Genomic DNA, 139,898 nt, shown 5'->3' on the forward strand with positions numbered 1-139,898 from the left:
GGAGCACCTTCCATTCCCAGGATGCTCCAGCTGACCCTTCCCATGTGCTCTGCCCTGCAGCCCCTGTTTCCAGTTTTGTTTTCTGGGAAGGGAGCAAAGGGCTGCTCTTCCACTGGTTCTGCCGGTGGTGTTTATTGCCACAGCTGAAACAGATGGATGAAAATATTTATTTCTGCCTCCTGCCCAAATTAGGACAGTGATTTTACCTGTAACCCATCAGGCGAAAGCATCTGGAGGGTCACGAAAATGCAAAGGCATCTGAGTTTCAACGTGCCTCTGCTAATGTCAAATCTTCATCGGAATTCACTTCCCAGGACAAAGAAGCTGTCAGATGAATGCTGATGCTCCATTAATGACAGGGTAGGGTGACCCACCCCGGCGTGTCATCATTGTTGCTGAGGGAAACACAGAGGCAAACCCATAATCACTTTTCCTGCATCTATCCCACTAACACCTGATTTAAGTATATATTTGTCTGCTGATTGATCACAGGATTTCTTTCACAGCACCTATTATCCTACTGAGTGCTTCACATTCTCCCTATTCACTGAAGTTTTCACATGATCCTCCTCAGTGTCAGAACACTCAGTAAATAGGGGCTGCGAGGCCAATGTCTCTGCAGGCTCCCCATTCTTCCCTTCCCAAGAGGACAGAGGGTGTCTTGGAATAAGTCAGCAGGACCTGATCTCCCAAATCACCCCAGCAGTTCTTAAAAAGCCCAACCACATCTTTGCTCCCTAATTTGTGATGAAGAAAGGAGGGGGAAATGGCATTTCATACAGACTTCATCTGAAATGACAGGATAAGGGGGAATGGCTTCCCACTGCCAGAGGGCAGGGTTAGACTGGATACGAGGAGGAAATGGATGGCTGTGAGGGTGAGGAGGTTCTGGCACAGGGTGCCCAGAGAAGCTGTGGCTGCCCCTGGATCCCTGGAATTGTCCAAGACCAGGTTGGGCGGGGCTTGGAGCACCCTGGGCTAGCAGGTGTCCCTGCCCATGGCAGGGGTGGAACGAGATGGTCCTTAGGGTCTCTTCTAGCCCAAACTATCCTGTGACTCTGTAGGAACTGCTCCTGGGTGGGGATTTCTGGGGTGGAGACCACCATAAATCAGCAGTATTTTGCAGGAAAGCAAAATGATCACAGCACACCATCACTATTGTCTCTATATGCCATGAAAAGGAGAACTTCATGCATAGTTTGCAGTGGAGAATGCATGAAAACAGGAGGGTGAACCAGAGTTAATTTTTTTGCCAAGGTTTGTAGATTGACTGGTGAGGTGAGGGTGGGGTCATCTTGGAAACAGCTCCAGCACATCAACCCTGCTTGAACGTGTGAGTGTTAATGGCTTAATTCACCCTTCAGTTGCACAGAGCAACCCCAGCCAGGTGGGAGATGCACAACAATTTATCTCTCTCACACTGTACATCACTGGGGAGAAACACCCCCCCCCCAAACTTGCACTGAATCCAAATGGTTTTATGTTTAGCAGAGACCCTGAACCTCCTGGGTAACCTGCCCTCAATAAGAAAGCAGAACCCCAAAAAATGTTTGAAGTTTTGGGTCCACTGCAGCAGGAGCTCATCACTGAGGCCAATACCTGCTCATGCAGAGCTGGCTGCTGACGTCTTCCCAATAAACATTTAAACACAGGCCGAGCACATACAGATTCAGGGACTGCTGTAATTCATTAAACAAATGTTGGGTTTAACAGCCCCACGTCCAAAGCTGGTGCCATGGATGTGCTCAGCTGTGAAATATGCCGTGGAAGTCATTCGTTTGCAAAGGGGTCTAGAAATCTGCTTCCTATTAACGTAAAATGGGTTTACTGCAGAAAAATCTCTGGGATCACATTTTTCTCTCAATTATCCCTTCTCAGTGGGATTCCTCGAGGTTTGCGCCGGGTAACTGAGATGTGTCTAAGCTGGGGGGTTTGGAGCTGAGGTTTGTTTTGATCCATTAAGCTTGTATCTCGCCGCAGTGATGTAATTCCCCCGGTCTGAGACACTTTATAAACATTAATGGGTTTGTTTTCGTGGTCCCGAGGGATGTGCAGCACAGGAAGGTCGCCAGGACCATTTTACCCGCACAGATCGAGAGATGGGGAAATGTGGCATTGCAGCATCACAGGGAGAAACAGAATATTCACTCAAATTTTTAATCTGGCCATCCTTAGCTCTGTTTAATTCAGTTTTAATAACTTATAACTTAATAACTTTTACGTTAACAAGTTATTACAGCAGTGCCACATCAGCAAGGTTTGCATTAAGATGCTGCTGTATATCCCAGCTGAGGAAGGAAAGAGTTGGTGCTCTGTATTTTATGAGTTAGAAGGGGATGAAACACAGTTATAAATACACAAATTATATTGTGACCTTTGCAGAGGGGAAAAAATTGTAGATATTAACAACTATTGTAACTTTGATGGGAATTACTTAGTGGAGATGTGCTGGAAGAGACTGTGGAACATGGGCCACGCTGTGCTTTTCCTGGGGATTGCTGCTGGAGTTGCTGGTCTCTTGGACTGGATTTTCTTGGTGATAAATGGCCATACAGATGCCTCTGGTGATATTTGGAAGGGGCCAGTTGGAAGCTGGCCCTACAGTGTGCCAGGGCAGAGCAAACCTGAGGCACAGATCAAAAATCCCACTTTGGATATCTTTTTCCCATCACAGAAGGTCCATTTTCGAGTATGTGCTGAACAAAGCTGGTGATACTCACAGCCCTTTCAGCTGGGAATTGTTCCTGCAAACAGAGATACATGCAGCAGATGAGAAATTAATGTAAATATACAGACAGAAGGCAATTTTTTTGGAGGAAGTGAGGCAGAAGCAGATAAAAAGCGATCAGCAGAATTTACATAAGCTTCCCCATCACAGAGGTCATCATTCTGCAGGATGACACATGGAAATTCATTTTTATTAAATTCTGGATGATTATTTAATTGGAAAAAGAAGGATTTAATTGAATCAAGTCAAAGGGCCCTATTAGATTACGTTCAACCTTAACACAGAAGGCTTTTCCCATTTAGTTAAACTGGTTCCTTTGCATATTGTACATATTAAACTATAAAAAGTGGTAATCTGAATAGCAAATTAAAGGGTTTGGAAGGCCTGAATGGTACTCATGTGCTTCTCAGCCCTTTTTCATCTTCTAAATCTTCTCATATTCCCTTTACTGAACTCCTTAGGTAACAACAAGAGCAAAAATGAAGGGTAGAACTCTCAAATCTTCCTCCATCCATGTTTATTCCATTGACGTACTCTTGAGGAACAGCCTGCCTGGATGTGATGACACTATTAGAACATGCTGCCCAAAACTGAGGGTGTTTTCCAGGTTTTCAAGGCTCCCCTTGCAGCACCTGAACAGATGCTGAGTGTAGTAAGTTTGAATGAAGATTTGTGACTTACTGGCATTGACTCAGGTTTCCTTTGTGTCCTTAGGAAATATTCCCAATCTCTTTATGCCTCATCTACACGGCCAGGGACTCCCATCCCTTGGGGACACAAACTCCCTGCAGAGCTGCCAACCTCCTGGTAAAAGCTGGAAGAAAAAAAATTTTAAAATAATCATCAAACCAATTTTGGGAAAAAATATGTTTCTAATTTTGGGACTTTAATTTCCATTTTTTCTTAATTTAAAACTAATGGAGAAAGAGAATGAGGCACAATTCATTTCCTAAAGTTTCATTTCATCCCAACTTTGAGGTTTCCAGCAAAGGTATGGCCTTCTGACAGGGAGCTGGTACAACCCAGCTGGGCTGGGAATGCCCCATCCTTGTGCCTTTTCCTCTGGCTGATATTGCTGGATTGCTGTGACACTCTGCGCTCCTTCCAGGTGGAAGCTCAGAGAAATCAAATTCTGCTCTGAGAGATCGAAATCAATTTTAATGGATCCAGCTGTTCCCCAGTAAGGATAGGAGGAGGCATGGGAAAGGGGAGAAAATCTTCCAATAGATCTTCAGGGGATTTCAAAAGGACTTGGAAGTAGTAAGGAAAGTTTTTAAAGTGAGGGTTTTAATTTACCTATGAGGCCACAACCAACTCTAGGACACATTTTCTAAATAATCATGTGCTAATGTAGAAATTCTCTTAGTCAGTAAATTTTAAAAAATCCAGCTCTGACAGTGCAGCAACTCAACCAGTCTATTATTAAGGTTAGATTGAGTAAGAAACATCATCTGGAATTTGCCTCAGCAGCTAAATATGTTCTTGGAAGGTTCAAATCAGCTTTAACCTGATTTTTTAATGATAAAAATAATGTGCCAGTACTTTAAATCCAAGTTCCTTTTTGCTGAAGCTTTACTTTTATTCAAGTGCAATGAGTAAGTTTTGCATATACAGTACTGGGATTGCACGCTCAGGTTATCTGGTTACATACATAATTCTCTCATTTGCAAACACAGTTTGCAGCACATACTCATGCAAATTAGGTATGAAACTGGGCATTTATCTTGATTAGAATTCAGTTTCTTTAAATACTTAAAGAACTTTATCTCATTTGGGGACAGCTGCAGAGATGATGGAGAAAGAATTTCAAAAATTGCACGTATTCTCCTTGCGGGTTTTTTGTTGGCCCTCTGGGAATTCATTCAGGAAAACAGACCTTTCCACTGATATTCTGAGTGCCCTGGCCCAGCACCCAGGTTGGGTTGCAGACACTGCTGGAAGCCCTCAGTCAGAAATAACTGTCCCTTGCAAAAGCCACTGTACCATTTCACTGAATAAATGCTAAATTTTCTCTGTTTTACAATATCCAGATGGATTGATCCAGGGGGATGTAAGGTCTGGATGCCACTTGACAAGGACTCGATCCTTTTGACTCTTGGAGAGCTGGTCATCCCCAGGATCCAGATCAGACCTGAGGTTTCAGGAGATCTAGGCTGCTCTTGTTGATGTTTTTCAGGAGACTGACACAGCAGATTTACCCCATTTCTGTCCCCACAAGCTGCCTGGGGACTCTGCACACCAAACCCTCTGCTCCTGCAGAGCCCCATCCCTGCAGTTCCTGGATGTGTGGGATGGTGATGTGCTCCTGCTTTACCTCATCTCAAGCCTCTCTTGGAGCCATCCCTTCAGGTCTCAGGAACGGGAGCCCTTTTTTATCCTTTTTACTGCATTTTGAATTTGGGCTCTGCAGTACCAGTGGTGCTGCAGAAGGATACCCTGAAGTTCAATGAACTGCCCCAAATTCTCAGCTTGTTCAGCCAAAAGCCTGAATTTAGGCAAATATCAGAGGGTTTAGCAAACTGTGCAGGGCTGTTTCTCCCCTCTCCTTATGGCTCATGATTTTCTCTGACTTTCCCCTTAGCAAGAGTCCTTGTTCACCGTCCCAGCTCCTTGCTGTGCTTCCCACACCCACTCCTGTTTCTGTGAGGCTCCCACCCCACTGCCATGGGGGCTCCTGCCCAGTTCCTAAACCCATTTGTGAACTTTTCCAGGTACGGGTGGCTCAGGTGACAACTCACAGCACGGCTGCCTGCAGGTTTGGGATGTAGGGATGGATTGGGGAGGTACAGCCACACGGGCCATGGTCTCCAAAGCATCCCTATCTACGGGGCTTGGAACAACCTGGTGTAGTGGAAGGTGTCCCTGCCCATGTCAGGGGATTGGAATGAGACAGTCTTTAAGGTCTTTTCCAGCGCAAATCACTCTGTGATTCTGTAATTTCACTTCAGTGAGGATGAAGCCATCTGCACAGCTGCCACGGGCAGGGTGGCAGCTCTGCAGGCTTGCTGCAGCCCTGGCAAACACACAAGTGGATCCCTCTGAGGGATGGATAAGGCACAGGGAAACATCGGCGCTCCCTCTAGCAGTCGCCAGCGAATGGATGATACCAATAATTCTCGATTTTTCACCCTGGGTTCATTCCACGCGAACCGCCAGTGTAAGAGCTCTCGCACTAGCACTGCTGCAGTGGTGACAGCGCTCAGGTGGCTCTTTCCCTCCGCCCCAAAATCTTTCCAGGGGGATTTTTGGAGCCCATTTTCCTCCACCTGCTGCAGGCAGCTGCTGGGCACGGCCACTCTCAGGGTGAACCTGAATGCAGTTAGCAGAACGGCTCTTCATTTAGTGGCATTTCGAGCTCACCGCGGGCACTGCAGCATCCTCGCAGCACCCCTGAACTTCCCGGGGGGCTGTGGGGGGGGTCTCGCTCTCAGCGCGGCGCGGGCGCCGCAGGGTCCCCCGTGCGCCCGCCCCGCACGGGAGGGACCCGCCGCAGCCGCGCACCCACCGCGCACCTACCGCGGATGCCCTCGGCCGAGCCGCGATCGCCTCCGTCGCGGCCCTGCCCGGGCTGCCGGGGGGGGCAACAGGTACCCCCACCCCCCCGCACAACCTGTTCCCCCTGGTACTCCGTCTGCACAGACCCCCGCTTTCCTTTGCACACTCCCTTGCAGAACCCCTCTCCCCTTTTCGCTCCCCTTGCACAGCCCCCTCCCCTCCGCACACTCCCTTGCATAGCCCCCTCCCCCTTTGTCCCCCCTTGCAAAGCCCCACTCCCTTTGCACCCCCTTGCACAGATCCCCTTCCCCTGTACACCTCCCGCTCTCACAGTCCCCCTCCCCTTTGCACCCCCTTGCACAGATCCCCCTCCCCTTTGTCCCCCCTCGCAGAGCCCCCCTCGCAACCCCCCAGCCCCCTCCCCTCGCACCGCCCCCTCGCGCCGCCCACTCCCCTCTCGCTGCTCCCCTTCAAGCAGCCCCTTGCCCCCCCTTGCCCAGCACAGCCCCCTGCCCGCCCCCCCCCGCCGCTCCCTCTCTCACCTCTCTCTCTCCTCCTCTTCCTCCCTCCCCCCAGGCCAAAATCCTGCACATGATGGACGACAACAAGCAGCTGGCGCTGCGCATCGACGGGGCGCTGCAGGCGGCGGGCCAGGAGGTGACGGCGCTGCGCGCCGAGCTGGCGGCCACCGGCCGGCGCCTGGCCGAGCTGGGCAGCGACCCGGCCATGGAGCACGGCCCGCACGGCGCGCAAGGTGGGTCCCGCCGCGGGCAGGGGGCGAGGGGGGTCAGGGCAGCGAGGGGGGGTCCCTCCCGGCCGCCGCCTCCGCTCGGTGTTATTGTTCATTGTTTATTTTTGGGGGTGCCCGGCTCGTCCCGTCGGGCCGTGGTTGCGGGTTCCCCGCTGGGTTCGGAGCAGGGTCGTTCCCTGCTGCGGCTGCTGCCGGCGCCTCGCTCGGCTCCAGCAGCCCCGGCACGAGGAGGGACCCCTCCGCCCCAAATACTCACTGCCCCCCACATCCTCCCGCCACCGTCACCACCCCCTCTGTTCCCATCCCCTCGCCGCTCCTCGCCCTGGGGTCCTCCCCGGCCGGCTCTCCCCGGTAATCCCGCGCCCACAGCCGGTTTCGTAATTCGGTAGGAAAGCAGCCATGTTACCGCCGCGATCCGCGCTCCGGCCCCGCCGCTCCCCCGCTGCCGCCGGCCCCGCGCTCGGCCCGGCCCGGGGGTCGGGGGCTGCCGGGCTCGGTCCGTGCACGGCGGCCGGAGCCCACCCCGAACAGCCGGCACCCCCGGCACGGTCGGGGGTAGACTCGCACAGCCCCTATGCGATGCGCACACCCCCTCTGCCCCCCACATCTCTGAAAAGTTGTCTCCATGCCTCGGGGCCGAGCGTGGAAAACCGGGTGCAGGGGGAGCGGGAAGAGACTTTGTGTGAAGATGAAGGAACTGAGTCCGAATCGCCCCTGTAGTACTGGCGTGCTCTCGCCAAGATGCAGTTCTGTTTCCTGCTAATCAAAGTGTGTTGCCATCACTGATACGTTTGTATTTGAATACTTTTGTATTTGAATGCTTATATTTCCCAAATGATTACAGGCTTGCATGAGAATTTACCCTGAGCAGCCTTGGTGTCAGAACAAAAATAATGCAAGCCCTCCCCTTTCCCCATAACTGAATTTACACCTGTGTGATAAAAACGTCAGTAGCAGTTATTTACTCGTTACTTATTTACTGTATCTCTTGGTAGGGTGGTTCGGCGCTATTTTAAATAACAGTAGCGTTTTGGTGAAGCTTTTCAAAGGTAGCGTAGCGCTTGGCGGGGCATAGTTGCTGCCGGCAGGATGTAATCATGGAATTACAGAATCATAGAACACTTTGGGTTGTAAAGGATGTTAAAGATCATCTTGTTTCAACCCCCCTGCCACGGTTGGAACTGATGCGATTGCATCGCCGGTGTCTTGTTGTTCGTGGCATTAATGCAAACTGATTTAGAGGGATTAATTAGTGGATTTATTCCATCCAGCTTGTATTTCACTGTTTTGGTAGTGGGGCTGTGGTGTGTGAGTTCCACTTACCCAGCTGAGCTTCCTGGTGGCTGTGGGGATGTAGGAAGTGAAGTTACCTGTGTGGCCAGGGATTTTCTGAACTGCTGTGCAGAGGTGCCTGTTGGGATAGTCTCAGCCACACTCTGCTGTACACCACAGCCAGGCTACTGAGGCTCTTGCTTTTATAAAAACCTGCTGAAAGGGCAGTAGGAGGATGCCAGCCTCTGTCCTCCCCTGTGAAGCAGGGGCATCAGGAATGCAGATGGTGACACGCTGTACAGGGCATGCATGTGGAAATGCAGGCTTCCAGCCAGAAAAGCAGGTAAAATCCTTTGGCTGCTCATGCTCACACTGATTTCTGTGTGCGTGTTCAGTGTTTGGTTTTGTTTCCTCTCCAGGACACTTCTGGGGAGATGTATGTTTCTGCAGCGTGTCCTGGCAAGGGACAGGGGTGTATGTGGTTCTCTGAGGATTAAGGCTTTTTTGTTTTGTTTTGTTTTCCTTAGAGGTTTTCTAATCTGTTGAGCGATGAAAAAACTCCTCTTTATGTTCCTTTGCTATCAGCATGCTGAAAAACAGTTGGAATCCTGTAAAGGTGCCAAAGAAATGTGTTCCATTCCCCAAAGCCTGCATGTTTCTGCTTAATAATTCTGATTACACGTGCTTTGGAGTTGTGGCATCCCTGTGCCGGGTGGAAAAGAGTGGCTCCACCTTCAGCTGGGTGGGAGAGTGGTACCTGCAGCAACTGCTGAAGTTGCTGGAGGGTTTGGTCCATCTTCCCACTCTTTAAGCTGGGAAATTTGGCTCAGCATGCTGATGACTAGGAGTTAGGACGCTTCCCCAGCGAGGTGTGACTCCATGGCCTTGTGGCTGTGGATGAGTCTTTGTCTTTCCCCATTAATTTAATAAGCTATTATTAAAATTGTGATATATCCAGCCCTGTACCACTGGTGTTGTAACAGAAGCCAATCAGTTAAGTGTAAAATTGTATTTGAGGAGTGTTTTGTCTGTCATGCTTAGCAAGGAGAAGGGGGAGAGTACTTGATCTCCACAAAACCCGCTGAGTAGATTCACTCTGCTTTGTGTTTCCTCCCTAAGTTTGGTACTATTGTTTATATGCTGCCATAAATGCTCTCCTACATCACTCTGTGTTTGTGTAGACAGGCCCAAGATATCTATAGTGAGCCGTATGCTTTTCCTCAAGGATTTTGAGACGACGTTCAGAAGGATGGGGTGAAAACAAGAATCTCTGAATAGCTCTGCTGTTGTGTGTCTCCTAAGTAGGAGGGCTGCCAAGCTGTTTGATTTATGCAAATATATTAAAGGCAGGCAGGAGAATGGGGAAAATAGGGTGGCAGCCTGCAAGTGCAGATTTGGGGTGTGCTGGTGGTGCTCGGGTGGCCGGTGGGGTCTGCTTTGATCCGGGAGGAGAAGCACGTGCTGGAATCATCAGGTTCCTCTGCTTATAGAATCCCAGAATGGTTTGGCTTGGAAGGGACTTTAAATATCATCCAGTTCCACCCCCTGCCATGGGCAGGGACACCTTCCACTACCCCAGGCTGCTCCAAGCCCCATCCAACCTGGTCTAGGACACTTCCAGGGATGGGGCAGCCTCAGCTTCTCTGGGCACCCTGTGCCAGGGCCTCACCATCCTCACAGGGAAGAATTTCTTCCATGTGGTGGGAAGGAGCTCACGATCACAGTGCTGCAGGCAGCTGCTCCAGGTCAGTCCCAAGTCGTGTGGAAGGAGGTGAATGTGTGTCTCTGTGCCATGCTCAGTTGGTAATTAACACTGAGTTTGTCAGATGTGATATTTGTGTAATTATGGTGCAGCTTAAGACAGCTGGAGGTAATAACTCTGCCCCTTTTGTGCACTCTGAGACTTTTCTCCGCTACAGTGTGCTATTTTTGCCATGGCAAGGTATGTTTCGAGGGCCTCTTTTCCGTAATTTTAATCAAAACTGGAAGAATTCAGCAAAGAGGGGAGAGCAGGATGGTGGGTGTGCGTAGGTAGGCAGGAATGGAACTTGTACATTGTTACAGTCCTTAGCGTGAGTGTTAATCATGCAAACCTCTCAGCCCTGACAGTCTCTTTTAACTGGTGAGTTTGCTGGGAGAAGTATTTTGGCTGCAGCCTCTGTCTAAACTTGGATGCAGATCAGCGTGGAAATCAATACTTCATGTCCCCAGCTCTTAGCACAGCAATTACAGGCAGCGCTCAGTAACATCTCTGCAGCCGTGTGTCAGCACCCTCGTGTTGGAATCCTTGTTTGAATTAGTATTGGTGGAATTGATTGTGAGCAAGAGACGTTGCCCAGTGGTCCAGGGTGGGATGCTGGTGATGAGGGGGGGATGTAGCAGAGCATTGCTGTGGCAGGTCCATGCTTAGCTGTGACCATTTTCCATGCTGGCTGCCCCTCTGGGCTTTTGGCTTCATGGCTTTGCCCAACCTGCACCTGTATTTTCAGTAGTTTGGTTAAAGGCAATATCTGTGTGGAAATCTGAAGTCTGGTGATGACCTGCCATGCTGCATCAGGCATTTGGTCCGTTCAGCCTCATGTTTTTGCTTTGGTCTCCTTCCCACATTAAATGGAAAACACCTTAATTAATTAATGTTGGTAAAGTGCTTGAAGATGTAACACGCAATCAATTGCTAAGTGTTATTAATAACACCTCGCTCGGTGTTTGGCTTATCTCACTTCTGATTTCAGAGAGGCGGTGGCACACTGTGATGCCGAGTTCTGGCCTGTGGTGGTGAGGATTGGTGGTGTTTGTAATGGATGCTGCCAAAATTCAGCTGGGAATGGGGCAGGAGCTGCACCCTGCTTCTGGAATAAAGGGTTGCTCCTTGCTGCGCAGTTATCTCGGGTATGTGCAGCGTAAGAAAGATTTCAGTTGTATCTTGGTATGTGGTGATGCCAAGGGGCCAGGAGGACCTTTCTGCTCATGACAGCCTAAAATAGAGTTTTCTCTTTTTCCCTTTGATCTCAGTATCCTTTCATAGCTACAATGCAAAGACTTTGACTTTTGCCCGGGAGGCAATCAGTTACCTCTGTGCTGTTGCTATTTTGTGAGTAATCATCTCAGGCTGTTGAAAATGTACCATTTTCATCTCTTCAGAAATCTTCCCTGCTATTTGTTCTTCCAGAGCTGGAGAGCTGATTCTGTAAAGAAGCCTGAGGAATTTGGATACTGCTGCCCAGTCGGGTATCAGGAGCATTTTTGTACCATGCTTATCAGAAGATCAAGGTCTTGCTGTACTATTCCTCTTTCTAATAATTTCCTACTTTGTTTCCCTTTGTCCTGCGTAGTTCAGGGAGCAACTAGTTTCGTGCTCTAAAACAATTGCCTGTGCTGGGAAATAAATCTCTGCTTAGCAATGTTCCCATGGTTGCTTTAGACACAGGGAACTGGCTGCTGATAACACTCCAGGTCCCTGCTACATCTTAGTCTTTGAAGATATTAATTTAAATATCTTTTCTGGAGCTTTCCTATTCAAAAGCCGCATCTGGCATGGTTAGCATAATATTTAGATTATCATTGCTTTAGGCTTTGTCCACGGGAGTTATAGTGAAGCTCCTAAGGATGAATAAGCTCAAGTAAACTGAAGTTGAAGGAGGACTTAACCCAGGGCTTTTGACTCCCCAGTTTGAAGTATAACCATGAAAATGGTGTTAGATTTGCAGGTGGGGAGAAGGACGTAGAAATAAGTCCTAGTCTTATACTGGGGAAGATTAAGTATGATTTTGTGGGTTGGGTTCAGGCACTCTCAGATAATCACTGGTGGGGCTGGGTGTCATCCAAAAGGACAGTCTGTCCTCTCATTACTTATTCTTTGTTCTTCCAGATACATCAGTGGACTTGGTGTTCTCTGTCTCTGGGGCTGAATATGGAATTCTCTGAGGTGCCAAAAGAGGCTTTACAGCCTTGAGCAGGGGCTCCTTGCCCAGCCTTGGGGTGCAAACACCTTTCCTTGAGTGGTCCCTACTCCTCTCTGTGCTTCAAATACATCACTGTACACCACGCACTGAACCCCAGCACTAGCACGATGTAGAGCAAAACTTCAGTCTCCAGCTTGTTAAAATTCAATCCTCACAATTTCTCATTGCCAGCAAAGCATGAGATCAGTGCTCTGGTCCTGACACAGCAGCTGCAAGAACCCCATGCTCGTAACGCGGCGTGCGGAGCGGGGCAGCAGCTACACATAAAACCCCAGGGTATCTGTCACCCAGGGCCTCATTTTTCAGGATACATCCTGACCCGTGGGATGCTGAAGGCTCAGGGGTTTGCTTCTTGTTTCTTCGCAATCTCTTCCTGTTTTTCATTTCTGTATTGTTTTACTTGAGTTTTTATGGGTGATGTTTTTGGATATTGAGGTGGATTTTGTGGAACTTCCAGCTAGATTACTTTGGTGTCTGGAAATGTGTCCTGTGGTAGCAGGAGGTTGGATGGGTTTATTTTTTTTTAAGGAAAAAGAAGCAGTCTCACCAGAATATGGAAGTGGAATAACTGCTTTTGAAAGCTTTGAAGCTCTTTCCATAGTGAGTTTGTCTGCAGGAGATGCAGAGGTGAGGAAAATCTCTTCCCAAGGTTTTCCTTCTGCACCCATGGCCAAGGGGGGGTAATTGGAGGCTTGGAGGGTGTGCTGGTGAGGGTGTGGAGGTGTCCCCCCAGGACGAGAGGCTGAGTGAAGGGGACAGGCTGTGATTGGAGGGGACCTGAGATAGCAGAGGCTCTCCAGGAGGATGATGCACGGCTGAAGAACAACTTTGCAGCGATATTGATCATGATTGAGCATGACACCGACTGGAGGCCACGGCTCCCAGGGGTATCCCAATACCCCTCAGTCTAGCTCTAGCTTCCATAATCCGATAAATTGCTGATTCCCTAATCTTGTTAGTGCTCTCCTTTTCCAGATCCCTGCAAGGAGCCTCTGGGATGGGGACAGAGGTGACCACAGGTGATGCAGGCCGGCTGTTCCAACCCAGACTCGGTGTGGGTGGCTTTTGGGTCAGGTTTCTGGTTTTCAGCTGGGCTTGATAAAGTGATGGGTCTGTGTCTGAAAATTGCTGAACTGCAAAGACCTCTGCCTTGGAGTGCAGAAGATGAGCTGCAGCAGAGAAATGTTTTTGCACAGAGCAATTAGCGAGAAATGGGTTTTTGTCGTGAGGATTTCTGACACTTGCGTGGTGGGAGAGCTGCAGTGGGCAGGGCTGTGTTTGCCCAGAGAAATGGAAAAAGCTCTTGTGCTTTGCTTTTCAGATATGTGGTCAGCCAAGATTTTTAAGTACATGAGGCTAGAATTTGCTTTCGGATCACTTGGATGATGGGAAAGGAGCAGAGATGCCCACAGAAAGGTGGAGTGTGGTGGCATCCTGGATCTCCTGTGGGCACCCAATAGAACCCCAGAGTCTGGGAAAGAGGATCACCCTTACCACTGAATAAGGAAAAGGGACTGAGCGGTGCTCTGCTGTCACATGGTCCAGGCCTGGGCTCATCCCAGTCTTGGAGAATCATCCTTGTCCCTTGTTGCTTCTGCAAATGTTTTTTGTGGAAGGAACATCTCTTCTGAGGACATCCATAAATCAATTTCTCACCGTTTTTGGTCCTTACAGAGTCATTCTGATTCATGACTTTTCATGCCACTTCTTCCTCTAAATTAAGATTTCATAGGTTTCAGAGACTGTATCTGGGAACTGAATCTTTGGGTGTATCTGACAGGGAGCTGATGTGTCACAGCCTTTCCTGCTGCTGTCCTGTGCAATCTCTTCTTTGTCTTGCTTTGCTGGGTGGCATCTGGAGGAGAATCCCAAACCTCTCCATCACCACCTCTCTCACAGAATGAATGTATGTTCTCCCTCAGCAGGGAGTTAAATCGCCTTTCTGCAGAAGGTAGCATGTATTGGAGGTGGGGGAAGTTGTGTTTGGTGTGAATATGTGGGATGTAAAGAGAGTAAAGGAGCACAATGTTGTCCTGATGCCTATCTGCAGGTTTTTCTCTGACTGTCTTGCAGCAGCAATCAAACCTGGGGAGCTGACATGGCTGGGAAGTAATTTATTGCAGGAAAGGTGAAACAGAGCTTGTACCTTTGCTCCAGCAGATTGAGGCCATTGACCATGTTTGGAACAGAGAACCTAAAACTTGAATCATTTGAGTTTCCTTTGCCTTTTAATTCTTACAAATCATGCCATTTGCAGAAGTGGACTCTCATTGCTCTTTAATTTCAGCCAGAACATGAACTTGCCCTTATGAACATGATCTATTCCCTCAGTCACTGTACAGCTGGAGAGTTTTCCAATGGTGAGTGCCTGTGAGTGTGCACGGCACAGAGATGATGAGGGCTGGCAGTGCACCCACACTGCTCCAGCCTGTTGCTTTTAACTAAACTGTCCATCATCCTCCTTGGAAATTAGCTTGGAAAAGCAGCATGGGATTACTGTTGGCCGTCATCAGCTGAGTGGGGATCCCTGTGCTGGGATTGTGCAGCAGTCATGCCGTGGCTAATTCCCCAATAACAGCTTCCTTGCTTTCTTTTAACAGCAGAATATCCCAAAATGCTTAGTTTTGGCCTCGTCTGCTTTTTCAGGTGTGCACAGGAGTATCCCATAACCCTTAGGGCTGAGTTAAAAGGTATTTGTAAGATTCTGCTGGTTTGAGTGGTCTCTGCCCTCCCATCATAAAATGTTTTTTTTTTTTTCAGGGTATTTCCAATTGTTGTAAGATACGGTTGTGGGTCAAAATTTGCTGCAGGTGCACAAGCACAGGAAGTGTTCGCCTGTTTTCCAGGGAGAGTTGCTCTATTGTGGGTGGAAAGCAAAGCAAATTGATTTGAGGAATAGTTTTGAGCAACTTACTTTTGATGCTAAAGATCTAGATGGTCTAGATGCTCCCTTAAACTGCAGGAGGGGAAAAATAACATGTTAGAAGAAACCTGGAGGACTGCTGAAAAGGTTTTAGTGGACCATACTGAGATTTTCAGTAGGAAAATCTCCAAATGCAGCTGTGTTTTGAAGAGCAGCTGCCCTCTGAGGTGGAAGGCAGGAGGGCACAGGCAGGGCTGTCACAGCCTGGGCACAGCAGTGCTGCCGGAGGGGACCCTGGGGGATCTGTTTTCATCTTGGAGCCCTGTCCCTCTGCAGTGTTTCACTGGAGTGACTCCTCAACAAGGGTGTGAGAATGAGCAGAGCCCAGCTCGGAGTTAATTGTTGAGCTTTTGATTCTTCCTTGAAGCCGAACAACATCTCTGTGTGATTTTATGTAACAGCAGCACATTCAGAAAACAGATTCCTCATCCTGTGATGGTAAGATATTCTCTCTGTGTGTTCATCATTGTTTGTTCTAGCCTTAAATGCACCCAATTATTTGCTTTTATGTTCATCAATTATTGCATTATCTGCTCAGGCAAAACCTGTTGTTTTATCCAGTACAGATTCTTAACATTAATTCCTTGACCTTTTACATCCCCTATAGTATATCCAAGGCTGCTAAATGGCTTTGCCCAAATTTATCTTTTTTTTCCCTGCCAGAGTGATGGCTCAGGCAGGAGTGGGGGAACCATTTCAGGTGGAGGCACGGTGTGCTCCCCACCACATTTGCATCGTGTAATTGAATCTGCAAAGATCGTTTTTGTCATCCTTGGGTAGGGAGCTTGTTTTAAAGCCACACAGGGTTTGCTCAAATGAGCTTTAGTTTCCTGCATGATCTCCTTTCGCGGTCAAGAGAGGTCCAGAACTGACAGCTCAGGGTGAGAGGGCTGATTAATGGGGTTCTTAAATTTCCATGAAAAGCAGAGGGAGGTGGTGAGGCTAAAGCTGTGCAGCTCCTGTGGGAGGAAAAAGAAAAAACAAACCTTTAAAAATATAAAGCTCATAGAGAAACCACAGAAAGGCCACCTATTTAGTGAAAAAGCTGTATTTAATATCAAAAAGTTCTTGTTTGGGGCAGCACGTTGTAATATAAGCGGACTTTGCAGGATTTCTTAACTAGAAGGTGCCCAGGCGGTTGTGTTGGCTTCAGGACGGATTCCTGCAAGGCCCTGGTGTCCTGATGCTGCTGTGCACGGGTGCTTTTGGGGGGTTGTTGCTGCTGCTGGGTGAAGCAGAGCTGGGACTGAGCCTGGGAACAGAGGAGCTGAGTGGATTGTCACCAGCTGGTCCCAAGGTCCCCTTGTGGGCACGTCCCCAGCTCGCTGCCCAGCGCTGTCTGCCCCAGTTTAGGAGCTGCTGAGTGCACAGGCATCAAAGACAGAGAAGGGGGTGAACAGGGCGTGCTGGAACAGGGCTTAGGAGCTGCCACCTTGCCCTGCTTGCCCACGTTCTCATGCCCTTGTCGTTGCCTGGCTTCGCTCCAGCTCTGGTACTCACTCACGGTCCCAGAAGTTGCTCACAAGCTGCTCAGGTTTTGCTGGAGTTGTGTAAAGGTCTGCAGCGGCCGTGGCTCCCAGGACGAGCGTGTGGCCCCAGACAGCTGCCGAGGGCGCTCCGAGCATGGCACCGAGAACCATCTGCTGTTCCTTTCAGGCAGGGCAAAGCTTCAAAAAAGCACTTAGTATTTCACCACCTCTGCAGAGGTCCTTTTTATGTGCTTTTCCTCCTTGGACATGCATCATTTCCAGCATATTTTGGTAAATTATGTAATTTAACACATCTCCTATGCCCTGCTTATCACTGTCATTTCTGAGTGCACTCATTAGGGAACAGTTTGATTTTGGGTGTAATTCCTCTGATAGGCACATTTACCGAACATCTTTGATTCAGCATTTCACATGTGGCAGGATTAATGGAAAGCACTTTACTAAAGAGGTTTGAATACCTTGTCAGTTCCTTTAAGATTTTTTTTCCTGTTTAAATGGAGCTGTATTATCTTGGGCTGGGGTTTTTTTTGATGCTGTTGTGGTTTGTGGGCTGTAGTGTTTCCTCTGCTGCCGGGGTTGGACTGCCATGGACCAGGGCGACTGTAGGTCCTGGAAATAGCCTGATGCAAAATCAGGGGGTGTGATTGTGATTACTTTATATTTGTTTTATTTTGGTTGGGGAAACATGCATAAAAAAGCCATGAGAGCTCTACCTGTTAATTAGCGTGACAATACCGTGGTAATGACCACCCTGCAGGATTAAAACCCCATACTCAGATAAGCATTAACTGTGCTTGTTGGCAGATAAACGACGCAGATAATATCAGAGGAGCAGAGCTGGCTGAGCTGTCGGTGACAGCCTGTCCATACTGTGATGTCAGCATGGATGCCTTTGACCTCATCACGATGTTCAGCTAAACCTGGTTTTGCACGGCTGTGTTTTCCGGTGGATGGGAATATTGTGCAGGCAGAAATCCAGTATATCCTTCATGGTGAGACCCTTTATGAGTAGCCTTGGGAGCAGTAAAAGCAGTATTTATACCCTTGAGATGTAAATTTGCAGGGCTGTACCTGTTTTAGGACCCTTATAAACCTGCTGATCCACCTGCTTCTTGCGCACATGGGATTTGGTGCTGCTGCCAAGGTTCCTATAATTTCAAAGGGTTGTTTCCACCCTTTGGTACCATCCTTACACCAGGAGGTGGGTCAGGATTAGGACTAAGAGAATTTGGTTTGAGACACCTGTGGGAACATGGGTGACCTCATCCAGTTCTTTCCCACAGTGTGGGTCAAGCCTCAGTGTGAGGCTGGAGAGGCCCCTGTGTGGCTGCAGGGACCTGTCCATTGTCAAGACACAAGTTGAGGGGCTTTGGCTGTTGGGTTGGGATACCCGCTGCAAGAACCCTGCCCAGTGTCACCTTAGCTGGGTGCTGGAAGTCACCCAGATGCCTTCAAAAATGTTGGTGTTGGATCCTCCGAGCTGGGAGCAGCTGAGCTTTTGTATCCTCTCAAGGAAAATTATCCAAGCCTTGAAGACTTGCTGTGATTTATTCCGGTTCCTTTTAGTTGCAGCTGTACATAAAGACTCCAAATTGGGGGATATTTTGCTGAACTGCAGTTTTTGTGAGGTAGCTCTCATTTGCTAATTCATTTTCAGTTGTTTCTGACGATGTAACTACAAGCTTATTCTGCACTGATGTTTTTCATATTTCCTGGACTTGAATCAGCAAATGAGCGTTGATGTGGCAATCTGGTGAGGAGAGGAGAAGCAGAAAAATCGAGTGATACTCTGAAGATAATTTTGCTCATGCTTTTTTATATCAATGGCCAAAGCCACTTATCAAACCAAGTATCTTGACTAAGAAGAGAGATGGATATTGTTGGCTACAAGTAGATGGACATAGTGCTGGAGGTAACTGGCAGGAAGTTATTTAATATATTCTGGTTCCTTTGTAGCACTTTTTCATCATCTCTTCCTAAGTGTGTGTGCACAGTTTAGAGGGTAATACCATTAATTAGACCAAAAGGAAAGACTAATATTAAAGTATAACCCTCTTTAGTACATTGGGTTTATCCCTGATTAGCAGAGCTGCTCTGATCTTATGGTAAATCTGCGTACATGTCATTAGGAAAGCAGGATTAAGTTGGTAATTAGTAACACCAAAAAGTTTTCATAGTTGAAAATTAGTAAAAAATGGTAAGGAAAATAAACTGCTACAGAACGTTGAATATAGGTAAAAATACAAAGGTTTCTCTTTATTCCAGTCTGTCAGGGAACAAGGGTGGGAAGAGGAGGCATAGGCTACCACAGATGCAATGGTTGAGGCTCGAAGTAAGTCAAGGAGGATGCCAAAGAATTGTCCTGGGCAATATATAGCCAATTCTTTCTGAATTTTGCCCAAAATACTGCTGGGTAAAGCCGAGGCCAGCATGTGTGCTCGTGTGCTGCTGCAGCAGCGTCTCCATTCCCCGGGGAGAGGAAAGGCGTGCGGGAGAGCTGCGTTACTCACAGGAGAGCTGTTCTGGCTGTTATTAAAAGTATTATCACGATGAGGTGCTGGTCAGGCGCTGAACTCCGCAGGCACGAGCATGGTGTCTGTCTGTGTGACAAGTGCTGTTGCCAACAGAGAATCCTGATGAGGATCCTGCCGGGCTGGGATCTGCACACAGCAATTTCCTTCCTGCCTGTTTATTCAGGCAAGCCCGGACTTGTTTTGGCAATTATTTCACCTTGTAACTGATGGCTGGCAGGGAAGATCAGCTACTTTGTGATGAAATCTTGAATGTATATGCGTGTTTCATAGTTTGTTTTTTAATTTTTTTTTTAGGATAGAGAACAGCACAACCAGATTTTTGCAGAGGATGGTACCTGTGCAGGAATTTTCATCTTTGCTCTTCAGCATTTCTTTCAAGCTTATTTGCACAAGGCTGCACTGCTAAGCGGACGTTCCCTGTGTTCTGACCTGTTGCACAGCTACCCCGTGCCTTTCCCGGCTCTCCTGCTGTGGAAATGAAGGTGGATAACTGGAGCTGCCGTTGTGTGGCTGTGCTTAGTCAGACACAGAGCAGCGAGGTCCTTATCAGCGCCTCGCCGATAAACCAGGGCACAAAAGCCTTGGCGGGGACCCACATCTCCTACTTATTTGGAGATTAGAAGCTCTTGAGGCTTCGGTTTGTTGTGAAAGTTAATTGCGAAGCCCTCGAAGCTTGGCAGGGCTCCCACGGCGAGACTCGTCACGCCGGAGCCGAGCCCTCGGGCAGGTGCAGGGCTCGTCCGGGCTGGTCGGCGCGGGCACGGGGAGGGACCGGCTCCTCCGGAGGGCATTTCTCCCCAGACGCTTCAGACATCCCAGTAGGAGATGCAGTCCCCAGGGGGTGCTGGTCTCTTCCCACTGACTGTCGTGTGAGCCAGGGCAGCGGGCGAGATGATCCCACCCATCACTTTAATCTCCCCCCCCACGGCTACATCGCCACTTAAGTGTAACTGGGGCTGTGTTTGGGAAAGGCTGCCCTGTTGTGCTTGCGTCAAATCGCATCTGGAGGTGCCTGCAAGCAGGGTTGGTTCCTCAAGGGTGTTCCCAGCACTGCTCCTTGCCCAGTGTCCCTCCCTGACCCGCTCAGGGAGCGCCTCTTCTGCCAAGTCTTGGTGTCCCGGAGCATCCACTGCGACCTTCTTGGGGTTTTGGGGTTGTGACCTACATCCAGAACCCTGATCTTTGAGGCCCTCCAGGTGAAAGCGGTGAGGAGGTGAGTGCTGTCGGGTGCATGAACCCAGCCTTGCCCTGTTCATTAGCATTTCAATCGGCTCACCATGGGAACCTTCCTCACTGCTGCTGCTCTCAGAGCTGGGACCTTCTCCTCAGCCAGAGGCTGCTCAGTACAATCCTGAGAGAAAAGTAGAAATAAAAGTCAAGCCACGTGATTGCAGAGGGACAAGGTTTGTTGTTTTCATTTATTAATTTCTAAGATGCTTTCTGATAGCTGCTACTTGTGCAAAACCCTATGCACCAGGTAGCTGAGGAATCTGGGCCATAGACGGGTGCTCAGGTCACAGGTGTTGCCATGCTGGATATCTGTGGTGGACACTGAGGCTCACTCTTGTGGGGCTGGTTTGGACAGGTTGCTCCAAAGTGGACAGTAGCTATCTGTGTTGCTTTGGGGTTTTGTTTTCATCACAACCTCATGATACTTTTCTTTTGTTAATGATTTCATTAATGCCAGGGGCCGTGTGTGATGTGCATTGGGTAAGCATGTGGGGACCAGCTCAATCATAGAATCAGAGATTGGTTGGGGTTTTAATGGACCTTGAAGATCATCCAATTCCAATCCCCTACCGTGGGCAGGGACACCTTCCACTGGACCAGGTTGCTCCAAGCCCCATCTAGCCAATTCTCATGAGAAGGGGCAAAAGATACCAAACAGTTTCAAGGACAACAATCAGAGCATTCCCCATTTTAATCTCCATCCTTAATTTAAAATAAATAAAAATACTGCCCTGGTGGTATTTTTCTACCCAAGCTCTGATGAAACAAAAGTAAATATTACTGACCTGGCAGCACAAATGAAAGGAGAATGAGAAGCAATGTATGAAATGGACTGTCAGCCAGCTTTTGTTTTTCTGTATTGGTCTCGTGGCATTTCTGTGGAAGAGGCCAGATACAAAGTTCTCTTACATAATGCTCCCATCACTGGAGTATGATTGTATCCGACTGCCGCAGATGAGGACGCTGTATTTATGTCTCAGTGTATTTCATCTCTCGGTTTGTGTGGCCTCTGACCTCTGGGGAATATCACAAATCCACTGTTATGGAGTACAGTGGCACATTTGATTTATCAACTCCATTAATGATCTGGTTGAAGGGAGAAACAACATGTTAATTAAATTCACAACTGGTGATAAACTTTAGTGTTGCTAGCATCGGGCAGGACAGTGATTTAGGATGGAAAGGTAGGCGAGGGATGGCAAACTGGGAAGCAAATGCCACCGTGCTTGTGGTAGCTGGCAAAAATGTAGAGATTGGGGATTTAGTAAGAAAATAATTCTTAGAAAAAATGAGGGTGTTGGGCTGTCTGCAGTGTCCAAGGATTGTGGCCAAAATCAGTGTTACTGTAGCTGCTGCAGACTTTACACTGGTGTGCAGTGTGAAAGGGGCAGTACTGGGTGATTACATTTAGGACAAATTAATAGTTTAAAACAACCCCTAACCCACAGGTTGTCAGGCATTGAGTATTTTGGCACTGCTCTGTTGATGGTATTAACATAAATTCAAGCTGACCTAAGTGCACTGGGATAAAAACAAACATTTACCCTCAGAAAATCCTCCGACTGAATGTGAATTTCACCGTTGGCTTTGGGCTGCTTCATGTTTTGCATTTCTTTTCTGTGGGTTTTAGTAATGAAAACAAACAACTTGGCTTCACCTTGGGTTAGAGTTAACTTCTTCTCCAGTCATTTTCTCTTTCCCATGCATTGACACACTCAGTGGCAGAGCTGCAAGTAGGCAAGAGGTTGTACATTTTTAGCTTGAATTGAAAATGTTTTCTAGCATAATGCAAAATGCCTGAATTAAAGGCTGACTCGTTTCTCTTGAAGGATCTAAACATCCAAGCATTCCTATGTGAGATTCTAAGTGCCCCACCAGTTCCAGGCTTTGGTGTCAACAGCCTCATGCTCCAAGTTAAATTAATGTATAGCAGGGTCTCGGCCCCTGCCCGTGCATCATCCCCTCCTCTCTGCTCTTTGGGTTGTATTCCTGACCTTCCTAATTGTCTCCAGCTGAAACTCTCCCTTCAAAGTGAGCTCAGATGCAAAATATTTTTGTGTGAAGTGTTAACACATTCTTTTGAGGGAAAACCTCTTTTGAAAGGTGGAGTAAGCTAGAATAGTAAATCAAAAATGCTTTATTTTAATAAAGGTACCTGTTGATTATCTATGAGGAGAAAAATGCTGTAAACCCAGCTGTGAGTTACAATGTACTGACCACTACAAGGGACAGTTTAACCGAAAGCCTCTTTTTCTTCCCTTAAGTTGGTGCAGGTTATTGGAGGGAGACATTTGGGAGTGTGTTTACAAGGAATGGCAATAATTATTGAGGGCTGAGCTAAATAAAACTAATTTTGAGCAGGAAGTGAGTTACTCTGTCCTTGTCATAACCTCTAGTCCACATGAACAGCACTCAGGTTATTAAAAGGCTGTTTTAAACTGAAGAAGAATTTCATCATCTTTCTTCTTGGTTGGAAGGAGGATGTTATTTTAAAGATCAATGACGTTTGTTCAGGTGCTATTGTACCAGCTCAAAGACATGCAGAGTTTGAGATTTCTTTTATTTATTTAAAAAGTATTTTGCAATCAACAATTTGGGTTTTTTTTTCTCTAAAGCTTTTTTGGTTTCTTTTTGTGCTACATTTTTTCCTCTGTGCTATACCTTGGGGTACAATTAGAAGTGTGCTCTGCAGCTGAGTGGTGTCAGGACTGCAGCAAGCATTAAAGCCCTGGAAAGGTAAATATTGCAGAGGATGGAACAGCAGTAGTTCTGGTGAAAAAAAAGAAAGCCAACGGCATTTTTGGGATTTATTCACCCTTTGGTGTTTGAAGACTGCAGAGGGGGGTTGAAGACCTGGAGAATCTTGCAGACCATGGACATCTGTCATAGAATCTCTGCAAAGATCACAAAATCCCTGAATGGTTTGGGCTGGAAGGGACCTTAAAGCTCACCCCATTCCACCCCCTGCCATGGGCAGGGACACTTTCCACTATCCCAGGGTGCTCCAAGCCCCATCCAGCCTGGCCTTGGACACTTCCAGGGATCCAGGGGCAGCCACAGCTTCTCTGGGCACCCTGTGCCAGGGCCTCCCCACCCACACAGCCAATAATTTCTTCCCAATATCCCATCTAACCCTGCCCTCTCTCAGATCTGTGTGTTGTGCTGGTAACAATGGCAGGTTCAATAAGCAAAGGGCTAAACATGGTACTGGGGAATGTTTCACCAAAAGCATAGGCTTGAGTAGTCCTGGGATGGGGAAATGCCCAATGTCCATGAGGGCACACGTGGGATGAAAAGCTGGACCAAAGGCAGTGAGGGACAGGTTTAATGAGTGTGTCCCTCACCTCCCTCCCCACCTCGTGCTGTTATGTAGGGCAGGGGCTGAGCCTGGTTAACGTGCAGCAGCGAGGGGCCCCGTGATATTAAAGGAAAACTGATAATGCTTCCTGTGTTGAGTGCTTGGAGGCATCCCTTGTTCCCCTGGCTGTTATCTATGCAGCATCCCTGTCCCCCACCCCATTCCCCTCCTAACAAAGCAATTACATGCACAGAAGTGGGCTTGCTCCCAGTAACGAGCCTCCCCAGGCTGGGGATGTGTCATGGACAAAGCAACACTCGGAGCAGCAAAGACCATGTCTTAATATGAGTTTTCAGCAATTTTAAGGTGAATTGCATTCACTGACTTGTGATAGGCTTCAAAAGTTCCTGTCATTTGATGTGTTAGAGGAGATCAGTCGCTATTTTGGAACATTAATTTATACAATTCAGATCACACTTGTAGGGTTTTTTGTTTCTCAGCGTTTCTTGTTTTACTAATTGCAATTGTTTCACGTCCTCTAATCTATTATACTTTTTAATAAGGCATATAATTCATTATTTAGGTGGTAGTGTTCTGATAATTAGATGGGTTATTTTTGTCAGTGCTGATTAGTTGGTAAGTACAGATTAATATTTGAAGACTTGATGTGGTCTCTTGCTATTTGAGTTTCAAAGAGGTGATGTGGCACTTGTTTCATGATATTCCCAACAACTTCATCCCTTCCAGCCTGAGGAAAGTGCTGACAAATTGTAAAGAGGCTTTGAAAGCCTTTGGATCTTGTTTCCCCTGTAAAACTCATATTAGAAAGACGCCTGGGGGTGGTACACTGAAAGTTCAGCTCCTTGAGCAGACAGCAGCACCGAGTGCCATGGGGGTCTGTACCCTAAATGGTTTTTTGGGTGCACAAGCAATATCCTGCACGTTGCAGGGCAGGGACCTGCCGTCTGCTGGATATGTCCTAGAAAAGCCTTGCCCCTTCACAATTGGAAAGCCTTGGCCTTTTTTTTTCGCCTGGAGTTAATTGCAGTGTGGGACAATGTGGCCTTTGTGTGACTGTCCCTGTGCTGGGGATGGTTTCTGCTCTCCCTCTCCCGCAGAGCTGGCAGCGATTCTGGTCTCTCCCTGGTACAAAAGCTGTTTGCAGGCTTAAGGCTTTTTTAGTTCGTTTCCAGACCCGTTAGTGAAGGGGTGTGGTGGCTGAGGGCACAGAGTGGGCACCTGCTGTCAGGAGTTGGGTGTGGATGTCGGGGGGGTGAAACATCCCAGTGTTCCCCCTCCCCTGCAAAGCAGACCGAGTGAGGTGGCGTGTTTGCTGCAGCGTAATTAAGCATGTGTTTCTGGAGTTGCAGCCTTCTGCCTTGTCCAAGATAATGTGAACCATGCTGCTGGGAGAGATGGTGTTACTGGAGCTGAGCCATTGCATTATTGGAGACCAGATCTCTCGGAAGAGGGAATAAACCAAATGATTTTTAGTCACTTGGTCACCCCTACCACGGAAACCACAGTGCTCTTCGGTGGCTCCTTCTTACTGTAGACTCCTTCAACCCTCCCTGCTTTAGCAGATGCCTCCAAACACAAATAAGCCTCAGGGATGCCTGTCACTGCCTGTGACCCTGGGGAAAGTAGAAACCACATCAGAAATGAGCAGGGATAAGGAGATGCCGAACATTTTTCTTGAGCAAAGAAATGTGGCAGAGGGAATGTCAGGATAAGCTCTGTACATTTATCAGTGCCATGAGCGCACCTCGGGCAATCCCTTCGCACCACCCCGTGATGCCAGGGGGGTTCCTGCTCCTTGGTGGTTCAAGGACACTTGTGTTAGTGGATCCCTGTGTCCACAAAGATGCTGTGGGGTTTGCAATGCATTTCCTGAACCCCTCTGCCTGAGGATGGGAGCTGAAGTCATGGAGATGCTCCCCTTTGAGCTCCTAAGGGGTGAATTTGGCACTCACTGTGCCTTTCATATGGAGATCCAGCTGTGAGCAATGGTGTGATGGCTGTATGGATTTGGAGAGGAGTTTGCAGCCTAGTAGAAAAGCAGGGCAAGGAAAGGATTTACTGAAGTAGAAACAGAGGAGGGTTGCTGAGAGCTTCCATACTTCCCCTGGTTTTGAGTCTGTTGGGCTGTGGAAATAAATTAGGGACTCAGCAACTCCGAATGCGGGACAGCAGGGTCTGCCAGCAGGGCAGAGCTGGAGCAAAGAAGACTAATGATGTCTCCATTGCCCCACTGTAGTTCTGTCAGGCAGCCTGGGAATTCCAGCCCCAATTCACTTGGGCTGTGGTGCTGGAACTGGTGCATCCTACGAGAAATGGCTTGTGTTTATGCAAGACCTCGCTGCTGCTGGAGAGAGGGGGTCAGAGTGTAAGTTGGTTAAGCGGCCAGATTGCCCTGGTGTGTTTGCCACAGGATAATGGAAAATTCCTGTGAGGAGCTGTGCTTGATCTGGGGCCAGAGGGAACAGGATGAAGTCTATTCCACCAGCGAAACGATAGAAGAGTACACTGTGCATCTTCCGGCGCCTGCTGCCAATGTTTTTATAGGCTTGAGATTTTATTTTGGAGAAGAGTGTCGGCATGCAAGGCCAACCTGCAGCCATGCCAGCTTCTTGCCTCGTGTCCTCTCACACTGCCTGGGAGCCATTCCCCTGTATAATTTTGGAGAACCACGTGCAAAGAGCCCGTGACAACTTCTTTTTCTGCTTCCTAAGAGGATGGGAGGAATTCAGAGCTGTGGGGTCCCTGTGGTCCTGACACAGCACACTGAGCATGTGAGCTCTGCCGACTCCAACAAGAGCTTTCAGGGGCTGCAGTAGCCTTTACATCCTCCTGCTTTCCCTCAGTGGGTTTGGGTCCATCCTGCTGCATGAATATTACCAATTACCATCAGAATTTGTGGAGTTGAAGGGAATCTTAGAAAACTAGTGTCTAGTAAAAGTTTATGCAAGGAAGTTTTAATCTCTTAGGACTTTGTGGCATCTTTGTCTTGCAAACCCATTTGTCCTGTCAGGCTTTAGACTGAAGGATTCAACTTGCTGTTCTTAGACTGTTATCACTAATAAAATGACTTTGCACTTTGATAGCCTTTCACTCCAGGATCTAAAAGGACTTTAAAGATGCTAATGAATTAAGCTTCTTGATAGCTCTTGAGTGCAGCTCTTTGTACAGGCATTTGGTCCAAAGCCTAGTGAAGTCAGTGGAAAGTTGTCTGTGTCATTAGCTCTGGCAAATCCCTTAATCTGTCTGTCCCTGCTTGTCCCATCTTCAGCCAGAGCTGATGGCACAGACATCTTCTCATGCCAGGAGCCCTCATCCTTTCCTCAGTGGGATTTTTTTTTCTTGTTTTTCTGCCTGGTTCCACTGCTGAGGAGCATGTGGGGGTAGCAGTACTTTGAAGGTAAGGGAGAGGGACGTACATACTTAGCGTTACCCGCCTTGTCTGATGTTGTGCTCTGACTTAACATCAGAGATTTAGGAGGAGTCTGAGTTGGAAATAACATAAAATAATTCTGTAAGAGAAAGCCTGGTATCCCAGCAGTGATGCAGTGTAGAGACATAGCTCTGTGCTCTTTGTTTCCACTGTGGGCCTGCTCAAGGAGTGGTGGTTTCCTCTGGTGGGAAGATTTCCAGTCTAAGACCATCCAGTGGGTTTTATTCATTCACCCATTTTCGATTTGTTGGAGGTTTGCCATTGGTTTAAACATATGGGATCATGCTTTGGAGAAGACAGCTCCTTCTGCTTAGGACATAGCCATGGGCAGGAGCAGGGGAGGGCTGGGCTGTGAGGAGGAGTAGAGTGGTGCTGGTGGAAGCTCTTTTGATCCAGTTCATGGCTGTCAACAGAACTAGCAGGGGGATTCTTCTTCTTGCTGTATTAAAGAAGATAAAAGCAGTTCTGCCCCTGGCAAAGCCACAGACACAAGACACTGTGAACATCTTGACTCCCTTTCCTCTTCTAGACATGTGATGGGTCGTGTAATGTCCTTATGTCTGATCAGCCATGACAATTTGTATTTTATGGATTTTTCACTCCTTGTCACCCTGTTACAATCTCCCCTCTTCCCTACCTTTCATTAATTGTCTCTCAAAACTATCTTGTCGCTGCTCTGATGATTTTTTCCAGTGGATAAGCCTGTTACAGATAATCTGGTTTGCTGAATTTCCTTTCTGCTGGGCAATCTCCTTAATAGCTGCCTCAGAGGATTTCATCCTGTTTGGTTTAAGGATGTGGCTTCAGATAAATATTCTGTTTCTCCATGGTCCTTCTGCTGATTAAGGTCCATTCTTTATTCTAAATAGTCTCCTAAAATACTTCTGAGTGGGAAGAGTTTCACGGAGACTTAGCATGTGTTTGGTACTTCAGAGCAAACTGTGTTGGCCAAGGTGGTCAAAATTCACTGTTGATTTTGGATGTGTCAACTTGGACAGTTCAGGGGCCAAAACAAAGGGAAAAAGAAAGATGAGGGAGAGAAAAGAGTTTCAATCCTTAAATGTGACATTGCTTGTACAACAAGGTACATGGTTGTTGGGGTTTATGTGACATCCCAAAGGGGATAAGAAAGTGGTCAAAAGGCACATGCATTCTCTGCTTATCCATTTCCCACCTATGCAATAATTAATAGCATCATTTAATCTCTTTCAGAATTTTATCAAACTTCAGACGTTTGCCCTCACTGCTCCTTTTGAAAAAGCTCATTTTCAGCAATTTTAAAAACAAACCCTTTTCATATGTGCTTCAAGGATGCTTTTTCTTTTCCCTGTCCAAATCAGCTCTGGATGGAGGGTCAGGAGATTACAGTTCTTTTCCCAGAGTTGCCAGCGAGCTGCTGAATGATCTTCAGCAATTCGTTTGATCTTTCTGCGCCTCATTCTCACAAATAAGGATGCTGGTAATAACTTTCTATTGTTAAAGCTCTGGTAATAACTTCCCATTGTTAAAGCTCTTAAAGCTCCCGTATGGAAAATGCTATATGGGACTTAGAGTAATTATTGTCATCATTTGCAAACAAAGGTGCTGGAAATAAAAGTTTCTGCAGTAGAGGACCTTGGTTCTTGTTAAAGGGAATTATTAGAATAATTTTGGCTGGAATGACCAATAAAATGGGAATCAGGCAACTGCCTTTGTTGATTTAATAGTTGAGCTAGGTGTTAAGAGAAATGGGGGGAGTGTGGAGGTTTCCATTTGAGGCATCCTGGGAGTAAAGGAAAGCCTGTGCTGACTCTAGCTGAATTTGGTCTTGTCTGCCATCTAAACAGGGTATGAGTTCCTGGTACGTAATGGCACTATGCCGTTATTAATAAAAACCAACCAAAGCACAAACCTAGCAACAACCCAACACCAAAACCCCAGCAAACAAACCCAGACACAGGGATGTTTCTCCCACCACTGCTCCTTTGTGGTCTGTGGCTGCCCAGGTGATCTCATGTGTGAAGGCACCTTGCAGTAGCAGCAATATAACACTGACTGTGACTGTCCCTCTGGTCTCCAGATTCAGCAATTAGAGGTGCATGAGGATAGTGAAGACATAGATAAGTTTGCTCTATACATTTTTCAACTCTTAGCTCCCCACCCTGTCCCTCATTGCCTCTAATTTTTACAGCTTGCTAAAAATAGGTCTTGGAAAAGACTTGGAGCTGTTGAGACGGAGACAAAGCAAGACCGTAAATCACTTGACAGCTCATTTCCTTATAGCAAATATCCCACTCTTACGACTTTATGTTTAGATTAAAGAAGGAATAAAATGTAGGGGGAACTTCGTTTGGTTACTGCGTGTTTCAGTTGTGTTTCATTTTCCTTTAACAAATAGCAATGTAAGTAGATACGAATGGCACAAATCTTATTGGAAAGACTTGAATTTGGCATCAGTTTTTATCTTTTAAAAATGTCAGATCTGATGTGGGGGTTGGGGTCACGTTTACAAGGTTGTGCATGGCTCTGTGAGGAGCGGTGATGCCACACTGAGTGCCACAGACACGACTGTGTCACCTGGTGGAGGATATGCCACATCTTGTGTCTGCCAAGTCCTTCTACCCTTTGTTGTCACTCACTCACTGCACTGCAACCTTTTCAGTCCTATTCCTGCAGCCAGTGGGAACTTTGCCAGTAATTCCAGTCAGGATAGGACCAAGACCTTGACAGTCACTTCCTTTCCTTATGCACGCAAGGCTTTCCTGAGCTCTCTGCAAATGCCCCTTGATCTGTGGTGCTCTCATTAGGCAGGTAAGGGCATTATTCCGTGGCCAGGTTGGTTTTATTCCCTTGGGCTATTTGCTTTGCACTCTGGCTGGGGATGAGAAAATAACCACCACAGCTGGGGCTGCATTTTTGGAAAGCATGGGCAGCTTTTTCCCGAGACCTACATGTCTGCCTCTGTCCTCTGCAAAGGCCCTGTTTCAGGGGGATCTGGTGGAGGTTATCTCTATTTTGATGTGTGTTGAGATTCCTCTAGCACTGCGCTCCACTCAGCCGCTGTTCCTGTTCTCCATCGCCGCTGCCTCAACGGGCGCAGCCAGACGAGCGCAGATTGTGCCAAAGCTCCACCGTGCAAAGACAAGTCATGGGATCGAGGCTGTAATAACAGACTGCATCTTCTGCTGTGGCAATATGAGTGAAATTAGAGCTTTGTCTTGCTGGATGCAGCTCTGGATTATCAGATCCATTATCCAAAGGTTGTGCTGGTTGATCACAGCAAATATTTTTGTGGTGTTATGCACGGCTGGGTATTAGCAATGTGTAATGGCAGCTTGGGAGGGATGAGTCCTGACAAGAGCATGGACAATGCTCTCCTTTCACCTGAGCTGCTGTTTCCCAACCTTAACACCTTTGCATGAAAAAATGCTCTCTGGCAGCCAGGGGTTAGAGCGTTTCCTTAGAGTTGTTCTATCTCTGTGGCGCAACGACAAGAAAAAGGAGTTATCATTGTCCCAAGAGGCAGAGAACAAATTTAGGTCCTGGTCTTGCATATGCTTATCCAGCTAATTAGCTTTACTCAATGGAGCCCATTCAGCCTGTAGCACTTGTCCTTCATCTGGTCAGGACCATGTGTGTGAATGCTCATTGAAACACATGGTCAATCGCAGTATTGTTGCACATACATTATTGCTTATGTTCTTGTTGGAGCCAGGAACAGTCTCTCCATTGTAGAAACCTTTTTTTCTTTTTTAAACATAACACAGCTATTGCTGTGAAATGATGGGCTCAGGTAAATTCATTCTTTTCAATTCCTGGGTCTGAAATTGCTGAGCTCTGCTGTTTAAACAGGAAACAATATTTGTCATCGCTTGGGTTGATGTGGCTCCAGATTCGGGTGTCGTGCCAGCTCCAGGACTTTGAGTAATAGACACATAATGAGTGATTACCCAATTGTTGTCGGGTGGTTGTGTATCAGGACCTTTCTGTCTTAGCAATTAATCTGCTCGTTGATGAACACTCGACCAGCTCCTGACGGGATCTCTTGTCATTTCAGTCACTTGGCAGCAAAAATTGCAATGAGACTTGTATCACATTTTGAACTGGATTTTTGCTGATGCTGTTTAAGGATATAGGAGCACATTAAAACGAGCAAATCTTGTACTCAGTGGGAGAATATGAATGCTGAGTGTGCCGAGCCCGGGTCAGTGCACCAGCTGCTTTTACTTTGCTTCTAGATTAAAACTAACTTGTGATAGCAACAACTGAGCTTAAAAACCAGAATTTACATAATGATTCTGTGTTAATGATATTAAACATAATGGCACTAAGAATAGCCTGTTAAAGGCAAATCCACAGAGATTTCTTTTTCCATTTGACCTTGAGTGCTGACGTTGGACTGGCTCAGCATGGCATTTTTTTCCCCATGTTTGAACTTGAAAGGTTCTTTAATACTCAGCTCAATGTTCCTGTTTTGCTCTTTAAATTCCTTATTATTTCCCATGGCTGCAGTGCAAACTGATACCCCGTGCCAGGTCATTTCCAGGACTTGGACCTGAATTAGATTCAGTAGCTGGAAGGCGCTGGGCCTCAGAAATGTTTGTACATGATTCAGTTCCTGGAGGACAAAGACTCATCCTTGGCCATGGAGCATCCTACACTCCTTGTGCTTCCAGGCACTATGAGAAGAGAATTGTGGAGGCAGGCTGTTCCCAGGATAGTCCCGCTTAAAATTTCCCGCCTGCATGGCTAATTTTGAGTTTTGTCTCTTTTCCCAGCCAGCTTCTCTCTCCAAATCTTTATCAGATGCTAATTAGCATTCGTTCCCACCCAGCCCTGGGATGTTTATTAAGGTTTTGGGGAAAGCTTTGCTTCTGGCGCTGTTGCAACCCTGTCAATGAAATCTCCCATAACCCCTTCACACCTCAGCTCTGCCCCTTGTGTCCAGTCACCCTGAATTATTGAATTTCAGCCTTGCTTAGCTCAGGCATCTTGTGACGAGTAAGACTTCAGGATCAATAGGGGTATGGCAGGACCTGCAGCACTGGCAGAACTTCCAGCTGGAGATGCTGCTGGTCCTGCAGAGGCCAGGGAGTCACCAGTGGTGGCTGCAGACCCATTTCATGCTATGGTTTGAAACTCCACCATAAGCTGCTGCCTGCAGGGTCCATGCTGTGTGTTACCCATGTCAGCAGATGCCATCAGGCACTTACTGGCTGTTGCTCCCTAACTATTTTTATTTGCATGCCTGGAATTCCTGCTTTCAGCTCAGCAGCAATAAATGAACCATTTGCATAATGAATGGTTTTAAAATCTGCATCCCTGCAGTGGCTTGAGCCTTGCCCTTCAGAAGGGCTTGTTTGCTGGGAGAAGGTGGCATAATTTAAAAAGCTAAAGTCCTCTGGGAAATGGATGTTCAGATGGGAAATAGGTTATTTTTCAGCTAATTTCTTTTGTGGTTGCATAGTTAGAAGCAAACAGAGAAAATGCAGTGAATTGCCCTGTGATACTGGAGCAATGGGGTGGTGTGCTCAGAGACAGGTGAATGTGAAAGAGGCAGGCAGGAAGGAGATTTGGGCTAAAAAGGTGCAAGGAGTGCACCTGCAGAATAGTGAGGGACACCAGGGGCGCATGTGCTGTGTTGGGGTCTCCTTGGCAACTTTTTCATCTGGTCTGCTGGTGTTCAGAAGCACAAGAATGCACTGATCTGCAGAGCTTGGGAGGTGTTAGTCCCTCCTGATTCCAAAAGGAAGAACACAGCTTGCTCTAAAATAATCCAGATGAGGTGTGAGTGCTCCTGTGTGTCCCTGTGGATCCTTTTGGGATCACCCCACTTGTGACCATGAGGCCAGCAAGTGTCCAAGACCTCCATGTCCTCCACCTGAAACTGGGGCATCTCCCAGTCATAGTGAGGTACTTCACTCCTCCCCCTCACTGGGATTATGGAGCAGGAAATGGGATTAGGAAGCCCAGCACCCCCAAAGAAGCAGGAGCCCTTGGGCACAAGGAGTTTTCTGCTGTGTTAGTGCTGCCAAGAAGCCCTGCAGCTCAGTGGGTGATGGGTTTCCTAATAATTCCTAATATATACAAACCAGGAGGATGAATAATGCGCTGCAATAACTCTCCTGCAAACAGTAGCATCCCACTCCTGGTGATAAGACGTTGTTCTCTTTCAAGTCCCTTAAAATGCTTTGTGTGTTTCCAGGACTCTTGTTGCAAAAATTCTGCAAGGCATCAGTTTCTGTTTGTTTTCCTTTAAACTACTTTCAAATTCCTATTTGCCGAGTTTGCCGAGCACGTAGCGAGCTTCATGGGAGGAAGAGGAGATGAGTGGAGCCGAGTCCTTAATGGAAAATAAATGTGAATCAAAATCCAGCCCAAACCCTGTAATCTCTGCCCCACACAAGAAAGCTCCACTTCAAGGAATAAAAGTCGGAAAAAATAGGTTGGATTTAATTGCTTTGGATGCTGTGGTACAGCAGAAGTGCGAGAAGGCGATAAAAGCTGCAATTTAAAGCTCGGCAGTGGCGGGTTGGAAACGCTGGAGCTGCTGTGCAGGGAGATGGATACTTTATCCCTGGCACATCTCTGCTGAGTTAAGATAAATGTTGAGCTATTAAGTTCCTGAGAGCGTTAAGAGGCTGGGAGAAGGTCACGTACTGCTTCCTCTGTTTTGGCTTTGCCTCTGCGCTGCGTCGCTTCCTTTGCTGAGCTGTAAGGAGGATTCCTTTCTCCTTTGAGATTCCCCCCAATGAGCCCCCAAAAATGCAGAAGAGCTCAGGACAGCCCAGATTAGGGCACAGGGGATTGCTTCCTCCCATAAAAGCTCACAAAACCCAGGCTGGAGCCAGCTGTGCCATGTGGGCAAAAGTGGGGTAATAGCTGGGATTTGCCTGTCCTTGGTAGGGTGCTTTTGAAGGGTTTTAAAACTCCTGTTCTCTTTCTCCTGGTAGAGTCGTGATGGTCAATATGATCCTGCCAGGTGGAAACAGAGTCTGAAGTGCCAACAGCACCCACAAAACCTTTGGGTACCCCCATTTCCTTTCTGTCTTGTCCCCTGAGGTGGAAAGAGGCAAAACAGTGGGGAAACAGGACAAGAGGAAATGATAGGATGAGAGGAAATGGCCTCAAGTTGCACCAGGGGAGGTTTAAGCTGAATATTATGAAAAATTTCTTCACCAAAAGGGTTGTTCAGCCCTGGCACAGCTGCCCAGGGCAGTGGTGGAGTCCCCATCCCTGGAGGGATTTAAGAGACATATAAATGCAACATTTGGGGACGTGGGCTAGTGGTGACCTTGGCAGAGCTGAGTTAATGGCTGGACTTGAGGATTTTGGAGGGCTTTTCCAACTAAAATGATTCTGTGACTCTGAGATTCCATGGAAAATGCACACAGGCCAACAGCTCTGCTCTGTCTTCCTGCTCAAATCCTGATTTCTCTGTCCTTGGGAGGTTGGGCCAGATAAAAGACTGAAGTGAGGAGGACAGAGGAGGGGAAGAAGATGAATCTCCTGCATTCATTATTCTGTATGCAAAGAACATCAAAAGCACTAATGGAAAAGCCTTTTTATATTTTTCATCAAAGCAGTGGTTCAGATTTGGCAGGCTGAGTTCGGATCAGTGAAATATTTATGAATGGAGCAGCTGTGGGGCACTGCTTCAGGAGGACAGCGAGCGCTCCCTCCCTCCTTCCCTGCCTCCCTCTTCCCTAAATATGTTTTTTGACTTGGTCCTTTTTTCTCCTCCTCTGCTGAAGCTGTGTTACTCCTACTAGAGGAACTCGTAGATGAGTCACGACTGAGTTTGCACACCACAGGTAGTAAGATATGTTTATTTTTTGCTTCATTTAAGTCAGGAGAAAAGAGGGGAAAGGGATAAACCAAACCTCAGGGGTGGATGGGGACAGCAATGGACGTTGTTCCCTGACTTCTCTCTGCTGCCTCTTCCATGTTAAACCTGAAAACCTTTTGAGTTTTTTCTATAGCTAATAATTCATCATGGTTTGGTTTTTTTTCCTTCTAAGAAAGACAATTGCACTGACCCAAGTGAGTTTTGTCTTTTATTCTTCCCCAGTAATTACACCCTACATTACATGTAGGGAGCATGAAATTATTTGTGAAGGTGTTTTAATCCCAGTTTATTAATTCCTAATCTAGATTTATTATTATTCTTTCTAATTTTGCATCATCACTTGGTGGGTAAGGTTGTTCAGAAAGCGCAAAAGAGCTAATACACATTTTGTATTGAATTATCAGGTACACAGAGGGAAACCTGGAGCACTCCTGTTCATCTGAGGGGATGGGAGAGCAGCAGTTGGGATCAGTGTAAACCAGTGTGTCCCTCTCATAGGCAGTGATACCCCCAGTTTATTTTAATAAAAATAAACTGCTTTTCCTTGTGGCTTTTTACAGAAAATGGTAAACCCAGTGCTGTTATAAATCTGTGTTTCTCACAGTGATGCTGTCACTGCCCTTCCCTCCTGGAGATGGTGGGCAGGTGGCCAGGTGTCACCAGGGATGCTCAGTTTGGGATGCAGGGTGCTGAGGTGGAGTGGTGGCAAGGAGCTGCTGTGGCTTTGAGGAGAATATGGGAATTCTGGAGCATCTCCAATGACTCGGTGTGTGTGTGTGCAATGCGTGAGGAAGAACATGGCTATTTAAAATTTAAAGCTACATTTCCATCAGGGTATTGTGTTCTTTAAATATAGATCCTTTGAAATGTGATAACTTTGGTCATTGAAGGATAGTAACAGTAATTGTATAAATATTTATGTCATGTAAAACAGCACAAATCAGTGGTGCAGAACTGGGATAGCTCTTTGCAATTTTGAAAAGTTAGCTTGAAATCTCATGTTGTGACCAGATGTGTAGGTGGATCGGCCCATAAAAACAGGAACCATTGTCTGAGCTCACTTCTATTTTAAAAAGTGCATTAATGCACTTGAAGAGTGTGAAGTTCCAAACCTGCAGTTTATGAAGCAGAGTTGCAGACTGAGGTTCACACAGGGACAGTGCTCCCCAGTATTCAGAGTGGGCATCTGAAGCGTTCTGTGTGTGAGTGGAAAGCCCTGCTTGGTGTCCTGAGGTGCCGTGAAGCCCCATCTCTGCATGGCAAACAGAGGAAACATAATGGCACTTTGTGTTTGTTTGCTCTTTTATTGGTTCTTTTTTCTTTTCTGCTGTATTTGAATATTACAAAGCCTCCTAGCAGACTTTCTTATTCAATCCTTGTGTTGATTTATCATCTGGTCAAACACCCTCTAATCACTTGCCCCTGTCCAAATCTGCTCTGGTAGGATGAGTTCTCCCTTGAGGGGCCATCGCTGGTCTTAATGACCATCAGACCTGTTTGGTTCCCTCGGTCATGGTAAAGAATATCCTTGGTGATGCTTTCCCAGGTATGTGGTACCAAAGGGGAACACAGGTGGTCATCCCATTCCCAACCTCTCCTGGTGTCATCAGTGCCAAGTGGGAGCTGTCCCTCATGTCACTACCATGGTCATGGAGAGGAGAAATCCTTCCCCCACCAGCCCAGCGATGGCTGGTGCTTAATGAAGATGTAAAACCTCACGCTCTCAGCACAGCATCGGCTCTCCAGTCCCAACACGGCTTCAGCGGGAAGGAGCAGGGCTGTTAATCCTCCTGACATCCCCTTTGAATACCGTCATATTTCAGCCCTGTTAAGCTGTTGGGCTGTTGTTTATGGGCTTCGTGCTGAAAGGAAGAGCTGTGCTGAGCCTGCAGAATGCTGCTGTACTTCTGGAATGCTTGTCCTCACCACAGCAACCCAATCCAAATCCGGCCCTGTGCCCGGCTGAGTGTTTGCCCCGTGCAAATCTTGCGTGGTCATGCATTGCTTGCTGCTTGGAAATAATCACAACTTCATACAGATCTGCTTGCTTGAGGGAAATACCAGTTTGTCAGGGGTTAACTTTGTTTCCCTTTCCTTTTTTGGGCTGAAATAGCCAAGCCAACAGTTTCTTCTCTGCCTCCTTTCTCCCAGCCACTGTCTCGCTGCATGTCCTTCACAGACAGATTGATTGAATTTGATTTTCTGTGGAGTCGTGGGTTGGCATGTTCATTACCCTGCACGCTGCTCTTCTCCCTGGCCTTGCACCCTTTGCATCCATAGCATCTTCCACAGCCTGTGCTTTATTAGTCAGGTTTTATTTCTTCCAGTTGGCATTCCAAACCCCAGGGTTTTCTCATGTCCATCTTGCTTGCACATGTTTTCCTTAGCCTGTGGGGAGGAAAAATACCTTTCTGCTGATCTCTGCCATGCCTCAGTGCCAGCTTGGACATCTGTGCCAGGGGAACCGGGGCATGGTGGTGCTGGAACAGGGGTGGGTGGAAGGTGCTGCATGGTCAGTTGTGTTACCAGCCACAAAAGTTGCATTTAGCTCAAATTCAGACTTGTCAGCTGGGACCCAATGACCCCGCTGACAGGGTCTGGAGTCACCAAGCTGCAGCCACGTTCAAGTCTTATTTTTGTCAAAAGTTTTGCAGTGAGTTTGAGATATTGCCCATGTGAAAGGTGGGAGAGGTGAATCCCAGCCATGGCAAAGTCCTGCCCAGGGAATTTGCAGGTGCCTCCCCAGGCTGCAGCTCGAGCTGCTGACAGGAGATGCTGGCAGTGATTTGTGGGGCAGGGATTTTTCCTCCTTCCCCCTGCACAGTCTGTAATTCCCTGGTATTATAACATGTCATTTTTCTAGCATACCTGAGGAGTCAGGAAATAATGTCTGAGCCTAGAGGGACAGCAACGATGGAACCTCCAAAGAGGCGAGAGATGGAGAGATTAGAGCAAGAAACGAAGGTAGTAATTTATTTCTCTTTTCCATCCCTCTTAGCCTGAAAAAGTGGCTGCATTCCTGGCGATCCCTTTATTTTACAGCTTTGAGCTTGTGTTTTTTTCAAAAGCCAGCGGATGCTGCCAGTTCCCATCACCTAATCAAAGCTGCTCTGTGGAAGGGCCGCCTCGTTATTACATCCCATTATAGCCTCCGGCAGCGGCTGTACTTCATAACCGCCCAGGAAAGCTGACAGGTAACCAATGAGATGCATATTCCAGTGACAACCTCCTGCCCCCCAGGGAGCTGGGACCCTCTTCAGCACCGGAGCTGGGCTCATTGTTGCTGGGTGCTTCCTGGGAAGCAGCTGGGACCATTGTCTGCCCGGCCGAGCGCGAGGCCATGGAGCAGCGAGGTTTGCTCTTTTGTTCCCTTCTAATTTCATTGTCCGTGGGGTAGGGATTGCCATGAAATGCCTGTGTGTGTGTGTTGGTTTGATGGAAAAGGGAAGAAGAATCGCCCAGAGATGCAGGAATGGCTGAGCCAGAGAGGTGGAGAAGGAGGTGGGGGGAGCTGGGGAGGAATGGGGGGGGAAAACTGGCTAAATAATTTTATCTTTGCAGGTTGGCATTGCGCCTCAGCATGGCCTGATAGAGTATTAATTCCTACCTCATTTCACTGATGGGATCCTGCCCACAGCCTAATTACCCCCACCTTTAAATCAGTATAACTCAGTGCATGCCAGGCCTCAGGCACCAAAGGAAAAGGAATTGTGCTGATTTTGAATCAGTGTCTTCCCCCCATCCTTCCCCATGCTTGTTCATGGTGTTTTACTGCTAGTCATGAATTATGGAGGAACTGAAATATTTGGGTGTTTTGTATTTTCAGGGCTCATGCCAGGGGCAGGGTGGGAGTGTCAGTCTGGATGTAGAGGGATGAGGGATAAACTGGGATTGGAAGGGATTTTGGAGTTGGCTGGAGTGGAGTGTGGCAGCTGCGATAACTCAGTGGATTTTGAGTTATTTTTTGGTTTATTACTGAGTTACTTGTGGGTTGTTTTTCTACTTATTTTCTTCTATTGCGAAAATCCAAGCAATGATGAGCATGGCTGTTTCTGGTCTGGAGGCAGGTGCTGGTACATCCAAGGATGGTGATGCAGCAGAGAGCTGTGAGCAGTGTGTCCATCCAGGCACACGGGCCTGGGGGGCAATACTGGCTGTGGCATCTCATTCTGCAAGGAATGGAGATGTCATTCTAGTAGCCCAAATAACTCTTAGTGAGGACTGGGCAGCCTCAGATGAGACCTGTGTATCTGTCTTGGGTGGTTTTGAGCATCCTTTGGTCTGTGTGGAGGGCTGGGAGTGTGAGCTCAGGGCTGTAAACTGAGTGTGTGGACAAGTGGAGTCTTTCTGCCATAGAAGTGAATTTTGCCTTCTCTGTCATCCTCTGTCTCTGGTGGTTGTAGCAGTCAGAGGGATTCCAGGAGCACATTTTACTCAACAGAGTTTGCCTTCAAAGCCTCCTGCCCCTGAATGTGACAGCTGGTAAATCACCTGTTATTATGCAGAGAACAAAGCTGTCCTCCAGGAACAAAGAAAGGAGAATGGTCTGTGACTGGGGGGAAGGCAGAGCATGGCTCTGGGAAGGAGATGAAGCCAAGAGCCACCAGCAAAGCTGCCAGGACTCAATGGATAGAGAAACCTCCCAGTGTGATAAATAAAACCCCAGCTGATGGTTGAAATAATGGCTGGATCCATCAGCCCTGCTCCAAACAGTGCCTGGCCATGTGCTGCAGCATCTAAAGACCCAGGAAGAGTCGCATCCAGGCTTGGCTGCAATTGCTCAGTTTCTTCAAGACCATCCTGTGTGGCTGTAAGGAAAAACACGGCTTAGACCTGGATTTCCAGTTTTTGTGCCTGGGTTTGCTGATCTGCCCTCATGCTGCCCAGTGCCAGGCTGTCCTTCAGGGCTTTGCTCACAGCCTCAGCTCTCGGCTCACAGCAAAATGGCGCAACCAAAACCCCGACACTGATTTCCCCCAATGCTGTGTTTAGTGCCACCTGAGGCTTCCCTGCCAGCTCAGCCAGCTCAGCAAGAGATGCTTTTTGATGTTGAGAAGTTAATCCCTGATCCCAGCCTGGCAGAGCTGTTGGACACGAGCACAGAGCTGTGCGGCCGGCGGGGCAGCGCGGGAGCTGCTCGAGGCCCGGCCGTGGCGCACAGTGGGGGTCAGGGCTTTCCCTCACTTCTGCCAGTGCTATCTAAATATTATTAATAATTAAGGACTCAAGCTGGGCTGGATATGCTTCCTGAGGGCTGCCACTGTGCACTTAAGCAAGTGCACCCGAGCTGGCAGATGCCACCTCCTCTCCTTGATGGCCTTGGCCGTCCCCGGCAGTGGTGTGTGGGCCGAGAGGAGCAGCGGTGGCAGCGGGAGCCCTCCTCAATATTTAAAGACTATTGATGGGTGAGTTGGGCTCGGCTGGTACAAAACAGAAATGTCTAGACATAGCAGAAAGCAGAGAGGCTGCTTTCCCTTGGTGCATGAAGTCCTGCAGGAGAAATCAAGCTGCTTTATTAATTCTCCCTTTCTTTTTCAATGAAAAAGTTGTGGGCTTGCTGTTGATGCTGGGGGAAGAGCATCATTTTGCAGGAAAACCTGGCTGGTGGCTCTAGATACTTTCAAGTCTCCATCCTCACCCACCCCAGCAGCAGTGAAACATCTTCTTAGTGTGTCCAAAATGAGAGTAGCACTTCACATTTTGCTGTTTTGTCAGTAATAATTAACTGAGAAGTAGGAGGAAGACTTGTAAAATAACTCTGGAAACTGAGTTCTTCAAGGAATTAAATACATTGATGGAAAGAGAGAATCATTAGTCTGGAATTAAAATAAACGGCTCTTCCTGTAAATCTACATTTCAGGGGCAAAGGCAGATTGTAAATTCTTCTGCCACTACTGCAGCAGACAGTGTTCTGAAATAAAGCTCTTGCAAGGGAAATACTGTTTGTGACCACTGTAATTTAGATTATATATGTTAGAGAAGAGAGGGGGGGCAGCTGCTGAAAGCCTGGTCTAAAAGTCACCACTGAGCATTCTCTGAAGAAGAGGCTTTTTAAAATTGCTGTAAAACATAAGGATAAAAGAAATTGAGCTCATTTTTCTCCAAGGACCATAACATCCTTTAAGGCTTAATTCTGCTTAATATTTTGCCTGTCCTCTCTGGGCTGTGCTGTTACAGTTTAATCTGTTGCAGTGCAGTTTGGTGAATTCAGAGACATTTTGAGATAAATTTCCTCTATTGTTGCTGGGGGGTTTTTTGGAGCAGGAGCAAGAGGCAGGATTTTAGTGTAAATATTAAATGACGAGTGGTGTCCTGCTTGGGTGACTCCTGCCTGCCCTGAGTGGCCCCTTGGCTTTGATTACCTGCTCTGTTATCCTGCTTTTTTCCTTTCTCCTGTCCCCCTGTTCAGATGGTACTTGTCTCTCCATGCTATCAGGGCAGGGAGATGAATACATTTTATGTATCTGTCTCGGCTGTCAATATTTGTGTCAGGAAAGCACTTGTGCCATTTCTTAGAGAAGTCACCATCTCTCTGCACTGACCTTTTATTTCTTCTGTGGATGGAGAGTTTCTTCTCAAATATCCTCTCCAATCTTTGTTTCAGCCACTGCTTACTCTCTTATCACTTTTAATGCACTCACTATTAATCTCCCCACTTTGCATCCACAAGAGCCTCCCTGCTCTTTAACCCTTGAGGGGCTGCCCGTGGTTCCTCCTGGGGATGGCAATAGCCCGCTCTGGGCAGTTCTGCTGAAGGGCATCATTAACAGCTGAGCATATTCATTTATTTTAAAACTCTTTTACTGCCTAATTGCACTTGTCCTGAAGCAAAATGTGTCCTGCCTGAGAGCACCTTGCAGCCTGGAGGGGTGAGATGACACCCCTGCTTTCCATTGATGTAGCATCTTGCTCATCTTCAAGTCACTCAGAGCTACTGAAGTGACCTGAAATCAGCCTTTGCCCTCAGTCCATTCCCAGTGATGGAGTGACAGGAGCAGGACCACATTGCCTGTGCATGTGTGGTTCATGCTTTTGTCCCCACAGCACTGCAAGCCCAGTGGCACTGCTGCCCTGAAGCCTGGTGGGCCATGCAGAGCTGTGTCCTTAACTTTCAGAGCAGGAACTTCTTAGTAGATGCTTTTTGTTTCCTTTCGTGGTCTTTTTTCTCAATTATTTTATTCCATTTATCCCAGCCCTTCAGTACCAAGTTGGTAGGTTTCTTGTAAACAGTGAAGAAAGAAGGCATGAGAGATTGTACACAACATTTTTGGCAGAGAAATGTTTGAGGTCACCTTTGGTTTGGCTTTTTTTTTTCAGGAAGAAAGAGGAATTACTGGCTTTTCATTAAAATTTCAAAGCAATAAGGGTTTGTTGCTCCAGTGGCCATCCACAGGAACCAAGTTTTCCCGCATCTGGGATGGCCCTTTCTGCCCTCTGCATGCCACACATTCCTTGTGTCCAGATGAGATGGGGTCTGGGAAGTCTCATTAGTTCCTCGTGACCCCCCTGGCTTTGTGCCACTTTCCCAATACTTCTGACCTTGGAAAAATTCCCCTTTTCTCTCAGATTCCTCTGTTCAGCTTTCAGTTTAGGAGGAGATGTCCTGACACAAGGCAATGAGAATAACTTTCTTGACTTTAATGGAATTTGAGGAGCTGATAGGGAGTTTCCTGGGTTGCTGATGGGAACAGATCATTCTCTTCTCATTCAGAATCCTGATTACACCCACTGCCAGTGACCACTGCAAGTGTTATCCTTCTTTTGGAAGGTAATGTCCGCTCTGGGATTTTGTGAGTAGCACTTTAGGTTGTAAGGGTGACACAGTGGAGCCCACTGAGCAGATAACCACCGAAAGGAGCAATGATTTGTCCTTGAAAAGCTCCGTGGGCGGTTCATGAGGAAAGGGGAGATGCATTGACTTGGACAGCTACTTACAGAAAACAGATGTGCAAGTTAGGAAACACAAGTGATAAATCTGAGCCCATATGGCGGCTCTCTCACAAGCATTTAGAGTCACAGCAGCCACAAAGGGTGCTCAGTTCCTCTTCTGAAAGAAGAATTCGTCATCTCTTGTAAAACACGAGCGGGTTTGTTTGTGTGGGTGTCCCCCAAGCTCCCCTCTTGTTGGAGACCTGCACCCTTCTGATGTTCCCTGAGTGCTGGGTGGGGAATGAAGAGCAGGGGTGTAAATCACTGGGACAGGTTTATGACGTTTCCTTGCCAAATGCCAGGACTGAAGGCACGAACAAGTGCAGGACCTGGGCTGGTTTATGTAGCTGCCAGGTGCTTTTGGCTGCACTCACGGTTGGGTTGGATTTTAAGTCTAGTTTCTTGTAAAAAAAGGAGATTTCTTGCTGTTTCAGGGCCCTCCAGAGCTTCTCTGCAAGGCTGAGGGATTTCTGTCGCTCCCTGCCAAAACAGGCGGGACCCCTTGAGTGAGGGACACCTTGGAGGCACCCTCAGGAGGATCCGTGTTCTGCTGGTTGGGATTTCAGCCTTTTTCCCTTTCTTCTCCCCTTTCTTCAGCTTATAAGAAAGGCAATTTCCAAGCTAACTCTGATTTTGTTATTTTTCTCATACCCGTCTGAAAAGTGCTTTTCAAGCAAGTTGGGGCTTAGTGGGCTGTGTAACCTCCCCTGCATTGGAAAGCCTCTTCTGCAGTCCTCCACCTCCTCTCGTCTGGTGGCACCTCCTCCTCATCAGCTCTTCTGAAGTCCTTTGTATGGGAATCTGTTGGGTTTTATTGGTTATTGTCTTAGGTGCAGAGTTTATGAAATGAGCATCCTTCCCCCACAATATCACAAGGAGAGTAAAAAGAAAGCTCGGATTTATGGGAAACAGAGAATGAGTACATTTAGAACCTGAAGAAAGACTGTGGAAATGTATCGTAAGGAGGCATTTTAAACTTTGGATCCCACTTTAACCCAATGATTACTATTAAAGTGTGGGTTGGTTTGCAGTTTCTTTTCTGGGATTTGGTTTGTAGAGATGGCTGTGGTGCAGTTTCCATGGTTTTTATCATTACCACAGTCTTGCTGCTGATCCCCTGGTCAGCTGACATTCCTGTTACATCAGGGCTGGGCTCTTGTTTTATTTCCATCTCCTTTTTGATATATTACTGCACCCTAAATTAATTTCTTACCAATCACATTTGCAGCCCTGTTGAGTGAATGGGTCTCTGGAGAGGACTACATTGTTAACACTGACAAATTCCATGATATAGCAGTGCACAAACAGGCATAGCTGGGGAAAAGAAGTAATTAAGGAGCCTGGTGCTCTTTGCAGCCTGGCTGAAGTCCATGTCCTCTCCCAGTGCTTTCAGAGAGTCCTAGTTTAGAAGGAAAACCACAAAGCACTTACTGAGGCCACAGGTAGGAGGAGTGGTGGGGAATGAGGTCCCAGGCAGAGCTCTGGCTTGCCAAGGTTACCCTGCAGCAGCTCTGCTCAGAGTCAGAGCTTGCTTAGAAGCTCATGTGGGCTCATCCAGGGATTTCTTCCACTCCCAGAGCAGCAGGTCCCTGCTGTCCTTCAGTGTAGATGGGGCAATGGGGAATGGCTTTAACCTGACAGAGGTTTAGATGAGATATTAGGAAATTGCTCCCTGTGAGGGTGGGGAGGCCCTGGCACAGGGTGCCCAGAGAAGCTGTGGCTGCCCCTGGATCCCTGAAGTGTCCAAGGCCAGGTTGGGTGGGGCTTCCCAAGTCCCTTCCAGCCCAAATCATTCTATGACTCTGTGATATGTTTTGTCTTAATATATATCTATGATTGGTCTATTTCAAGTCTAATCTGCTGTCACTGCTGTGCTCGCCAGCACTGCCTTGTCTACTCCTCCTCCCCTGCCATCCCTCTGCCTTAATTTGGCATCCCACACCTTATCCTGAGTCATTTGGAGAGAAGCCACCTGTTTGTCTTGCTTGTACCCTGCTCAGGTGTATAATGCCGATACCTCCACGTGGTCCTGGCATGCTCCAGAAAATGCCACCCGTGGCCATCTGGGCTGCTCTGGGGACTGGAAGGGAAACACACGTGTGTGGCACTTGTGAGTGAAGGTGCATTAAACTCAGAGGCGATGACAGCTATGCCAAATTACCTGTTAAAATGATCTCAGTAATTATAACAGGAGAGCCAAATGAGGATAACGGGCCATTTAATGGCATAGGCAAGACTGTAATTACTGAATGGAAGGCCTTTAGAAACTTGCAGGGCTTAGGACTTGACTGTGATAAAGCCTGAGAGAACTGTTTAAATAAACTTGGTGAAACCCTGTCAATTAACATATTTTAAAAGACAATTTAGTGTTCACTTCAGATAAAAGTAGTACCATCCTGAAGAACTGCTTAACCCCGGATTTTTCAGATACATTTCTGGCATTGCTGTGTTTTCTCAGGGTCTGAAGTAGGATTTTGTAATGTGAGGGAAGACTCTTCTCTTGTGCTTTGTTCGAGTTAAGCAGGCTTAACGCCGACTCTGAAGTATCCCAGGAACTGAGATGATCGGGGAGCTCAGATTGCCCAGCGTCTTTGGAAATCCCCTCAGCTGTGCCTCCGGCTGAGGAGAAGTTCAGATGCTTTGCAGATGGCATTAAATCGAAATTCTTGTGGTCGGTCCTCTCAGGCTCGGTTTGTTGGTGGCAGCAGTTCATGTAAGGGCAGGAATAACTCGGATCCTCTGCATCCTGCCTGGCAGCATTGCTCCCAGGGCTTCCTTGTTATTATTCCAGCCAAGAAGGAGAGCTGGGCACGTGCAGAGATTGGTGTCAGCTCTCTCCAGCCCTTAGAAGAGCAGTGGCTGGTGGCTGATGTCCCGGATGGTTCCACATAAATCTTGGCTCAGCTTGGATCTAGGTCCTCAGCTACAGGGTTTGGTGGGCTCATCCTGGAAGCAATAGATCCAGTACCTTCTGCCTGCTTTCTTTTGCAGTGGAAACAGTAAGAAAATGTGGAAATTGTGCCATTGGGGAGCCAGCATTCGCTGTGGTGGTTGGCATTGCCGAGCACTGTTTGTATTGATTGGAACAGAGGCAATTAAGAGCCTCCCACTGCTTTCACTGGAGGTTTTCCTACATAAGGAGGCTTGAAGCAGAGGGGAGGGCCATTACAGCATATAAACACTGCACAGGCTGGGGTCTAGAGGCATCTCAGAGCCTCGTTGAAGTCTAAAATATTCCGTATTGACTGGCCAGGGGGCCAGCAGGAAACGCGTCTCAGGATTGTGTCTCGTTGGCTTTGCAGCGCCTGGCTGGGGAAGGTGCCACCTCCTCCTCCTCCAGGTGATGAGGTGGGGAAGTATGGCCAGATCCCTCCTCACTGGGCTTCATCTTAAGGGTCTTCCTCCTGTGCAAATTTCTCAAAAGTTCCTTATTCCTGGACTTGTGCTTAAGTTGGCCCATATCCCATGAAAGTCTTTTTGTGGGGGTGGAAAATTATTTCTGTCTGTGAGGAAGCTGAAGTTGTAAGAGGATTGTTTGCACAGAAGAGGAGAGTCCCATTGCATATAAATTGTCCTCATGAAGAATTTCATGGTGCAGCTTCTTTCTGCTCCATTCCATGCTCTGGGTTAGGTGTTGGCGTTGGCCACAAGCTCTGTCCTTGGCTGCTGGGACTGTTTCACTCCCCGCTAGGAAATAGTTTCTTGTGTTTCCTGGCAAGAGTTCACAAGTGTGAAATGTAAGATTTGGGATGGGTTGTAGGAAGTTAATTTGATCACTTGGCAAGAGAGTGGGGTGATCCAGTTCTCATGTGTTTCTTTTAATCTGTGTAATTTTGTCTGGGAAGAAGAGAGTGGCAGCGAAGGAACTTGGCTCTCAGTGCATTAACACATCTCTTATTGTCCTGAGGTTTAACATCTCTCTTTAAACATGATCTTCTCCAGCGGCCCTTAGAGACCCCAAATCCTGTTTAGACAAAGTAAGCCTTGATGAAGCTGGATGTTTCTGATTCAATAATGTGGCTGGGAGAGGGATGGTGTGAAAATGCTGGAGAAAAGAGTAAAACACAGCCTCCTCTCACTCATGCTACAATAGTCCTTCCCTCTTATGCAGGATTACTTGCTGGAATTAAAAAATTTGTGTTTATTTTAGTAGAAATGTGGATAGTTGTTTGTCTGACTGCTCCTGTGATGCTGCCAAACTCTTGAGGAGGGCAGCAGAGCTGCAGGTGTTCCCAGAAATGCCATGTGATGGGAGATGGGCTGCAGCCCTGGGGCCTCGTGGGTGATGTCAGACCTGTGAAATCAGTGAGAGCTGGTGGGGATGGGGTGGGAATCAAAGAATCATAGAATAGTTTGGGTTGGAAGGGACCTTCGAAGGTCGTCTATTCCAACTCCCAAGGTGGGGGGAAGGGCTGGAGGAGGGTGTTACTGAGGCAGAAACCTTCCCTGGCTTCGGGAGAGGAAGCAGAGCCCCCGTGTGCTGGGTCAGGCAGGTAGGATGTGGTTGTGCCCTCCTCCAGAGAAAGGAAGTTTTGAAATTAAACTAGAATTGCAAAAATGCATCTACATATTTGCAACAAAGCAAACCACCCAAGCTGTCTCTCATTTTCACATTAAAATGATGCCTTTGGTCTCGGTTCTAATTCTGCTGGCATGAAAACTCGTTTGCTGCTATAATTGAGAAAAGGTGGAGGAAAACATGTTTTCTTTTGCTTTGCCTTCTTGTGCATTCAGCAACTTTGGGTACAGTTTTCTGCTGTGAACTTAGTTTCCTCTTAGTGAGGGATGAAGAGGCAGGGGTGGTGCCTGGGAGTGCTTAAAACTCATCTTGGGAACCACGGCCAGGTTGGATGGGGCTTTGAACAACCTAGTCTAGTGAAAGGTGTCCCTGCCCATGGCAGGGGGAGGAACTGGATGATCTTTAGGGTGTCTTCCAACTCAAACCATGATTCTGTGAAACTGAGGATGGCTCTGCACACGGAGCACAGGAGCATCCAATTTATTCTTTCTGCTTTGATCTGTGCCAGAAGAAACTGCCCAAGTCTGTAGTGCACTGTGGTGGTTTGGACAAATTTGGAGGAAAACATCCTCTGATAGAAGGCAGGTTACAGCCATCCCTCCCCCACCAGGTTCAGGAAAAAAAAATTTTCCTCAGAGGAAAGTGAAAGAGATAAAAAAACTATTTATTTAACAAACACACAAGAAAAGGATAATAATGCTAAATAATAAAACCTCTCACTGTGGAGAGAAACCTGGGAAGATTTCAGACTCCTTCTGTAGGTGTGGTCTCTCTCCTCCTCCTCGGAGCTGGGTGGGTGTGGGCCCACCTCTGGGGCCTCGGTGGAAAATTCTCCCAGTGTGTTCTGATGTTGAAACAGCCCAGAAGAGAAGAAGGAAGAGAAGAAGGGAAAAGCTGAAGTCCCAGGAAAACTAAGTTCAACTCTCCATCACCTTCTGGAGAAAAGGAGCTGAAAGCTGGCTGGAAAGCAAGAAGGGTGCTTCCTCTGCTCTTCTCCCTGCAGCAGCAGAATGCAGAGGAGTGTGTGTCTGTGTCCTTGAACAGCTGCTTTGAAAAGTTCACTCTGGGTTTTTTTTCCCTCTCCCCCCTCTCAGGCTCAGTTTAAAGGCACAAAATTAATTTCTGGGCATAGAGCAGCAATAGGGGGATACACATCATAAAGTCACCCCAAAACATGCACCAAAGCAAAAGAAAGGAAAATCCAGCTGCACAAAGTGCTGAGTGACCCAAAGGGCTGAAACCAGGGCAGGTCTTTGGGCTGTGCAGAGGGAGCAGCAGTGGCTGGGCTCAGTGGCCTCAGCCATGGCCAGCCCCAGCCAGAAAATACAAAGTACTGGCACATTAAGCCTCTTGTTTGCTCTAAGCTGTTTATTTTGCTGCTGAAGGATTGTATAATCTATTTGTCTGAGTGGAAGCAGCCAGAAAACCTCAAGCTCTGAAATTCCTGCCTACCTGTGCCACACATACATATCTATTCATATATATATGTAATTTACTAAGCATGTATTTACTAAATGCATGTGTATTTACTGATGGGGAGCAGGGTGTTTGTCTTTGATAGCACAGTGGGACACAAACCCCAGGTCCAAGGCCAGGTCAGCACATAGCAGGAATACAAAAAGCACTCTTGAAGGCTGGCTCACATCCATTATAATATTACTAAATACCATAATCCTGTGAGCCTTCGCCTCATAATACGATAATGAGTTATTAAAGCTAAGGAGGGTGCTTTGGGGAGGGAGAGTTGGAGGTTTTGGGTCTTTTTTTTTTCCCCTCCTGCCAGGGCTGAGCCGTTCTCTTGGTCCTTCTCCATTCATAAGAGAATGGCTGCAGCAGTTTCAGAAGTGAACAATTTTAAAGGCTATAAAGATGCCAGTTTCTGAACATTGTGTGCCTTTTCCAGACAAGATGAGCTGTTGTACTCTGTTCCCTCAGCTACCAGCTCATTCCACAGCCCTTAGCTCCTCTCCAGGAAAATACCCAAGGCATTAGCTAAGAAGCAGCCGTGCTCTACCAGAGTTTGTAAGCACAGCGTGGGCGATGCTAAAGGTGTTCCTAGGGCCACACGTGTGCTCTGCCCACTTTCAGCACACAGCAAAAGGATGCTCTTTGAATAAAAATGTTGGAAGCTAATTGCAGCCACCTCCCTGTCTCAGGTCGAGGGCTGTGTGTGTTTCCAGTAAATCCTGGTGAGGAAATTGTGTCATGCAAAGTGCCAGGACTGTGGAGGGGGAAGGAGCCAGTTCTTGCTTGCTTGGAAAATACAGCAAGAATGGAAAAAAAAAAAAAAAATTCCAGAGGAATATGCCAGCCATAATTTGCAAGCTTGTTCACTTTGGTTTTGGAAGCACTTGGCAGCTCTGAGCTATATCCAAAGCAAAGGCAGACACATAACCCTTCCACCCCAGAGTGGAGGGAAACCTGGATGCTTTTTCATTGTGAAATGCCCTTTATTATACCTTCCTTTTCTCTGATCAGAAATAAACACCTTGCAACATTCAGGTCTGTTGCTGGTTTTTGCTTTGCTTGGGGTTTCAAAACCCTTTGGATGAGGATGTGGCTGCATCTCTTAGCCCAGCAGCTGTGTCCTCCAGCCCAATGCTGCAGCACAAGGCACAGCTCTCCAAATACCATTGTCCAGCAGCACTAGGATGTATATTATTAACCACCAGTGGCAAGCTGGAAGCTGATAAAGATCTTTATTATTTTACAAGCACAATAATTGCTACCTAGAGTTGTTTTCCTATAGTTTAAGTGCTCTCTCCTTTGGATATACAGGATATACACGCTTGTCCTGAGTTCCTTGAATATCACTGTAGGAACCAGGATTTCTCCCAGAACTCTGAACATCAAAGCTTCACCTTCAAGGAGTTGTTTTTCTTCTCCCCCTAATAGTCAATGAAAAAGTCAAAGAAAGAGCAGAAGATGAGATTTGGCTTGATTTGCTCCAGCACTTGTTAATTAAAGTACTGAAGGATGCCTCCACTTTGCTGTCAGGGAGAAGACAGTGTGTCAGGGCAGAACTCTGGGGGGGTGGGCATCACAGAAGGAACCTGTACCCTTTGTCTTACCAGGAGGGTTGTGGCAACACTTGTACCACCTTCCCAGGTAATTTGTGTGCTCCTCTTGGAGGGGGGGATATTCCAATGGAAAAGGGTGGACGAATGATAAAGTCATCAGCCCAAGTCTGGCTGCAAAGCGACAGGTGGGAGCTGGCAAAAAGCAAGTTGTTGTTTTCCGTACTAAAAATAATAATATTACCCATGTAAGTGTGAATGCACACTTAGAGTAGTAATTTCCAGGTATATCTGCATGGATGCAGATCACTGGCACAGGAGAGCAGTGGTGTGTGGGTGTAGGAATGGCAGTGCTTGGAGCGCGCGGGCAGGAACGTGGGAGGGAGAGAGAGAGAGGAATCCAGGGCTTTGTCCATGTCAGGGCTGTGGAAAGAGCATTCCTGGACATCATTTTTGAACTGTTTGTGCTTTGACCTGCCTCTCCTGATAAGGGACACAAAAAAGGAAGGGATTTATCCAGATGTGCAGTAGCCATCTCACCTGACAGCTCATCTGGGGACAGCATGGAAGCCATCTCTGGTCCCCCCATCCATGAGGTCCCCTTTGTGGTCACAAGGACTCTGCCATCATTCTCCTCCCAAGGCCATCACCTTGCCTTGTGTGTCCTGGCATTTTGGGCAGGTCCTGAGAAGCTGCCTTGGGTACAGTGGAGCTGGAGGAAAGGTGGGAGAGCCCATGTCAAGGGAGAGATTGAAGGGAATAGGAGCTTTGCAGGAGGTGGCACAAGGATGAAGATACGATGCTCATGTTGGGATGGGGCAACACTTGCCCATTATGCCACATTTTCCTTCTCTTTTTGGTTTTTATTGAAATACCAGAATGTTCTGGTTTCTACCAACCATGTCGTGTCCTTGGGGCACAGCAGGTGATGTGTAAAGGACTCCCTGCTGGGTTTGGCTGGTGTAAATATTGACAGCCAGAGGTGTCTCTATCATGGGATGCACCTCAACTGCTCCCAAGGCACGGGGATACCAAAGAGTGGGTGCAAAGAGGTGAGAGAGGCGATTATCTCCCTGGTTTGGTGCAGCTGAGCTATTCCTTCCAGCTTTCTAGGCTCTGTTTCCCATGGCAAAGCCACTTGCTGGGCATCACCTACATTGGTCCCACCACCACTGTCTTGACCAGCATCACTGCAAGGGACCATCACCACCCAGGTGACACTTTAAGTGCCCATTCCAGCTGAATACTGACATAAATACATCGTGAGTGCATTTTTCCCTCTGGATTTCAGAAATGTGGTCTGTGCCATTATAGCTGGCAAATGAGCAGATCAGAGTTCCCCTGTGGTAATGTATCTCTATCAATTTATTTCTCATTAAAAATCTTACGTGCTGCAATAAAGCCAATAGTGAGAAAACAGTGGAGCTTTATAACCTGTTAAATCAGGCCTCTGCTTCTACACAAAACCTCTAAACTGTAGGGGTTTAGAGGGAAACCAAATCAATCCAGTGTCCCCTGTCCTGTGGCTGTGCAGTGCTGGGTGCAGAAGGGGGCAAATCACTGCCTTCAGTGATTGTTACTAAAGAGTCTGGTGAGGGGAGAGGGATAGATCTCTGGATGATCTGCATTACAGACAGACAGCTTTTTTTTAATTCCCCTCCTTTCCTTCTGTGCAGATAAAAAGCCAAAGAGGTTTGGGATTGATGGAACCTATAGTGAAAATCTTTTTAATTAACAACTGGAGCCATGTTTTAGCTAGAATGGCAGATGCCTGTTTTTTCTGGGCAGCCAGGCAGGCTCCTAATTATCTCTTGTGGAGGCAGGAGGGTGCAGGGGGATTGTCCCCCATCCCATCCCTTTCCAGCTCTGGACTCACCCCTTGTTCTGCTTGTGCTAAAGAGAATTTCTCCCCCCAGTTTTCATCTGCATCAAATCTCATTCATTGCCAACTAAAGTTCACTTGTGCCCTTTACTTTTGGGAAGGGCTTTGCTGGGGCTTTGCTCTCTTTAACTCCCTGACAGGAAGTTAGAGGCAGGTGGGGGTCAATCTCTTCTCCCAGGTAACAAGTGATAGGACAAGAGTAAATGGTCTCAAGTTGCACCAGGGGAGGTTTAGTTTGGATATTAAGGAAAATTTCTTCACCAAAAGGGTTATCCAGCCCTGGCATGGCTGCCCAGGGCAGTGGTGGAGTCCCTATCCCTGGAAGATTTAAAAGACAGTAGATGTGGCAGTTGGGGTGGTCTGGTAGGGCTGGGTTAGCGGTTAGACTGGATGATCTTAGAGGGCTTTTCCAACCTAAACTATTCCATTCCCTGTGTCTCTCCATGGGGCTCAGGGTGGGAGCAGGGTGCCACTGCTGCAGGAGGGTCAGGAATGCCCTGTGCTGGTGCCAAGTGTCCCCACCACGTCCCCTCCCTGCCATCGATTGGGCTCTGTCACGTCTGGGGGCTCTCGCCACGGTCCCACCTCACTCTAAGTGCAAAGGAAGGGAGAAAAATCAATTCCCATCAGCTGAACAGTGGCCTTTGATTTATTGCCAGAGGAGGAAGAAATTCTTTATCTCCTCCTGGAAGGGATTGCTTTGGTGTTTGTTATTAGAGAGCATCGCTGGAACATCCCCCTTTCTCCAAACCCTGGTATTTTGATAACCTTTACCAGCTTGAGAACATTTGGACCACAGAAATGGTCTCCCAATGTGCAGTGAAAGGGGGCAGGTGTTAAGCTGGTTTTCTGGGGTGGTCAGCAAAGGTCCAGCTCTTCCCCATGGCTCATGGTGGCTTTGGCACTGCGTTACCCCAGCAGATGAAATTACTTGTATTTCTTAGATTTCAGAGTCTGTTCTTGCACCTGACTGGGGTTACTTAGTGCGGCACTTTGGCCTGCAAATTGAAAAGAGCATCCCTGTGCAGAGCAGAGGGCTTGCCTTGGTCCTCCTCACCTTCCAACACCAGTCACCTCTCCCATCAGTGTGAGTTGTGCTGCTGTAGAGAATAGACGGAAACACTCTGATCTGCACCTTTGAAAGTTTCCCCCATCCTTCATCTTCCAGCTGAGCTCCAGAGCAGAAGCAGGAGATGGGGACACCAGAAATCAGAATGTCTGCAGGGCGATGTTTTAATTATCTCTGTAATTGCTAAAGCAGGTTAGTGGCCAAATGAGCAAGTGCAGATGCACAGCTGGCCTGATGTGTTGGCAGTGAGTGTGAGCTGATACCCTGACAACGTGATTAGTGCTGATTTTGCATTTCTGGAAAAAAAACCTCTTGGTTTTTTTGAGGTTGCTTCTGGTCTCAGTTCAAGACCAGCAGTGGTGGGAGGTGGGTGGCCATGGCTTGGTCTCCGCAATGGAAACACAAGGAGAATTATCTGTGCTGAAGTTGCTCTGATCAACTCCTTTCCTGCAGGGTGACTGATTTGCAGGTGGTTTTGTACATGGGTGATACCAGGACTGTGATCCAGGGAAGATGGGGAAAATTCAGACCATCTCAATCCTCCTTAGTGTCAGAATCAGCGTGTCTCCCCTTTTAGTTACTCTGATAACATTTATTTGTGCAGTTTCCTAGGACATCAAGGTTTTACACCATCCACAATCCATCAGTTTAATTCCCTCTTTAAAGCAGTGATCATGAGTCTTAAAATGGAAAAAAAGCCAGCAGCCTGATAGGCAGAAGGGAGCTTGTTTCCAGCCTCAGGGAATGCAGCTGCAGGCACCAAGTTCTCCTGGAGGGGAGCCACCTGGGGTGGTTGTGCCACAAGATTTTGGGGGCAAATCCCAACTTTTTGAAGAAAAAGCTCAGTGCAAATGAACTTGAGGGCTTTGTGAACAAAGAGAATGTTGTTATAAGCCACCTGTGGGTTGGTTTTGCATAGCTGGAGGTGATATCGACCCTGTCTGGGCTTAGATGAAGCTCCTGATTTCCAGCAACTGCTTTGAAAACCTTCCGTGAGGTCTTTCCTCGTTATTTGTTAGCAGGTAATGGGGAAAGTGGGAACATTGAAGTGCATTTGGAAGACCTGGGTGGCAGAGGGTGCTGCCCAAAGCTATGGAAGTGAGCAGAGCTGGTTGAGTGCTCCCCCCTCCATGGGCTCTCCTCTGTAATCCATGGCCAGAGGTCAGCTCAAGGTAGGTTTGTGACAAAATCTCAATGTTTTATGAGTGAGGCATTTGAGACTTTTAATAGGGTTGCCAGTGAAGATAAATGGAACACAAGGCTGGTGGCCCCAGGGAGCCTGACCATCACTCTGGGTTGTGGTGATGAGTAAACCACAGAAATCCGGGGCTGGTGTTAGTTTGGGCTGGACTCTGGTTTTAGGGTGAGGGTAGCCCAGTTTGAACTATTGCAGCTGATGTAATCCAGATTTCTTTTGTGTGATTTCCTGTGATTTTTGGTCTTGAGGACCTTGTATTGTGGTCTCTGTTGTTTCACTGGTGCTTTCAGTCCCTGTGCATGAAACGTGCTGAATCCTACCACAGTAACCATAGAGAAAACCCCAAAAAAGTAAAATTTAAAGGGGAGAAAGTCCAATGGACTTGTGCAGAGCTTGGCCAAGGACCAGAACATATCAAATGTGCTGCAGGGCAAGTTTTTTTCTGCAGGATTTTACAATGTAAGGCAATTACTGAGCTGACCAGCGTTCCTTAAGACGATTATAATTCTGCCTCTGGCGCGGACCAAGGGCATCCCAATCGGGCTGCAGCAGCTCTCTGGTGTATTGGAATCCAACCAGGTCATTAGTGGTGTTGCAGCATTAATTACTCTGAAAGCAAAAGGTTAATTTGAAGTTTTGTGGGTTGCAAAAGGTACTTTAATTTTGTGCCATTGTGTAGATGAAATAAGAAAGTGTCTTTTTGCAGCAATGGTTGGTGGAAATGATTGGAGGTGCTGCATGCAAGGAGATGCAGGGTCTGTGAGCCCTGCTGCTTTCTGGAAGATAAAATAAAAGCAAAACTCTGTATTTCTTGTATTGATTTTGCTAGTGTATCCTGGATTAAAAAAAAAAGGCAGGAAGAATGGAGACTTGTCAAAATGAATTATTAACAAAGTCATACTTCACACTTCCTTCCAGTCTGAGGAAGCAAAGCATGTCCGTTTCTATGATATAGCCACTTTTTTATCTCTTTTTTTTGTTCCAAGGAAGCCTTTCCAACCAGTAGGCATCCAGTTATTGCTCCACAGTAACTCAGGGAACTTCAGCTTTCTGCCACAAATCTTCAGAGAGCAGTCAGAATCAATAGATAGTGTTTGTTTATTTTGATTCAGCAAAGCAAGAGAGGAAGAAATAATCAGACAGGTGAGGGAGAACAGGAGCTTTGGCAGATTTTGTTTATATAGAGTTGTTTGGCTTGTTTTGGAAAAAATAAAATGAAAGCACCCATCAGATTGGATTCAGATTTCCAGCACGGATTCCAAAGGCACGCGGTGCTCCTGAGCACAAAGACTGCCTTTCACTCACGGCTCAAAGGGAAGATTTGTGCTTTTCTTGCCAGCACTCCCCAAAGAATATTTGAATTATTATCATTCCCACCTGCCAGTTCTGGACCTGCAAAGGTGGTGGGCACTGGGGAGAAAATACAAAGAGGGTGGAAACCCTGGAGACCTGGACCACAGTATTTCACCCAGGGTGGGGACTACCTGTGCTAAATGCTGCCTAAAAGTCACCCCTGCCTGCTTGCTGCAGGAGGAGCTGCCTTGGGTCCCTCAGGCTCTTTGGATCATCCTGTGGCTCATCCTGCCATCAAGCCCCCCAAACCAGCACCCCCCTCATATTGCCTTTGCAGAAGCCCAGTGCTTCCCAGCTTGGGAAGAGGGAGAAGGCAGAGACCACAACGCTTTGGAGCATCCATTTGGCCATGGTGTCACTAAAGCTGGCTGAATGAACCAAGAAATAAAAGTATCCCATAAATCCAGCTCTTTTTGTGTGTGCATGTGCATTAATCACAGCCCCATTCAGGTTTCTGGCTGCTCACCCACCTGTAGCCCAGGTCGATAACCGCTCGCCCAGCGGGTAATTCCCAAACCATCCGTGTCAGTGCGGATTTGCCGCAGGGGCTCCGTCCCTCCCAGGTTTGCTGTGTTTGTTGCCTGGTTGAAGGGAAGGAGAAGCAAACAGCAGGTGCCTTCATCTGCCTCTGGATGTGAATAAAGCTATTGATCAAAATATTACAGCCTGGAGGAGGTGATGGAGCGCTGTGCATCCCCACTGAGCATCAGGTGCCCAGGGGGAAGGGTTGGCTGCTGTGCCTGTTCGTGGGATAAAATGGGAATGTGCCCCCCCGGGTGCTGCTTTAATGCCACATGTCCCTCCTGTTCAGCCAAGGAAGGGGAGAATCTCCCCAAATCCCTTACAGTTATTAAAACAGGAGTTTGCTCCCAGATTGGAGCTAAGTTTAAACATCTCAGGATGCTTTGGGGAGAGCTGCCCTTTAAAAGCTGATTTTTTATTCCCACTGCTCCAGCCCCTTGGTTTTAATACCAACTTGCCTGAGGAACATTAACCTGCAGAGCAGAGAGGAGCACACAGGGTTCATTTTCACCTGGATATACCAGGCATGCAGGAATTATCACAAATTAAAATGTATTTGACATGATAGAAGCCAAACACATGCCTTGGCATGTTCCTTCCCTGTATTATCAGAGAGGTTCATAGAATTAAAATGGCTTGAGAATGCAGGAAAGAAACTGGGAGGTTCTGCACCCCCAAGAGTACCCCTTGCAGCTGCATCCCCTCTCCTTGCAACCTCAAAAAGGTAAAAATCACCCCAAATTTGGGGTGATGGTGTGTTTGCCTGGGGGATTCACAGCACCCACAGCTGGAGCACTGGGCAGCTTCAAGAACTGCAGCCCCATCCGTGGGTCCAGGGTGCTGCCACATCCCCCTCATGGGTTGCCCCTTGGTTCAAAGGTTTGTCCTACACCAGGACAGGGGTGGGGGTCTGTGTGAAACAGGAGGAAATGCAGAGGGGTTGTTGTACAACCATTTCAAAGAGACTTTGTGGATTGTGATCTCCCCTTTACCCCAATGCTCACCCAGGTAGAGCAAGAGGGGGAAAAAGGGGGAAACATGAACTCCCAGGTCAGACAGGGAAGGGTTGGAGGTGGAACAAGTTGGAAGTGCCCAAATGGGGATTCCCTGCCCACATCTTCCACGTACTGCAGAGCTGGGTCAGCTGGTGATGGTCAGCAGCTTCCCAGCCGTGGGATTAGGACGTGTGCCTGGGGCAGTTTAAGTGTCTACTGACACCAATAAACACCAGCTGGGATTTGAGAAGGTAGCAGTGTTCAAAGGGACTGTCAGTGGGATTTAGGCACCTAAACGGCTTAGGTGCTCCTGAAAATCCTGCTTAATCTTAAATCTTAAATAGCTGCTGAAAATGCACCCTGAAGTGAGGGATCCCAGCTCTCCAGCTCCTCCGGGCATGCAGCTTGCAGAGGTGAAATGGGGATCATTCTCTGTGCCCCCCAGATTACCTCCAGGCTGCCAGTAGGGGTTAAAGCTGAGCTGCCTGCTCCATGCCTGCCAGCCTTTTCCAGAATCACCCCATCCTTAGCTCAGACAGCATCCGGGGAGTGGATGTATTCTTAATTCTTAATTTAAAAAAATGATTTTTTTTCCCCTCGTGCCACCCTTGGCACAGCTTTTTTCCATTTATTCTCACTTCCCTACAGCATCTCCTTTTCTCCCACCTTTTGGCTGAAGTGGAATTGTTGCAAAAAAAAAAAACCCAAACAAGCAGGAATTTTTGGGATAAGCTGCAAAATCGACCTTGCCTGAATGCAGGAGGAGTGAGAGGGAGACAGAAACGATGCCAGAGATAGCTGTAATTAGGTTAATGTCTTCAACTGAACTTGGAAGCCAAGTAAAGAGGGGAAAGGTTGCTCTGGAAATGAAAGGTGGAACCGGATGGCTGTGGGAATTGCCAGTGGGATTTGGGAGCTTCCCAGATGCAGGTCAGGAGTTCTAGTCTGGCTGTGGGGCTGCTGGGGTGGGGGAGTCTCACAATAAGGGGTCAAGGAGCTGATGTTGGGAGTGTGTGTTGTCCTAGGGGTGCTTTTTCCCTTGCTGGGGCTCCAAGCAAGCACTGGAGCTGCTTTTCCCACAGGAATAGCCCCTGGTGCGGGTTTGGAGGAGTTTTGCGTGGGAGCATGTTCCAGCTGGAGGAGCAGAATACAGGCAGGAAATGGGGGAAAAACTTAAATTAAAATCTAGGGGGGGGGAAACGCTTTTTAAGCTTACTGAGGCTGGATGATGGGACTTTGTGAGTTGGCTGCTCCCCTTTCCCAGGATCTCTTCCCATGTGTGTACAGAACTTTGCTTCTGCTGTGCTGGGGATGCGGGAAGGGCTCGGCTGCGAGAGCTGGGTCAGAGGAAGGAGAAAATAGCTCAAACAAGCTCTTTCCTCTGTCTGTTTTTTCATGTGTTTGATGTGCAGATCACCAAGGGGAGAAAAATAATACTTGTGGAACCACAAATGTCTGGTTTGAGTATTTTCAGGGAGTTTTGTTTAAATTATATCCTAGGCAAAGGAGCTGGGGCACAAGCTGAAAGCAGCTTGGTTTAAACCGAGGATTAAGGTGTCCAGGAGCTGGGCTGAGCTTGGGGCAGAGCTGCAGGAAGGCAAAACTCCAGGGAGCTTCAGGCACTGGCAGGGACTGGCATTCGCTGAGGCAGCAGCGCAGGTGGCAGCTCAGGCTGGAAGCTGGAGGGCTTTTCCTCTTTTCCATCCCAAATCCAACAGGAGCTTTTTAACCGTGCTCTGGTGCTGCCAATTTTCCTCCTTATTCCCACCACCTTTTATCCCAAGCCAGGAAAGGGGCTGGGATGACACCTCCTTGCCCCCCACCCTTGTGTTGAACTCTCAGAGCCATTTGGGGGGCAGTTTATTCAGGCGGGGTGTGTGGAGGTGTCCGTTTGCAGGAACAAACCTCGTACCTGCAGCGAAACGTTGGGCACGGTTGCTTACGGGTTTTATCTGGCAGCGGATAAAATATTCCTTTCCAATGCTCTTGGCAAACAAATGAGCGAGGCAGAAATACAGACTGTGTTTGCTAATGGTAACAGGCTGCCAAAGAATGTATAAACCGCTATTCACTGGGAGGGAAATTCCTCCCTTTCATGTGAGATGTCGGGGCTGCAAAGCCCGGGATTGCAGCTCTTCTGAAATGCTGCTTCTTGCTCTGTGTTTTGCTGCAGGTATTTTAGGGGGGAAATTAATGCTGCTGTGCTGAGGGGGGTCAAGGGAGCAGAGCCCTGGCTGATGCTGATTCATGGTGAGATCCTCAGGGCTCCAGCAGATCTTTAGGCAGCAGAGATAAATGCCAGGGGTCTGTTGCGTGGAGAGGAATTAGGTCTGTGCTTGCATCTGTAGTGCCCCGGCCGCTCTGGGGAGAGCTGCTGCTTAGCTGCATCTCCAAAGATTATTTTGGAGCTTAATCCAGTTAGATGGAGCATTCCCCAGCTGCCCACATCCTCCTGGGGCTTATTTCTAGGATGTTGAATGTCTTGCACTGAGGACCATGAAGTTCCCTGTCCTTGGGCAGTCCGTGCTGCAGAGTGCCAAGGGCGGGTCTGGCTCCTCGGCATTTTCCATGGGAAGATGCAGCAGCTGGGGCAGTGTGTGTGTTACATGTGCAGTAGGGTGCAGCGGGGATTTTAGGGTGACTGATCCCTGAGGAAAGGTGACTCACCAGTTCCCAGGACACACTGGCTGGGGCTGAGCATCCCGGCTGTTTCCCAGCTCCCCACATCCACTGGGGACCAGTCCATGGATTTCCAGTTGGAAACAGTGTTTGGCTTTGAAGTTAACATTTGCAGCTTTGGGGATAGATAAGAGAACTGGGGGATAGGGAGATGATGGAGAGTATTCATGTGTGGAATTATCTCTTGCAAATATTTTTTGGAGTGTGCTTCCTTCCTCCCCTCATTGTGGGTATTAATTTAAAATATGCTTTTGACTTCAAATTAAACAATTTAAATTGAAAAGGCTTCCATGTATAAGTGAGTAATGTTAAGACTGCAATAAATTATTCTTGGGAACCCCTCCAGAAGGTGGAGAGGACCTGGGAAGTGCAGAGTCCATGGTGCATTGCAGGATCCACAGGGGCTGGTGGGAATATCCATGTGTGAGCTGAGGGTAAGGACATGTATCCTGAGACAGTAAAATCCTACACAAGTGAGTCCGAGGAGCAAGCACTAATTGTTCTGCAGAAAACAAGGGGGAAACAATCCATTTTCAGCCTTTGTGGGGGGCTGAGCATCCCTTTGGTCAGCCTGGCAGCCTCCCTCATCCCTCCCTCGCTGGATGTTGCAGAGTATGAAAGGGCTGTAATTATTAAAATTGTTCAGGAGAGTTTAGCCTCTCATTTGGTTTGTCCTAATGACCCTTCAACAACTGCTGTGGAAAGTAATAGGCTTTGTGGCAATTACCTAACCAGGGAAATGCCATGTGTGGATGGTTGGGATTCAGGCTGGGAGCTGGGATGGTTCTCCATGTTTTCAGTAAGGCACAGCTCCTCCCTAAAATATTTCAGCAGTGCTTGCAGAGCCATCAGCCCATCTTCCCTTGTGGGGTTTGCTTCCTCCATCACCCCTCACCCCACACTGGGTGCTCGCTCAGGTGATCCCTGTGCCGAAGGAAATGCTGCAGGCACTGAGGGCTCAGCCCCTGGGGTTACCTCTGTGCCCCATTTTTGCTTCATCAGGACAGGCACTGTTATGACTCCCTCAAAAATACCTCCTGGGTTATCTAAGAATTAAGTTTTCAATTCACATTTGCAGCAGGTTTGTAGTTCCTCTGGGATTACCTGTATCTTTCCTCAAATGCCTGGGGTACTGAAAAACCCAGTAGCAGGTAAAAGAAACTCTGTATCACATATGGATTTCTCTGTTCCTGCCTCACTCTGTGTTGTACCTTGTGCCACCAGCACAATCCAGACTCATTATTTTCCCCACATGGCTCTTTTGATCTGCTTTTCTTCCCTTCCTTTGCTGCAATGGCAGAGCAGAGACCATAAGAAGTGGCTGGAGCAAATGCCATTTGTCTGGTCCTCAGGTCCAGACAATTTGAATTAAAATATGTCTTAAAATTAAAAACCCAGCCCCTAAAATATGGTTATCTCCTCAAGGATACCCTTTCCCTCCCTGGAGTACATTTGTAAATCTCCTTGTGCTCCTGTTACAGGATGGCAAAGGCTTATAAACCCCTTTGAAGGTGTAAACGAGATCTGGTGGTATTAACTGAGCCCAGATAATGACAGCTAAGGAGGGTGGAAAGGAACCTGCTCCCAAACATGCAATTCCCACAGAAAAGCTGGCCTTGGGACAAACCTCATTGTCCTGCACCACGTTCTCATCTCTGTTCACGTTGAGGAGAGCTTTGTGTGGTGCTGCCCTCTCACAACCAGGCTCAGGGCAATGAATAGCTCCAGGGAGCCTGACTGGTGACCCTAAATCTAAAAAAAAAAGGTATAAAAATAAAAATTATTAAAAAAAAAAAAAAAAACACAAACAAAAGAAAACAACAAAAAAAACCAAAATAAAAACAAACAAACAAACAAAAAAAAAAAAAACAAAATAAAACAAAAAAATTTTTCCTCAATGGCAAATCATTTCCCATGGGTTCCCAAATGAAACAAGTGTGTTAAGCCTCACAGATAACATCCAGTCCTGCCCTATTTATAGCTGTGAAGGCAGAGGAGAGTTTCTTTTGGACATGTTTTCTCTGGAGATGCTGCTTGGGATGCTGCAAGGATTTCTCTGGAGGGCAGCTGGTGCTTCCAGTCCTCCTGGGAGTGCAGCCTCCCCTCAGGGCTGCTTTCAGCCTGTCCAGCTCGGTCACATCCACTAAGGAAGGCAATTTATCACAGCTTGCAGGTGGCATGGGTGCTTTTCCCCATGTAATAAACCACAGTCACAGGACACCCAATTTCCAGGTGTCTGTTCCCAAAACTCCCAGCATGTAGGTCCCCCGTACATCTCTGTTGCTGTATTTTGATTTTCTCCGCAGTGCTTAGAGCTGCCAATGCCTGGAAAAACTGCCTTTGCTGAATTCCCCTGGAGCCCTGCTTTCCTTCCCTGGCCGGAGCTGGATCAAATAATATCTCTGCCACGCTTTGGAGATAAGGCAGGAGCTGAGCAAACCTGCCACTATCTCTGCTTTAATTTTTCTTTGCAAATAGTGTGGAGCCAATGCCTCTCTGCCCAGATCAGCTCCTCTTATCAGAGGGATAATAACTGGCTCACTAACCAACATAATTCCTCTATAACCCCCAGCATTCTTTCGGGAGTATTTTGCAAGTGGCTGAAGAACAGAGGAAAATCTCTGGCTGTAGGATTAATTGGTACAAAATCAAGGCAGTATTTAACCATGTGCTTAAAAAATAATTAAAAAATAAAAATACTCTGTGTGTATAAGTACAGTGACTGCATTTCCACTTGTTTCCTCTGAAGTGGTCCCTCAGTGGCTCCTGCACATGTGGAGCCTGGTTGATGCATGCAGGAAATGAAGGTGCACAGGATCATGATCAAGTTTGGGATTTCAGGTGTCCAAAGCTCCCAGGGCAGTGCTGCAGCTCTGAGGGAGGTATTTTGTGTTTATGGGCCGTGTCCTGCTGCGGATGCTCTGGGGCTGTTCTGCAGCTGCATCACCCCCTCCCTGCCCTGTGCCCTGCTCCAGGCCATGCTGTGTTGCTGCTCCACAGCTCTCCCAGGCAGACACATCCATGCCTGGGCAGGTCTGACAGCCCAGGGGATGGTTTTGTCTCCAAATCTCTATTTTTTCTATGTTTTTGAGTTCAGTTTGCCAGCGGTTTCCTTTCCACTTGCTGAGCCATGGGTGTTGAAAGCGAGCTGGGCTGGCTGGGCTGCCAAAGAGCTTTGGGTTTCCTTGTTGATTCTTCTCCCTTTTTTTCTCCCTTCCAATAAAAGGAAATCAATAGCAGTGAGCAGCACCAAATCTCTGTGTGTTGCACGATCGGATTCTTGTCCCAGGAACCAGCTGGGATTATCGGCTGTCTTTGCACTTTGAATTTTAATAGCATTAGCTCTGGCCTAGTCATGTTCTCTTAAAATCCCATTTAAAGTTGCCTTTGTAAGGCAGGAGCAGACACTGCTCGGGCTGTGTTTTTCCTCCTCCCTTGCCTGCAGAAATCACAACCAGAATTAAGAGACAGATTTTGAAGGTTAAAACTTCCCAGATTGTTTCCCTCTCAGTTGTCATTTCGGGACGGTTTTGTTTTCTTTCCGATTGCATCAAATATTTGTACTCCTGCAGGGGCTGTGGTGCGAGGGTGAATCTCCCTTAAGAAAATAAAGGGATTTTTTCCATCATTTTTGTGGCGTAGCTGGGAGGAAATTGGTGAAAAGAGGAGTTACCAAAAGTGTCTCAACTTGAGGCTGTGCTGTGCCTCTCCTAAAGCTTCTGAATTATTTGAGGCATCTCTGAGACTTTTATATTTAGAAGTACTGAAATGGAGACCCTTTCACCCAGCCTGAATTTTAGATACTTTTTCTTCTGGTCTCACGGGTGGGCCCTGAGAGAGGGGACTTGGCCAGCATCCTGTCCCAGCACCAAACAGCTGGATTCATCCCTGTTTTACCCAGTAAAAAGGAGTTTTGAAGAATTTTGAGTGTTTGAAATCTTTTGGGTGCACTCAACAGTGGGGGGGGGGGGGGGGGGGGTAGTGGGTGTCTGGTGTGTGAATGACCAGTTATTTCTTTAATTTTCCTAGTTTCAAACCTAATCCTGGAGTTCTTCGGGTGCCCCTTCTCACATCCTGGTCCCACACCCTGGTGCTTGCACCAAGTAGAAAGAATTGCATTTTCCTGTGGCTTTTTTTATCTCCTCCAAATCCCCCCGTTGCTTTGGGTATTTTTTGTTATTATTGGCCTCATTTTTCATTTTTTTTGTTGTTATTATTGGCCTCATTTTCACAACAGTGTTTTTTCTGGGAATATGCCCAGTGTTGGGCACAGCTCGGGAGAGGTCCTGTGAGGGCAGTATAGAAAAGGTGGATGACTTTGGAGCCTTTATGTGAATAAATAGCAGGAAATAACATCTTTCTTGTCTTCCTCAAGTACCACATTTGAAACCCATACTTGAATTATTACTCTTGATCATATTTAGCTTTGAGATAATACGATTGCTTCTTGGCTACCTGTCTCTTAGGATCATGTATTCCTTATTTTCATTTTCTAGCTCTGGCTATTTGAAAATCATGGTTTGGGTTCTGAAGTACATGTGGAAGGGATAAGGGTTCCTGCTGTCTGCTTTGCTTGCTGAGCCTTGAGCAGCAGATGGGGGGAAATGCAAGAGTCTTTTTGTACTGGTCATGGAAGTTTATTTATGAGATTTTCATGAGCCTGCGTTAAAAAAATAAAGTTTGGGAAGAGAAGAAAGCAAAGAAGAATCCAGATGCAATCATTACTATGAGATTTGTGATGAAGTGATGAAAACTGGCAGCTGCTGTTGCTGCACGTCTTGCTCCAGTAAACTCTCCCTTCTCTTCCTCTTTACTCCCGTCCCATCTCTCTTGCCTGCTGCCCCTTGTTTATCCCTGGATGATCTCAGGAATGTCAAGGATGTCATGTTGGAGCCAGGATTCCTCCTTGTGGCAGTGTCACTGTCCCCTGGCTGCCCTCCCATGCAAGAGTGGCAGGAGCTTTCCATGTTGCCCTGAGGAGCTGTGGCTGCCCCATCCCTGGAAGTGTCCCAGACCAGGTTGGACGGGGCTTGGAGCAACTTGGGATAGTGAGAGGTGTCCCTGCCCATGGCAGGGGGTGGAGCAAGATGAGCTTTTAGGTCTCTTCCAGTCCAAGGCATCCTGGGATTCTATGACCAAGTAAAACAGGGCATGGAACGGTTTGCACATCCCCCCTGTGACCTTAACCGAGCACTGGATATTTCCTGGGGAGCTCGGGAAGGCATTTAGTGCGGTTTAAAAAAACAAATTGATCATTCCACCACCTATTTCCAGCCACAGTGCAGTATCTGGGACCATTGGGTTTGTGTTTTCTTGGAGCTTGATGTTCTCACCTGCTCCCTGCTCACTCACCTGGCGCTTTGCTGCCGCAGGAATTGCAATGCTCGACTTCCCTGGGCTCTCCAGATAAAACATTGCAGAGAGTGGCTTCCCCCAGGAAGCACCAGTGGTTTTCTTCATCTGGATGGAAATAAAACATTGCAGAGAGTGGCTTCCCCCAGGAAGCACCAGTGGTTTTCTTCATCTGGATGGAAATAAAACATAGGATTTTTTTTTCTCTGCTTAGCTGAGTTTCAGTGCATTTTCACATCTTCTCCTGGGATGTGTTTTTCCACCCTGATCTCATTCCACAAGGGATCCAGCCCCACATTCCAACCCATATGTCCTCACCCTTATGCTGCCAGAACTTGGGCTTGTGCTGCTGGCTTTCACATACAGCTTCTGTGCCTTCTGCTGCCCCCTTTGGTTTTATTTTATTTATTTTATTTTATTTAAAATTTCGATTTTATTCTGTTCTCCCAGCCCCAGGTTTGCCTGGTGCAGTGCCCTGATAATTCCATGAGAGCAGCTCCCTGCCGCCTCCAAGCACTGCAGCAGGAGCCAAGATTAATAAAAGGCTGTCACTTTTATTAACTTTGCTACCTAGTGTGGTGTTTAATTCCAGGCAGGCACCCAGCGCAGCCCTTCCAGCTTTAAATGGCTTTTCCTGCCTTTGGGAATGTGTGTGAAATAAATGGGGCAGCATTACACCACCCATTGCCACACTCCCATCCTGTAATACTGTGGGTATTTTGGGAAAACAAGCATATTTTTGGTACTGGTTGGCATTTGCCTCCTCATTTTCAGACTGAAAAACCTAATTTCCAGTACTGATTTGGGGTCAAGTTGGTTATTTTGCCCAAAGATGTTGCGAACTCCTGATCCCTGGAAGTGTCCAAGGCCAGGTTGGACGGGGCTTGGAGCAACCTGAGATGGTGGAAGGTGTCCCTGCCCACGGCAGGGGTGAAACAAGGTGAGCTTTAAGCTCCCTTCCAACCCAAACCATTCTGTGATTTTATGGGCATGGGTATATTTGTTTCATCACTGTCAGGTCTGCTGTGATATTTAGTGTGGTAGTAAGACTTAGGTGGAAAAAAAATGGTTTAAAACCTCCAGGTGTTCAATTTTTGTCCTGAACCTCTTGGCAGAGTAGAATGAACTTTGCTGTGAAAAGTTTTAATAAGCATAGACAGAAGTTCAACAAATGGTGCATAATAGATAAGATAAATATTATCCCTCTTGCTGCTTCAGCACTTGGAAAGACCTTCAAGTTTATTTTATTTATTTTTTAAAAATATTAAAAATAAGAGGGAAAAAGAAGGTTTTTGAAACAGAACTCTGGGTCCTTCAGGGTGAAGGGCAGTGGAGTGGGAGCAGGATGCACTGGGGCTTCTAGAGAGCCTGATGTGGGCTCAGCCTGTGGATTCACACCTGCCAAAACCAGCATTATCCTGTTAAATCAACATTAGCCCCCTAAGCACCAGAATTAGGGGAGTTTTCCTGCTGTCAGCCCATCACCTGCCATGAAATCGATGGGCAGGGAGGAAGCTGCTCGTGCCATCCGTGTCTGTGCTGCAGTGCAGTTATTTTTATCTATTATATATTGTTCTCAGTGGAATTATTCTGGCCCCAGCCTGTAGATAAGAGCTGCTACTAAATGAATGTGAGCTCTACCTTGAAGGTTAAATTGCTGCCTTGCAGGTTGGCAAGGAAGGTGGGGAGATATTTACCCTCCTCCTCTGGAAAAAAACCTGTGAGCTCCAACCCTGACCTGGCAATTTTATTGAGTACTACTTGAAAAAGGCAAGTATTGCACTGAAATGCTGTCTTTAGTCCTCTGAATTGGTGGGTCTTCCTGATTAAATGCCCACCCACTGCCAGCTCCCAGGTGGGATCCCACAGCACCAGAGGAGGCTGCCAATTTCCCCATAAATTTGGGAAAGCTCCTCACAGACATCCCCAGGATGCATGTCACAGCTGGGGGATGGGGCATTTTTGGGTGCTCCTCAAAAATGAAGTGGCAGCTTCAGAATGTTATTTTGGCCAAAAGCACCCAGTTCTTTATCATAGTGGTGCTTGTCCTGCAGACTGGATTAAGCCCAGCCCTGGTGTTGGCATCTTCTGGGTGTGAAAGAAATAATTATTGGCTGCAATATGGCCAAGGAAAGTGCTGCTGGTCCTGCCCTGAGCCACTCCTCCCCAGAGTTTGGCATGGAAGGATTAGGGTGGAAAAATCAGTAGGAAAACATACAGAAAATGGCAGAAATGTTGACTGTCCTGCCAAGAGGTTAATTTTTCAGTTGGCAACCAAGCCAGCAGTATATTTAGTCCTGGCTTAGCCAACAAGGAGCAGGTTGGTGATTGTACCATGGGATACACTGGGTGGGTAATATTACGATTTACATCTCTGCAGGCTTCTTCTCACATCCTGGAGTCATTCCTCTGTTATTGTTTATAACTCATCTCAAAGGGTTGGTCACTTAAGTGAACCCAGCAGGACAGTGGCCCCGTGCAACTCAGAGTGTCCATGTGAGCCTCCCTGGATCCATCGTGCCAGGGGATGCAGGAATGTTGGGCTCCATGCAGGAATGTGGGGCTCCAGCTGCAGCCGTGGAGCAGTGGTTTATCTGCAGGTCCTTTTGGTTAACAAACACAGCTACTGCAGGTTTTTAGAAGCTGTTAGCATGAACCATTAACTCTTCCTTTTAATTATTCAGGTTGCCTCTTTTAAATTTCTTTTTTAAGTGGAGCTAATAGGCTTTGCAGAGGAGGCTTCCAACCACAGCAGTTCCTCCCTGGAGGAGCCCTGTTTGTGCATCGCCAGCTAATCTCTTTTCTTCATTATCCCTTATCTTTCTGTAGCTGATTAATTGCTTTCAATTGATTTATAAATATTCTGTTGATACACACAGTGGCGGGAGGGGAACGGGATATGTCCGGGCTCACGGGGTCATTGATCCATGCAGCCTCTTGGGCTTTCCTAACCTGCCTCACAAATTCCAGCCATCCCAGCCAGGCTTTATTCCCACTTTTTTTTTTTGTCTTTGCAATTCCTGCAAGCAATCAAAAATTGTGCTATAGCATCAGTTGGAGTCCATGCACATGAACAAGCCTCGTGCCCGGTGAGTGGCAGGTTTTGGGTGTAAAGAAATGGGGTTTGGGTAAGTTTTGGTTGTGTTGATGAATGTGGCAGGTTGTGTGGGTGTCATAAAAACCTGTTTTCTATACTGAATTCCCCAATATACATATACTTTTTATATATATGTAAGTGGAGTGGTTGATGAAGACGGAGCATTAGAGTTGCTTATTTGAAACTCTGTGGAAGCTCCAGGGCAGCTTAAAAAAAATAATTTAAAAAGGCAATAGTACCTGGGTATAAAGACAGTGGCCAATATCAGAGTGGAGCTGCCCACCTTCAGCCCCATTCAAATCATGTGTGGCACTGAGGCTGCAAAGCCTATTTTAGAAATAGCAGCACATTTATACACAGGGATAAATTATTAACCTTTCCCGACAACCTTCCCATTTTCCCTGTTACTCCTCTGCATGCAGCCTATTCCCTCCAAGTGTCCCCATGATCCCTGCTCGGGTGGGCTGAGCTGGGAGATTCTGGGGACACAATGGCCCTTGGTGGCCTTGCAGTGACATTCCTGGATGTGCTGCAGGGGAGATAAGGCTTCAACAAGAAAATGTTTCCTGAAGTTTGAGACCCACCACGCAGCTCTGGGGTTTGTTGTTGCCTGATTTATTATTATTTCACTATTATTATTGTTACTATTATTATTACTATTATTATTTTCCTTCTCTTTCCCCATAAAGTGTCTGGTGGCACAGGCACAACCCCAGCGTATGGCAGCGTAATTACACGGTGCTAATGAGCAATTGCAGCTCCTTTAGCAGCCCAGCCTGACACTTTATCGGGTATTTGCAGGAGTCATGTAATTTTTGTATCATCATATATGGTAATATATTCACTGCAGCATGACATGGGATGAGGTTCAATGAATAATGTAAAACCCAGAATAACACTGAATCTATATGAGATGTGCTTTTCCCCCCAGCATTGTTTTAAAAAGGAAAATATTGATTCTGGTGGGGTTCAGCGGTTCAAAGCTCTTGGAGAACTCACGTTTTGCTGATCAATGCCCACCCTGTCCCTCCACGGCCACAAACGTGCAGCTGTCTGTGCCATCCCTCGCCTCATTAGTGCTGACGAAGCTGGGGAGGGCAGGGAGGAGTCGGTGACATTTGCAGCTGGATCCAGATGTTGCAGAAGTGCAACAGGTTCTGTTGGGTTCAGGTACCAGGTGAAACCTCCTTCTCCATAATACATTAATTTTTTCCCCAGCTACTGTCTTTGAATGCAAATTAGGATGGATAATTTCTATTTGTTTTCCTTTTTAACCAATTTCCCCCTATTCTGATCTGTGCCATTTATATTTGCAGGCCATTATCTTAGTCTCATTACAGCCTTTTAGCATTTGAATGAAAATATTGTAAAGAGCCCAGAAGTTAGGCATAAAATGTCTGTGATGATAACTATAATCCTCATGATAAAATTAAAAAACACAATAGAAATAACTGTCATGAGCTCAGGAAGTTGTACCAAATGAGATTGGAAGCAGCATAATGATGTTTGCCCTTTCCCCGTTGCTTTTTTGCCTCTTTACATTGCAAACAGCTTTTGCAGTGCTGTTTTAAAGAAGGGGAAAGTTGCTGTGTATGGCCTGGGTAGGGAGTTAACAAAAAAATTAGGTTTTTCTCTCTATTGAGGCTTTAATTAATAATTGCAAGAACTCTCAGTGATGCACGTGTGATTTTCAGGAGCTTAAAATACTCCGGCAGCACTGGAGGAGGAGGAGGTGCTAAGCAGTGCCAAGTTCCTCAATGAAAATTACTCTCACCGCCTCTGGTTTTGGAGCCAGATCGATGTTAATTAACCCTTGCCTCACACATTACGTTCTCGAGCCTCGCCGCCGTCGGATTTTAACTCAGTAAAAGCAGATGGAGGTTCCTGAAGCGCCTCCGAAATTCCCAGCCGAGTGCTCTCCTCAATGACAATGCCAATTTGTCATGAGTGAAATGTTTGACAAAAATCTGTCATTTTTGAGAGAAGTTTTTCCTTGAAAGAAAAACCAGGGGGAAAAAAGAAATCAGCTCTGTTTTGAAACATCTCCTCACTCTGTTATCTTTATTTTGCGAGAGACGGGGATGGAGAAGAGGGTTTCCATAGGCATGGGAGAGAAGATTTAGTAAGTTTTCCTGGGAAAAGGTGGCATTTTGAAGCAGGAGACCTTGTATGAGGTCTCCAGATTTTTCTGGTCAGGTTGTTTTCATGGACAGCTCTGTCCTCCAGGTCAAATGTGGCTCTCGAGGGCCAGCTCCTGTCTGAAGGTACATGGATGCATCGCTGGCCTTCTGCAGAGATTCTTTGGGCAGGGCTGAGGTTACTCAGCAGTGGCTGCAGGAGCCGGTGCCTCCAGGGCAGTGACACAGAGCACCAGCCATATGCTCAAGCTGCATTTGATCAGCCACCAGCTCCTATTCCATGTTGGAGGGAGGGAGAACTGTTCCCTTTGGAGCAGCGATGCTGAAGCTGAGTTGCTTTTTCACAGAATCATGAGAATCATCAAGGTTGCAAAAGCCCTCTAAGATCATCCAGTCCAACCAGCACTGCCAAGGCCACCACTAACCCATGTCCCCAAGTGCCACATCCACATGTCTGTTAAATCCCTCCAGGGATGGCGACTGCACCACTGCCCTGGGCAGCTGTGCTGGGGCTGGACAACTTTTTGACCCCAACTTGACTCTCTTTTGCCAGTCTCTGGTGGGCTCTGCTCTTCGGGGTGGTGGTTGGGATTTTTGGCAGAGTTGGGACATTTTTTGGTGGTGACCACCTGTAGCCTGCTTGCTTCAGAGCCATAACCCTGGTGAGACCTCCAAGCCCAGGAAGCTGGGGATGGGATACAGATAATGCAGATTTGTCCTCTGGTGGAGGTTGTCAAGTTGGGATCAGCCTGCAGAAACCTTCTCAGACAGGCTTGCATGGGAAGGGTCTCTCCTGCCCCTGCAGAAAGGTCTTGGCTAGGGAGGGCTGAAGGAGGCCATGTTTGGAATGAAGGGCTAGACCCATCTGCACTGACACCAGCGCTTGTCCCTTTCCCAGCACCAGCAGCAGCCAGGATCCACGGGGAGTGACTCCAGGGACAGAAATCCCTGCCTGGCCTCAGCTTCCGCCTGGCTAAGGCCAGGGGGGACCACTACCAGCCACACAGCAATGGCTTGATCCAGAGCAAGGAGAGGAGACCAAGACCCCAACCCCAGTTTAACCACAGCCAAAGGGTGACTGCTGCCTGACACAGGGACACGCTCGGTGCCCGAAACCCGGCCGAGGCTTGAGCCATCTTGAGCAGCACCGTTTTTCCGCGTGCCTTCCAAAGGGATTGTTAATCACAAAGGAAGGAGCAGGGGAATCCTTGCGGGTCCATCGCTGGGTCAAAGAGCAGCCCGCACGGCTGTCTCAGCACGGATGGGTGCTGCGGGTGTGAGTAACGCTGCCGGGCCACCATTAGTCAGCAGAAGTCAGGACTCAGCCCAGCCCAGCATTCCCGCTCGCTCACCGGGCTCCTCTGCCAGGGAGGAGGCTCCAAGGGGAGCTCTTGGGGAGCTTTGGGCTTGTGCAATGCCCGTGACGTGGAGAACGTCCTCCCTCTGCCTTGGTTCGGGGCACTGCAGCTCAGCACCTTCCCGTGCCGTGGCAGGTCACACCAAGGCACACGGCTGCCTTTGCTCTGGGATTACGTAGAGAGCAGGATTAAACCCGCAGGTGCCCCGAAGCCGGCGGTGATTCCCGGCTCGCGTGGGGAGGCTCCGGCCGTGGCAGCGTTCCCGCTGCATCGGGAGCTGAGTCGGCACGGGCGCGCTGCGACTTGATCCCCAGGGAGGGGAGTTGTGCAAACAGGGAGCGATGGGAGGTGACGCAGAGTTTTCCTGGGCTTCCCGGAGCTGAGGTCGGTGATGGCAGCGGCGATGGGGCACCGCACACCTGGCAGCAGAGCCGTGCCCGGCTGTGCAGCAGTGCCAGCCTGTTGCATGCACTGAGTTTGTTGCAATGAGAACCAGGGCTTGTTCCACAACAAAACCAACTCCCTTCCCCTTCCCAAGCCGCTGGCGAGGAAGCAGCAGGATAAGGAAGGGGCAATGCCCGCCAGGGCACTGTGAGGCCGGGGGGGTCACGGGGTGAGTGACAACCTGGTTTATTGACCCGACTGTACAAGGTGGCCATGGCTGCATCCCCTCCTAGCCTGGGCAGCTCGCTCCTCCCACCTTTTTAACCTATTGTCACCCACTTCCCCAAGACGTCAAAGCCCACGGACGCGGGGTGTGCCTCAGTTTCCCCATGCCTGAGATACTGCTGCTGTAGGGCGGGGGAGCTGGGTTCACAGTGGCTGGCGGAGGTGCTGTTGGAAAGTGGAATATGGTGATTTTTTTTGTCTTTAACTGTGTTTTATGAGCTTTGTGCAAGCGCTGCCTTCCTGGGCAGAGCAAGAGGTGTGTGGTGGCAGCATGCTGGGGCTGCCTCCAGAGCATCCCCAAGCCAGCAGCTGGCCAGCAGCTGGCAGTGCTCATCTAGTGAGGCTAACAGTGAAGAGACAGGCAAAAATTAATAAACCCAAAGGGCTTCTACCCAGTTCTTCATCGCTTTGGTGGGGTGAAACAATTTATAAAGCAGGTCTGCTGTGAGGGCCGTGGAAACGGGCAGCCTAGGCAGCAGAGTGTGGGCACATAACAGTGCACTTGGACTGTAGGGAACAAAAATATTCATATTAGGAAAAATTTCTTCGCTGAAAGAGTGGTTAAGCATTGGAACAGGCTCCACAGGGGAAGTGGTGGAGTCGCCATCTCTGGAAGTGTTCAAAAAACAAGCAGATGTGACACTTTGCCATGTGGTTTAGTGGACATGGTGCTATTTGGTTAAAGGTTGACCTTGATCTTGGAAGTCTTTTCCAACTTTAATGATTCTATGGAAAAGCTACACGAGTGTGCTGGGTTTCAGAGAGTCTGGTTGTTCTGGTGTATTTTTATGTGGCTTTTATCATAGAAAGGCAGGTGGTCTCTGCGGGTTTTGCTGTGTCCCTACCCACCGCACCCCATGTAAAATAAGTAACAACTGCATTGCGAGAAAAAATACTGCAGGTGTTTGCCTTGCGAGGACGAGCTGGCCCGAACCGTGCGCTGGCACCGGGGCTGCCTCGCCACCCTCCTGCCTCAGTTTCCCCCCCGTGCTGCCGGCGCTGGCCGAGGATCGCGAACAGCGGTCGCGATGGAGCCGCCGGGACATGGCTGTGGCCGCCGCCCGCTCGGTGGGTGGCAGCGGCGGGAGCGATGGATGATTCCAGCCGGGAATCATTTCCGCCGCCGGCCGGCCGCGGGTTCCTGCGCGACCCCGGGGCTCCGGGAGAGTTGTGGGGCCCCCGTCCCGCGCACCTCGGGCTGTGCGGGGCAGAGCCACTCCTCCGAGCCGTGACATCAAGCGACCGGCAAGAGGTCAAATTCCCGGCGCAGGTAGCGCTGGCCGCACTTCCGCGCAGTGCCGGGCGGTACCGGGGAGGAGCCGCCCGCCCGGGGACCCCCCGCGCCCCCGGCCACCCCGGGCCCGCCGTGCCCCGCCATGAAGTCGGAGCAGGAGGAGAGCACGGCGGGGACGCGCCGCTGCCAGCAGGGCTCCGCTCCGCGCCCGGCCCATTGTCCGGCTGCCCGGGCACGGCGGGGGGCGGCCTCGGACGATGCTCCGGGCAGGGCGCAGTGCCCCCGCTTAGCCCACGCAGGTAAGGGGGTCTCCGCAGGGTCCCCGGGAGGGGTCGCAGCCCGGCGTGCACGGCTTCCCCTCGCTCGCTTTGTGCTTAGAGCTCGCTTCCTCCTTGGAGAAACAAAACAACGCCGGAGCGCGCCGGGGCCGCGGGGAGGGTGGCGGTGGTGGCCGTGCTGTCCCCACGCCCAGGGCCAGCGAGGGGCAGGGGCTAGGGGCTTCGTGCCCCCGCGGCGCTGGGGGGGCCAGGGCGGGCGGCTCCCGGTGCCCCGTAGTCCATCTTGTCTCCTGGAGAAGTTGGAGCGAGCCGGGAGCTGGGGAGGGCTCGGAGCCGGCTCCGGGGGCTGCCGCGGGGGTCGCAGCTCACTAGCCAGTGGCTCTTAAGCCGTGTGTGCTTCTGGCAGCCTCCACAACCGCCAGCCTGGCCCCGAAGCCCTGTGCCCCCCAAGCCCCTCTGCCCACCCTCCCGCCAGCGTGCACAGGGGTTTAGATCAGGTTTTATATACTTATATCCCATGTGAGACACCCACCAGAGTGTGGCCAGGGCAGACCAGAGAGTGAGCAACTGCATGATGGAAATAATCCTTATTTTTTAGGGTGGGGAATGCCAGGACATGGGGGTAACTTGGCAAGCAGGTGGTCTCTGCACATCCTGCCCCAGCTGCGTGATGGGGCACAGTTGGCACGTGTGTCTGGGGGTCCTGTCCCAGAGCTGTGACCATGTGGGCACACCGAGGCCAAGCTGGTGTCTAACTCAGGAAATGCTCAGAAGTGGTGTTTGCAAGGATTTGCTGCCACTGGATGAAAGCTTTACCCTGAAATTCTTACAGATTGTCTGTACCTATGTCCAGGTGTGACAGCTCGCTTGCAGTATTGTGGCAGCAACACAGGGTGGAAATAAAAACTTATTTTAAAGTAAAAGATGAATGTGCAAAGCCAAAATTCATTTTATTAATCCAAGAGGCTCTGCTGAGCACCCCGCTGCCCACCCAGGAGGGAGCACTGGTGGCCAGCAGCTCCTCTGAGGTCATGGAGTGCCCCAGTGCTGCAGGAGACTCCGTACTGAGGGATGCGCCTGGGATGCGCAGCAGGACTGGGCTGAAGTGGTGGTTTACAAATGTCAGGCCCCTGTTCTTATCCCCTTGAGGAGGTGATGCTGTGGGGTGGCGAGGGGGCTCATTTTGAGCCACTATGAGCCCATTGTGCTGTCCAGGTGTCGAAGGGAGAGGTGTCAGCTTTGCCCCAGCAAGTCCTGGGCAGTGGCAGTAGCTGGGTCTTTTTACAAATGGTTTGAGTTGGAGGGACCTCAAAGCCCATCTCCTTCCACCCCCTGCCACGGGCAGGGACACCTTCCACTGTCCCAGGTTGCTCCAAGTGCTGTCCAACCTGGCATCGAACACTTCCAGGAATGGGGCAGCCACAGCTACGTTGGGCAACCTCTGCCAGGGCCTCATCACACCCACAGGGAAGAATTTCTTCCTGATATCTCATCTACCCTGCCCTCTGTCAGTGGGAAGCCATTCCCCCTTGTCCTGTCAATGCAACAACCAAGACCCTTGTCAGAAGTCCCTCTCCAGCTTGCTGCACATTTGCAAGGGGCAAGTCCCAAGCTGGGAAGCTACTTAAAAACCAGAGGTGATGAGATGCTCTTTAAAATACAAACTCAGCTCATCCCTAGGTCTTGAATCCTTATTTTTTTCTAATAATGTTCTTTATGACCCTTGCCTTTCCCATCCTAGGACAGAGGTGTGTGTACATGTATATTTATCCTGCTGATGTTCTGCATAAAAACAAACCCTTGACTTGTGCCCAGCAAAGCAAAAGCCATCTCACCATCAAACTCATGAAAGTGGCACAAAGTGCAGCTTTCACCTGAGATACTGATGCACCCACACGAGCCTCGTCATTTGTTCTGCATCCATTTTTAATAGGTCCCCTCCAAAGGCAGAAACGTGTGTGCAGCAATCGTGTCAGCTGAGTTACATGGAAAAAAAAGGCTTTTAAATGGATGTCTTTAAAGTGATGCCTGTTCCAAGGCCAGTAAAAGGCTTTGCTGCTGCATGGAGGGTTGGTCTGCTGCCCAGAGGAGTCCAAGATGGGATTTGCAGGAGCAGGAGTGGAAACTTCATCCCCAAATGCTGTCTGGAGATGTTCACCACAATTAAAAAGAAACCCAGAAAAATCTCATTTGCGTTGTCTGTTAACACCAATCAGTGGTTGAAGCATAAAGGATGCAGAATTCAGCAGTGTCATGGAAGTTTAATGTGATCAGCTAAAATATAATTAACAGCCAGTTATTTCAGTGGGAACGGTAGTTTTCATCAATTAGTCTGGGAAGTGTTTAAATTGCATTAATTTCATCACTGCCCACTTGCAGCAGATTTGGAAGGGGTTGGAATGAGTGATGGGGCTTGTCCATGCAATGCAGTACCTCCTTCTCCTCTGGGTAGTCAGGAATTACAGAAGGCACCCAATCCCCCCTCCAAAAAAGGTTAAAAAGAGGAGGAAAAATTTTAAAGGGACAAAAATAGTGGGGGAAACAATGCTTTTTGCACTGAGGTTGTTGCATTTAGGAGGCAGTTCCTAATGGCATATTTAACTTCGCACCCTGACATAGTGACACTTGCAAGGGTGAACTGCAAAAAAAAGGCCTTTAAAAATATTCTATTCTCCTGATTGGTTTTGCATCATGTTGGGGGGTGTGTGGGGTCCCTTGTGAGGGGCTCTGAGCCCTGGTCCCTGCTCGAGAGGGCTGATGCTCACTTCAAACTCCTTTGCAGCTTCAAATAGAGGCACAGCTCCACCCAGCTCATAGCAATCACATGGAAACCCTCCCTCAGCCATCTGTACGTGGAAGAAATAGAGGCTGAAATGAGGTTCCTGAATAATTGACCCCATTTTCCCAGCTATTGGAACTTTTCTGTAACGATCAGTAAGAGCTGCCTGCAAACGGCTCGTTTCGGGTCGTTTATTTAGGTACTTAAACTTGGCAGAGCAACGGGGGGTTTTCTCCCCCCTGTTTTAAAATGAAGCTTAAATATCCCTCTCAAGCTGAGTCTCTTAATGCAAATTATGCAAATAACATGGGATTTCTCCATAGGACCCTCATGAGCAGGAGGTGCTGGAAAGGTAGGATGGAAGCTTGGAGGAGAGTGATGGAGAGCAGATGCTCTGTGCTGGGGGAGAGGTGCTTTGGGGGGGAAAATTGGTGTGATTTTGGTGGGCAAAATATCAGAGGAAGCATTGGAGTGATGGAAGTCCTGTACACAAGTGAGTGTCATTATAGGTGTGTGCCCAGAGAATTTGTGGCTGCCCCATCCCTGGAAGTGTCCAAGGCCAGGTTGGACGGGGCTTGGAGCAACCTGGGATAGTGGGAGGTGTCCCTGCCTGTCGCAGGGGGTGGAACAGGATGGGCTTTAAGCTCCCTTCCAACACAAACCAGTTTGTGATTCCATGACATTGGCAGGAGCCCTGAGAGTGAGTTGGAAAGAAGGATTTTCCTATCAAACCTTGGCTGCATGGATTGTGCTTTCCAATTTTATATAGCTATATATCTGTATATTCAAACCGGATTTGGCTTTGCCATATATATAATAATATATATGTAGCAAATATAACTATATATTGCAAAGCATAATCCTTTTTACTACAGATATATATATATGTCTATCTCTAATTATGTGTCTAAAGAAGCAAGAATTTTGGATATATGGCTGATCAATAATTGAGGTTTTCCATAGGCTTTGGCTTGCAGCCAGCAATGTGGGGAGCATGGTGCTGAATGCTTCTCTTCAGATTACATCTGTAGCTTCTCATAGATTTTGGATTTTAATCCTTCAGCAGTTTCTGCCTGGATCAGGAGCCGAGTACTAAGTGGGGATGAAATTCCCTTGTTGCCTGTTTTGGAGGAGAGATGCTTTTGAGTTTTTTCAGTGTTTCTAACCGTGACCAGAGGGGATGGGTGTATTTTTGGAGAGCTGCACTGGACAGTGCATTACAGCACCTTGGGCCATGCCCAAGGATCCCTCTGGAATTCCTTGCTGCAGAATTCCCCCCTGGCTGCCTGTCCTTGATTTTGTTTGCCCTCTCCCTTCCTCAGATCACTTCCTGCTGCATGGGGATTTTCTTGGTTCCCACCAAAATGCTGCAATTTGCGGGAATCCATCAGGATCAGTCACCACTGTGCAAGCTGCCCTGCCTCCAGCCTCATCTGCTGGTTAATTTTTTTCCCAGGAATAGCTCTTGGCAAAGTGGCATGTAAGGAAAGGTGAAAATGAGTTATCAGTGGGGAAAAAAAAATGAGCAATTTGTTGCAGTTGGGGGTATTTTGTGGGGCTACAGGGGGCTTTCTGTGGCTGGGGAAGGCACTGGGTGGGTTTTGCACACTAAATATTCCACTATGTGTGAGTCTCTCACATCCTCTCAGAGTCCCCAGAGGCTGGAGGGGACATGCTACATTTCTCCCATCCCTGGGGAAGATCCTGTTGGCCTTGGCCGCCTCCAGTTCTTGCTTTTTGCACGGATTTCAAGAAAGCACTTTAGGCTGCACCAAACCCCCCAGCCCAGAGCTCAACTGTTCCTCATTAGTGACTTTATTGCTAAATAATTTACAGAATGGGGCCTTGCCAGTTTTCATTCGGGAAGCATTTCAAGTATGTGGAGCAGATTTTATGCCTTCCTGGCGCAGCTGCCGGGGGGAGCCGCCTCTCCCTGTCCTGCCGCCGGCGTCACCTCCCGGCCTCGCTCCGCGAGCGGTGCCGGAAAGGAAACGGCCCATGCACGTGCAGAGCGACCTGAGGAGGAATAAGGGGGAAAATCCCAATGTTCCATGTCCAGCGGGTGTCCCCCAGGCTGGCTGCTACACGGGGGCACCAGGGAAAGGACACAACCGTGGTGGTTTGGAGAGGAGGTGTTTGGGTTTAATTTCTGTTTCATTTTTCTGGTAACTGTGATGTATGTGCTGAGGGGGTCATTTTTTCTCCCCATGTCCATGATGCCAACCCAAGAGGATGTGGATGTCGCATCCCTGGAAGTGTTCAAGTCCGGGTTGAACTTAGAGCAATCTGGGCTAGTGGAAGGTGTCCCTGCCCATTTGCAGGAGGTGGGACTGGATGGTCTTTAAGGTCCCTTCCAATCCAAATCATTCCATGATTCTCTGAAATCAATAAACCAGTTTGGGATGAGAAAGGGCTTTTCTCCACCTGTTTTTAAAGGGGAGGGAAAGCAAACCCAGACTCGGATGGAGGATTACAGAGGTGCATGCACAGCCCTAAAGTGTTTTCCAGGATAAGGGTCATGGGTGCAATTTGGAAATAGCAGAAAAGCACTTTATTACACTAAACAGTGGGTGCAGCTGTAGGAAATGAGGTGCTGGAGCTCTCCAGTGCCTGCTGTGGAGGGGATCCCGGCTGGGTTCTGCCAGGATGCTCCTGCAGTGCAGCTGCTTGGAGGAATGAGCAATCACTGGGTGTAAATCTGCAAAATTCAGCATTTGTGGCTGCAGATGGAAGCATCATCTTCCCTTTTCCAGTCTCACAGTGGTTTTGTTGAGTATGCCCTAAGCACGTGGGTGGCTGGAAGCAGAGCTGAGATGTGTGGGAGCTCAGGAGACTCTGTTGGACTCCAGCCCTGTCAGTGAGTGGTTTGGATAGGAAAATCCTTCTTGGTTTCTTCTTACTATTATTATTATTACATATTAACATTGATTTTTATTTTTTAAACTCAAATGCCATCACCCAGTGGCGGCTCCCCCTCTCTGTCCTAGTGCCTTCCCATCACATCCCTCCTCCTCTTTCTCTGGTCCCAGAGTGGTGCAGGTTCTGGGCTGTGCAGAGCAGTTTTGCCAGCAGGGAGGGGCCACCCCAGCAGCATTTCCCCGGGGTTTGAGTTTCCAGCGGGGGCGCGGGGCTGTGCCGGGAGCCGTCACTCACTTCCTCGCATTGTGTCTCCTCTTCCTCCAGCGCTGCTGCGGGAGGAGGTGGCCCAGCTGCAGGAGGAGGTCCACCTGCTCCGGCAAATGAAGGAAATGCTGACGAAGGACCTGGAGGAGACGCATGGCAGCAAGTCCCCGGAGGTGCTCTCAGCCACCGAGCTGAAGGTGCAGCTGGCGCAGAAGGAGCAGGAGCTGGCTCGTGCCAAGGAGGCTCTGCAGGGTAAGGGCTGCACCTCTCCCCGGCACCCTAAACTTTTAAAAAGTTGATTAATGAGGAAAAGAAAAGCCATCCTTTTCACTTGGACTCGGCAGAGTGCATTCACCAGGCGCTCATAACGGGGGTTTGGTGTTCCTGGGACCCCCCTGCTCTCCTGCCCCAGCAAGGGGTGGTGTGGAGCTGGGAGGGACTGGGGTGCAGCAATGGGCTGGGAAACAAGATGTGAGGGCTGATTGCAAAGGAATTCCTCCACAGCTGTAGAGTAGAGCCAAGGCAGCAGCTGAAATGCAGCTGGAGGTGGGGGTGGGTTGGATTTGAGCCCCTCAGACTTGTAGGAGGGAAGCAGTGAGTTTCCTGGTGACTGCAACTTTCTGTATCCCATGGGGAGTTACCTTCAGGTGACGTTCAGGGTCTCCTCCTTCCTTCATGCCTGCATTTGGGGGTTTTTGTGGCAGTCGGGGCCGTGCTCTCCCTCCCTCACCAGCACAGTAAGCCCCAAGACTGGGGTGTGTAGGGTAAAATACAACATTGCAGCTTTTCCACTCTAGAACCAAGCTGACAATAAATCCAGGCAGGATGGTTTGTTAGCTGGAGCCGGGGGATGATCCTGAGCAGGGAAGGCTCTCACGTGTCAAACCCTGGCAGCGCCGTGGCTCTAAATATCATCTCAAATCCCCAACATACCGAGTATAACTTGCACTTGTCAGCTCGTGTTTGCGGATTATGAGGAGAAGCTGTCAAAAGTTTTCAGGCTCAGAGGCTGAGCGGCACGTGGGGAGCTGTGGGGCCTCTGCATCTCCCCCTGCCTGGGATGCCGAGATGCTCGGAGGAGCAGGGAGTTGGACTGAGTCAGTATTTGGGGAAGGGATTTCAGAAAATTTTATGTTAGCACTCTCTGATGTACAAAAACATCCCTATATATCAGCAACAGTCAAAATACCTCCAAAATCCTGCCTCCCCCCAAGCCACCGGTGCAGCCTCTGGCAGCAGAAAATGCTCTGGGTTTATAGAACTGTAATTGGAGAAGAAAAATCTTAATTAGAGAATATTTGCTCTGTGTGGATGGGGCGGGGGGAGAAGTGCTGATAAATGCAAAATGCAGAAAAGCAGAACTATTATAATACTAGTTACAAAAAAAAAGAGTAAGAAGTCATCTAAGAAGCTGTATCTAAGTGCTTCTGTGGGGAATAGTCCAGAGAAAAAGTGAGTTTGGCTTGAAAATTGTGAGTATTTAAGGAATATAATGTTGGGGTTTTCTTGGGCTTTTATTTGCCACTGTTTGAGCCTCTGAGCTTGGTTTTCCAGGACTTCTCTGCAGGTGTGGTGGCTAGGAAGAGAGAATCTCAGTTGGCATTTGGATGGGCACAAAGCAAGAAGCTTTTTTCGATTGATGCTACTTCCCCATCCTGCAATATTGAGAAGCTTTTGTGGTTTTTGGGAAAGTTGTCCGGGCTGGATCTGGGCTGGAGGCTCTGGGCAGCAGAGCAGGCTTGGCAACAGTGACTGAGACAGATAACTTGAAAACAGGATCAGCAGCTGGAGGGGAAAAAAATCCTTTCTCCTTTCCATGAAAAATTGTCCATAGAGAAATGTAGCCAAAAATGGAGGAAAAACGGCGCCTGGTGCCTGGTTCTGCCAGGGGAGACAGATCTGCTGACAGACACACTGGGGAAATCATGGCTCTGTGGTAAGGAGCTGCAGGATAAGGCCGTGCCAGAAGCACAGGGAAACTTGGCCACGCTGTCGTGGAGTTTAGGGATCTGTGTCAGTTGTGTCCTGCAGCCAGAGAGCATCTCCCAAGAGCAGCTCCCTCCTCACAGCCTGCATCCCTGCATCCCCAGCCCCACGTCCTCACCAAAGGATGCCCCACATCCAGCAGCATTGGCCTCAACATTCCTGCTCCTGCAGCATCCCTGCACCTGCAGCATCCCTGCGCCTGCAGCATCCCTGTGCCTGCAGCATCCCTGTGCCTGCAGCATCCCTGCTCCTGCAGCATCCCTGCGCCTGCAGCATCCCTGTGCCTGCAGCAACCCTGTGCCTGCAGCAACCCTGCGCCTGCAGCATCCCTGCTCCTGCAGCATCCCTGCTCCTGCAGCATCCCTGCGCCTGCAGCATCCCTGTGCCTGCAGCATCCCTGTGCCTGCAGCAACCCTGTGCCTGCAGCAACCCTGCGCCTGCAGCATCCCTGCTCCTGCAGCATCCCTGCACCTGCAGCATCCCTGCTCCTGCAGCATCCCTGTGCCTGCAGCATCCCTGTGCCTGCAGCAACCCTGTGCCTGCAGCATCCCTGCTCCTGCAGCAGCCCTGTGCCTGCAGCAGCCCTGTGCCTGCAGCAGCCCTGTGCCTGCAGCAACCCTGTGCCTGCAGCAGCCCTGCGCCTGCAGCAGCCCACGATCCATGGTGGGTCCTGTGGAATGTCATTAGCAGATAAATTATATGGAAATCTGTCATCGTTGCTGGCTCTGAGCCTGGAAGTGCAGCGCAGCTGGTTCAGATGGATCTTGGCTCGCCGGGCCATGCTGCAGAGGGAAGCAGAGAGGGTTTGCTGGTCAGGTTTGCTTTTGGGGGCTCCAACAGTTTTTAAGAGCCTTTATTGTGCACAGCCACACAGGGTTTGGTTTGTGATGGTCTGGGTGGAGGGTGGGTTCATTGTCCTCCTTTGGAGGTGCATTTCCAGCCCTTCCCAACAGCATTTGGCACAGGGATAAAGCTGATAAGCCTGTGCTGCATCTTCCCTGTGCTGCACTAACAAGTCCTTGCTGTGGAGGGAAGGAGCAGGGGTCTGGCCCAGCACAGGATTCTCTGCAAGAGCAACTCAACCAGTTTCTTCATTTCTGTCAGCATGTGCTTTGTTCATCTTTATTCCACTTTTTCCTGGGCTAATTCCATCTCTTGCACTTTTTTTAATCCATTAACATCCAATTAAAATCCCATAGTGCTACACCCTATCACACTCTCCACTTCTGCCACAGCTGGGACTCTGAATTATGCCTCCAGCATCAGTGCAGTTATTATTTCCCCTGTCCTGGCTGGAAAGGTATGGATGTGGTCTGGATTTCTGGGGTGGAAATCCCTGGTGGGAGAAGTTGCAGACAGCTTTATTACTGCTGGTCCTGCTGTGGGCAGGGACTGTGCCCAAGTGCCTGGGGAACTCAAGGAGCCTCTTGGCTGGGTGACATCCATGAGCATGTGGGCTAATGGCAGAAACCCCGTTTCTGGGCAGGTTTATCCAATCTGCTGGAGCTCGCCTGCGGGATTGTCACGCGGAGAGCAAACCTGGTTTCTGTTTCCTCTTTGAGTGCCAGGGTGGAAACCTCAGGCTGGCTTTCACTGCTGCTTAGAAAGGCATGAACCAACTTCATGTCTGCTGCACAAATGGGTTGTAGCATGGTTTTCTTCCTCCCTCACCTTCAGCTCAAACCTGTGGCTCCCCGGGAATAGTATTAAGACTGGGGAAAGCCTCCTACAGAGATCCACAGCACCCTCAACTTGCTGCAAGGAGGGGGTGGGTAGCAACAAGTGTCCCGGTGGATGGGACGTCCCAGAAGATGGGGGTTGCATCAGATGGATGTCCCAGAAGAATGTGTGATCTGGCAGATGTGTGTCCCAGGAGACGAGTGTCCCACTGGAAGTATCTCCTGATTGATGGATGTCCCAGTCGTGGACCTAGCCAAGGAAGCTGTCTCCACCATAAGGACATGGACCTCTACAGATAACCTGTTGTTCTCCTTTGAAGATCCATGTTAAATTTTCAGAAGTCATTGATCACCTTGTTGACTGCTGGGTCAGGTTTGGAAAGCCCTTGGCTGTCACCAGGCAAATTCCCCCAAGGAGAATTGCCTCACCTTTTTCCTGAAATTTGACATTGGGCTCTAATTTCCTGCCTGCTCTGTACCTCCACACACCCAGGAGCAAGTGCTGGCTCTGCCTGGCACCACAGAACACTGATGTTTTCAACATTAAGATCTTCCTGATGGTGACAGCTGCACCCAAGGACCGCACATGCCTCTTTAATTGCAAAGCAAGGAGCAGCACTGTGATCCCGATTTTGTGGGTTAGTCATGGTGACAATATTGAATTTCATGGTTGGGAGGAAGAAACAGGAGAAATTAAGTAAATGTTAATGGGACAGGATGGGTTTGCACATTCCTGTTGTGCAGGGCATCGCTGGGGTTCCAGCGGTGCTCCCCGAGGATGCTCTTCCCTGCATTAGAAAATAAGTGTGTGATTCAGTAAGTGATAAAGTCAGCTCTGATTCTGTTCCTGGCATGAAAATTCACCTTGTGTGGGGTGAGAGAAGGACTTGGAAGTGAATGAGAGTCACAGGAAGCTGCTCTTTGGAGTTCAGGGGTGTGCTGCTTCTTCTGCCAGTGCCCTGGTGTGTGTCTGGGCTCTGCTGCCTCATCCCAGGAATGTGAAACTGGGCAGAGATGCTGCTTCTATGGTTCAAACAGTGGATTTTCATCTAATATCACATTATCAAGGTAGTCAAACTAGTTATTACTCATACATCCTCCAAGGGAACCTCAGCTGAATGATGTGGCCTCTACCTCATAGGGCCAGGGGTTGGACATCAATGATCCTTTTGGGTCCCTTCCACGTCATGATGTTCTATAATTGATATCCCCTTAATTTGATATTATCCATTTCAAAGGGGGAAGGCAGTATTTATCTCCCAGGGAGATGCCTGGGTTTAGGATACAGGAGCTAATTTCCAGCTGGAAGCTGTTGGATGGTGAGATCAGACTGGGGCCCATGGGGTGGTGACACTTCAGTGGTGGCATCACTGCGTGGTTCCAGCCCTGCTGCTGTCCCAGACAAGGCTGTGCCTCTCTGGTGGAGCAACTGGATTTTGGCTTCTCACATAGAGCTGGGAATAAAAGGCGCTGAGGGGTTGGGTGGATTTTTAATTGTTTTGGCTGCAGGAGGAGCCCAGCGTGGAGCTGGTCCCATTACATCTCTGTGTCCATCATTCTTCTCCCCAAGGACCGAGGGACGGATCGAGTGGCAGGAGGTGGAAGCTCAAGTAACAGGAGCACAGGGTGACCTGGTGCAGGTGGGGGTGGTGGTGAGAGCTGGGGGGTTCACCCAGCTCATCCCAACCCGTCTCCCCCATCCCTTGCTGCCGAGGCCAGTGCCAAGCTGCCAAGTCCAAGGGCGGCTGCTGGGTCCCCCCCCTCCTTCTGCCATGTGCTTTGGGGACGAGGGGAAAATTAATAATGCAAGTAGGAGAAGTACTTTCCACTGGGTTTAGGATTTCTCTCTTCTTTTCTTGGGTTTATGAAGAGGTCAGAGGTTTGGCCAGAGCTCACCGTGCCAGTGGGCTGGGGGAGTTTATTTGGATACTTGTGGGGGTTTGGGATACAGAAACCTGGCCCTGGATCATCAGATTAAAGGAAAAAGGCATTTCACCTCCTCAGAAGGCCCTGATAGACAGGGAAAATCTGTTTTATTCCTCCTTGGCTGGCCATGGATTGCAAAGGCTCATTTTCCCTGACCGAGTAATTAGCTGGGCTTGTTTGCTAAGGACGAATTAAGCTGCTGCAGTAAGCAGGGCTCAGTCCAGGAGCTGCTGGCAGCCCTCACAGCTCACTTCTGCCTCACTTTTTATTTTTCTCCTGCCTTTTTCAATTAATTTCCAATTAATTTGGTTTGGAATGAAGTTCTCAAATGACTGATAAATCTTCTTTAAGCTTAGGAGCTAATCGGTCTTGGAGGAAGTAGAGTAATAGAGGGGAGGAAAAAAAGTGTGTCAGTTTCAGCAAATCTTTCAAATATGAAATGAAACAAATGGTAAATTGTCCTGTTGGGTTAATAGGAAAAAATCTGCTCTTTCAATACCCAAACCTCATCATCTTCTTGTCATACTGATACACTGGCATAAATATTGGCAAATATTAGTATATCAATATATACTCAACCTTGGGAGATAGTTATCCTTCTTCTAACAGTACTTCAGAGCATTTTATTTTTTTTTTTGTTGGCAACCGATTAAGAGTTTTCTATAAATCTTTAAGGGCCATGAACGCTGCCACTAATTAAAGGAGTTTGTATGCTATAGGGGACTCATTATTTAATTAAATTCATTAGGAGTCTTTTGTCGCCTCCAGCATGAGAGATTGGCAAATGTGACTTAAACTTTTATAAGAGCCTCACAGTATCCTTGAGGAAATTAAATTTTACATATACAGATATATATGTGTCTGTGGGGTCTGGATCTCACCCCTGTATGGCTCAGTCAACTTACCATTAATTTTTCTTTTTTAGCAAGTTTTTAGTTCCTGTGAAAGAACTGGGCAGGGGAAGGTGGTGGTTAAGTACACACAGGCAGTGGGAAAGGGCTTTTTCAAAGACATGGACATGGTTGTGATTGTTTTTAGAGGGTTTCTGTGGTAATTTCCTAAGATGGGAAAAAAGTAAGGGAAGTCCCAGTGTCGGAAGGGGCTGAGTTGTCCCAGGAGGAGTCGTGTTCATTGAAGTGGGCGAGGAAGATTCCCAAGAGCGCCTTGTCACAGGACAATGTGAACTTTTGCAGCATTTCCTACCTCATTTTCTGATTTTCTGTGTTCTGATTTATTTCCAGTGCTTAATGGCCGAATAGTTGGTCCAAAGAGTTTCATCTCTTGCATAAAAACAGATAACAGATAAAAATCTCTATAGTCCCAAACAGCTCCCTCTTCTTCTACTATTTAGTCTGATTTTTTCCCCATCTTCTTCTCCTCTCACTGCAAACCCCTTCCTTTCCTTACAGCTCCACTCCAAGCACTTGCTTTGTTGTTTATCTTCCCAGCACACACTTAGAGTAAGAAACAGTAAAAAAAGTAGAGTAAAACCTGTGCCCAGAAGTTCACACCTGAGTAAACCAATTCTCGAGATTGTGGTTGTGATAAGCTGGGGTGGGATGTGGGAGCTGCACAGAGCTGGATGAGGGGAGGCTGCTCTGATTTTGGGGTCTATTCCAGCACGTCTGCAGGGCTGGGTGATCCCTGTTACCAGGTTATTCTGCCTGAGGGTGCCTGGGGGCTTCACTGCACATCAAATGATGATGGTCTCCCTGCTTACACGCAGGTGGAAATGCCTTTTGAGGGTTCCCAGCCAGAGGAGGCTGGGAGCAGAGCTCCCCTGTGCTGGGTGAAGGCAAAGGCTCAAAGCCAAGGGTGCCAAAGGTGCGTGAAGGAAATTAATTCCCCTTTTCAGAGTGCCACAGTCATGGTTTCCTTATATTTCTTACATTGTCTTTATCCCCCACGTGCTGAGAGGAGCCCAAAGGCACCCACCACCTTATGGTGCAGTTTAAACCCCCAGATGAAGTGACTCAGTACAGGGGGTAGAAAAAAGAGGGTGGGCTGAAACACCCGCTGGGATTTTTGTAATGTCATGGAAAAAGGTTGGATGTGTGCATGGAGACAGGTCCCAGTCGTGGTGCTGCATCATCTTCTGGCAGCTTTTGTAGTAGACACAGCCCCTGGTGGCCTTGGGGTTGTTTTTTTCTGGAGACTTTGGGGGTACTTAGGATTTTTTATAATACAAACAACAACTTGCAAGACTCAGTGATTCAATATGATGAGTGCAGGGAGAGTTGGAGGGGCACAGGGTGTTTCATAGCATCCCGCTCCCTCAGGAGCAGCACTTGCCCAGGGTGGAAAAGCAGGAATGTATAATGAAATATTTGGGATCTGATTATTAAACTGGGCATTATTTTGGTGGAATGGGACATATGTGGAGCAGGGAGCCACAGGGCACTTCTGCAGCACTGCCAAGGATCAGGTTCAGTATTGGGTAAAGCATTAATGTACAGAAATGACCGAAATTCCTTGTCCTATGTGAGGTTTCTGTGAGATTTCTCCCTGCATTGCCAGCCTTCCACAGCTGTCCCGGGCTCCGTGGTCAGCGAGCATCCCTCACTGTGCAATGAGGAGGGAAAACATGAAGGTTTTGGGTTCCTCTCAGGGCTGTTGAAACACCCATCACATCGCACAGTGCCTCTGCTCCATCCCCTCATCCCGACACAGCACCATGGGGCTGGAAGGGGACACTTGGGGAGCCGTGCCTGGGCCCATGGGAGCGCTGCCAGCATCTGCCTCGCTGCTGAAAATAAACCGGTTGTGGTTTATTTATCCTGGAGAGGGAGCAGCAGGTTTTCCTGTGCCAGGCCCCGAGGCTGAGGCAGCAGTTTTGCTCCCAAACCTTGTTTTCCAGGGTCTGAGCTGTGCCTTGAGGGATGGGCAGTGGTGAGGAGCCACAGAGGTGACGTGATGGGCATTTTGAGGGGTGCAGTGATGGGGATGAATTGGGCATCTTCTCCCAGCCCAGGCCCCGGGATCGTAATTTTGGTGCTTTTTCCTTGGAGAATAAAAGAGATGGAGTCAAGGGGCTGCCATGCCCCCCATGCTGGAGTCATCCTCTCTCCCACAGCCATGAAAGCCGACCGCAAGCGCTTGAAGGGGGAGAAGACAGACCTGGTGAGCCAGATGCAGCAGCTGTACGCCACGCTGGAGAGCCGAGAGGAGCAGCTCCGGGACTTCATCCGGAACTACGAACAGCACAGGAAAGTGAGTGCAGAGCCCAGCACCATGGTCTCGTGGCACAGAGGGCTGGCAGCAGGTTGAGTGTGAAACCTGGTTTGTAATCAGGGAAAATCCCACGAAAGCACCAGCTGGACTCTGCTGGAGTTGGGATGGACCACAGCAGGTTAAGGTTAAATAAATGCTGGGGGAAATAGAGCCAGACCTGGGGAATTTGATGTAATTTTAACCAGGTGCACAGTGAGCACTGCTTTGTGGACCGGCTGCGTTACAGATCTCCCCAAAAAGGGTTGACATTCCTGCCAGCACAGGGCTCTTGTGACACCTGAAGATACTGCTCGTGGTTGGGTGGTCCCCAAGGGGGTTGTGACAGAGGCATTTTTAGTAGCACGTGGATTTTCCCTTCCTGATGGCCACCCCCTGTCCCGTCAGGAGAGCGAGGACGCAGTGAAAGCCCTGGCGAAGGAGAAGGACCTCCTGGAGCGGGAGAAGTGGGAGCTGCGGCGGCAGGCCAAGGAGGCCACGGACCACGCCAGTGCCCTCCGCTCCCAGCTCGACCTGAAGGACAACCGCATGAAGGAGCTGGAGGCCGAGTTGGCCATGGTGAGCTGGATAATTAATATAGATCTGAGTGCTGCAGTGGTTGCACTACTGCAATACTGAGAGGAAAAAACTCCATCTCTCAGAAGGAGCTTGATATCTTTGGCACAGAGAGCATCACTCAGAAATAACTTGATATCCCTGGCACGGGGAGCGGCACAGTTTGGATCTTTGCTTGCCCAGGGGAGGGTGGGTTTGGTGTGCAGTGTGTTGCTGCTTGTTCTGCTGCTCCAGTAGATGTTCATATGGTTTTCCCGTTCCATCACCACCACCTCGCTGTCCTTCCCAGGCCAAGCAGTCCCTGGCTACGCTGACCAAGGACGTGCCCAAGCGCCATTCCTTGGCCATGCCGGGCGAGACGGTGCTGAACGGCAACCAGGAGTGGGTGATGCAGGCTGACCTCCCGCTGACCGCTGCCATCCGGCAGAGCCAGCAGACCCTCTACCACTCACACCCCCAGCACTCGGCGGACCGGCAAGGTGGGCACCCCATGGATCAGGACATGGGCAAGTTCTCAGGGCCAAACCCCTTCCGGGGAGGAAAGAAGTTGGTTAAAACCACTCCCCCCAAATATGTTTATGGAAGTGCATCAGAGGCTTTGCTGGTGTTGACTCCCTGTTTTCCCCCTGCCTTCCAGCGGTCAGAGTGAGCCCCTGTCATTCCCGGCAGCCGTCCATCATCTCCGACGCCTCTGCGGCCGAGGGCGACCGGTCGTCCACGCCGAGTGACATCAACTCACCCCGGCATCGAACGCACTCACTCTGCAACGTAAGACCCTGCCTGGTGGGGGCTTTGGTGCCCTGATTTGGGGAGATTGGCTCTGGGGATTCTGCAGGGCCTCCGCTTCCCAAAACAGCATTGGGTTTGCAGTGGGGGGCACATTGGGGCTTGGCTGACCTGGAAAGCTGCTGCCCTGGGGTTTGTCCCAGCCCCACTGCAGTTCAGCTGCACAAATGCTGCCTTTTGCCATGGGGGTGGATGGTCTCAGGCTGTGTCGGGGTTGATTCAATGGATCCGTCTCCTTGTGCCATAGGGGGACAGTCCCGGACCGGTACAGAAGAACTTGCACAATCCAATCGTACAGGTAGGGCACAAATCCTCTCAAATCCTGCTTGTGAGACCCCTTCCTGTGCTAGAAAGTACTCAAAGGTGGTGGGGGAGCCAGAGACACTGATTCGGGATGAATGGAAGTCATCCTGGATTGCAAATCTGGGATGTCGCATATTCCCATAATTTTCCCCGAAACCTGGCTAATGCCGTAGGCATTCACTGAGCTCAGGCCTATCACAGTGTTGGTTTTTGTAAGGCCCAGCCAAAGCAGGTTATTCTTCTGTATTTGGCCCTAAAAACTGGGATGTTTTTGCAATCTAGATAGATGCTCTGACCATTTGTTCTCGGAGCTGGAATCTCAATCCAGTTGAATTAAGAGGCCAAAATCCCAGAATGTGGAGAGGGGCCCAATTACACTGCAAATTCCACCACACAGGTTTCAGGAATATTATTGTATTTTTGTCCAGGATCTTAACATTACTTTGGACGTGGATGAAAAGATTTTGTGGCATCCAGATGCAAATATTTTTTGGGACCTGAACCTGAATATTTTTTGGGACTGGGACCACATGATCCATTATCCTTGGCGTGGGGGAAGGGGAAAAATAGTGAAGGAAAAGCTGGTTGCCCAAATTTGTGTCTTCTCCTCCCACAGTCTCTAGAAGACCTGGAAGACCAAAAACGGAAAAAGAAGAAAGAGAAGATGGGCTTTGGCTCCATCTCCAGGGTGTTTGCCCGGGGGAAGCAGCGCAAGTCCCTCGATCCCGGTCTCTTCGATGGGACGGCCCCCGACTACTACATCGAGGAGGATGCGGACTGGTGACGGCGCCGGAGCCTCTCCCGGCACCCCACATGTACATATCCCACATCCCACATCCCCCGTCCCGCCTGTGGACGTGTTACCTGTTGTCTTGGGAGCGATGCAGCTGTATCGTAACTACAGTTTTTTCCCTTTTTTCCATGTTTTTTTTGGTTTTTCTCCATCCTGGTAACTCCTTTGTTGTCGCTTCAGTTTGTCAGTTTGGGTTAGGGTTTTGTTCCTGTTTTCGGGGGGGGGGGGGGGTTCTGTTTTTTTTCTTGTTCTTTTGACAAAACTTGAAACTTGAAGGACTGCTGTGTCTCTGTAAATACCAGAAATATTGTGCACTTTGTGCTTGTGACGTCTCTTGTCCGAAACCCGCTGTTTTCCGGAGCCCAGCCCGCGGGATGTCCTCACCTGGGGACAAAGGACCTGCCCAGCTGAGGGATCTTAGAGAGAAAACACACAAAAACAACAAAAGAAAATCTCCTTCGCTGTGATGTCTTCCTGGCCGAGCCCCGCGGAGGCAACCCGGGCTGGTTGTTACGCCTGCCGGTCTGGAAATAAGTGTTTTAACGTTCCTTTTTAGTTGTTTTAATTTATTTGCACAAACCCAGAGGAGCTATTCTAACTAAATTATTGCAGAAGTTTTGGGATTTTTATATTTTTCCACGTCGGTTGGGATGGGGCGGGGAGGAGGAAGGGGGTGTTTGTACTGTACTGTCCTGGGAAGCTGCTGTTGGGGGGAATTGGGGGTGTCGGAGCCGTGGACCCCCCACCCCAGGCTCCCTCGGCTGCCCCAGGAGCACTTAACGCCTTGGAAAACGCAAACCTAAACACGTGCCGGGAAATCAGACGGGGGGAAGCTGGTGGGAGCTTTGCCTGCTGTTTTTCCCTGCTTTTGGGGGGCTCACCCTTTGCTTCAAGTAAAATTTAGGGGGATCTGGCACAAGCTGGGAGCAGGGGAAAGGTGATATCCCAAGATATCCCATACCCCAAGATGTTGCCCAGATAGGGCCGGCCACCCTGCTCCAGTTTGGAGTGTTACTGCCCTCAGGGGGGCTGGGGAAATCGGTACGAGTCCCCACTGGGGAGGTTTTTCTGGCTCTGGGGTGATTTGGAAGCACAGGTGGAGCTTGTTTTTCCAAATCCCTTGGAAATGCCCCCAAACCACCCCCCGGCGCAGCGGCCGCTTCCCCTCTCCACTAACACGTGCCGCGCTCTGCTTATGCCAAGATAAGTACCTTATGCTTTAATGCTTACAATATAATTTTAAGCTCTTAAAAAAAATGTATTAAGATTTATTTAATGAACTATAATAGTGTATTATTTTTCTTAATTCCGATAGGCGCGCCCTGGTTGAGAAAAAAAAAGGGTATTTTGTCTTAAATCACCAAACTAAACCGATGCCCTCGCGCTGTGTATTCCATTCCAAGGGATGATGCAGAGAGGCCATGGAGGGGTGACAGAGGGACCAGCCCCCCCAGACTCTCCTGGGGTGGCAGGGCAGGCTTTGCCCCATGGCATCTTTTCTCTGCAGAGAAGCATTTTTATACATTTTGTTGTTTTTTGGGTTTTGTTTTGGTTTTTTTTTTGTTCTCCTTGCGTTTTTATAATTTAAACTCTAAACCACCAGAACAGTTGAGCGATCTCCTGGTTATTGAGTAGTTTCCTTTGCATTTCAGCTTTTTTGTAAATTAGGGAGTAATTCTAAAAATTACTAAGAGGATGATTTATTTAAAAGAGAACTTCGCTAAATAGCATATGAATTATGGGTAACATTAGATTTAACTTTTCCCCCCATGAGCTGGGGAGAATCCTTGAAGGCATGGATGCAAATATAAAATTATAAAAGATCTAAATAAAGCTTATTTTAAAGTATGGATGAACTCCATGTGGTTTAATTGGAGAGCCTGGACTGGTGTTGGCATCTCTGTTGTGTCACTAGGGTGCAGGACACCCTGAGTGCTACGTGAATTTGGGGGACTCCAGGGTGATGGGAGCATGCAGGAGAAGGCTGGACCAGCTTTTCCTCAGACCAGCTGTCACCCAAATGCCTGCTCCCGAATGAAATGATGCTGGCAGGAGGCTGGGACCGTCTGCCTCTGTATGAAATGAAAATTTCAAGGGTTAAGGTGAGTATGGGTTTGGGGTGAACAAGCTGATGTGCCTCTTGGATATGGAAAATATAATGAGAAGGATCAGGAACAGCAGGAGGGATGGAGAAATCAGAAAGTGGTGTGCTCTGACTTTTATTGGATAAATTATTGTTACCAGTGTACAGGTCGATAAATTATTACTATTGTTTATTATTCAGATGACTTTGGTGACCTGTAGGGTTGTGCCAGCACTTCCAGTGGGGCCTGATGCCATTTTGGGGTCAATGACTGTGTTTGCAGGCTGGAGCAAAGGCAACCTGCAATGATTTTCAAGCCCATAATGAGGGTACAGATCAAGAGATCAAAAAAGGTACCCTGTCTTCTGATTTTTTTCCCAACAGAAACAGCCTCCTGGGTTTGGGAGCAGCTGCAGAGCAGGTAAGAGCCACCATAGTGTGAAGTGGGGAGAGCTGGAGGAAAGAAAAATAGGAAAAACTCAGGAGAAGCCAACTGGCTCTCCAACTCTATCACCTGCAGCTGGAAGCCAGCATTAATGCAAATTAAAGGTGGCATTAAAGGATAACTGCTGAGCGTGGCAAACACGAGCCAGGCACAGACCTGGCGGCGTTTGCTGCACTTGGAGCAGTTCCCTGCTAAGATTTGGTGTTGTCCTTTGTGCATGGGATGGGGTGCGGGTGCTCATCCATCCCACCCATGGTTTTAAAGTTTTGGGAGCCCTTTGGGAGCCAGGAACGTGGGAGAGCTGTGGGTGCCCCACCACTCCTGGTAAGGCTTCTGCCCCTGTGCTGTGGGGACCACACCAGACCCTGTGTAGGGGGACACAGGTGTCACCTCCTGCGCCAGAGCCACGGCAAGCAGAGGGGCCTCGCTCCCTGTGTCTGTGGTGTCCTGGGCTGGGGGCAGGGGTGGTGTCTTCCTTGTGGTTTTGTCCCCCTTCACCTACACTTCCCTGGCAGTGGAGGCTGTAGGAACCTTATCCCTGCTGCATCTCTCCTGCATCCCTCTCACATCAGCCTCATCCCTGCTGCATCCCTGCTGCATCCCTCTCACATTAGCCTCATCCCTGCTGCATCCCCCTCACATCAGCCTCATCCCTGCTGCATCGCTGCCGTGCTGGTTGCTGTAGCACCGTGCTGCGCTGCTGCCACCGTGTGAGCAGTGCCCGAGTTTCTAGGCCCCGGGTGTGTTTGTTTTAGGTGTGACTCGCCCACGTTGGTGCACTTTGCACTGCGCACCTTGCTGTGCAGACGCTTGCAGAGCCTTTTCTCTGGCGAGGACTTTAGACTGAGAAAGGAAAATATCCCAACACCGCATCAGGGCATGGGGTGTTGTGTGGGATGGCCAGGGTACCCCAGGGTACCCCACAGAGGGGACACCCCGTGTCCCCAGCACCTTTTCCTGGTGTGTAACCCAGCTGTGCTGGTCCTGGCATCATCTCTGGGTGACATTACAACAGAAGCTGCGTTTACCTGCTGTGCCACAGCCGTGCACTGGTAACCTGTGGGTCAGGAATTGGGCTGAGAGGTCACAGCAGGGAAACAGGGGTGAGTCGGGGACATTTCCTGCCTTGGCACTGACTCACCCCATGGCTTTAGCTGGTGATCTCCCCGGGCTGGATTTTTGGTGATAAAGAGCTAAACCGGTGTACACCAAATAGCTGAATCAATCATCAGGAGGTTGGTGGGGTTTGGCATGGGGTTGGTCACAGAGTGTGGATGGTGCTGGTGATGACTTAGATTTTAACTTTTATATTTTTCAAATCCTGCACTGCCTGGTGTGTATCTCTGAAGTTTCTTGTAGCCTGTTAACTTCTGCTCTCGTGATGGGTAGACATAACAAAGCCTCTCTGGGCCTGCTCTCCAAGGACACCCAGACCGTCCTAGGCCCGAAAAGTATAAACCAAAGAGCTGCTAAGGGGGGGTAAGCTGAATGGAATTACATCATTAAACTGAAGCTTTAACTGGAGAATTAATCGTGATATGCAAATGAACCAAACCTATAAAAGTGTTATGAACTCGTGACCTGTTGTCCATCTTGGGGTCCATCTCAGCAGTAGCCTCTGGCCCCCAGGGGGTACCTTTGAAGGCCTTTCAAATAAATACCTACTATTATTCCCTTACTCCTGTCTAGTCTCTGTGTCTAGGAGGCCTCTTAAGGCATCACCGGTATCTCCCCAAAAGCTAGTGTCAAGGGGTGCTGCTGAGGCTGCTGGTTTATTGTTCAGGACTGCTGAAAATTTGGGAATGTGCCTGTCATAAATTCACCTATTTTCAGTGTTTTCCCTGGAGGAGTTTTCTGCTGGTGCTGCTTTGTATGTATGAAGCCAACACTGGAAATGTCTTTGAGTCCTCGCCTGCACAGCCCCAGGGATGCAGCAGTGCCTGCGGGTATCCCTCACTGCAGACATCCTTTGGGACATCCTGCTCTGCCATTGTCCCTGCAGCTGTCCCCACTTCAGCCCCTGTCTTTACCTTCCTGCTGCCCTGACCTGGCACAAGCACCAGCAGAGCACAGACCGAGTGGCTCCGCTCCATCCGACCAGGACACTGGAGCTGAGATAAGGCCTCATATCCAGGTAAGAAGGTTTCCTTGGAGTTTTATTACTGCTAGTGGTTGATTTCCCAGCATTTTCCTGTTCTTGGGCACAAGCCCTTATTTACCATCTGCTCCTAATTTTGAAAAGCTGCATTCAGCTCTGCTCAGCTCGTTTAAATAACCAGCTGCACAACACCACCATAGCTCTTCTCTTCCAGCCGTGTTCTCCTCAAGCCCCGGGTCTCCTCTTCCCAAGTCCTGCCCAAGCCAGAGCTTCACCAGTGGGATGCAGCAGCCCCCGGAGCAGCTCCAGGAAGAAGCAGCAGGTTATTTACTGTTATTACTGTTAACACAGAGGCTTTATTTACGCTGTTTCCCAGCTGCAGACGTGCGTGCGCTCGGAGTGGCAGACGGTGACCTGGCACGGTGGTTGAACTGGTTGTACCGGAACCGCCAGGTCCCGGCAGCCCCGGGGACACCGGATCCTCACCCCGCCAGGAGATGCTGGCAGGTCACACCCTCTCACCGGGAGCGTGCGGAAATGCCTCCCAAGTGGCTGGTTTTCCTCTTTTTTCCCACTTGCATGGCAGGTTCCCAGCCTGCAGCCCCGACAGGGACTCTAAAGTGGGGTGTAGAAACTAAGGCATGAGGAAGAGAGAGGAAAGTATAGACCAGTGCGTGTGGGCTGGGAATGGGATCTGAGGGGGCTCATCATGGAGCAGGCTGGGATGGGCTTTCATCCTGGGGGCAAAGCTGGGGCCCTGCCTCGTTCCATTATATATTATATTTATATATATATATTATATTTCTGGTGTTAATTAGCTGTTAACTCTATTAATCATCAAACCGCAGAATAGTTTGGATGGGAAGGGACCTTAAAGCCCATCTCATCCCACCCTTGCCATGGGCCCAGACACCTTCCACTATCCCAGGTTGCTCCGAGCCCCACCCAAGCTGGACTTGAACACTCCCAGGGATGGGGCAGCCACAGCTTCTCTGGGCACCCTGTGCCAGGGCCTCACCATCCTCTCAGGGAAGAATTTCTTCTTCATATCTAATCTAGATCTACACTCTGCCAGGTTGAACCCATTTCACCTTGCCTTATCACTCCATGGCCTTGTAATATAATGGTATAATAATATAATATAACATAAACGTGCAGTCTGGTGGCTCAACTGACCTGACTCCCAGGGATGGGCTTCACTCCTTTCAGGACAAGCCATTCAGCTGTGGGCATCCAGGAGTCACCTGGAGCAGTGCTTTTGGCTCACTGTTGGAAAGTTTTGGAGGAATCCAGGAACATGTCTAGGCTTCCACTGGTGACTTTAACATACATGTTGAGCACCTTTGAGCAGGAAAAAGCAGGGAAATGTGCCAGTGAGCAATTTCTAAGGCAGGATAATGTGAGCCCCTGGTACCTCTGCATGCAGCAGGGCATCAGATGCCCCTCTGAAAGGCCCTTTTGTTGCCTGCTGGTGGCTCTGGTGGGGCTCCAGTTCCCTCCTTGGCATTTCTGTGTTCTGTACCCTGCATACCTGGCTGGATAAACACTCTGGAAAAGTCCCAGCCCGCCCTGAACTGGGCAGGGAGTGTTTGCACGGGGAGGATTTGAGCTGCCACAGATAAATCCCCAGACTGGGATGGCTGCGGAGCTGGAGCAGGAAATGAGCCGAAGGGTTGGATGTGAATACATTATCCCACAGAGAATGTGCATCAGGGAGAGGCAGGTGCTTTAGCAGGCATCCAAGGGGTGAAGGCAAGGCCCCCCCTCCTTGATCCTGCTTCACTGCCACTGAAAAGCCCATTCCTGGCCAACATTCAGCTTTGTGGAGTGGGAACCCGAGGAGCCACGTTATGAATGTCCCCTCTGTGCTCACAGTCTCCAGGGCCTCTGCAGGGGGCTGACCTGGCTCAGGCACGGAGCTCTCCCTGCGCCAGATCGGTGACAGTCACTGTGTGAAGTCCATGTTCCCCCCACTTTCTTGCAGAGAAAACAATTCCCTGTTATGTCTCCTGACTGCCAGAGCTGCTCGGGATGTCGGGTTTGTGTTTGACACAGGAAGGTGGAGAAGGAGAGGGGGAAATCCGCCTGAAGTGGGGCAAATTTGCCTGAGCCAGTGGCCAAGCCGGAAAATGCAAAACCATCCATCCAAGGAAAAAAAGATACGCAGTTATGTTTAATAATTATTTCTTTGTATAGCACAGCTCTCAGAATTGCCCTTTGATTAGAGGGGGGAGGTCTCGCTGCTGTGCGCCAGGGCAGGTGAGTCAGTGGAAAATACCATCGGCTCCATGCGGGATTGTGCTTGTAGGGAGAGATGCAGGGAAGCAAGGAGGGTTTCCCAAGCATCCTGAACACCAGTGGCCCCAAGGCAGGGCTGTGGAGCTGAGTCATGCCAGGTGATATGACAAGTTTCATTGGGTTCATGATGGCTTTTGCCTTCACAAGGTCTCACAGGGCTTAAGGGACAGGAAAAACTGCAGTGGCTGGTCCAGCAGCATAGTGATGCCGTTTTTTCTCTTGGATTGGGGAAAAACCTACCCTGAGTATCATCTCCAACAGGATTTGAATCCTTGGTGGTGTTTGTTATTACAGCTGGGTGTGAGAAGAGCCTGGAAAAACACATCCCCATTGCTGCTGGGATGGCAGCCAAGGAGAGGTGACACTGGACACAGCATTAGTTGCATTGAAGTTTGCCAGAGCCCAGCTCTGCTCCCCATGGTTCAGTCTGGAAACCATGGGAATGTCTGGCTATGAGACCAAGGCATGTGGCCAGAAGCTGTGGCGAGGGCCGTGCCCAAATGGCTCTTCCTGGCAAGTGAGTGGTTAACTGGGAGTGTTTATAGAGGGCAGCAGCCTGATAAAAAGCGCTTTCTAGGCTCTCTGTGAGTGCAAGCTTGGCTTTGTGGGGATATTGGCTTTGCTCTGTTGAATGCAGTGATGAGCCTGAGTGATTGGAGTTCCTCAAAATGAGGCTTCTGCAAACACAGCTTGGAACTGATTGAGAAAAAGCTCCACTCATCAGTAACAGGCAGTTTTACAAATCAGGTCCATTGCAAGATGGGTTTTAAACTATAGAATAAAAACCAAAACTTGCATTAGGTGTTGGGAATAAATTTTCCCATGGGAGGGTGGTGAGACCCTGGCACAGGGTGCCCAGAGCAGCTGTGGCTGCCCCATCCCTGGAAGTGTCCTAGGCCAGGTTGGGGTGGGGCTCGGAGTAACCTGGGATAGTGGAAAGTGTCCTGCCTATGGCAGGGGGTGGAACGATATGGTCTTTCAGGTCCCTTCCAACCCAAACCATTCCGGGATTCCATGAAAGCAGAGATGGGGGCTGCAACTGCTCCGAGGGGGTGACCCGATCGGCATCCCCAGTGTGACCCACACCTGGGTTTGGGGGTCTCTCTAGTGGTCTCCCTACTGCTTTCGGAAATCCCTTCGATTCCACCCCCGCGGCTCTCCCGGTTTCCCGGAACGGATCCCGGTGCCCGGGGCCGGGGAGCGGCGGGGCCTGTCCCGGGAAGCGCCGCCCCGGGAGGGCCGGGCCGGGGAGGGCGGAGCGGCCCCGCAGGACCCACCGCAGCCGCCGCCGGAGGTACGTGGGGTCGGGGGAGCCGGGAAGGGACGGGACCCCCTGTTCTGGAATCCTTCGGAGCGCTGGGAACCGGGAGCGGGGCGGACTGGGCTCGGTTCCGCCGGGAACGGAGACCGGGAACGGGAGGCAGCGGGAGCCGGGTCCGGCTCGGGCTGAGCTGGAATCACTTCCAAAGCTTGGGGAAACACCTGCAAAGCGGGGCAAACACCCCTCAAAACAGGAGCAAAGACCCCCAAAGCGCGGTCGCGCACTACAGGGTTGGAGCGGCAGCGTTTGGGGGGCGGCGGTGCCTTGGGGTCACCCCCTGGGGACAGCTGGGCTCGGGCTCCTCGTCAGCCCTGGCAGGGACCGGGGCGGCCGTGCTGGCAGCGGGGAGAAGAGCGGCTGTGGTTTCGGGAAGGATCAGCTGGCACTTTGGGGAAGGATCAGCGGCAGGGAGGGGGTCAGGCAATCCCCCACGGCAAACCCACCCCGCAGCCGGTTCCCACGGGTGGCAGCCCCACAGGGGTGTCACGGATCAGGAGCCCGCGGCTGGCGATGTCCGTCCCCGGGAAGGTGCAGGAGCGGTGTGCGAGCCAGGCTGCTGGGAAAGCAAACAAAGCCAAGGAGAAGGACACCTGCACGGGCCAGGTCGGGGCCGGGCGGTCCAGGAGCCGAGCGCCGGTCACTGGGGGTTCGGCCCTTCCTATCGTGACGTTCCCGCTGAAGAAAGAGTGGCCTGGAGCTTTGAGGGGCTCAGCAAACCCGCGGGTGTCTCCCAAGCGTGTCCCAGAGTGGTTTCCTGCTGATGTTGGTGTTTGATTTTTGGAGGTGACGTGGTGGGGACAAGTGGTGCTGAGCACAGGGTAGCAGGGTTTGTTGGGAAGTGTGGATGTGTGAGCAGAAGCCAGCGGTTCCATGAGTGTGTCCCGTGTGAGATGGGCTACCTTTGGCTCTGCGTGGTGGATGGAGCCTGATGAGGTGAAGCTGCACCAGGAGGTGTGGCCCTGGCTTTCCGGCTCCTTAAAGCCTCTCTGGAGCAGACCTAGGCCAGATGGGATGCTGCCACAACACATCCCTCTACAACAAATCCAAGCATCCTGCAGCTGTCCACAGCCCCGGATGTCCTGGCATGAGAGCCAGAAAGGGAAATCTCCCAGGTGTCAGTGAGGAACATGTGGGTGTGGGGCTGGTGAACCAGCCCTGGACTGAGGTGACTCGGAAGTATGTGAAATGCCTTTGATTTTAGCTGTGTAATTACACAGGCTGGAAAACCTTTGGGAAGGGAAATGCCTGGAAAAGGAGGAATGTTTGGCCATCGGTGCCCTGGAGAGAGCTAAGTGTTGGTGCCTGGCGCCGTGGCGGTGCCGTGGGAGATGCCAGAGGGCCAGGGCTGGGCAGGGCTGTCTGCCTGCTCTCTCACCTGGAGCCCAGGAGGAGGGATCCCTCCGGCAGCCCAGGTATGTGTCTGCCTCCCAGTGCTGCTCCATGCTTTTCTCATTCCCAGTGTATTTCACAGGCAGAAACTGATATCAGGGCTCTGTGGAAGCAGCTAAATATCCTGTGTGAGCAGTGCAGGTGACTTGGAGCAACATAATCCCCAGCAAACCTCCATCCCTATCAAAATACCTGTGCCCACCTTGCGGAACACTGCTGCTCTGTGCCTGGCTGCTCCGTGTCGCTTGGCTGCCCAGCCAGCTCCGTGTCCCCGGGCTGGCTCTGTGTCCTCCAGCGTCACCTCTCACTCCTTTCCTGCACTGGGGGCTCCTGGACCATCCACAGTGGGTTTTCTTTGTGGGTCTTACTTGTTGGAAAAGCACGGGGAGAGGTGATGCTGTGTTGGGGAAAAAGGCGTTGCTGGAAATCCAGGCAGAGGATGAGGAAGGCGGTGCTGGTGAGGCCGATGGCAGCATGAGGTGCCAGGTTAGTGGCTTGCAGGAAGGGGAGATAATCATCCAGGGGCTCCAGCAGTGGGACAGGAGGTGCGTAAAGCACTCCAGAAGGGCTGGGAGTAAGGGGGAATGCTGGGTTCTGCTTCAGAGGACATCAAAAGGGCAGATGGATAAGGTCTAGTGCTGGAAGGCTCTGGAGGAGGGTGTGTTATCTGGGTGTTATCTGGCACGGAGACGGGGAGAGGTCCCAGAACAAAAGCCAGGGGGAGGCTGCAGAGGAATGGCTTTATCTCAGCGGAAACAGCAGATTAGGAGAATTTAAAAAAATTCCAAACTCAGAGGTGCAAAGTGGTGTCCAAAGGAAAGCAGGAAGGAGAAAGAGTCAAAGTGCTGGGATTTTCCCAGGCGGGCATGCTTTCCCAGGCCGAGGTGCACAGGGAATTCAGCTCCCCGAAGAGAGGTGAACACCCCTGCTGCCTGGAAAATTGAATAGATCTTCCCAACAACATTAGAGTGAATATAAAAGCAAACCTTTACTTGAAAACTTTCAGGTACACAATATGGCAAAAATCGCACATGGTATGGTAATTCTACAGTTTTTATAAGGTTAGTCGATCAGTACACTCATCATATACTGTCCAATTAAAGGGTTAGTTGGTTAGGGGTAGGACAGCCACAGCTTCTCTGGGCAACCTGAAGATAATTCCTGGGGTCCTGCCACACTGGAAGCAGTCCAGAGGCTTCTTTTGCCCCACTTTTGTTATGTCTGGTCCACATTCTGGTTGGAAAACAGAAAGTCCTAGTAGCTGGTTCTCTTCTTGGAATGAGACTAAACAATATTTTAGGAAAGTGTCTATAAGGTTAGCTTATTGTCCCTAAATGTAGGGAAGAAAGATAGGAAAAGTACTAGAAGCTACAGGCCATGCATCAACAATCTAAAAAGCTACAAATGTATGAAAAATATAAAAAGCTAAAAATCGTAGGCATCACCCCAAGCCCCCATCCCTGCTTTAGCATTAGTCTGGCAGTTGCTCCCCGTGCCCATCCCAGAGCCTGGACCAGGAACAGCCACAGGACCGTGTTTACGCAGTGACCAGGACACAGCGAGGGCTCGCCGACCTGCCGAGAGCCGGTGCCAGCGTGGCCTCGGTGGCCACGGCAGCATTGTCCCCAGGAACAAATGGCAACGTCCTGAAACACAAATGTAAAAGGACTCTCTGTCCCTGTCCATTACCACTGTGCAGCAGGCGCCGCTTGGATGGATGTAATGGAATTATGGGGAGAAGGAGTCTGGGAGGCAGTTTCTTATATCTCAGTGCCAAAGGCCAAGGTGATGGCTGCTGCACAGTCATGATTACAGCTCTGGAGAACACCTGCCGTGGCCTGTGTGATCTGTGCTGCTTCAGAAACCCTTGGGAATTCCCAGGGACACAGCAGAGGCAGAGGCATGTGGCTTGGGAATGGTCAGGCACCATGTTGTGGAAATGGGGTGTTTTGTGAGCCCTGGCACGGTTGTTCTGCTGTGGAGGCCACAGGCAGCCGGGTGGATTGCAGCATCCTGAGCCTGGGAATGGGCTTTCCCGTGACGCCCTTGTTTTGCAGGAAGTGGCAGAGCTGGGGGCCCCGGGCTCCCTCTGGAGTGGGAGAGAGGGGAGAACCTTGGGCAGGGTTTGAAGAAAACATCGCTGTTCCCCCAGTGCTGTCTACAAGGTACAGCTGAGGAGGGGTTGTTAAAAATGAAATTTAAGAAAAAAAGAGGGTAAAATAGCTCTTAAATATCTGTAGGGAATGCCAGGGGCAATGGAGATGTGTACGTGTTCTTTTGTGCTCCAGGCAGGAAGTATAAGCAAAATGTGGAAAAGTCCTGATAGTCTGCATGGGGCTGTCCCTCCAGGTTCTTATTCCCTGGTGAGATGCTCTAAAATGGGCTGGGATTTGTCCAAAAGATCAGAAATTGGCTAAATCAGCAGCAATGCTTCTTTTCCTGACTCAGCTGGATTTCTCTGGGTATTCCCTGCATCCTCTGGGTTGCATCTGGCCAGAAATATCCCTGTTTCTGGGGCAGGGGTAACAGGAATAGCAAGAAGGGCCAAAAAGAGAGAAACCATGGCAGGCAGTTGGAAGGAGATGGTCCTTAAGATCCCTTCCAAACCCAGACATTCTGGGATTCTATGAAAATACCTCACGAGTCCTGATCTGTTGCTTTTTAGACCCCACATGGAGTTTTTTGTTCCTGGTGGGTTGAACTCCTGTGTAACGAGGGCTCAGCACAAGGTTGTGGCCAACTGCAGGAGCGAGCTCCTGAGGATGTGTTGGGCCAGCAAATTAGCAGGGAAGGGGGTTAATGAGCAGGTTCTCTGAGTGGAAGCATGAGGATGAAGGGAGAGCCTTGTAATCTAACACAGAGGAGACTCTGGAATCTTCGAGTGGTTGGAGAACGGGTTTATTTTCCCCCAGAGTTTTCCAGAAAATTAGTGGTATGACTGGTGATGGAGTCACAGCCTGGTTTTTGGAGGCAGCTCCGAGGGGCTGTCTTGCTCTGTAGTGTTGTCCTGGGAGCGTGCTCTGATGACTCCTGGGGAGCGAGGAAGCCCTGGAGCTCATCCCACGTCTGGTGACTGCATCGGGGTTTGACCTGTTCCCTGGACTGCAGACTCATCTCTCGTGATCCTGTGACAAAGGTGTTGCTGCTGGAGCGTGAGTGGGAAGGTGATGTCATGGCAGGGAAAATCCAAAGGTTGTGGAAGGCAAAGGAGCGTGGGTGCTGCTGCGGGCAGCGGGAGGTGTTGGGCTTCCTCGTGAGTCACCCAGCGGGGCCAGGGCCGCAGCTCCTCTGGGAGCACCGGGATGTGGAACGTGATTCAGGGCTGACCCTGTCGGGGGGTGGTCTGTCTCCCACGGAGGGAAGCTGTTCCTGCTGCTGCTCCACCTGGGTGCCTGTGCCAAAGCCTCCAGGGTGTGTGGTTCGGGCTTATCCTGAACCTTCCCATGCCCAGTTATCACTTGGCCATGTTGCAAGAGCATCCCGAAGGGCTCAGGCAGCCTGCAGGAGTAGGGGAGAGGTGCAGGAAGCCCAGAAGAGGTGTGGGTGGCCCCCGGGCTTTGCAGCCCTGCTGGAGGAGTTTAATGGTTCAGAGATTCTGGTGTAAATCATTGCCAGGGCAGGGCATGGGCAAGCAGGGAATGGGATGGAGAGGGGTCTGGCTTGCAGGCAGAGGAAAGGGGAAGGGGCTGTAGGGGGCTGAAGCGCTCAGGCACCACTCGCCCACCTGATGTGGGGACAAACTTTTTACAGGGCCTGTTGGGAAAGGACAAGGGGAGATGGTTTTAAAGTAAAAGAGGGATGATTTGGACTGGATATTTAGGAAGAAATTCCTCCCTGTGAGGGTGGTGAGGCCCTGGCACAGGTTGCCCAGAGAAGCTGTGGCTGTCCCACCCCTAGAAGTATTCAAGGCCAGGTTGAATGGAGCTTGGAGCAACCTGGGATAGTGGAAGGTGTCCCTGCCCCTGGCAGGGGGTGGAACGAGATGGGTTTTAAGGTCTCTTCCCATCCAAACCATTCTGTGATGGTGGGATGAGCATCCAGACAGCACCGGGGATGCTGGACCTGAGGCAGAGACAGCAGCAGCTCCCTTCCCAGGATACTGACGTCAGGGCACTGTTGGAGCAGTGATAGGAACAGTTCTGGAAAGCCAGGAGAGCAGCTAATTCAATGGAGAGATAGACTGGAATAGAAAGTCTCCTGCTTTAATCTGATTGCTGGGATGATGGGTAGCACTGCAAGGGATCTGTGAAAAACTTCCAGGCACAGAGGTGACGTAGGAGCTTAAATCCTGCCCACTTCCAGGATTGAGGTGCCTGAGGGGAGCCACAGAAGCTGTGAACAGCCACAGAGGTTTAGACACTATGGGTAGAGGTGACCAGCCCTGTGTGTGATCTGTGCCCACCATGGGTGCAGTGTGGTTTTCCTGCCCCAAGGCCATCACAGGTGTTCTCAGGGGACGTCTTGGCTGGCTGATGTGTTTGTGACAAGGATGGGAGCTCAGCTGCATTATCAGGTGAGGAAAAAACCCCACAGGGCACAAGCAGAGAGCAAAACCTTTGTGTGGGAGGGCAGAGGCCAGTGCTGGTACCACCAGTCACAGGCTTGGAAGCTCTTGGGTGGGAGGATGGCTCTTGGAATGCTGGTGAGGACATTTTGGATGCAGTGTTTTCCACATCCTCAACAGCTGCTCACTAGGACGGAATTAAAGCTGGGATCAGGGGGTGCCTTCCCCCAGGAGCACGCAGAGCAGCAGCCCCATGCTGGAGCTGGGCACGGCAGGGAATGACAGGCTTGCCCCTGCCTGCCTGTGGCAGCTCCCATGGGGCTGGGATCGGCAGCTCCTGGGTGTCCCAGAACCCCAGCAAACTGTGGGAGCCAAGACTTTACCCTGCCCAGACCCATGTGGGGCCTGGGATGTGTCCAGAGGGGCTGGGACACCCCTCCAGGAGTCTCCACAGCCATGCTGGAGCTCAGGCAGGGATCAGGGAAGTTTCTCTGCAGATTCCTCCTCGCCGGCTTTGCGTGTGTGCCTTTTCCTGCTGCAGCCATTCTGTTTTCTGGGAGTGCTGCTTTATCCTGGCCCTTGACCCTGCAAACTGGGTGTGTGCTCAAGCTAAACAAGCAAACATGAAGCTTTTGAGCTCAAGAGGGCTGAGCTGAAGGTTGTGGGGGGGTGTATGGATATAGCACCACTGACAGCACAGCCCAGGGCCACCTCGAGCCCAACCCAGCATCAAGAAGCTGGGGAGGGAAGGAGAGATCCCTGACATGGCACATCCATAAATCTGCAAGGCTCACTGGGGTGGAGATGGGGCAGTTCAGCTGTGAGGATGCAGGCTGGCCACCCGTGGGTCACGGGACCTGAGGTCGGGGAGGCGAGTGGGCAGGAGATGTGGCTCTGTGTGCTTATTTTTGGAAATCGAGCACTTCTGGTCCTGGTGACTCAGAAAACATTCAGAGGAAGCGGTAGAGGAGGAGTTCCCACCCGTGGCCTGGCTGGTCGGGAATGTTGGTGCTCAGACATCCCTGAGGGATCCAGCCAGGGCACTCAACACTAGCGTCTGTTGCTCCAGGGAGGGCGAGAGCTGGCCTGAAGTGAGCCAGGGGCCCTACCAAGGGTTCCCCATCCCGGCAGCCCTTGCCAGCAGCAGCCAGGGGAAGCCACAGGGTCGAGTTGGCTGAGAAAGAGGCAGTTTTGCTTTCTGTTCTCCGGGCAGGAGGGCGTTCCAGGGCAGGCAGCCAGCGCTGTGAGGAGCCCTGCTCCCTCCCAAACAGGGGGAGAGGAGAAACTGTTCAGCTAGAGGTGTTTCTGAGCATTTCCAGGTTGGTTTGCATTGACAACAGCTCTTGAAATAGATTTTGATGGCCTTCTTTTGGTGCTGTGAAGCTATCGCACTCCTAAGGACAGGAAATCTAAGCCCTTAGCAAACATCAGCAATTTGATTGTTTTCAAAGGTTGGTGGATATTACAGCTGAGAAAGTAGCAAGGGGTGGGAATGGGAATGGGCAGGAAGGATCCAGCTGCCCTGCTCTATCCTGACGTGCACTCCTCAGGCACAGCAGCGTGAGATTCCAGCGTTAGTTGGATGAATCGGTGTCGTGGTGGCTGCAGAGCCTTTGCTGTTTGCCGTGCACTCACCACAGCTTCCCTTCTGCCCCCAGAGCTCGCTGCCTGCCCGGGGACGGGGCCGCACGCATGCCAGCAGGGCTGCAGCCCCCCCGCCCCGAGCCATGCGGTGACGTGGGCACAGCCCGGCCCCCCAGCAGCCATGGCCCAGTCCCGGGCCAACGGGTCCCACTACGCCTTGACGGCCATCGGGCTGGGCATGCTCGTCCTCGGCATCATCATGGCTGTGTGGAACCTCGTGCCCGGCTTTGGCCCCCCTGACAAGCCCAGCAGCCACGCTGGGAACAGCAGCAAGCCCGACCGCGGCTCCGGGGGCATCCTGAAGAGCAAGACCTTCTCGGTGGCCTACGTGCTGGTGGGGGCAGGTCTGCTGCTGCTCCTGCTCTCCATCTGCCTCAACATCCGCGACAAGAAGAGGCAGAGCGAAGACTTGGCCATCGCTCACGTGCAGCGCCAGGTGTCTGCGGAGCCCTCGCAGCAGGAGGACAGGTGAGGAGGCGTTTTGGGGACAAAGGGAGCGGGATCGGGTGTGGGAATGAAACCAAGGGCTGTTGTTGCTCAGGAAGATCTGGAGCAAGGAGGGGAAGGCAGCGTGTGCTGAAATAAGGATGCTCATGCTGTGGTTTAGGGTTTTGATATGTCCTGGAGACAGGAAAGGAATGACTCCAGCTGTGTTTTTGCAGCTGTAAGTGTAAGGGAGCCTTGTTGGTGTGTGAGGTGGGGTATACACAGAGCTGTGGCGAAGGCAGCCCTGGGAGAGGTGCCACTCCTGGTTCTGTTGGCTCACGGGAGCGAGCTGAGAGAACGCTGGGCAGGGTCGTGGGTAACGCAGAGAGCAGCAGGCTCCTGCCACACGCTGAGAGAGCAGCCAAAGGGGCAGGAGAGGGGCTGTCTCTGCCTCGCCGGGTGCAGCCAAGGTGCCAAACAGCCTTGAAGACTGGCCATGGAGTTTAGACCCGGTGAAAGTCTGCAGGGCTCCACTGTTTGCTCAGTGAGCTTCGTGGAGCAGAGCAAAGGCTGCTGCCACAGCACAAACACAGGCGCAGGGGAAGTCCCTGTCCACCAGCACAGCTCACTGTGCAGAGAGAGGCAGGGGACCATTGGGACAATGTAGGGTGCAAGGGGACAGGAGGGGACAATGGCTCTGCTGGCTCTTGTCAGGGTCTTCAGATCCACCCAGAAAACTGATTTTCCATGTTTGATTGGAAAGGTAACTTCAGAATGCCAAGGAAATGGAAAGTAGTGAGTGCAGGTACCTGTGCAGGGATGGTGGCATAGAGCAGAGTTGAATCTCTCTGAAGAAGACCCCAAGGTACCCAACCCATAAGACATCAGAATGACAGAGGGGTGATGTCCTTTTCTAATGTATTTTTACTGGTTTTTGAGAGTGGAGGAGTAAAACTGATGCTCTTTTGAGGGAAGAAATCACCACTGGGCAATAGAAAAGGGTCTGTGGGCAGAGAAAGTGATGATCAAAGATTGCCATAAATCACAAGGAAATAAAATGTGTCTGAACTTAGGTGGGGTCATGATTTGTTCTGTCAAGCAAAAGGAAACTGGCATATAATGCAGAAGGGCAAAAACTATTTCTGGTGGGGTGGGGTGGTTTTATTCTTTCCTCTCCATCCCCTCCCCACTACGAAGCTGAAGTGATGTGCTACCCACAGCCTTAACTCTTTCCCCTCTAGTCAAGAAGAGGATGAAGACGTCTCTTCCCAGTACTACGTGCCCAGCTACGAGGAGGTGATGAACACGGGCTACTCTGAGCCCAGAGACTCGGACAGGAGCAACAGGCTCAGCATCTCCCTGCCCTCCTACGAGTCCTTGGCGGGGCTGGACGACAGCAGCCAGGCCCCGGGAGCCGCGGGCATGGAGCCCAGCCCGGAGAGGCAGCCCAGCCGGCACAGCTCCCGCCTCAGCAAGCGCCTGAAGCCCCTCAAGGTCCGCAGGATCAAGTCAGAGAAGCTGCACCTGAAGGACATCAGGCTAAATCTGGCACAGGGCAACAGCAGTGTCCCTGTCACAATAGAGCCCCTCACCCCTCCACCCAAGTACGAGGAGATCCAGGAGAAAATGCCAGCGAGCCAGCAAATGCCTTAAAAAAAAAAGAGGAATCTGTGATGCTGCTTGGTTGAGGGTTTTTTAAAACCCACCGTGCCAAGAGGGGCTTGGTGTGTGGGTGCAGAAGCAGCCAGGGCTCCGTGGAAGCTGCCACGTGGAGGACGTGCTGTGGCACAAGGATGGGACTTGTTTTCCCTGGGACTGGGTTTTACAAAAGGCTGTGGGGAAAAAAACCTGATCACCACAAGTTCTGCTGCTGTGAAGTTAATGAAGGCTGGATGTGCCAAAGGTGTCACTTGTGGTGTTTGATATGAGACCACCCAGTGCATCCTCTCACCTCCTCTCCCCCTCGCTTCCAGAAAGACTTTTCCAAGCCACCAGACTGATATTGCAGAAGGATTTTCCAAGTGGAAAAGTGAAATGTTTCTTTTTTTGAGCGTCTTTTCTTTCTGAGGAGGGGGAAGCGCGTTGCCAGAGCAGCACCACGGCTTTCCCTGGCTCCCAACTGGGCTGGGCTGGTGGCCCAGAGCCAGCCCTGACTCCTGCCAAGGTCTGGTGGGAAGCAGCTGAAAGGGGCCTCCCACTCCTCAGGGAGAGGATGGATTTCTTGCCTTGGTTGCTTTCCCTGTTGTGTCTTGTGCTCCATTCGAGGCAAGTGGGGGGCTCCGGGGGGTTGGGAGCTGCGTGCGCCCGTGCCGGGGGTGAAGCCACTGCTGAGCGTGCAGGCAGACTGGTCTGAATAAATGTTTTGTACGCTGTGTGTGTGCGTTGTGTGTGTGTTGTGCACTCGGGCCCTTCCCCAGGTTTGTGATCCCTCAGCTGCTGTAAGGTGGGTGCTGCTCCGTGGGCACCCCAGGCCTGTGCTGCCTCCCGGGCTTCCAGCAAAGCCATCAGCTACAAAGCCATCAGCACATCCAGCCACGGGCTCCCTCGGGCAGACTGAGATGGGATGTGGAGGTGGCTTTGCTGGTGTGAGGCTGATGTCCATGTGATCCTGGAATCCTGTAGGTTGGAACAGGTCTCCAAGATCATCGAGTCCAACACCTGGCACTGCCAGGTCCAGCGCTGAGCCATGTCCATGTTAGGGACCGTTCAGCAGAGGCTGGATTGGTGCTGTAGTTGATGTAAGGTATGAGGAGAGTCCAAGTGACCAAAACAAAGACAAAGAAGAGATGCTGGCCCAAAACCACACAACAGTTTCTCTTGTTAATTATTATTTCCTATTACATCTCCTAATTTCTCTTGTTATGTCACAGGAGTTTTACTTCGCTGTGCCCCAAGGCATCATCTCAGATGGGCAAAATAACCTCATTAACTAAAGGACTCTCTTACTGAAGAGAAGGAATCAAAGAGTATAAGAATATACCCCAGACTGAGGGACTTGGGGTGGGGAGTCCTTTTGTGGGTCTTGTTGAGGGGTTGGAAAGGTGGTGCAGCTCCTTGGAGCTTGTGTCCCAGGGACAGGTGCCCCTAAGAGCCCACTGGGGATCAAGTCCTCTCTCCTTGGTGAAGAAATGCAGCTGTAGCAGTGGTCCTAGAAAATCTGGATGACTAAAGTGAAGTTTCTTGTCTGAGCAGTTCTAAGGTAAAGTTTTATTGAGCTTTGTGAAAAAACAAATGAAATAGACTGGCAAAAGCAGCATCTTCTCCTACATCTCCTCCTGTCTCATGAAGGAAAAGAGCTGAAAAGCTGTGGTGAAGTGCAGTGACCTCAGTGACACGAGCTGTGACTAATGCAGGAATCATGCCAAAAATGTCCAAATGGCTAATGAGCATCTCTGGCTACTTGCATGTTTGTTCTTTGGTGGTATTTGGGAGGCAGAGGGAGATGTGGGGTGCTGAGAAGTGTGGATGCTCCCAGAGCCATGACCATCATTGTCCTAGGATGGCTTTTCCCTGTCGCACTGTGAGGGGGTGGGTATTCCTGAAGGCAAGGGCGATGGAGAAGAAAGTGGGGAGAGCACAGCTGTCTCTTCCATGCATGTCCTGTAGCAGGTTCATCTCACCCCAACCTCAGGCTGCTTGTTCAAGGGGAAAACATTGGCAGGCGAGAAATCAGGATGTGTTTAAGGTTTGCATGTCTCAGCATCTGCAGAAGGTAACTCTCATTCCAGGACAACCCATGAGTTCAGTCTGGAGAAGAGAAGGCTCTGGGGAGACCTTAGGGCACCTTCCAGTACCTAAAGGGGCTCCAAGAGAGCTGGAGAGGGATTTTGCACAAGGGCAGGGAGTGACAGGTCTAAAGTGAATGGCTTCAAATTGGCAGAGATTTGCACAGAAGCTCTACTTTGCCAAATCTGCTGCTCGTGCCTCGAAATGAAGCATGATGAAATCTTGCAGGACTTGTGAGGCCCAACTGGGGTTTGGTGGTGGCAAGTGTGGCTTTTTCCCTTTTTTTTCTGCTGTAAAAGGGTATGTGGCAGCCTAGGACCAAGGAATATTGATGGAGAAGCACCAGTGGCTGACAGCATCCACCTGACAGCGGTGCTTATCCCCTTGCCTGAGGTTGCCATACCCATTTGTGTGTGTGTGCGTGATATTAAATAAAAAATAAGCAAAATGAGGACTAAAGGTTCTTTGGCAGCCCTGGCAGGTGGCAGGGCCCCTGTGAGGTTTGTGATACGCATTCCCACGTGTGTCCCCAGCAGGCACGGGATCGCTGCGGCCATGCTGGCGCGGAGCTGTGTTGTGCTGCCGGGCCAGTTGCTTGGGAAAAGGGGAAGAAACAAACCCTAAACTAAAACCAGGAAAACTCACCCAGGCAGGCAGCAGCAGGCTCCAGCATGGCCAAGGTTTCCAAGGCTACTGCAGCCACACTGCCAGCTGGGACAGAGCCGCTTTTGGGGTCATTTTGTACAATTCTAGTGTGTGAGTTGGTTGAGCCGCTCGTGGCTCAGGTTGTGTTGGGTGGGAGGTTGCTGAATGATAAGTTGGGATTTTGGTGCAAGCCTTGCAGGTGAGGGGGCCGGGCAAGGCGAGCCTTTCCAAAGAGTTCGGGGTGTTTCCAGCTGAAATCCTACACCGCGACCATCGGGAGCCACAGAGGGGCCGACATCGTCCTGCAGGTAGGGCCGAGGCTGCTGAGCATCCTGAAACGAGCCGTGGTTTGGGCGGAGGGGAGGGAGGAGGATGTGCTGCAGTCCTCCGTGCAAAGTGCGGAGGTACCAGTTTATGCTGGGATTGACGACCAGAAAAGGGGTTGGCAAAGCAGGGACAGACCTGGAGCCACCTCCAGCAGCGTTCCCTGCCTGTCCCTTGCCTGCTCCCAGTCCGCAGGTGTGGCAGATCGTCATGCAGCCCTGGAATTCTCCGCCTCAGACAACAGCTTCGTCCTTCAGGACTTCAACTCCCCCCACGGCACCTTTGTCAACAGCTGCCAGGTCCAAAACGCGGCCGTCAGGGTGAGGCCGGGGGACATCCTGAGCTTCGGCACCGCGGGAGCGTCCTTCGAGCTGGTGCTGGATGGGGCAGCCCAGGTAGGGTGGGGCTGCCCGGGGAAGGGTGGGTGGGGATGTCCAGGGAAGGTGCCCGGGCAAGGGTGGGTGCGTTCTGCTGCCCAGGGAAAGGTGCCCAGGGAAGGTGGGTGGGTGGGTGGGTACTGCTGCCCAGGGAAGTCTCCAGAAGCAGGAACTCGCTCCCAGCTCCTCCGGGCAATCCTCGGGAAAGGCGAGCGGGTCAAACGAAAAGCTGGAGCTCCCTCTGCTGAAGGAACTCGGGCAGTTCGGTAAGGAGAAGGAAAAGCTTAGGGTAGGGTTGCATTAGCAAAGTAGATCTGGAAAATGTCCTTTTCCTCTATTTGCAGTTTATGTTTCCTCCCAAGCCACTTACTAAGAGGGAAGTTGGAGTTTAGATCAAACCTAGAGCAACTGAAAAGTTCCAATATTATTTTTATTATTTTGGCTCGTGAGGAATCCAAGGTGCTGCCTAGGTAAAGCTAGATCCTGCTGGAGCGGTGAGCAGCTGAATTCCCAAAGGCAGGATGCACACAGAATCGGCTCTGCACAGCGATGCAGAGCCGGTCCATGCGGTGCCTTTTCCTCGCTCTGTGATCCTCCTTTGGAGGAGCAGCTTTGAAGCCTGACCCTGCTGCCTGCGGGGAGGGAAGCACCTCGGCTGTGAAGTGTCTAACAAGGGGAGGGATGGCTCCTCTCGAGTCTCAGAGGAACGTGTTGTACAGAGGAGCAGCACCCGGCTGGGAACCGCATCCTGCCGTGCCCAGACAGGGCCAGTGTGAGGTTTTTGTGCAATCCCGCAGTGAGCCAGCGCCGTGGGCAGCAGCACGAGCAAAGGCAGCAGGGCTGGGACGTGCCCCGGGAGAGGGGACGGTGCTGGGCTCGCAGGGAGCCTGCGCTGGGGTCTGGGGCTCCGTTAACAGCCGGGTGTGGAAGGATCCACACCCAGGTCCGACCCCGCGCTGGCAGATGTTTAGTGCAGCCCTTGTAACTGAGACCTGTGTGGTGGCTTGTCCCCACTGCCCTGGAAAGCTCTGCTCATCCAGAGAACAGCAGGCAGTGCCTGAATTCCCAGGCTGAATGGGAAGGCAGAAGGGCAACGGGAGGCTTTGACTCACTGGAGTGAACGGGAGAAACGATGGGGCAGGACCTTGTGTGAGCCAGGAGAGCTGTGCAGGGAGCTCTGCTGGACCGTGCACAGGATGGGCAGAATTCGGGCAGTCAGATGGAGAGGGGGAAAGCTCAAAAAGCAGCAAACCCCAATAATTTCCTTTTGCTTGAGCAAAGAGTCTGGATGTCCTGATTAAAATCTGATCCTTGAGTAATGGAAATGGTAAAGGACTAAAACTGTGCCTGGGTTTTGCACAACATGGTGCACGTGAATCCAGGGCTAAAATCCTTCCTAAAATCTTGCAGATAACATGGTGTTCTCCCACCGTAGATGTCCTGTTCCTTCTTGAAACGTTGCACAGGGTGGACTGGGCAGCTCCAGGTGGTTGCAGAGCCCAAACCCTGGTGTCCTGGAACTCCTCTGTGCCTGCATAAGGCTGTGCCTGCCCTTGCTGCAGTGGCAGCTTCCCCCCAACTCCCTGGGCAGGCAGCTCCCCGAGCGCCTGGCCATGCACCACATCCACCACTGCCAGGGCAACCCACGAGTGCCCGGGACAGGAGCACGGCCAGTGCCGCCTCTCTGGACGCCTTCAGCAGGACCTCTGCGGTGAGGCCAGGTACTCCATGATGCCAAACCAGCCATTTGTGTCCTGGTGTCCTCAGAGAGCAACTTGATTGGAGCAGAGAAGGGATGAGTGTTGAGGAAGTGGGTGCAAGTCCTTGTCCAGTGGAGCTGATCAAAAATCCGTGTGTGGTCCTGGGTGGCGTTCGGGTCAGGGAAGAAATGAGCTGTGACATCCCAGGGGGAATGCTGTTGCCCTTGCAGAGGGACATTTCCTCTTCCTTTTTCCTGGTGTGGGACCCAGAAGGGCCATTGATTTATCTGCACCACTGACTCATGTGCCTGTTCCCGACTCCTGTTTGAAGGGGTGTGTACCGGTTTGGCCAAATTTAGAAATATATCCTCTGAGAGAAGGCACAACCACCCCTCCCCCACCAGGTTCGGGAAAAAAAATAAATTTTCCTTGAAGGAAAGTGAAGGAGATAAAACTATTTATTTAACAATCACACGGGAAAAGGAAAATAAGGCTAAATAATAAAATCTTTCGCTGTGGAGGAAAAACCTGGGAAAGCGTTAGAGTCCTCCCTTTGGTCTCCTCGGAGCTGGGGCTTGGCCCAGGGCCAGGCCCTCTGTGCCCGATGAAAAGTCCTCCCAATGTGCTCTGAGGTTGAAAGCAGTCCAGTAGCAAAGGGAGAAAATCCGGAATTCTAGAGAAGGAAAAGCATAGTCCAACTCTCAGTCTCTCTCCGGAGAACCAGAAACTGAAAACAACTGGCCAAAAGCTGACTGGAACACAGCAGGCTGGGTGCTTCCTCGCTCCCCTGCTGCGGCTGGGGAAGAAAAAACCCTCCTATCTTTATGTGACCTTGAACAAGCTGCAAACTGCTTTGAGAAAGTTTTGCTCTGTTTTTTTTCCTTCCCCCTCTCAGGCTCAGTTTAGAGGCATAGAAAGGCACAAAAATTAATTTCTGGGCATAGGCAGCGATATGGGATACACATCATAAGGTCACCCCAAGACAGGGTGTTTTTTCCTCCTTTGAAGTGGCTGCCTCGAGTGAAGGCACTTTAAACTGGATCCATATGTGACACACCTTTGAAAATGAAGTATGTGATAGAGCAGGGCAGAGGTGAGGGTTTGGGGGAGTAGCACAGCTGGAGAACATGACATTTGCCATGAATTTTGTGGTCTGGGGCTTGATGCTGTGGATTTCCTGCTGTGGGGTTGGGTTTTTTGAGCAGTCATAAGCCACACAAAGTCAACAGTGAGGTGCCAAAGTGCAGAGTGGAGGCAGCACCGTGCAGTGCCAGTGCTGAACTGGAAACCACAGCGAGGGCGAAGGGAGGGACACACAGAGCCAGGGTAGCACGAACTCCTGTGCTGGGGAACAGCCCAAAGGATCCCCATGCCCTAAGGGCAGCGAGCAGAGCTGTTCCCATGTGGGAAGACAAAAAAGCTCAGCTTTCTGAGGGGCTGGGCAGTGCTGGAAAAGGGAGAGGGCAGCCTCTCTCTGCTGTGTCTCTGCTGCTTGGAGGCTGCTTTGGTTCCCAGAGGTGAATCACTCTCTCTGCTGTGCAGACTGTTTGCACTCTAAGAGTCTTTATTTTGGTTTCTCTGCTGGTTGTGAAGTGAGCTCATGCCCTGAGTAGTGGCCACTGCCTTGGAGTAGCTGTGGGACAAGGGAAAAGGATGCTGCAGGGAGCATTTCTGCAGCCTGCAACCACCTCTCATGGTGATAATTTGCTGTCTTCCAGTCTCAACCAGCGTCTCAGGGAATGGTGCAAGCGCTGTGGGGGGACCCCCTTCCCTGGGGACTCACGAGGTGGATCTCCTCCTGCAGGAGAAGGTAATGCTGGGGAGCGAGGGAGGGAGGAATGCCATCCCTGTCCTTGGCAGAGCAGCTGAATCCTGCCAAATGGCTGTGTCCCACCGGGAGTCCCAGCAGGGTGTGGGGACAGTGGGGGGCGGGAGGATGTGGGAAGCTGGGGACAGCAGGACCCTTGCTGATGGCCATGAGTCGGTACCCCTGGGCAGGGGGTCTGGAGTCTCTGTGGCTGCAGACTGGCCAGTGGCACCTGAATCTGCCCACAGGGTGAGAAGCTGCTGCAGCTGGGGGAGGAAAAATGTCTCTGGTTTGGAAACAGAGTCAAAGGGGAGAGATGTGGTGATAAGAGACCTGCAGGAGGAGATTGCGGCCATGGCAAAGAAACTGGCCCAGGCAGCAGTGAGGAATGAGGTTGAGCTGACCCAGGAGCTGCTCACCTTCAACCAAGAGTTGGGAGCCCAAACTGAGGAGATCAAAGCCCTGAGGGAACAGGTACTGGAGGCTTTCATAGGCACTGAGCATGGAAAACACCTCTCTGGTACAGATGTAGCATAAAACACACTGGTGAGGAGCAGTTTGTGTGTCTGAAATCAAGGGAAACAAGATGGGGTTTTCCTTCCTTCCTTCCTCCCTCCCTCCCTCCCTCCCTCCCTTCCTTCCTTCCTTCCTTCCTTCCTTCCTTCCTCCCTTCCTTCCTCCCTCCCTCCCTCCCTCCCTCCCTCCCTCCCTCCCTCCCTCCCTCCCTTCCTTCCTTCCTTCCTTCCTTCCTTCCTTCCTTCCTTCCTTCCTTCCTTCCTTCCTTCCTTCCTTCCTTCCTTCCTTCCTTCCTTCCTTCCTTCCTTCCTTCCTTCCTTCCTTCCTTCCTTCCTTCCTTCCTTCCTTCCTTCCTTCCTTCCTTCCTTCCTCCCTCCCTCCCTCCCTCCCTCCCTCCCTTCCTCCCTTCCTCCCTATGCCTCTGGCATTAGGATTTCAGCAGGAACAGCCAAAGCACATTAAAGGTGGTGTTATTTGAAGCAATGATTGCTAAGAGTAGCTCAAAGATGCTAAAGAGCAATCCCAGCAAACCAGGACCTGGAGGTGCCAGATGTCCCTCTCTGATCTGGTGACTCCGTGTTTTGCAGATCAACAACCTGCAGAAAGGCTTGAGCCAGGCTTTCAGCCAGAGCAGCAGAGAATAAAAAGGAAGAGGGATCATGAGAAAGGCATGGAGGACAGACAAAAGGACAGAGCAGGTAAGAAGGACAGGCAGATTTTCCTGCATAAGTGGGATGAGTGATGCAAACAAACAAATAAAAAAAGAAAAAGAGGAAAGGGCCTTTTTCACTGTCACTTCCTCCTTCATTTTGCCGTTTCAAACCACTGTTACATCATCTCGTGCTGTGGGGGATATTTTCACTGGGTCAAAATGGAAGCATCCTTAATGTGCAATACTTTGAATAAATCTACTGATACAGACCTCCCTGAGGATGCTACAACTGCAAATGATCCAAAATAAGCCATTTCAACCCTATTAAGGAACAAGAATAACTCATAAGCATCTAAAAGCTGTGTGAAGTTTTGAAGGGCAAGACATGGTTTGGACTAAGAGAAGAACCCAGAAGGCCTTGTGTGGCAGTACCTAAACCAGCTCAACTACCTAAACCAGCTCTTTTTCTGGAAGGAAGAGGCAGATGAGAAGAGTCCACAGTGGTAAAGGAAACCTGAGAAACTGAGGAGCTCCAGCCTGACCGACATGACTTCCATTCCAGGATGTAACAACTCTTCAGTGGGAGATCCCAAGATTCTCTTGCTCCTCTTCAATATTCCATAGGATTAAGACCAACAGTGGTCCCCGACCCAATCCAGAATCCTTTAAGTGTACTTCATAACAGGAGCCTGGTAATTAGCAAGTCTCATTCTTGTCCACTTTCTGTATTGACAAAGACCTAAATTATGATTTAAACTCTTCTAAAGAGAGCTTGGCCTTTTTTCCAAGGCTGCAGTTCGTACTGGCACAGATGGCATTGGGCAGGAGGTGCACTGAGACAGAATAAACACTGCTGAACTCAGGTGGGCGCTAGCGTATGGCAGACTGTCCCAGGACTGGAAGGATTTTTTTTTTTAGTCTGGACAAAAACATCAAAACACACCAGAAAAATTGGTGTCATATGTGGTATCACTGCCTTTACAGGGAAGAAAGCAGTGTGAAACCAAGCTGTGCCCATCAGGATGTGAAGTGTGGTGCCTGGAGCAGTGGATGGATGGATGGATGGATGGATGTTTTTATCTTCCTTGAAGTGCTCAGAGTGGTACCTGATATTCCCAGCTTTGAGAAATGACCTCAGCCCTGCAGTGAAAGGACATTCTGAATTTTGGATACACTGAGTCGGGATGCGAGAGAAGGTGAAATACACAGAAATGCCACCAAGGTGATTGAGGGACTGAAGCATCTGACAGGCAAGAGGCTGAAGAGATCCCTGAGATGGTTTAGCCCTGGGAAGAGGTGGCATTGTAACCACTGTGCATAAATACCCGATGGGAGAGGGTAAAACATACAGGGTCACACTGTGCTGGGTGGTGTCCAGTGAAAAAAGAGGGAATAGGCACACATTAAAATACCACAAATTGCACATAGACATGAGAAAGAACTTTCCCTACCATGAGGATGGTCAAACACTGGAAAAGGCTGCCCACAGTGGTGCTGGACTGTTGATCCTTGGAGACACTCAAAGCATTACTGGGAGGGCCCTGAGCAATCTGCTCAGGTTTGAGCGAGGGGTTGAACTGAGGATCTCCAAAGGTCCCTTCCAACGCTGATGATTCCATGCTCCAAGTCTGTATTGGCCTCTCTGACATCAAATCCTGGCAGGGAACCTCAGCCCCCACCTTCGAAACAAGTGAAAAGCATGGAACTGTTCTCATTTATTTAGGGCAACTATTTGTATTTATTTAGGGAGTGCCCACAATGCTGGGGGTAGAAGCCACCTTTAAATCTTTTTTTTTTTAATCACCCCAAGAATTCCTGTGAAGTACCTGTAATTTGTTCTGATAGCATTCTCTGTTTCAGAAAATAAAGACTTGTTGCTCTTTGAAATGAAACCTGGCATAAGTACGTCATTGGAAGTTACTGAACTGCTAGTTCCAATTGATCAAAAATTGTTATCCAGCAGAAACTCACCTTATCTATTGTTTCTAAATCTCAGTGCAGCCAGTTTCATAAGGAACAGAGCTTTGGCAAGGATATTTTTTCCATATCTCCACAGTTTTTCATGTAAGGTAATGCCATACATGGACAAGCAGCTAATTGCACCTTCAGATTTTTAAATTTATTTCCCACTTCCTCCTTCTGAAGAGCAAGTAGTTTGTCCACATCTGTGATGTCAGAATGTTCTTTTGTGTCTTGTGCCTCTTTTTGCCATGCATCCCATGCCTGGGAGAAAGATCTCCAGAATACAAGTATTTATTTTCATTAACAACAGGAAAGCAAATTCAAAGGCATTAAAATGCAGATAATCTCTAATTTTAGACATAATGCACTTACTGTCAATTTAAAGCTGCTCCCTACTTATCCTACCTTCTAATTAACAACTCTTCTCGTTTGCCTTAATGTAATTTTTAGGAATGTCACTGTTACTTGTCTGAAGTCAGATGCCTTGTTGGAGTTCTATAAATGGAACACATTTTAAATGTTACATTCATAATTTAATGCCAAGAGACATCAAAAACTATCAAATTTTAGTACAGCTACTTGGCTGCTCTTGTCACAGAGAGATCAACGTGAGGGGAAGGAAAAGACCACAAAAAATGCACTAAACATTAACAGCAAGCAGGGCAACCTGGCACAGATTGCCCAGGGAAGCTGCGGAAGAAAAACCCCTGGAAGTGTCCAAGGCCAGGCTGGAAGGGGCGTGGAGCCAGCTGGGATAGCAAAGGTGTCCCTGCCCATGGAACTGGATGATCCTCAAGGTCCCTTCCAACCCAGGGATTCAGGGATTCTCTGAACCTCTGACTGCTGGGATGGCTGGACACTGCCCAGGGGCACTGGAAAACTGCAGCTGGGGGAAGCCTCTTCTTCTGTGTGTGTGCTTGTCACCTGAAAGAGGTACAGGATGGAATGGATGAGATGAGGAGAGAAAAGAGACAAAGAAAAGAGAGAAAAGAAAGTGAGCCAAGAAGAAACAGAAGACAAGAGAGAGTAAAAGAGGCAAAGCAAAGAGGAAAGAGAGGAAAAGAGGGGAGAGAGAGAAGTGAACAGGAGAGAGAAGGGGACAAAGATGAACAAGAGAGAGGGAGAGAGACTGAGAGGCACAAAGGGGAGGGAGAGACAGAGGGACAGCGAGAGACAAAGATGAAACAAAACAAACAGAAAAGAGCAAATCACACCAAAGCAACACAGGAGCCAAAGAGGGAACAAACAAATCTTTATTACAACTTTAGTGAATCACTTCTCTTCAGTTATAGTTCCTCAAATATATTTCTGTACAGCTCAGTCGTTTGAGAGAGTACAACTTTACATCAGTTTCAATGCAGACTGATGCAAAACCAAGGATGACTCTACAAAATGCAAAACTCCCTTGGACAAAAGTCCATACAAGTACAGGGCTTTAGAATGCAGGTGACAGAACAAATGACATGACCCTACACAATTTCAATTTCACGAAAAACCAATCAACTTAAATACACATTAGTACAATACAAAACCAAAGGTAAAACACAATGTCTATACAAGTACAGGGCATTAAAATGCAACACCCATTCCACCATAACAAAACCAAACCAAACAAATATAAAAAGCTACGCAATTCCTGACCAACACAGGGCCATACAAAACTGCAGAACGTAACCTAACCCGAACCCAAACCCTAATTCTAACCCATAACTAAAATCCAGACCTCTAACCCTAGCCACAAGCCTAACCTACCACTGAGCATTAACTCTAAGACCTAGTTCTAAGCAAAAACGTAATGGAAAGCCCTACGCTTACTCCTTAACCCAAACCCTAACCCCATACCTAATCCATAAACCCGAACCCCAACCCCTAACCCAAACCTTAACCCCATACCTAATCCCTAAACCAGAACCCCAACCCATAACCCAAACCCCATACCTAACCCCTAAACCCGACCCCCAACCCCTGACCCAAACCCTAACCCCATACCTAATCCATAAACGCGACCCCCAACCCATAACCCAAAACTTAACCCCATACCTAATCCCTAAACCCGACCCCCAACCCCTAACCCAAACCTTAACCCCATACCTAATCCCCAAACCAGAACCCCAATCCATAACCCAAACCCCATACCTAATCCCTAAACCCGACCCAAAACCCCTAACCCAAACCTTAACCCCATACCTAACCCCTAAACCCGACCCCCAACCCCTGACCCAAACCCTAACCCCATACCTAATCCATAAACCCGACCCCCAACCCATAACCCAAAACTTAACCCCATACCTAATCCCTAAACCCTAACCCCAACCCCTAACCCATAAACCAAACCCCATACCTAATCCCTAACCCCGAACCCCAACCCCTAACCCCTAACCCCTAACCCAAACCTTAACCCCATACCTAATCCCTAAACCCGGCCCCCAACCCCTAACCCATAACCCCTAACCCAAACCCCATACCTAATCCCTAAACCCGACCCCAAACCCCTAACCCCTAACTCAAACCCTAACCCCATAACTAATCCCTAAACCCGACCCCCAACCCATAACCCCTAACCCAAACCCTAACCCCATACCTAACCCCTAAACCCGACCCCCAACCCCTGACCCAAACCCAAACCCCATACCTAATCTCTAAACCCGACCCCCAACCCATAACCCCTAACCCAAACCCTAACCCCATACCTAACCCCTAAACCCGACCCCCAACCCCTGACCCAAACCCAAACCCCATACCTAATCCCTAAACCCGACCCCAAACCCCTAACCCCTAACTCAAACCCTAACCCCATACCTAATCCCTAAACCCGACCCCCAACCCATAACCCCTAACTCAAACCCTAACCCCATACCTAATCCCTAAACCCGACCCCCAACCCCTGACCCAAACCCCAACCCCCACCCCCGAACCCAGCCCCGTTTCCCAGCTGTAGTACCGCCTTTAACCACCAGGCGGCAGCAGCGCGTCCCTGCGCTCAGTGCGCATGCGTGCGCCGCGCAGTACCGCGCTCCGCCTGCAGGTGCCACCAGGGAGCCGCCGGCCCGGTGCGCATGCGCCGCTTTCTGCGGCGGGGGCTGCAATACCCGCGCTCGCCAGCGGGCGGCGGCAGCGAGTCAAACTCCCCGAGTCCGGCATTCGGGCCGTGCCCGTGAGACAGCGGCACGCGGAGAGGGGGCTGCTCCCGACCGGCGGGTCAGCGCTACTTACGTTTTCAAGCCTCATCTCAAGCTATATTTGTATTTGAAAGCCCTGTAAGTCTATATTCAGGATTTCTTACATTCTAAAATCCTATATATACATAGGGTATATATATCTAATATATATATATAAGATATATATAAAAAATATACATACAAATATAGCAGATACGGGGGGGGTATTTTAAAATTAATTTTTATATAAAGTAAAATTATTTGTCAATATATATAAAAATAACAAACTTTGCAGTTTCAGTGTTTTACACACACGCACACCCTCTCTCCCTCCCTATGAATTTTCAGGCCCTTTTTGGGGAGCCGCAGTGACTGCCCGTGACTCCGCGCCCATCTCCGGCCCCAGCAGCACCGCTCTCCCAGTAGCACTGGGATGCCCCGGTGACGCCATCGCCCCTCAGACTCCAACTCCCGGCAGCCACCGCGCGAGCCCACGCCAAGCGCTTCCGGCCCCTGTACGTCATCTCTGCGCGCCGCGCGCGGGCCGTGCCGCCGCCATGGTGCAGCTCGGTGAGTGCCGCGGGCTCGGAGCGGCTCTGCCCGGCCCGGCCCGGCCGTGACCGCCCCGCGCTTTCTCCGCAGGGAGCCGCCTCCTGAGGGGCTGCCGCGGCGGCCACGTTGTCATCCGCTTCGCCCTCGGGGGCTGCACCAACCGGCCGTTCTTCCGCATCGTGGCGGCCAACAGCAAGCGCGCCCGCGACGGGAAGTACCTGGAGCAGCTCGGCTGCCTTGACCCGCTGCCCAACGCGCACGGCGAGAAGGTGGCGGGGCTCAACCTGGAGCGGCTGCGGTACTGGCTGGGCTGCGGCGCGCAGCTGTCCCGGCCCGCCGAGAAGCTCCTGGGTAGGCGTGGGGCGGGAGCCGCGGGTGGGGGGCAGGGGTGGGGCCCGGTTCGCTCCCGCGTCTCACCGCGTCTCACCGCGTCTCACCGGGCAGGGCTGGCGGGGTTCCTGCCGCTCCACCCCATGACGGTGACCGGCGCTGAGAGGCTGCGCCGGCGACGACAGCGCGAGCAGCAGCAGCCCGAGGCTGCCCCTGCGGACGGTCCGGCCGAGCCCGGCACCGCGCCCGGCACCGCGGCCTGACACGCCCCGGCCGGGAGGCTCCCGAGCGGCCCGGGACCGCACCGGCCCGCCCGGGACCGCACCGATCCGGGACCGCACCGGCCCGCCCGGGCCCGAGGACGCCTCCTGCCCGTCAGTGCATCTGACCCCATTAAAGTGTTACCTCTACCCTCTACACAGTCCATCTGCTGCTTTCTCCAGACTCTTCTCAACCGAAGCTCACTGTTGCCAAATTTGGTGTATAAAAGAGGTTTTGCTGCTCTAATGCAGGTACGGAACCATTCCAGGAGGCACCTACAGCATTTCCTAGGCGTGCCATTGGCTCCAGCTTCTCTGCCTGCAGTAATGGCATGTCCTCTGCCAGCTTCCATTGGCCTGCTCCACTTGTCAAGTGGTTTGACTTCTGGCTGTGGTTTACTGTAACAGAGCAGTCCGGTGGTTCAGGGGAGGCCTGGCACAGACAAATGCAAATGGAAGTGCAGCTGTATTTCTGTTTACTCTCTCTAGAGAGTTTCTGGGCCTGTTTGTTCATTTACAAGTAAAAGAGAAAGATTTCGGTCTCATGTAAAGAGGGATTGGGGAAATTGTCCTTTGAGTCCTACTATTTAATCACATATTTGACCCTGTTTGAAGAGGCAAGAAATCCACCAAAGTCTCTCTCCTACTTTAGGTGCACCTTATGCTTTTTGGGGTTTGCTTTGGTGCAATTCCTAGATGATTCTACAAACATCAGGCAAAGACAAGTTTCCAGTGTTGCATCTCAGTAAAACCAGTAGTGTAAGCAGCCCAACAGAGGATGAGTAGACAAAACACTTTAAGAAAAGGGTCTGGCTTGCTCTCACAATACTGAGAAAGAGTGGTTTTATTTCTGCTCATGGATGAAAGATTAGGTGAGTAAAAAGCTATTCTTGGAAGTGACTGAGGCTATGAAAAGTGGTAGTGCTTTTCTATTACACCTCCCTCCTTTTCTGTGTATTTGGTACGTTCAGCATCACGTTTTGTATGAAATGGTGAGTGCACTCTGGTGCACTGGTTTGTAGGAAGTTCCTCCCTAGCTTACTCTAGATTTCCTTTCCTTGCTCCATGGGGAAGGTTTGCATCTACAGTGTTTTTCTTACCATAATCAAAGGTACCACGAAGCTTTTCCTTTCCAGAGCTGTCCCCTTTGAACACAAGGTCTGTCTGTAATGTTTAAGACAATTCTGTGGAGACCTGGCTTTTGGCCCCATTAAAAAAAAAATGCAAACAAACAAAACCAAAACAAACCCCACACAACCCCTCAGCCTTACATTGTTATTAAATAAAGCATCCCACAGTCATCCACAAGGCAATAAAACAGTTGTTTTCATGCCCTTTGCCATACTAAGTGCTCTGGGGCTGCTCTGCAATGCAGGAGGGTGAGGGACTATTGGCATCACACACTAATTTTGTGTGACACAGTGGTAACAGGAGGTAAATGAAGGAAGTTCTAGAGGAGAGTCTGGCAGTGCCTCACCTAATTCTCTCCTCATTGTCCATGCAAGTACTGGGTCTGTGTCTTCTTATGGACCCAATTAGTAACTTTTTCTAGATGTATAAACTGTTCCACGTGAGTCAGAAGAACAGTCTGTACAACAATGCACAGCCTCTGGGCCACTGTAACCCCAGCCTGCTGTGGAAGCAGTGGGCTTTTGTGCACAGATGCACAGTACTGTGCACCAGGACAGGACAGCTCAAGCTTTCAAAAAAAAGAAAAATAGGCATGCTGGGCATACAAAGCATAATTCTCAGCTGCTGTGATGCTGACAGCAGATGAAGGCTGAGAACAAATTACAGTGAACAACTGTAGCACCGTGCAAATGGTGAGAGGTGCAGGGCTGGAAAAAAGGGGGGTGTCTGAGGCCTCCTGGAATGTGGTAGAGAAAACCAGCAGCAGGTAGCTGTGAGCACTGAATGCCATTTACACCTTGGACTGAACCTACCTTTCCAAAGATTATCTGATACTTTTCTCTGGAGCCGTGAAGAGCCCCTGTTGGTTAAGGGGGCTGTACATAATAAGAGAGTGCATAGGAATGTAGGTTCAAGGGCGTGTTGCTCTTAACACTTCACTAAATAATTTTCAGCAAGAGCTTGGGCAAAAGGAGCAAACACTTTCCTTTCTTGGTAGGAAGCAGCATTCCTCTTACTCAGTTGTATTCCATCCCCTCTTCCCCAAAGAGTTGTGTGGGCTAAAAAATAAATAACTGTAGTAAATTAAAAACAACTGAAAGGAACAGGCATAAAGCAGAAGCAGAGTAGGGTATCATCAGGCTGACACACAGCAAAAGCCAGGCTTGAAGAAAGCTCTGGATGAAGCTCAAACCTCCAGCACAGTAATTCTTCACAGTTCTGACAGCAATACTGTTACATTCCTCATGTTCAAGTAGCTCTCGTAAGCTTGGTTAGCACTGTACTCACACAACAAAATCTTCATCTCTGCTCTGATGCTGTGATTTCCTCTGCTGGCTGTTCCTTTGGCTATTGCAACAAGATTTGTTATCCTTTTTGAGAGAAAGCTATCCCCGGATCCTAGAAAAAGCAAGAACAAAACAAACAAACAAACAAGCTTGCATACAGCTCACACACACAGCTGATAATGCATCACCCCCATTGCAGACTGCTCCCCAGCCTGCAGACTGCTACTCTGGGCACATCCTGCACTGGAATTCATCTCATTAATGTTACTCATTGCCTGCTTTCTACTGCTCCCCGGACTTCCATATTCCACACAGGATGAAGCAACCTCCCCTTTGTTTACTGCTAACCCTTTTTGGGTATTGGGCTGTGCTCTTGCCTTTTAGATCTAAAGAGAACGTGGCCACCACTGGGGCTGGGGGCATTAGGCAGCAAGCTGCAATCACCCAAAATTCTCATTACTCCATGTATTTACCATTTCTGCATGGTATATATGAGAGAGGGTGTTGACAAGGCTTTTAACATTAAAAGCTTCTTCTACAGCGTAGAACACTGTCTCCCCAGAACCTTCAAACCTGTTAGGACACAGCAAGAACTGCAATACCAAGTAAGGATTCTAGTAAAAGACCTCCAGCCTGTCCCAGTGCTGCTGCCCTGCAGCTTTTGCTTCTGTCTTGAGTGTTGCAGACTGAAATTTGCCAACTGACCATGCTACAGGAGCAGCAGCCTGGGGCACAGGAACAGCAATGCAAAGTTGCTACAGCCATTTCCCCAGTGAACATCCACAAAAACCTTCCCTGCAGAAAAGCTGGGCTAAATGAATCATTATGAAATAACAACCACAGGTTTGGAAAATGTCTATTTAAACAGATGCTGGAGATCTCCCTTGGCATTTCAGCCCCTGGTACTCAAAGAGTTCTCAAGATGTGTATTTGATTTATGCAATCCATTGGGTGCTGTTATGATAATGGCATCTGAAAGTTTCTCCTCTCTCCTGAGGCTGTCTCCCAGTCTGAGGGAGGGAGAACATACATTAAGAAAGCTACCTTTTATGCAAATTCTTTTTTTAATAAACTGTCTCTCCTATAGAGTGCAAGATGTTTAATTACTCATTTGTAGAAAATAAATTTACTAGAGAACTCTTTTAAATACTTCCCAATATTGTTTTTCTTTATATATACATAGATACATACTATATATATACACACACAATTTTATTCTGTTTGATTCTTGAAAAGACTTATTTTTGCAATCAAAGAACAGCAGAAGTTCTGAAATCATGAGGTTGTCTTTGAGAAACAGCAAAGGCTGAGTGAGCTGCAGACATGCTGAAATGGTTACAGGTAGCTTAATTACAAATGTGAAAACTGGTTAGGTCTTTTCTCCATCCCTCTCCCCATTTTCCCTGCTTCTGTACATGTGTAATAAATACATTTACAAACATCCACAAATAATTGCCATGAAGCAACCTTTAATGATATGGACTTGATCAAAATTAACCTTTAGGCATCACTGAAAAACAGCACAGCATAAAATCATTTTCCTGCCTAAACCCATGCAGCTTTTTTCTAATCACTAACTTGCAAATTGAGACAGGATATTTGAAGCATTTGGATTCCAGAAGGTAAACATCACCTTGCAGCTCACAGTTCACCAGTGACCATATACAGTAATTTCTGTAAAATACAAAATGTCTGTCAAAGGAAGAGAATAAGCAAGTTAAGCAATGCCTCTTTTTAAAGTTACTTCTAAGGATTTGGTGCAGCTTCCAACTCTGCATGATGGTGACAGGCTCTGTTTTTCTTCCAGACACCACTAGTATTGCTCAAAACCCCAAATTAACACAGACTGATGTTGACTTAAAAGTACTATGTACGTACCACTACATAAATACATATGCAAAATAAAATCCATATCCCATAAAATAGAAAATGTAATATAGAGTCTATTGGGCAATGCATACAGGCATAGCAATAGTTTTATAACTATATAAATGTAGTTCATATTATTTACAGATGGAAATGGAGACAAACATTATCATCAAATACATTGATTTTATGAATCTTTTGAAGATTTTCACTTGCAACCAAATGATCTGCAACTCCAGCTACGTGGAAAAGTAAAGTGCTCACAATCCATTTAGTGCAATAATGCTGGCTACAAAACTTAAGAGGAGAAAAATTTTTAAGAACTAATACCACATTAGCTAGAGGGACCAAACAAAAAATAATTTTTAAATTTAAAAGTTTGAGAAGGAAGAGAAATTAAAAATTACAAAGCAGACTAACAAGAAAAGAAAAATTCTCCAAAGTCAAGTCTTTAGATTGTCAGAAATCAGAAGTGCCAAATGCAGTTTCTCATGCTATTTTGTCCCAGCTTTGTCCTGAACATTCTTCCAGGCAACTGTCCCATAATCGAGGAAATGGCAGAGATTTGCAGATATGACGCTATGTAAGCCCAAACAAAGAAATGAAAGATGAATGTACTCATCAGTCTGATGGCTGACAGTCCCCTATCTCTGAGTGCTTGACTCCATAACTTCAGTAGTATTCCTCTGTTTAAGTCACTACTGAGTAACATGAAACTTGCTTCTAAAACAAATTTTTTAAAATGTAACACTTGGGAGCAGATGATAAAAATGAGAGGTTCTTTCAACTCATGTATTATGCTTTCAGCACTGGATTACAGTAAGCCACAACAACTAAAGATTTACACATATTATTTTACCTTGGCATCATAGATCAGAATAAACTTAGGGGAGCAGTGAAGTACAACCCATTTAAAGGAGTGACTCTAGAGAAAACCCTTCTTCTGGACCTAGGGACCAAGTGAGCAAATATAATCTCTTCAGGGATGCCATGTGCAGCACATGTGAACACCAAAATGCCCATCAGCCTTGGTAAACATTGGCTGCCTACCCAAATACGGCGGCAGACTGACAGGAACTTTAGAAATAGTTTTATTTATGACTTAAAATTAACTCCTGGCCTTAACTAGAACTTGTACAAATTCTCACACACCACCTTCTAAAATCAGAATAATTAAGAAATCTCACAGATAACGAAACCCAAAGCCCTTTTACTGTTTTTACTGAGATGTGGAAGATGCAGCTCTAATTGACAAGCACTTAGCCACTGATCCCCATACAGACTTCAGAAGGTCCCATGGTAAAATTGTATAAACAAGAATGATGTGATGTAGGCTTCCATACAAATGATTTTTCTTAAGAGTAAACTTCTTCAGAGTAACCTTCTGCCCAAGGGAGGTTGATGGGAAAAGACCTTTCTCTGCAAAGCTGAGTTATGGACAACTGCTAAATTTGATTATGGACAAATCCTCCTTCTAAGTCATCACAAACACCTGTAGTCTTAATTCAAATCTAACGAGGAAGGAAATATGGATGTATTGGCAAACATCACCAAGGACCACAGCCAGGACCTCCAGAGTGGGGTGTGGGAGCCAGGCCACAGCGCTTTCAGCCCACTGTGGTGTCTTGTAGCAGTTCTGCTGGTGGGAGCTCTGTGCACCCAGAAGCCCACGGCACTTGGCAGAGGACTTACACCACCCAAGCAGGACCAGTTGCTCTCAGCCTTTCCAAAGTTTTGAAAAGCACCCTCCAGAGCCAGGCCTCCCACGGGCAGAGGCTGTAGGTTGGACCAGCAGCTCCCAAAGGCCTCACAGCCGACCAAGGCTGCTCTGCCTGGCCAGGAGGTGGCACCTTCTGCCCCCCAAACTGGCAGGTCACCGCTCCCACGGTGGCAGTCTCTGCAGCAGTGTGCAGCCTAGCAGCTCACCGCCACTCGAGAGAGTGAGGCTGTCCTGCCCAGGCACCAGACTTTCAGGTCTCCTGCCTCATGCTGGACAATACCAGTCATCCCCGGGATGACAGCACCACGAGGCACCTGGAGGGAACGGCCCCATCACTTCCTGCTGCTGTGGCCCCAGGGGCCCAGGGCCTCTGCCACCTCAGGGGAAGGACGAGCAGTGCCAGGCGCCGCTGACTCACCCCTCACCTTCCCACCAGGCGGGGGAAAGCTCACCAAAGCCAGCGCAGACCTTTCTTTCCATTTGCCAAGCCCACTGCTGCCGGCCCAGGGGCGCACAGCCCATCTTGTCACGATAGGGAGGCCAAGGGTGACGCAATGAGGCAGCAGAGGCTGTGGCAGCTTCTCCCATTTATTCGTTCCGCGCACGGGGCAGGAGCGGACGCTGCTCCTCGGTGGGTGGCAGCTCCTCGGTGGGCAGCAGCTCGTAGGTGACGCAGAGGGAGGAGAAGAGGCAGCCCAGGAAGGACACCAGGCTGGAGAAGTACATGGCACTGCTGGCGCTGCCCACAGCCGCCGTCAGCGGCCCCATGGCCAGGGCCACGAGGATCTGCGCCAGGAAGTACTGGCAGCTCAGCAAGGAGATGTCAACGCCCATCCCACGCCGCGTGCCCTCCGCCTGCGAGCCTACGAACTGTGGGGACACAGCCACAGAGTAAGGGGGTGTCCCGGGGGCTCCTGTCCCCTCCCCGGCCCGAAGCTCACCTCTCGGCTCTGGTAGTAGTCGCAGAGCAGGGAGTAGGGCAGCGTGCAGAGCGTGGCGAACAGAATGCCGTAGGTAGCGCACAGGGACAGCAGCACATAGACATTCCTGGAGAGCGTGGCCAGGCCCGTGCCCAGCCCAAAGGCCAAGTATGCCACAAAGTACAGTGTCCGTGTGCTAAACCGCTCCTCCAGCTTCTCCAGCACAGCTGCAAGAAAACGGTACAGCTTTCGGGGTGGACTGCAGCCCTCCCCACTGCCAGCGGTCAGTGGGCTGAGGGGTCCACCTTTGGTTAGGCAGCCACATCTCACTGGCAACCACTACATCTCTGAGGAATTGGTGGTTTGCATGTGAGTGCCAAGGACCCCTTCCAAATCCAGCTGCCATGATGCAGCATTGCTGCCCTATCTGCACGGAGGGCACGGCAGAGCTGAGCAGTGCCCCTGCCCCAGAGGGTTAAATGGGAACTGGTGGGGGTGGGCAGGCAGAGGCATGACATACGTGACAAAGTGCTGGGGTGGCACATGACACCTGAGTGCTCTGTCTGGAACACACAGGCACTGGGTGCTGCTGCACCAGAATTGTGCCTATGGTGACTGCATGTATTTCTGGATTCAATGTACATTGAAAATGCCGCTTGTGAAAGGAAGCACATCCAAGGAGAGATGTGTTTTCACTGGATTGCTGACCTCACCTGCTGTCAGTGCAGGCCAAGCTAACTAGCAGAGGTGATCGGGTGAAAAAGAACACTTGGCTTCAGCACTTGTGCCATGTGGTAGGCTATGTGCAACATAAACACTGGGCTACCTGTTGCAGAAACACCACATTTAAGAAACATATCTTTTCCCAAAGCAGTAGTTAAGATGGATGTACCAAGTACCTGAATAGAAAGCAGCACTGAATGCATAGATGCACATTCCCCAGCAGCCCATGGTGACCCCAGTGTTGTACTTCTGATACTCATCTGAGTTGTGAGGTGCTTTTGGGTTCCCTTGGAACACTACTTCTCCCATGAAGTCAGTATAGAAGAGCAACATCCCCTCAAATGAGAGCCACCCTGAAAGAAGTGAGAAGTTACCTATTAGGATTTCAGAGTATCTGATTCCCCTTGTAAGTTTACATGGATGTTATCAGCTGTATTACAAATCACACCCTAGGACAGGTTGTGCAACCTGAGTGTTACATAACATCCAGCCACATTTATCTGAGACCGCTGCTCCCTGTGCATAATGCTGCAATGTTTGTTAAAGACATTCAGGCTTTTAAAGACCAAGATTTACCATTTGAATTCCTAAGTGGAATCCTAGAGGCTGACTAAAGGCCACAAAATACTGGTTTAGCAAGACAGAAAAACAGATGACAGCAGTCTGTGCTGTCTTCAGGTTCTGACAGGACACAGCGCTCCGTGTAACAGAGTGGCTCATCCCATGGTAATTTCAGGTTGCTGTTTTCTTCCCATGTAGGACTGGAAGGAGTGCTTCTTATGGCATGGCTGCAGCCTCCAGAGTGCCTCTGACACAGTTAAAATCTCTACTCACAAATTGTCACCAAGGTCATTGATGTAGACAATCCCTTAATTCCTTTCACAGTCAATGAGTATTAATTATCTGGTCCCTTCTGTCCAATTTTGTGCCAACTGGAGTGACTGCAAGCCCTTCCTAAACACCAGTCACACAATGTTAAAGACTAAAGGTAACACTATGCTGGTTACAGGCACTCCTGCAATGCCACGTTCCACACCTCCTCTTGGCATGTTCTGGGACCCCTGTACATGAGCTTTCAAAGGGAGGAAAGTAAATGCCAGTCTCAGGGTCTAAGCATGGAAATGCAACTAATCTCATCTTTCTACTTGGTGTAAACATTCCACTTAACAGATGTGCTGATTTAGGCTGTTGTTCCCTTTCTAGGAACACAGGCTTTACTGCTTTGTTGGGGTGTTTTGGGGTTTTTTTTTCCTTTCTAAGTGTTCTAAGAAACTAAGAAGGTACCTCATTGGTATCTATATGGAAGAAATCACGTTGTCTCTAGTTAGCAGCCATTGCAGCAATAGATAAAATACTGAAAAAGGTTCACCCAAGGTAGAGTACTTCCCGGTGAAGGCAAGCCAGAGCTTTGGGAGTACCTAGGAAGTGGTTGATGCAGAGGTTACGGAGAGCCTTGGGCATGTGGCAGATGGTTGAGCAAAGCAGCTTCACAGAGAGGGGCTGCTCTGAGGTGTCTCCTGATTCATTCAGCTCGCTCTCGTACTTCACGCCATTCAGCAGGATATTGGCAACCTGCACCATAAGAACTGCCAGGTCAACAAGCACAGTAAGGGAAGCACAAACATCCTTTAAGCAGATGTATGCAGTATTGCACACCTATCTGATCATCTGAAAGTTAAACTCTGCTGCTGGAGTATGTTGACTTGGAGACTGAAAAGTATATTAGATTGGAACAAGTGTCAAATGGCAGCACTGCACTGCAGCTTTCAGTACACTTGAAACAGTTCTCTTCCCTTCACTAGGGCACTTGGCAACCACATCCAGATGTACAGGCACAGCAGTAATGCATAAATTCCACTGCATTTATGGGAGCTCTACCCACATTCAGGCACATGTGGATCCTAAAGTTTTAGAGACACTGAGGAAGAAGAGGATGAGTTTAATTGAAACACATTCTCATTGCTTGCTAACCTCGATGCTCAACCTCAGTGTGCCCAGTATGTAAAATCCTGGCCCTAACAAAGTCTGCTCTCATAAACTGGGTCAAAGTACAGCAACAACAAACAAACCAACCAAACAAACACCACCCCAAAAAAAAATCCCCAAACCAAAACAAAAAATAACAGAGGACAGTTTACCTCATCCCAGATCATAAAAAAATGGGCCAGCATGCAGAGGTCTCAGACATTCCAAGTTATCACCAACAGTGGGAGGTGAAGTCAGAGTCTTATCCCTCAGTAAGGGAAAGCTCACCTCCCTGATGGAGCCAGATGTAATGACTGCCATAAGGAGAAGCTCATGGGAGAATCCTATCCCTGGCCCTATTTTGCAGGTCTTTCTGTGGAAAGGGAAGATACAGGCTCAATAAAAATGTGACCTTTTCTGCTCTCATGTGGTAGCTCCCTTGGTAGTGAAGCAGAACTAAAAATACTGACCTAACTCTCACACCTGGCCCAGTTAAGAGTGGGACATTCCCATTTCTGCCACCCTAACAAAGGCAGCTGACAGACTGTCAGTCATAATGCACATTCTACCCACTACTTTACTGATAGAGTCATAGCAGGTGTGCTGTTCCCATAATGACTTTTATGAGGAAGCTGTCACAAGAGTCTTTAATGAATAATTTGTGCACCGCACATTTAAAACTATATGAACAGATTAATAACACTCATGTTTACATGGACATACCATTGATTTCCTGCTCTTACCTGCTGGCTGAAGGTTACATTTCTTCTTCTGTTATTCTCTGGGCAGTGTCCTGTTACAGCATCTGGAATGGCCAAGGTCTGAGGTCTTTTCAAGATCCCCGATGACCGTGGCTTTATTGCATCCAGTGAACCCACTCTCAGCACATCACTGTCAGGCCCTGATGTTAAGCTGCTCTCCCCTTGCTCCAGAATTCCATTTGCTCCATGGAAACAGCCATCAGGCACCCGAGGAAAGCTGACACTGACAGGCTGCCTGGACAAACTAGCTGGAAGTGCCATGTAACTATTATGCCCGCCTGTAAAACAGTCTATAAGCACACTGTCAATATTTGAAGTCCCAAAGGATGATGCAAACTCATTAATTCCCGTCAAAGAATTGTCTCTGCTGATAAAACTCCCATATTTTGGCGTGAGTGGGCTCATGGGGGAAACAGGACTTGTAAAACTTGCCTGTAAGTGAGCTGAGTTATGAGAAGCAGAGTTTTCATTTACACTGTCCTCAAAGAAGAAAGGTGGAGAAGGAGGGAGAGGAAGACTTGGACTTTTCATCACCTTTTTCTTCCTGTTAGAGGACTTTAAGGGTCTCTCTGGAATGCTAACTAGAGTCAGCACAGTAGCAATAGTCAGTACAACTGAGGTGAAGACATAGATGACACGAAGTTGCCCTCCTACAGCTTTTCCAAAACTGGTTTTATCCCAGTGTATTCCTCCAACAACATAACCAAAGCCACCTCCAAGACCTGGTGGAAAAACAGAGCTAAGATTATCTTTCCTATCCAGTCCCACAAGTCAGTAGCAGCACAGCATCTCTTGTCTAATGAATCATGAGTAGAATCTGACATTTCTGTTTTACCATTTGACCCCTTTTCATGTCAAATGCACTAATAAACACAGCTGTGCCACAAGGAAAGTCTGGATGTACCAACACGGTACAGAAAGAGGGAGCAAGTGCTGTAAAAGTAAAGATACAAGTAATTAAAAATTGTAATTTTTCTTTGCCAAGAACAAAACACCTTACCTTTATCTATTTCAGTCCGTAAACAGAAGTGTCCACCAGCCTTGTGACAAGGCTCTGCAATCATTCAGCTAAGACTGTTTTCCTGAAAGTGAAAATCCATTTTCCTCATATGAGGAATGCAGATCTAACTGCATCCAAGACAGATCCAATCACTTCAGAAGCGTAGCAAGCTCATTACTCAGCACTGTGTTGACAGTGCACAAAACTGCCACTGTGTTACTACCGATGAACAGGGAAGTTTTGAGAGCACCTCTCTCTCTCCATTCACATGGTGAAAGCCTTACAACACTCTCCTTTCTTACTCTCAAACACATTCAAGAGTGTGGAATATTGTCCTAGACAGGACAGCACAGCAATTGAAGATGACAGCAGTGAGGGATCACAGCACCCAGTATGCACTTTCGCCTCCAACAGAGCAACTACAAAACGCACATTCCACACCTGCAGGAAGCCAAAGCTCCTCCCTCAAGGGATAATTTTCTTTCCATAGGTCTTACAAAATATGTGACAGATCTTCAGATGAACAACCCAGGACTGCACCTTGTTTGAGTTGTGGTAGTTACAAAAACCTTTTGCAATACATAGATTTTTTTTTTCATGGTTAATTAGTGGTACCTCTCAGTATTTGGTCATTATGCTTATTCAGGAAAAGACCAGTGATTTACATCCTGCTTTCTCACAGCAGGGCTTGTTTGCTTAAGGCTCACATCACCCAGGAAGCACCAAGAAAACATACCTGCTAACAAAGCGTGGATGTTGAGGCCCCTGTCTTGATCCACTGGGCTGCACACATCCATCATGTAGGCATGACTGGGATTGTCTGCTGAATCTGCACTGAAGTCCATGAGGACAACCCCACAGACTGTAAGGATGATGCCCCATTTGTGGTTATTCTCAGTGTCAGACAAGGCACTCCCTATATCTTTGCCATTCAGCATAAGTGAGAGACCAAGCAATGCTCCTGGGAACAAAACCAAAACAAAATCGGTCGCTACTTGTAAGCAAAAGGAGCCTGCAGAGCTCCAGGTTCCAAAATCTTTATTCTACCAGCAAGCAATATTGCTCTTGTTCAGATCAATGCAGCCTGGGAAATTAGTGTGGCTTACAGGATATACATAATCCTTTTCCACTATTTGAGCTTAACAAATGTCTAGAGTTTGCTTTGGCCAAAAACATCCACATTCTTGACCCTCAAAACATCATCCTTTCATTCTCTGAGATATGTGGATCTCCAGCTGCCAAAGCATCAGCTCAATGTCACTCACCACCTTCTTCAGACCCGGAATACCCAACACCTCAGGAGCATTTTGTTCAGCTTAGTGCCACAAGGGATGTCACAGAAGAGAGATGCACAACGTTTTGAAGTGTTATGCCCATCATTTCTAAAAGACACACCTACTGCTAAGACCAGAATGAAAGGTCTTCTCCTCCCAAATCTTGATGTGCACCTGTCGCTCCAGGCTCCCAGCAAAGGCTGTAGCAAAAACCCTAGAAAAAAGGAATCACCAATGAACAAGCCTGTCTCACAGAGGAGTTAAAACAGGCATGCCTTAAAAGGCAATTAAATGCAGGACAGCACTGGTCACCCAGAGGCACACACAGCACGAGGACTGAATAACATAATGTGCTGCTGCTCACTGCAGGGCACTTCACTCTGCATCAGTAACACAGAGTTTGACACCAGGTGAAGAGTCAGAGTACAAGTTACACGTTCTTAAGCACTCTGCTCCTTAAAAGCTATTTCATTTATCCCATATTAGATGTGAGATCCCCTGCAGGATTAGCTTGGAAAACAGCAGGAAGCAAATATACAAGTAGGAAAGGTGCCTGTATTAATCTGTGCCAGCCTGCTAGGAGGGGCCATCTCTTCTTCTGAAGCACATGTAAGTGCAAGAACAGGCAGAACAAAATTTTCCAAGTGGTATCCATAGTGATGGATACACTCTCAGCCCTGCCTCTGTGCTAAGGCAAATAATCCAATGCCCATATCACCAGTGGTCAATGGTCTTTCATCATTGGAACACCTCATTTGTTTCAGAAAGTTAAATAGGAGAAAGCAATCCCACTCTGCTTTTTTCACACACCCTGAAAACTGTCTCTGTATGCTTTCTTTAATAGGGACATAAATGGATATACCAATCCTCTTATGCTTGTTTTTAAATACAGGAATAGAGAAACCAAAGCTTACCCTCACACAAGTTTTAAGAGCTTGAGAAGCTGTTAAAAGATCTTTTGAGCATGCTGGTCTTATTTCAGGTGGGGCACAGAAAGAATTATCCTCCTATTTGTTTGCCTAAAATTATGGTTAGTATTTCTTAACCTCGTGAGAATATACTCAACAACAGCTGAGGTACTGCAAACAAAAAATAAAAAAACCACCCTGTGTAATGGGAAAAATAAGAGGGAAGAAAAGTTACCTAATATAGGGCTGATGAACCACACCATTCCATACAGTTGGTCTGGAAGCCCCATCTGGAGCAGCACAGGGGTAACATAGGCTGTTTCCATGGCATAGCTGAATTCAAGCCCAAAGAGAATGCACCCATTGAACAGGAGTTCCAAGAAAGACCTCTGAGGCTGGAGATCCCCAAAGTCAACCAGGTCAATAGGACACGGAGTATTTGGCGGCGGTGGCGGCGAAGGGCGGATGTGTTTCCTCCTTTTTGGGTGTCTCTTGAAGTTGTTGGCCCGGTGACTTATGTGCCGTGTGGCCAGTCCAGAATAGCCTGGAACTGGTGACCTCCAGACTTCCTGAGAAGCCACACCTGACAAGAGTGCAGCATCACTGACAGGGCTTGGTGCAGATGGTGGAATCATCATGGGTAGGGATCTGGAAGACAAATAGCTCAGAACAAAACGGTCAATTAAGAAAAACTTTGCTTTATTTATTTTACTGAAGTTCAAGTCATTTCTCAATATATCACATATGAAGTGTGGCCTTTGTGTTAATTACAACTTCTTTCCATCTCTCGATGGAAGGCATTTGTGTTTCATGGGCACATCTCTGCATCTTTGCACAAATGAGACACCAGAGATACTGTCTAGGTTACTGAGGTATTGCCTACCACCACATGGGATTAAGACTGAAATACTTAAAGCAATTAACAGTCACATATGTCACACTTCCCAGAAGTTCACAATGGGTCAGCAGAGGGTTTACATTTATGTAGAATTCACTTAAGTTAAACTCAATCAAGCTGAAAAAATAAATCCCAATCTCAGTCTGTGTTTACAATGATGCAAAGCCATGGCTTGGCAGCAGATTCCAGACCCCTGCTGCAACATGGAATCACTTTGGTAAAAAACCCTTTTGCTACTGATCCTATCACTCCTGCTGCCTGTGCTGAGGCCAAGGCTTAACGCAAAACCTTTTTCTCAATGACCAAGTTCAGTTTTATTCCTATTTCCATTCCTGAATTCAGTAGAGATATCTCCACTGCAAGGACAGGGTCTGATCCTTAGGAACTGAATCATGAGAAGATGATACATACCCCACAAGCCACCCTCAGAACTGCTACTCCTCTTTCATTGCTAAATGGTACTCAAGTGCTGAATAGGCTCCTTGGATCTCATCAGGATCACTTCTGTAGCCAAAGCATGCACGGTGTGGTGGGTAAAACAGCCAAATGGTTTCCAAAATAGCACATCAGATAGATGCCAACAGATCTGCTGCATAAACGAACCACGTGTGATTTCTTGACTCTTTTTGCCAGAAATGGAAACAGCTCATGAGTGAAGCATGACCTTTTCTTTATGCCTCCTTGCCCACGGACCAAAGCTGCTGCTGCACTAGAATGGCTCCGCATCACCCCATCCCTCTTCAGAAAACCCTCACAACTGCACACTAGTGAGTAAAATTAGTTTCTTTTTTTTTTTTATTACAGCTCCCCTGGGAAAAAAACTCCCAGCTCTTCTTTTCTTTGGCTGTACAGAACTCCCCTAAATCTCATGTTTTCTGCTTCTTTCTCCAGCACATTTCACACACTGGTCTTTCTTCCCGCAGCCCTTAGTCTACACAAAGCCACAGTTTATTGCATATCCCCAACTATTACCAAAAGTAGAACTCCATAAGCCCATGTTTACCATGTGACTCAAGCACTGTTAAGCATGGTGGATGATGCCTACACAGACCAATCCCCAGCTCCATGGAAGGATCCAGAGACACTGCACAATACAAAACTGACTGCCAAGCACCTCACAGAAGACTGCGGCTGGAGTAACTTGAGTGCATTTGGGGCCTGAGGAGGATAAGGAAGGATGAGAGTGATAAGACATCTATTGAAATATTGCTAACATTGTATCAAGGATTTCCTCGAGACTGCTTCTCCTCAGACCAAGATGTATATAATGCAAGAGAGAAGAACAGGCAATTCATAACCCCAGCTGCACATCTTGACAATCCTCACCTCACACAGCACCAACAGCAAGCTGCATCTTGCTAGGACAGCTCATTAGCCACAAAGTCCCATGTAGGGACCAGCAGAAAGAGAAGCATATGGAGACTTCATGAAGATGTCTGCACCAGAGTTCCCCTTGACACTGTTTCTCCAAATTACTGAAAATAACTTCAGACCCATGTCTCTCACAAACAGAGTACTTACTTGGCAGAGCACCTTTATCAGCCTCCAGGACAAAGTAAGCTCCTCACTATGAGAATTTGTTAAAAATGAGGAGATACCTGAAAGAAGACATAAAGAAAACCAAATCAGATTCACGACAGTTGCTGTAACAACCCTTTCACAGAACCATGACAATGAAGAGGAGCTAGCAGCCCCCTTCACTACTATTACACTTTGCCATTTGTACACAGGGTGTTATCTCCTTATATTCACCTATTATACTAGATCCTCCTTTATCTTCCTGCTCTTTACTGTGTATTGCAAAGAGATTGCATTGCAAG

At 49.1% G+C, this 139,898-nt stretch overlaps 5 protein-coding genes and 1 long non-coding RNA gene across 14 annotated transcripts; 4 read left to right on the forward strand and 2 right to left on the reverse strand.

The window, feature by feature from the left end:
• Positions 1–2,143: 2,143 nt before the first annotated feature.
• On the reverse strand, positions 2,144–6,844 carry LOC138121352 (uncharacterized). Its single transcript, XR_011156171.1, has 3 exons — positions 6,766–6,844; positions 3,410–3,542; positions 2,144–2,744 (listed from the first exon to the last, which is right to left on the reverse strand). It is a non-coding gene; the product is annotated as an uncharacterized lncRNA (long non-coding RNA).
• On the forward strand, positions 6,227–91,632 carry LOC138121350 (kazrin). 4 transcript variants are annotated; one of them, XM_069034790.1, is made up of 10 exons: positions 6,895–6,977; positions 17,426–17,613; positions 19,450–20,558; positions 80,214–80,405; positions 88,818–88,954; positions 89,360–89,530; positions 89,817–90,006; positions 90,165–90,295; positions 90,561–90,611; positions 91,233–91,632. In XM_069034790.1, exons 4-10 carry the CDS (start codon positions 80,270–80,272, stop codon positions 91,398–91,400), a joined length of 984 nt encoding a protein of 327 aa, XP_068890891.1. In that variant the 5' UTR covers positions 6,895–6,977; positions 17,426–17,613; positions 19,450–20,558; positions 80,214–80,269; the 3' UTR covers positions 91,401–91,632. The 4 variants fall into 4 exon arrangements, with proteins under 4 accessions (XP_068890889.1, XP_068890892.1, XP_068890891.1 ...); XM_069034788.1 differs by lacking the exons at positions 17,426–17,613; positions 19,450–20,558 and adding an exon at positions 6,227–6,315 and having other exon boundaries at positions 6,800–6,977; XM_069034791.1 differs by lacking the exon at positions 17,426–17,613 and having other exon boundaries at positions 6,888–6,977.
• A 4,670-nt stretch (positions 91,633–96,302) lies between these two features.
• On the forward strand, positions 96,303–109,991 carry TMEM51 (transmembrane protein 51). 6 transcript variants are annotated; one of them, XM_069034846.1, is made up of 3 exons: positions 96,303–96,357; positions 107,206–107,659; positions 108,859–109,991. In XM_069034846.1, exons 1-3 carry the CDS (start codon positions 96,318–96,320, stop codon positions 109,268–109,270), a joined length of 906 nt encoding a protein of 301 aa, XP_068890947.1. In that variant the 5' UTR covers positions 96,303–96,317; the 3' UTR covers positions 109,271–109,991. The 6 variants fall into 6 exon arrangements, with proteins under 6 accessions (XP_068890947.1, XP_068890948.1, XP_068890946.1 ...); XM_069034847.1 differs by lacking the exon at positions 96,303–96,357 and adding an exon at positions 99,523–99,627; XM_069034845.1 differs by lacking the exon at positions 96,303–96,357 and adding an exon at positions 99,740–100,766.
• Positions 109,992–111,170: 1,179 nt separating this feature from the next.
• Positions 111,171–119,184, forward strand: LOC138121574 (forkhead-associated domain-containing protein 1-like). Its single transcript, XM_069035226.1, has 6 exons — positions 111,171–111,182; positions 112,240–112,392; positions 112,501–112,707; positions 116,108–116,199; positions 116,445–116,670; positions 117,300–119,184. Exons 1-6 carry the CDS (start codon positions 111,171–111,173, stop codon positions 117,354–117,356), a joined length of 747 nt encoding a protein of 248 aa, XP_068891327.1. The 3' UTR covers positions 117,357–119,184.
• A 3,613-nt stretch (positions 119,185–122,797) lies between these two features.
• Positions 122,798–123,783, forward strand: MRPS16 (mitochondrial ribosomal protein S16). Its single transcript, XM_069035106.1, has 3 exons — positions 122,798–123,054; positions 123,127–123,387; positions 123,481–123,783. Exons 1-3 carry the CDS (start codon positions 123,042–123,044, stop codon positions 123,627–123,629), a joined length of 423 nt encoding a protein of 140 aa, XP_068891207.1. The 5' UTR covers positions 122,798–123,041; the 3' UTR covers positions 123,630–123,783.
• A 2,291-nt stretch (positions 123,784–126,074) lies between these two features.
• Positions 126,075–137,946, reverse strand: SLC45A1 (solute carrier family 45 member 1). Its single transcript, XM_069035108.1, has 8 exons — positions 137,416–137,946; positions 136,394–136,486; positions 135,735–135,959; positions 133,981–134,720; positions 132,691–132,844; positions 131,449–131,625; positions 130,571–130,776; positions 126,075–130,499 (listed from the first exon to the last, which is right to left on the reverse strand). The coding sequence occupies exons 1-8, from the start codon at positions 137,816–137,818 to the stop codon at positions 130,218–130,220; spliced, it is 2,280 nt and encodes a 759-aa protein (XP_068891209.1). The 5' UTR covers positions 137,819–137,946; the 3' UTR covers positions 126,075–130,217.
• Between the last annotated feature and the right edge of the window lie 1,952 nt (positions 137,947–139,898).

This window comes from Aphelocoma coerulescens, chromosome 21 (genome assembly GCF_041296385.1).
Source record: "Aphelocoma coerulescens isolate FSJ_1873_10779 chromosome 21, UR_Acoe_1.0, whole genome shotgun sequence".
NCBI lineage: Eukaryota > Metazoa > Chordata > Aves > Passeriformes > Corvidae > Aphelocoma > Aphelocoma coerulescens.

Excerpts from the sequence above, each read along its gene's own strand:
- MRPS16 (XM_069035106.1), top strand. Across the intron at positions 123,388-123,480 it reads GCCCGCCGAGAAGCTCCTGG|GGCTGGCGGGGTTCCTGCCG; the intron begins GTAGGCGTGGGG and ends CTCACCGGGCAG.
- SLC45A1 (XM_069035108.1), bottom strand. The coding sequence starts at position 137,818 with ATGATGATTCCACCATCTGCACCAAGCCCTGTCAGTGATGCTGCACTC. Across the intron at positions 132,845-133,980 it reads ATGTAACCTTCAGCCAGCAG|GTTGCCAATATCCTGCTGAA; the intron begins GTAAGAGCAGGA and ends CTTATGGTGCAG. Across the intron at positions 131,626-132,690 it reads CTGCATCAACCACTTCCTAG|GGTGGCTCTCATTTGAGGGG; the intron begins GTACTCCCAAAG and ends CACTTCTTTCAG.
- LOC138121574 (XM_069035226.1), top strand. Across the intron at positions 116,200-116,444 it reads ATCTCCTCCTGCAGGAGAAG|GGTGAGAAGCTGCTGCAGCT; the intron begins GTAATGCTGGGG and ends ATCTGCCCACAG. Across the intron at positions 116,671-117,299 it reads TCAAAGCCCTGAGGGAACAG|ATCAACAACCTGCAGAAAGG; the intron begins GTACTGGAGGCT and ends CGTGTTTTGCAG.
- LOC138121350 (XM_069034788.1), top strand. The coding sequence starts at position 6,250 with ATGCCCTCGGCCGAGCCGCGATCGCCTCCGTCGCGGCCCTGCCCGGGC. Across the intron at positions 90,007-90,164 it reads GCACTCGGCGGACCGGCAAG|CGGTCAGAGTGAGCCCCTGT; the intron begins GTGGGCACCCCA and ends CCTGCCTTCCAG. Across the intron at positions 90,296-90,560 it reads GAACGCACTCACTCTGCAAC|GGGGACAGTCCCGGACCGGT; the intron begins GTAAGACCCTGC and ends CTTGTGCCATAG.
- TMEM51 (XM_069034845.1), top strand. The coding sequence starts at position 100,661 with ATGGGATGCTGCCACAACACATCCCTCTACAACAAATCCAAGCATCCT. Across the intron at positions 100,767-107,205 it reads CAGAAAGGGAAATCTCCCAG|AGCTCGCTGCCTGCCCGGGG; the intron begins GTGTCAGTGAGG and ends TTCTGCCCCCAG. Across the intron at positions 107,660-108,858 it reads CCCTCGCAGCAGGAGGACAG|TCAAGAAGAGGATGAAGACG; the intron begins GTGAGGAGGCGT and ends TTTCCCCTCTAG.